The sequence below is a fragment of the Lucilia sericata genome, unplaced genomic scaffold, assembly GCF_015586225.1.
Source record: "Lucilia sericata isolate MDLA Ls3-8-SP2 unplaced genomic scaffold, ASM1558622v1 Contig000058F_arrow, whole genome shotgun sequence".
In the NCBI taxonomy this organism is placed as follows: Eukaryota; Metazoa; Arthropoda; class Insecta; order Diptera; family Calliphoridae; genus Lucilia; species Lucilia sericata.
In genome coordinates this window covers 534,251-665,599 of record NW_023994094.1, presented here as the reverse complement: position 1 = coordinate 665,599, position 131,349 = coordinate 534,251, and the positions used below count along the sequence as shown (strand labels likewise).

Below are 131,349 nucleotides of genomic sequence, written 5' to 3'. Positions count from 1 at the left end.
TAGTTTTGCGATTATGCTAATGTAATGCATGCATGGAATACGTGGTTCTCACCTAGGACATCATAATTTTAAATGAAATATGTTTTTTCCATATATTTGGATTAGTTTTGGATCTATCGTAGTTCTTTGAGGAGTATTCGTTACACGCGTGTGCGGTGTAGTCTAAATTTTTACAGGGTATATTGGAAAATGGATCTCTATATTTCATAAAAATATAAATAAATGTTCTTAAAGAGACTTTTCGCAGTGCTTCAAATTCCAGATAAAGAAATTGTTGTATTTAATTCATATGGGAAGTGCCACGCCCCCTAATGTTCACATGGATGTCAATGTTGTTCGTGCAAATTTTGAGGAGCTTCAATAGCTTCTCATATAAACAAACTTGTGCAGGTATTTATTTCAAACGTATGGTTCCTTGACCCACCAAATGTCCACATGGATGTTTAAGTTCTTTGTTAAAAATTTGAAGATTCTATCTGTAATGGTTTCCAAAATAAACAAATTTTAGTATTTAATCCCTAATGGGAGGTGCCACGCCTCCCCTATTGCTAGTCCGACCATTTTTTGCCCTAAATATTCATAATGATACTAAAGTGGCTCCGAATTACGGTTTATAGTAGATAAATTTTCACAGATATACTAATTTAAGATTTTCTTTATATGGAAGATGCCACACCCACTATAGCTACGCCGCCCATCTTGTACCTATATGTTTATATGAATGTCAAAGTTTTCAATATAAAATTTGTTGCAGTTTCTGAGATATGCAACTTTTAATACATATTTTGTGGCATCTCGTTCATTTGAAATTTTGATGTAAAAGATAGTCTATAGTTCCTACCAGATATTCGGGAAAATATGACCTCATAGAGAGATTTTAGTTTATTTCTATATTGGTATTTTTAAGACAATTATGAACTTTAAAGTCTCATATGGGTTCTTGGGTCATATGATTCAATGTTCTTTATTCACTTTTATAACGATTTGCATATACTTACGGTAGTTTTAACTGTATTCCGGGGCATTTTACGGTAGTTTAAAGTATATTCCGAGAGGTCTAGGACAAATCGTGGCGACATATTTTAATACCAAACAAACCTTATCAATAGAGATAAATTATGAAAAAATTTTACTTCTAGCTCCTAGAAAGACGAAAAAGGCTAGTTTGTTTTAGAATTTGATATGCAACCAGAATACAGTGGGTCTTGGAAATTGAAACCGTTCATACATCTTTAACCACCTCTAATACTTTTATCTAAGTAAATTAGTTGCTGTTTACATATAAATAAATATTATTATATTTTAACTTTTTTAAGCCCACTGTCAATGACAATGTATCGTTATTGTAGCAAAAATGTTTAATACACAACAGTAGTGTACAGATACGTACATATTCGTACACTAAAATTACACCGAACATCATTTGGATGTATGTGTATTGTATTTTGATATACGTAAGTGGTCGGGTATCGTTACCCTGTTTTGCCAGAAAATTTGACGTTGCCATTAAGGCGTTGCGCATTATACGGACCCCATATAATACTTACTATCATTCACCAGCCAGCCAGCCAGGCAGTCAAGTCAGTCAGCTATCCAGCCAACCAACCAACCATACAACAATCATCCATACATGAGTTTATTCATTATTGCAACCAAAAATAAGTGTAGTACAAGAGTACAATCAATACCATCATTTCATACCATGCCACACCATACTAAATATACATACGTACATACATACATATTATGAATGTATGTACATTCTATACGGCTCTTTATAAATGCGATACTTTAGGTTGCTCATACCGAAATATACATTCATTTAGGATTTGTATGTACAAAACGCCAGCCACTACTATTATTCGTAACTCGTACTTATTTTCACATTCTGTGCTATTGCTGTTGCTATTATTTCTGTTGTTGTTGTTGTTTTTTCCTTTCATTTCATTTTGCGTAATTGATGCAAGCAAAACCTTCCTTCCATGGCCTGGTAGAGATGAAGAGATTTTTCAAATATGTACTCCATACAATGAAAAAACCAGTAAAACTCATCATCGCCTTTAATACAATAGCAGCACACAGATACACACAACTACATACATACTCGTACTAATGTTAATAATGATTATTTTCGTTATTGTGTTGTTGCAACACTCTGTACTCAATGTATCGAATGAAAGAAAGAAAGAAGTCTGATCGTAGGGAGGGAGGGTATTTGTTGCAAAGAGGTTTTTTTTTCCTTTTTTTTTATTCATTATTATACCGTGTGTATACTTTTTTAATAATAAGTAGAAAAAAATACATTAAAATGGAAATGGTTGGTTGGCCAGTTGGTCGGATTGGTATAAATGAAAATGAATAAAAGTAAAAAAAAAAAAAAAATAGATGAGGAGTAAAGAGTACCACAAATCTGAACAAAACAGTGGTTGTGTGTGTACTTTTATATTGTGGATTTTTGAGTTGTTTATACATAATTAAAGTATGAATAAAAAAAAAAAAGATTTCGAAAAAAAGTAATAATATTAATTGTAATGAAAGGCATTACAAAGAAAGTAGCCAAAAGGAAATGTTTAAAATTTGTTTACATTATCTCAGATTAGAATTGTTAAAGTTTAAAGTAAGAGGCAATATCAGTAAATGTAGTATTTTTCCATAATTTCATACTTTCGAAATTAGAATGTTATTATTGTTATTACCAATACCTAAGAACTTTTTTAATTTAGTGATGGTGGCAATTTGAATTAGATGTGCAGATTTCGTTAAAAAAAAATTAGGAAATTGTTGTAGATATGTAGGTCAAATAATCTTTTTTGGCTTCGTTGTAAAAAAAAATATTTTCTTGAATTCAAAGTAAAACATTTGATCATTAGCAGCCGAAAAACTAGACACTAAATTAGCCCATAACCTAGTTAAAAATGTTGCCATAGACTAGTCCATAGACAAGTCCTTAGACTAATTTATAGAGTTATCAATAGACTAGACCATGGAATTGACCATACACTAGGCTATATACTAGTCCATATACTAGACTACCGACTAGTCCATTGACTAGATAAGTCCAATACACTAGCCAATAGATTGGTCAATAGATTAGTCCAATACAGTAGCCAATAGATTGGTCAATAGATTAGTCCATAGACGATTGAATAGATTTGACAATATACTAGTTTTGCGTGATCTGTACTAACACTCAAAGAATCCGAAAAGTATACTTTTTCAGAAAAAACTCGGTAATGACATGTACTTACATAACAACTTACTTTCCAATGACTACTACATATCATCTGCGTTAGTTCTAAGTTAAATAGATAGATAGATAGATAGATAGATAGATAGATAGATAGATAGATAGATAGATAGATAGATAGATAGATAGATAGATAGATAGATAGATAGATATAGATAGATAGAAGTCATTATTTCAACACGGTAATGTTATCTACAAGAACCTTCTGTAGCGGCGTAGAAGGTTCCTCTGAGACTAGTCGCCTTCGAAGAATCTTATCGTCCACTGTCCCATATTTCATTCAGAAACCATGTGGCAGTAGCTGAGAAACCTTAGAAGTTTTAATGCCCACTCACATTCCAGGCTGTCAATCCCCGGAAAACGGTTGATACAGGAATATCCATAAATGAAGATAGGATCAACTGGGCCATAAACAGCTACGACCCCTATAAGTCACCGGGTTCTGACGGTAGAATACCTGCGGATTTGCAATACAATGCTGTCCATCTCATACCTTGGCTAACACGGATATATAATGCCTGTCTAAAATGGACTTATATACCTTGGACCAAGTGCACAGTGGTCTTTATCCCCAAAGGAGGAAAGACATCTCACACGAAGTCAAAGGATTTTAGACCAATTAGTCTATCTTCCTTTCTTCTTAAAACGTTAGAAAGTATTATTGATCTACACACAGAAAAAAGTGGAATTCAAAATCAAACAAAAAATTCATAAAGCCAAGTATTTTTTTTACTAAAATAGGACCTATCACGAAATTCGTAAAATCAAGTACTCAAATTCGTAAAATCTTTATTGAAAAATTTCAGGATTTTTCTTATTAAAATAATATACTATTTACGAAAAACATTAATAAATAATCGCAACATTTCCAAACAATTATTTTACTGAAACAATAACACAAGTTATTAGTATTTGTACTGAAATTCAAGCAAATATGTTATCTGAAACAGTTAAATTATTTATTGTATTTTCGCAATAATAATAAGCAAAGTTTTTTATTGATTCTATAAAAATTTTGTTAAAAAATATATACTAAATTTTAACAAAAATTTTACAAAAAATATTTAAAACTAAAATTAGTAAAAAAATTACATATATACTTACAACATTTTTAAGAAAACGTTTCTAATTCTAGAAACTATTATTTTGTACTGTGAAAACTGAAACACTTATACATTAAATGTTATAAACCAAATAAGAATTATATCAATTCATTTTAGTACATTCCAAAACTGGTTTTATTGTTGTATTCCATATGCTGACATAAAAATAAAACTCAAACAAAAACATTTATTGAATCAGTAAAAATATTTACTGAAAATTAAATTTATTTCAATAAAGTGTTTGATAGAAAATATTTTCCTTCTGTGTGAACATCAAACAAATTCGTTATAAACCCAAATAAAAATACATATTTATAAAAATCGAAATTAAATTTAAGTAAACGATTGTTAAGAAAAAAATTGTGCATATTTTTTTCTGTGCATATTAGAATGCATAGCAAACGTGATCTATCAAGGCATTTGAACACTCAATCTAGGGTGTCAAAAGCGGCTGCGGCCCTATACTCGTGTAGGATAGCAATAGGTAAGTCATGGAGCATAAATTCCAAGAATGCCTACTGTGATGGAAGCAATTTTCCATGACGAATCGTATAAGGTCTTCACCGATGGCTCAAAGTCAAATCATTGTGTAGGCTTTTACATAGCACATTCTGGAATGGAAGTTTCCTTCAAGCTTCATGCTGAACTTTCAGCCATAAAGTTGGTTGCAAACTGGCTCAGATATTACCGAATATACGATGTTAATATTTGAATATATACCAATAGCCAGGCAGGTTATCTTAGGGTTCTAGGTGGTGTCTACACAACATCAAACTTAGTCCTAGAATGTCGGGCATCCACATTCCACAATAGGACTGAGATGGATTCCAGGACATCAACAAATTTCTGGTAATACTTGCGAGAGAGCACAGCGACCCTTTAGTCGGCATACCGCAAACGCTCTATAAAAAACAATATGAGCTTGCGCAATGCAGATGGCGACTGAGGCCACCTGCAGACAGGCGAGGATCATGTGGCCATCTTTTAGCCCACAAAGATCACAAGGCCTTCTTTATATTCTGAGAGTTAATCTACGAAACTTATTGGCGGTGGTGACTGGCCACTGGTCCTTTGGGCTCCATGCAAGAAGACTAAACTTACCCAGTAATGACATCTGCAGGAGCTGTCAGAACGTAGAGGAAGAAGAGAGTATAACTCACTTCCTCTGTGGTTGGGTTTAGGAAATCAGAGTACTTAGGTCGAAGTGTACTACATAATACTTTTCAGCTATCACAAAGTGATCAATGTACTGGACCCAAGTGTGTCTCCCAGTGAAGACATCGCGAGGACGACCTTCAAACCTAACCTAAACTAAATCGTATGAAAAAACATATACAGCTTCTATAGTTTCACTGTAAAGATTCGTACGACAAACTGGTTGGGTTTAGGAAACCAGAGTACTTAGGTCGAAGTGTACTAATACGTTTCAGGTATCACAAAGGGATCAATGTACTGGGCCCAAGTGTGTCCCTAACCTAAATCGTATGAAAAAACGTATACAGCTTCTATAGTTTCACTTTAATGATGATTAATGAATTAAGAAGTTTTTTTTGTAACACCTTATCAATAAGATCTTATTACAGAAGATTTGTAATGGTCATTGAAAAGTATTTGGTAAGTAATTACAATTAAAAATCATTATCTACTTTTTACTGGGTAGTATATAAAACTAGGATTGAAATATGATTTCAATTATAGTTATATTACGTGCTTTACATAAAATTCTATGAATTTCTTTCTATATTTTCAAAAGTAGCACGAATGATGTTACAGATAGAACACGTTACTATAGTTAATAGCAAAAAGGAAACTATTTTATATCTTTTTAAAAAAATGTTGAATATCACATACATATATGAATCATAATACAGAATCTCACCGGTCCTTTTCTTTTTTGAAAAACTTTCAAACGTATGTATATAAAAGAAAGATACATACATACATAAATAAAATACAATGACAATAAAATATAATAAAAATTAAAATGTGATTATATAACCAAGCAAAATTTGATTACAAATGGAAGCATACAACAAAAGGGACTGTATATAGGAAAGAAATATTAAATGCCACAGGCAACATGTAAGCAACCAACCAACTATCTACACACTAACCCAAGGAACAATTTTTTAACGGAAGAGAAATTTGATTTGAAATTTGTAGCAAGTTACCAAGAGTCAATGGGAATTCTTATCGAATATTGTATTTAGGAAAGTCTAGGAATGTTTAAGAAAATTTTGAAAAATTGTCTATATACATAGTAAAATTAATTGCATTATGAAATGCTCACTGGGTAACTACAACAAAAGGTCACAAAATCCAACAAATACCAAATAGATTTACGGATAAACATGAAAAATAGAGGGTGAATTAAGTTTATTCATATAACTATGTGTATTAAATAAACATGCTCTGAAATTGAGTGATTTACAGAGTGAAATAAAATATTGCAAACAAATGTAATTATAGAGATTTTATGATTCTCGGAACTAGATACACCGACTTGGAACTGTTCTTAAAATAATAGTTTTTTTCAGTGCAAAACTACAGAAGTACTTTAGAATCACTTATTAGAGGGTTTCTTATGGAGTCTGGGTTCAATTATAGACCGACTACAATTTGAAAGAGTGATTAATTTCTAAGAACTAATCATGTTTGTCAAATTTAAACTTAATTCCATCATTATAGAACAGATACCTATAAAACATATTAAACAGATATTAATAATAATCGATCCCTATAGAAGCATCAAATATCACCCGATAATCGACTTGTGTAAATCAAAAAGGTCCTTTTTGCTGCTTTGATTCGTTCAAAGAAATCAAATGAAGAAATCGGGTTAGTTATTCTGTAAGATAAACAATTTCAAACAAAGAATTTTATTGAGCGTATGAAAAATTATATAATCAAAATACACACACATAAATAGGATACAGTTTTTTTTGTTACGTTGACAAACAGGATACAACTGTTCAGGTGTATATATAACTCAATACTATAAGTCTATACACAGCACACAAAGAAACAAAATTCTCACTAAAATAAAATGTAACATTTGCTATTTGTCACAACAACCCCTTTTACATAAATCAATATAATATAGTTCATACATCTTTGCCTCTTTCGTTATGATTTATTTTTGGTATTTTATAGTGATACAATTAAATTTTTCTCTTTTTATTTGTTGTTATTGTTGCTGTTGTCGTTGGGGGTTTATTAAATACAATTTTACGTTATTAATCTGTTTAATTGAAAACCCTATTTAAAATAGTCTTGTTGTTTCTGTTATGCTTGATTATTAGATCCCTTTTGTTGTTTTAATATTTATTATTTAAAGTCTTGTGGTTGTTATATTGTCATCATTGTTATCTTTAACGTTTAATTGTCTGTTTTTTTTTTTGCGTAAATTGAGTTTCAATTAAAAGACCATCTAAATTACTTTTTAATTGTTTTTAAAGCCTTTAGCTAAAATATAAAAAAATAAAATCCACAAAGAACTCATAATTTCTCTTCAATTTATTCAACAAACTTAAGGTTCGTTTGTGTGGAGTTCCTTGTTGGTTTTTCTACTAGTTCGTTTGAAATTTATGAAATTGTAGAAAATTTGTTCATTAAATAAACCACTGAGCACATGATTTGATTTTCGATTTGATTTTATTTTGTTTCAATTCTTTTTTTTATTTCTATAGTTCTTCTTATACATTTTTGTCTTTTTTTTTCTCTCTGAGCCCAGTGACATAGATTGTGTTTTTGTGAAATTTGTGTCACAAAATAAAAGTAGACACAAAAAAAAATTTCAAGTTAATATTAAATTTAAGAATTTTGGTTAAAATTGGTGTTTTAAGAAAAGTAGTGAAGTCTACATTGCGTCTCTTAAGCATATGGAATGATTTTTTTAATTGTATTATTTCTGGAATCAGTAATTTAGATAGATAGATAGATAGATAGATAGATCGAGATAGGATATAGATGATAGCTGCTTAGATAGATAGATAGATTCGATAGATGCTTTATAGTATATATCGCTCGTCGATAGATCGCTCGCTCAGATATCGTTGCTCAGCTCCGCTCGCTAGCGTCGCTCCAGCTCGCTCTCTACGATCGCTCGCGCTCGCTCGCTCGTCCTCGCGCCCTGCTCGCTCGCTCGCTCCGCCCTGGTCGCTCGTTCCTCGCTCCTCGCTCGCTCTGCTCTCGTCGCGCGCTCGCTCGCTCGCTCGCTCGCTCGCTCGCTCGCTCGCTAGCTCGCTCGCTCGCTCGCTCGCTCGCTCGCGTCGCTCGCTCGCTCGCTCGCTCGCTCGCTCGCTCGCTCGCTCGCTCGCTCGCTCTCTCGCTCGCTCGCTCGGCTCGCTCGCTCGCTCGCTCGCTCGCTCGCTCGCTCGCTCGCTCGCTCTCTCTCTCGCTCGCTCTCTCGCTCGCTCGCTCGCTGCCGCCTCGCTCGCTCGCTCGCTCTCTCGCTCGCTCGCTCGCTCGCTCGCTCGCTCGCTCGCTCGCTCGCTCGCTCGCTCGCTCGCTCTCGCTCGCTCTCGCTCGCTCGCTCTCGCTCGCTCGCTCGCGCGCTCCTCGCTCGCTCGCTGCTCGCTCGCTCGCTCGCTCGTCGCTCGCTCGCTCGACTGCTCGCTCGCTCGTCTCGCTCGCTCGCTCGCTCGCTCGCTCGCTCGCTCGCTCGCTCGGCTCGCTCGCTCGCTCGCTCGCTCGCTCGCTCGCTAGCTGCTCGCTCGCTCGCTCGCTCGCTCGCTGCTCCTCGCTCGCTCGCTCGCTCGCTCGCTCGCTCGCTCGCTCGCTCGCTCGCTCGCTCGCTCGCTCGCTCGCTCGCTCTCTCGCTCGCTCGCTCGCTCGCTCGCTCGCTCGCTCGCTCGCTCGCTCGCTCGCTCGCTCGCTCGCTCGCTCGCTCGCTCCTCGCTCGCTCGCTCGCTCGCTCGCTCTCTCGCTCGCTCGCTCGCTCGCTCGCTCTCGCTCGCTCGCTCGCTCGCTCGCTCGCTCGCTCTCTCGCTCGCTCGCTCGCTCGCTCGCTCGCTCGCTCGCTCGCTCGCTCGCTCGCTCGCTCGCTCGCTCGCTCGCTCGCTCGCTCGCTCGCTCGCTCGCTCGCTCGGTCGCTCGCTCGCTCGCTCGCTCGCTCGCTCGCTCGCTCGCTCGCTCTCTCGCTCGCTCGCTCGCTCGCTCGCTCGCTCGCTCGCTCGCTCGCTCGCTCGCTCGCTCGCTCGCTGCTCGCTCGCTCCTCGCTGCTCGCTCTCTCGCTCTCTCGCTCGCTCTCTCGCTCGCTCGCTCGCTCGCTCGCTCGCTCGCTCGCTCGCTCGCTCGCTCGCTCGCTCGCTCGCTCGCTCGCTCCTCGCTCGCTCGCTCGCTCGCTCGCTGCTCGCTCGCTCGCTCGCTCGCTCGCTCGCTCCTCGCTCGCTCGCTCGCTCGCTCGCTCGCTCGCTCGCTCGCTCGCTCGCTCGCTCGTCGCTCGCTCGCTCGCTCGCTCTCGCTCGCTCTCTCGCTGCTCGCTCGCTCGCTCGCTCGCTTGCTTGCTCGGTCGGTCGCTCCTCGCTCGCTCGCTCGCTCGCTCGCTCGCTCGCTCTCTCGCTCGCTCGCTCGCTCTCTCGCTCGCTCGCTCGCTCGCTCGCTCGCTCGCTCTCGCTCGCTCGCTCGCTCGCTCGCTCGCTCTCTCGCTCGCTCGCTCTCGCTCTCTCGCTCGCTCGCTCGCTCGCTCTCTCGCTCGCCTCGCTCGCTCTCGCTGCTCGCTCGCTCGCTCGCTCGCTCCTCGCTCGCTCGCTCGCTCGCTCGCTCGCTCCTCGCTCGCTCGCTCGCTCGCTCGCTCGCTCGCTCGCTCGCTCGCTCTCTCGCTCGCTCGCTCGCTCGCGCTCGCTCCTCGCTCGCTCGCTGCTGCTCGCTCGCTCGCTCGCTCGCTCGCTCTCTCGCTCGCTCGCTCCCTCGCTCGCTCGCTCGCTCGCTCGCTCGCTCCTCGCTCGCTCGCTCTCCTCGCTCGCCTCGCTGCTCGCTCGCTCGCTCGCTCGCTCGCTCGCTCGCTCGCTCGCTCGCTCCTCGCTCGCTTCTGCTTCTCCCCCCCCCTGCCGGCCCGTTTCCCCTTTCTCCCTCCCCCCTCCCTTTTTCCCTTCCCCTCGTCTGTGTGCCTCCCTTCTTTTCTCCGGCCCCTTCCCCCCGCGTTCCCCTCCCCTCCGGTTCCCTCTTTCCCCCCTGTGCCCCTCCCCCCTTGCGTCTCCCCCCCCTTTTCCTTCTTTTTCTTTTTCCCTCTTTTCCCCCCCCCGCCCCCTTCCCCCCGACCCCTATTTCCTCGTATCATTCTTTGCAGCTACAAAAACAAAATCATATTTCTCTCTAAATGAAATCATTACATTCGCAATTATTTATCTTTATATGAACATAAATATTCATACGCATCTTTAGAAATGTTTAAAAAGATTAATTATTAAGTAGTGTTGGTTGTATTTATCGTATTTTTTTTTGCTGTTGTTTTTGTTTGTTTTTAGTTTATATGATTATATTTTAAGTTTTTTTTCTTGCTTTCTTCATTCTTCTCAGACCAATAACAACATACATCCAGTATTAAGTTAAGAGGATCATGGTATCGCTGCTTAACTGGTTGTCTGTTAAAATTGCCAAGAAAAGCGTTACCAGTAGGAAGGAAAGAAATGTTGCAAGTAAAACGGAAAAAAGTGGCAGATCGCACGGTTGCTAATGACTTAATTAAAGTTCATAACTTCAGTTATGAAAAAACGTACATTTATCGTTACAAAGACACGGCAGTAACAGCAGTAAATGAAATAAATCGAATACAGAAAGTGTGTAATATGAAATTAACCCATGAAATGTGAATCTAAAAATGTTTTTGTAATAATATGTAAGTCTCAATCTCTATTATGCACTTAAGGCACCAACAGAACCGTAATACCAATGCTTACTGTTTTTAGAAATAACTTAAAAATTAACTTAATTTGCTTATTTGGTCTTTAAGGGTTAATTAAAAACCCACAATACTTAAAGATGTTTTCATTATCAGAGGCAGAGAGGCATAGGTAATGTTAGTAGTTGCTAGTGGAAGTCACACCATCATCATTGCAATAATGATGATGAGTTTTAAATGAATCTGACGACAAAAGTGACAAAAGTACCGAAAGTAAATAGAGAAAGACAGACGGATGGACAGACAACTTGTTTGTTGTTGAACAAACTAAATCAAGACAAAACTAAATAAAAATCATCTAGAAGAAAATATGTTTTCTGCCAAAATGAGAAGTCAGTCTACAATGTTGACTTTTTTCATCTTAAAGCTACTTGTATTTTAAGGATCTTTTCGACAAAAAAAAAATCCAACAACTACAATAATATATTTTGCACACAAACGCACTCCAAATCAAATTATAACTGCGGTAAATTGGTATAGAGCAGAGAAGCCTTTGAAAAGGCCTAATTATGGCATGTTTTTTTATCTATCTATCTATCTATCTATCTACCCAGGGAAAAACCCTGGGTAACTGGGGAGATCCGGAACCTTGGGAAGACTCTTCGCAAACTATTTAACCGGGCACGGCGTAAAAAGACCGCAGTATACTGGGATGAGTATCGTAATAAACTTGGTGAATATAAGAAAATCGTTCGAAGAGCCAAACGAGACTCCTGGAAACTTTTCTGTGAACAGGTAGATAGCGTAAATGAGGTATCGAAGATAAAAAAATTCCTATCCAAAACTCATGTCCAACCGGAATCTATGATCGATGACACGGGCAGGAGGCTTGAGGATATGGAGGAGACAATGAAACTCCTAATGGATTCTCATTTCCCACCCGGTATATCGAATAACATAGATGAACCGATATTGGAGGAAGGGGAGGGTAACACGGAAATAGTTATTACAACTGACATGGTTAAAGGGGCAATCAAGAGCTTTGCTCCCTATAAAGCTGCAGGGCCGGATGGAATTTTCCCGGCACTTTTGCAGATGGAGGCGGGACTGGTTTCCGTACATCTGTCACAGATATTCACTGCATGCTTAAAATTGGCATATACCCCAGTTAAATGGCAGGATGCAAGGGTAATATTTATACCCAAACCAGGGAAACCTAGCTATGCGACACCTAAGTCCTATCGACCGATAAGTCTTACGTCCTTCCTACTTAAAACCTTGGAACGGATAGTCGATAGCATGGTTAAAAGCAGCATACCATACAATGACCTTAAATATAAGCAGCATGCTTATGTAAAGGGACGATCGGTGGAGACCGCTTTAAATGAAGTTGTCCACTACATAAGTGAATCTTTCGATAGCAAACTGTATACACTGGCAGTATGCATTGACATCGAAGGCGCTTTCAATAACGTGCACACTGATACCCTTATCCAATCCCTAGACCAGTTTTATGTTGACCGGGTGCTCCGTAACTGGATCAACTACATGCTAAGGAACAGATGGATAAGCTGCGAGATGTACGATATAACTATCAGGAAAAAGGTATTTCGCGGTATACCACAGGGTGGCATTTTGTCACCTTTACTCTGGGTCACCACGATTAATAGCCTCCTAAGGACCCTAACCGAGAAAGGACTTAGACCTGTCTGCTATGCAGACGATGTCGTAATACTTTTAAAGGGAAAGGATCCAAATTACTTGTGTAGAAGAGCTGAGGAGGCTCTGAATACGGCCTTGAGCTGGGCTCAACCGAGAGGCCTCAATGTTAACCCGGCGAAGACGGAAATCTGTCTTTTCACAAGAAAGACAAAAATTTCTACATATACTGAACCTTGCTTCTTGGGCAAGAAGATACCGGTGACAGACAAAGTTAAGTACTTAGGTGTAATACTTGACCGGAAATTAAAATGGAGACACCACATAGAGGATAGGATCAACAAGGCACATCGGTGCTGGACGATATGTAGGAGAACCATAGGCATGAAATGGGGTCTTAGTCCTACTATGACAAATTGGCTTTATAAAAGTGTAATTAGACCAATTCTAGCTTATGCTTCAATAATCTGGTGGACTGCTTTGGACAAAAAGTGTAATATCAAACTACTACAGGGAGTTCAGCGTACATGCTGCTTGGGTATAAGTGGTGCCATGTGTACTACTTCAACCAAGGCTCTGGAAACGTTGCTAGATATTCCACCCATTGAAACATATATAAGATATGAGGCGGCGCTTACAGCCGAACGGCTCTTTACTTTAGGCGAACTGGCCAAAAACGGTTATAGGACACGTCATCAATGTATACTGGACACATTGGAAGGTTATACACATTCATCGGACGTGCCTGATCGCATACCAGACACTGAATATGTCGGAAACTTTGAAACGCTAATCCCAGATAGAATGTCTTGGTCAAGCGGAACATTAGAGCAAATACCAGTAGGAATCCGTTGCTACACGGATGGCTCTAAATTAGGGGACAAAGTGGGTCTGGGGTTCTATATTGAAGACCCAGAAACAGAAATATACCACCGTTTACCTAATCATAACACAAGCTTCCAGGCAGAAGTACGAGCAATAACGGAATGTGTAAATTGGATTAGAATAAATATGGCGCCCACAGGGCTTAATATATTTACCGACAGCCAGAAGGCAATTTGTGCGATATCAGGTGATAGAATTAAATCTAAGACCGTATTGGATTGTAAGAAAGCTTTAACTGAATACTCTCCCAGAGGTAAGGTTCACATCATATGGGTACCAGGCCACTCGGGAGTAGCCGGCAACGAAAGGGCGAATGTAATAGCTTTAAAGGGAAGGGAGCTCGATGTAGTTAACCTGACAAACGCAAAACCATTCGACGCAACAAAAGCTGAATTAAAAATATGGATGAGAGAATCCCATAAGGCCTCTTGGAATAATGAAACGGTGGGTAGAACCACAAAGATTCTATGGGGTGACCCTGATGAGAGCAAGACGAGAAATCTTCTCAAAATGAGCAAGTCTGAGGTTAGTATGATGGTACGTATTCTCAGTGGACACACAGGATTACGAGCACATCTATACAAAATTGGACGTGCGAATTCAGACGAATGTAGAGCATGTGGAGAGGACAGTGAAACTCTGGAGCACTTTCTTTGCCATTGTCAGGCATTCGTCGAAGTTAGATCCAAGTATCTTGGAAGTGATGTTATTCCAGAAATAACATTCTTAACCAACACCGATTGGAAGATTCTTAGGAATTACGTCCAGGAAACTGAGTTTCTGAACATGGAAAAATAATACATTCAGTGAACAATTTTTTTTTTTTTTTTTTTTTTTTTTTTTTTTTTTCTTGAATTGGAGCGCACAACAGGCCCGATAGTGGCCTAGGTGTATTTCTTCGGATTTGATGTAGTATACATCCTCCTATCAACCTACCTACCTACCTATCTATCTATCTATTTATCTATCTATCTATCTATCTATCTATCTATCTATCTATCTATCTATCTATCTATCTATCTATCTATCTATCTATCTATCTATCTATCTATCTATCTATCTATCTATCTATCTATCTATCTATCTATCTATCTATCTATCTATCTATCTATCTATCTATCTATCTATCTATCTATCTATCTATCTATCTATCTATCTATCTACTTATCTATCTATCTATCTATCTATCTATCTATCTATCTATCTGCATATTTATCTGCATATTTATCTACTTGAAAACTTCATAAGTTCTTAAAAGGCCTATCTAACTGCCCACTGCAGGGAAACAACAATTGAAATCTTTCTACATGCAAGAGTATGAGTTAGAACATCAACCGACAGCCGAAGCCGTGAAACCGTGATAAAATGATAAAGATGTTTGTGATGCTGCTGCCGTTGTTGTTCTCGCTATCCAACGTGCACACGTATCATGATTGCATATAAGGTATGAAATTGTTTTGAATTATGCACCCGTGCGATTGAGCAACGTCAGTGGGTTTTATAGCAGAAACAAGAACAACAATCACCATCAGTCACATTGCGTTAATGGGTGATGTTGATTAATATGCGTAATCGTCACGCAAAACTAACAACACAGACTACAATAAAACTTGCCAGAACTCCTTAACTTATCGCCTCTTATCTTCGTCAGAGCATTGTAGTTGTCATGCTGACTGTTTTTTCTCTTCCTATTACGCCTCTACGTTGGACGCTAAAGGACTATAAAGAAGTAATAATGTGAACATCATCATCTGTTTTATTTGCACAACAACAAAAAATTCTCATGTTTTTTTTACGTACTTCTTGAGAGTTTCTAAGGTGAAAATCAATGATTTTATCATGTTTTTTTGTGTTATACCAACAGAACAGATAGAGCAGCCACGGATACAGATACATGTGTGTGTATGTATGTACAGTGTCTCTCATAATTATTCGAATTTGGGTAAACTATAAAAAGAAACCAAATTTAATAATATATTTTGTGTGCAAAATAAATAAATTAATTTGTTATATTGTCTAGATAGTCCTTATGTTTGATATCACGCTTTTTAAAACTTGAAAAATTTGTATTGACTTAAATTAATTGTGCTTTTTTAAAAAAAGTCCATGAAATTGCCTCACAAAAGTATACGAATTTTTCCTGTATTTCATATTTGATCATATTATACGCAACACAAATTTTAGAATCGAATGGTTTTTATGCGTAATATTGTTTTAAGGGGTTACTATCCACGGAAAGGATATATTTTTGGCCCATTTGGTCCACAATTTTGGGGAATTTGTACCCTTTTTTCATGTAATATCATTAAAATAGCGATTTTTGACCATAATTGTAAATTTTTCTCCTTTTTTCCAGAGATAAAACAAAAATTTGATATTGGGACTCAAAAGACCCCTTGGGGTATCTAAAAATAATATCTTTTGTTACAAGAATCTGTATTTAAACGTTCCAAGATAAATTATTCGGATCATTCTTCTTTCGCTAATTCAATATATTGGAACTTAAGTCCATTTTTATAATACTAGGATCAACTATTTTCGGGGAAAGTTTTCTGGTATATATTCTTTTAGATATCAGCTTTTATACATTTTAAGTTTTCAATGTGTTGTGGAAGTGTACAACTCCAAAACATGCCTCGAAGAAACACCATTCAAAATAGTAAAATCATTATTTTTATATACCAATGGCCTCCATGCTACATGGCACGATATCATTATGATCACATCAAAAATGTTGATATGTGTTTAAATATTATTTACTATGATCAAATTAAAACCAAAATTTAGGACTTACAGTGTTATTGTAACGGGCAACATAAGCGTGAAAGTTACGAGTAGTAAAAACTGAAATCTACTATATAGGATGACGTTTTGTTAAGGCATGTTTTGGGGTTGTATACCGCTATAATATATTGAAAATTTAAAATACATTAGTGCCAATATGTGCATGAATATACACTAGACAACTTTGTCGGAAAATATCGTCCCTAGAGGTACGAAAAGGGACTTATGATCCAGATAATTCAGTTAGAAACTGCAAAACGATAGCAAAAATACATCTTGGAACGTTTAAGTACAGATCCTTATAACAAAAAATATTATTTTTAGATACCCTATGGTTTCTATTTAATTCCAATATTAAATTTTGGTTTTATCTCTGGAAAAAGGGTGAAAACATTACAAATATAGCCAAAAATCGCCATTTTAATGATATTACATGAAAAGAGGGTACAAATCCCCCAAAATTGTGGACCAAATGGGTCAAAAATATATCCATGCGGTTGATAGTAACCCCTTAAAAACCATATTAAGCATAAAACCATGCGATTCTAAAATGTGTGTATCGTATAATATGATCAAATATGAAATACAGGAAAAATTCGCATACTTTTGTGAAGTAGTTTCATGGACTTTTTTTAAAAAAAGCATAACTAATTTAAGTAAATGTAAAGTTTTCAAGTTTTAAGGGGCGTGATATCAAAACTAAAGACTATCTAGACAATATAACAAATTTATTTATTTATTTCCCACACAAAATATATTATTAAATTTGGTTTCTTTTCATAGTTTACCTAAATTCGAATACTTATGAGAGACACTGTATATTCCTCTACATTTAGGTTTTGCAACAGATGATGTCGACTACAGAAAACAACGACAACAAGGAAGATGATTATGATGAAGTTAATGCTGATGACAGTGAGCCTTTTAACATGTTCATTTACGCATGCGTGTTGTAATGCCAAAAAGATGTTTGATCTGAAATGCAAAAAGTTTAGCAAAAACACAAATTAAATGTGCAGAACACAATAAACGACAGACAACAACTGCAAAAACCAGTGGCATTTTTTCATCTTCTTTGAGCAATTTTGGTTTTGTCGCTTATCACAAAAATTTGTTGAAGACACCGCTGCTACCAAAAGCTCTCCGATCTGCCGTAGCATAACCAATGTTATAACAATAACTATAAGTCTGTCAAGTAGACTGTGTCTTCTTTGCAACAAATGGGATCAAATACAACAACAAAAAAGAAGGGGGAACGTTATTTATGAAACAGAAATTATTAAATGCATGTCAATATGAAGCGCATTGTTGAAATTCTTTTGGCAAAAATCAATTGCCAAATAAAGAAACAACCAACGTTAAGATGTTATTAAATTTCTGAAGTTTTAGTAAACGATGACAATTAATTGTATTTAATAAACATAAATATATAAAGTAGGGGTGTTCATAGATAGAGTTGTTAAAATATGCGCATTAAACTATTTCTTAAAGTTCATGATCTTCATAAATGAACAAAGCTTTATAAGTTGTTGGACTTTTAAAACAAAACACTATTCATTTTCAAAATCTGGTTTCAAAAAGCTTAATTTTTTAATTTTATAAATTTTTGTATAAAAATGCTGGACGAAAGTTGCCAAAAATCATTTCCCAAAGTCAAGGAACTTCTCACACTGAAAAGCAAACACCAGCAATCCCTGCAGTTCTGATAAACAAAACTCATGTCTTCTATAAGCCCTTAATCAACTAAAAATAAAGCAACCAAAGCTTTTTAATTAATCAGCAATTCTGCTACTGATGACTTTAACTATAACAAGAAAGCAGTATTTTCTTACAAGGTACATCACTAATCACTACACAAACTAGCGGTCCATTAAATGAAAAACATACAAAAACAAAACAACTTAAATGAGTCCTTATGACAATGGAATGTTGAATATTCGCATGATCAAATGATATTTATAATTTTTTAAAATGCTACTTGGCTTTTTCATTCTTCAACACATTTCATTTTGTATTTTTGTGTGTTTAGAATGTGATGGGTTCATAATAAATGTTTGGTTTTTATTTATTATTTTTTTTTTATATCACAAACGCCGGCGCATTGACATTCATGAAAACTTTATTTTGAAACAAAGAAGAAGAAAAATATTTAAAAATGTTGAAAATTTTTTTTGCTTAAAATGTGAAGAGACTAAAGTGCATTCCAAATCTTTTGATGGAATTTCGCATATTATGCGTTAGGTTTTAATTATGAACATTAGAAATTTTTAAAATGATATTGTATTTCATAGAGCGATCAAGTTTAACAAGTATGATACCTTACAACGGAAGGATCAGTATGGGACTAGATCCTATGATGCCTCGTTCTTAACAAAATTTGTTAGGAACGGAAAGAACAAAATACGAACTATAAAAGATCAAGAACAAGACTAAAAAATAACGAGAAATACTAGAAATAAACTAGAACTGTACTGAATCAGAACTGAACTAGAACTGAACTAGAACTGAACTAGAACTGAACTAGAACTGAACTAGAACTGAACTAGAACTGAACTAGAACTGAACTAGAACTGAACTAGAACTGAACTAGAACTGAACTAGAACTGAACTAGAACTGAACTAGAACTGAACTAGAACTGAACTAGAAACTGAACTAGAACTGAACTAGAACTGAACTAGAACTGAACTAGAACTGAACTAGAACTGAACTAGAACTGAACTAGAACTGAACTAGAACTGAACTAGAACTGAACTAGAACTGAACTAGAACTGAACTAGAACTGAACTAGAACTGAACTAGAACTGAACTAGAACTGAACTAGAACTGAACTAGAACTGAACTAGAACTGAACTAGAACTGAACTAGAACTGAACTAGAACTGAACTAGAACTGAACTACTGAACTAGAACTAAACTGAACTAGAACTGAACTAGAACTGAACTAGAACTGAACTAGAACTGAACTAGAACTGAACTAGAACTGAACTAGAACTGAACTAGAACTGAACTAGAACTGAACTAGAACTGACTAACTGAACTAGAACTGAACTAGAACTGAACTAGAACTGAACTAGAACTGAACTAGAACTGAACTAGAACTGAACTAGAACTGAACTAGAACTGAACTAACTGAACTAGAACTGAACTAGAACTGAACTAGAACTGAACTAGAACTGAACTAGAACTGAACTAGAACTGAACTAGAACTGAACTAGAACTGAACTAGAACTAACTAGAACTGAACTAGAACTGAACTAGAACTGAACTAGAACTGAACTAGAACTGAACTAGACTAGAACTGAACTAGAACTGAACTAGAACTGAACTAGAACTGAACTAGAACTGAACTAGGAACTAGAACTGAACTAGAACTGAACTAGAACTGAACTAGAACTGAACTAGAACTGAACTAGAACTGAACTAGAACTGAACTAGAACTGAACTAGAACTGAACTAGAACTGAACTAGAACTGAACTAGAACTGAACTAGAACTGAACTAGAACTGAACTAGAACTGAACTAGAACTGAACTAGAACTGAACTAGAACTGAACTAGAACTGAACTAGAACTGAACTAGAACTGAACTAGAACTGAACTAGAACTGAACTAGAACTGAACTAGAACTGAACTAGAACTGAACTAGAACTGAACTAGAACTGAACTAGAACTAGAACTGAACTAGAACTGAACTAGAACTGAACTAGAACTGAACTAGAACTGAACTAGAACTGAACTAGAACTGAACTAGAACTGAACTAGAACTGAACTAGAACTGAACTAGAACTGAACTAGAACTGAACTAGAACTGAACTAGAACTGAACTAGAACTGAACTAGAACTGAACTAGAACTGAACTAGAACTGAACTAGAACTGAACTAGAACTGAACTAGAACTGAACTAGAACTGAACTAGAACTGAACTAGAACTGAACTAGAACTGAACTAGAACTGAACTAGAACTGACTAGAACTGAACTAGAACTGAACTAGAACTGAACTAGAAACTGAACTAGAACTGAACTAGAACTGAACTAGATACTGAACTAGAACTGAACTAGAACTGAACTAGAACTGAACTAGAACTGAACTAGAACTGAACTAGAACTGAACTAGAACTGAACTAGAACTGAACTAGAACTGAACTAGAACTGAACTAGAACTGAACTAGAACTGAACTAGAACTGAACTAGAACTGAACTAGAACCTAGAACTGAACTAGAACTGAACTAGAACTTAACTAGAACTGAACTAGAACTGAACTAGAACTGAACTAGAACTGAACTACTCGAACTGAACTAGAACTGAACTAGAACTGAACTAGGACTGAACTAGGACTGAACTAGAACTGAACTAGAACTGAACTAGAACTGAACTAGAACTGAACTCGAACTGAACTAGAACTGAACTAGAACTGAACTAGAACTGAACTAGAACTTAACTAGAACTGAACTAGAACTGAACTAGAACTGAACTAGGACTGAACTAGAAATGAACAAAAACTGAACTAGAACTGAACTAGAACTGAACTAGAACTGAACTAGAACTGAACTAGAACTGAACTAGAACTGAACTAGAACTGAACTAGAACTGAACTAGAACTGAACTTGAACTAGAACCGAAATAGAACTAGAACTAAACTAGAACTGAATTAGAACTAGAACCGAAATAGAACTAGAACTGACCTAGAACTGAATTAGAAAAGAACTAGAACTAAACTAGAACTGAACTACAACAGGACTAGAACTGTATTATAACTGAACTAGAACCAAGCTAGAACTGGAATTGAAATAAAGTTGAATTATAACTGGAAAAGGAAGTTAGAATTATGTCCGGACAACAACATTATGAAAATTATTTTAAAACAATGTTTACCCACTTCCAGATTTCTCAGTTTCGGCTTTACACACCCTCCATTACCAGCCGGTTAATTTAGTGAATTTATTAAAATATTTATTTTATTATTATTTAATTTAACAATTTATATTGTATGCTTTTCATTATAGGATGCTGTTTTGTTGGTTAAACAAATTTTATGAATATTTAATGATGAATTTCATTTATTTACAATATACTGCAGAAAGGGCAGATAGATGCCTTCCAACAGCCTACAATGGGTGGTCGAGCAGAAATCTCTTGTTCAGAATAGATTGGAAAAAGGTAACAATAATAATAAGGGATTAAAAAATATTGCTTAATAAACATTTCATATTGTGTGTCTGATTTAATTTAATTTGATTACATTTGTTTATTTTACTTATTTATTATTATAAAATATTTTTCGTACTGCTCCAATCATGGCTAATGAATTTGTATCATTTGTTAACATGCTGTTCAAGGAAGACAAAGTATATGAAGTGGTGGATAACAATGGGTGGGGTGTAGATTTTGAAACAACTGTTTTATTTATTTACTTTGGTAGTCTTAATGTATTCATATTTGTCACCCAATTGCATAAACATTATAATCAATTCAAAGTTTACACATGTTAAAATAAAATACAACAACGACAACAAAAATTACAAGAATAATATAAAAAACCAAACCAAATCAGTCAGTCAGTCAATCAGTTAGAATTCAATCAGTCAGAGCAGTTTGTTCATTCTACCAGCCAACCAACCAGCATCTAGTCAATCAAATTAATTTACAGAATAATTTTGTTTATTTATTATTTATCCACAAATATGACAATGAGCATCATGATGATGTTGATGTTTTCATATTCATTCTTGTTGTCACAATATGTAGTGTTATTAAATAATTTTGGAAAAATTTTACATTTCTTATTGTTTATTATTAAAAAAGTAAACAGTTTAATTCATTTGAGGCTTACGTTAATGTTAATACGATTATAAAGATAAATACAATGACATGAAATGAAAAGAAAAGAACACAAGGTGGATTTTTATTTAAAAAATAAATAAATCCTCACCCTTCATGTTTTTCTGAGTCAAAGAACAGATGTAATGAGGACCAGTTATGTTATGGTGAATTTTTAAATACTTTTGTAAACAACATTTCAAATTTTTTTTTTTTAATTTATGATTATTAAATATTTTGTACTCTTTCTCAGCCATTAACATGTTGATTAAGATCTTGTAAATAATAATTGTTTCGTTGAGTTTTTTAAGAGATTATTGTTGTACACGCCCTTTTACGCCCATTTTAATAAGATTAGTCCGTAACAGAGCCTAAACCGATATAAAAAAAATTTCCACCACGAGCGATATATATTTACGTTGCTGAACTGCATAGAAGTGAACGGAACTAAAATAGAACTGAACTAGAACTGAACTAGAACTGAACTAGAACTGAACTAGAACTGAACTAGAACTGAACTAGAACTGAACTAGAACTGAACTAGAACTGAACTAGAACTGAACTAGAACTGAACTAGAACTGAACTAGAACTGAACTAGAACTGAACTAGAACTGAACTTGAACTGAACTAGAACTGAACTAGAACTGAACTAGAACTGAACTAGAACTGAACTAGAACTGAACTAGAACTGAACTAGAACTGAACTAGAACTGAACTAGAACTGAACTAGAACTGAACTAGAACTGAACTAGAACTGAACTAGAACTGAACTAGAACTGAACTAGAACTGAACTAGAACTGAACTAGAACTGAACTAGAACTGAACTAGAACTGAACTAGAACTGAACTAGAACTGAACTGAACTAGAACTGAACTAGAACTGAACTAGAACTGAACTAGAACTGAACTAGAACTGACTAGAACTGGACTAGAACTGAACTAGAACTGAACTAGAACTGAACTAGAACTGAACTAGAACTGAACTAGAACTGAACTAGAACTGAACTAGAACTGAACTAGAACTGAACTAGAACTGAACTGGAACTGAACTAGAACTGAACTAGACTGAACTAGAACTGAACTAGAACTGAACTAGAACTGAACTAGAACTGAACTAGAACTGAACTAGAACTGAACTAGAACTGAACTAGAACTGAACTAGAACTGAACTAGAACTGAACTAGAACTGAACTAGAACTGAACTAGAACTGAACTAGAACTGAACTAGAACTGAACTAGAACTGAACTAGAACTGAACTAGAACTGAACTAGAACTGAAATAGAACTGAACTAGAACTGAACTAGAACTGAACTACAACTGAACTACAACTGAATTAGAACTGAACTACAACTACAAATGAACTAGAACTGAAGTACTACTGAACTAGAACTGATCTAGAACTGAACTAGAACTGAACTAGAACTGAACTAGAACTGAACTAACTGAACTAGAACTGAACTAGAACTGAACTAGAACTGAACTAGAACTGAACTTGAACTGAACTTGAACTGAACTTGAACTGAACTAGAACTGAACTACAACTGAATTAGAACTGAACTACAACTACAAATGAACTACAACTGAACTAGAACTGAACTACAACTGAATTAGAACTGAACTAGAACTGAACTACAACTGAACTACAACTGAACTACAACTGAACTAAACTAGAACTGAACTAGAACTGAACTAGAACTGAGCTAGAACTGAACTAGAACTGAACTTGAACTGAACTAGAACTGAACTAGAACTGAACTAGAACTGAACTAGAATTGAACTAAACTGAACTAGAACTATCTATCTATCTATCTATGTATCTATCTATCTATCTATCTATCTATCTATCTATCTATCTATCTATCTATCTATCTATCTATCTATCTATCTATCTAAAAATTAGTTACAGTTTCCAGGTCAAGTATACATTACACACCTTAAATATTTCTTACAAAATAAAATGTTAAATACTGCTACTAATTCTAAAATATCTATCTATCTATCTATCTATCTATCTATCTATCTATCTATCTATCTATCTATCTATCTATCTATCTATCTATCTATCTATCTATCTATCTATCTATCTATCTATCTATCTATCTAAAAATTAGTTACAGTTTCCAGGTCAAGTATACATTACACACCTTAAATATTTCTTACAAAATAAAATGTTAAATACTGCTACTAATTCTAAAATATTTACAAATTTATACAAGTTTTTTATGATTTCCACAACTAAATGATCAGACATGCAACCACTTAAATGAATACATTTCTGTCATCCCCTATACATGAAAAAAAAACACAATAGCAAAAACAAATCTACAACAAATTAACAAACGTGACTATTAAATGGTTAAAATGAATATGAATAATGATTATGTAATTAAAAAGAATCGTTGCATTTTGTAGTTTATTTTCATAGTTTTTTACTAATTCTATTTTAGATATATTTTTTACCTAAAACCTCATTACAAAATGATGAGGTGTTATAAGATTAATTGTTGTTGGTGCAACAACAACAAATACGAGGGCTATTTTATCGATGATAAGCAAACTTAATGATGTTTAAAGAGTGAGAATTTGTTAATTACTATTGGACTGACTGACTTTGGCAAGTGACTCCATTAGGAAAAAAACAAAACAACAATGTTGAAAAAACACATTGCATTGTAATGCCATTTATTAAAACACACATTCAGAAACGGGACAGACGAAGGGGAGAGGGCAATAAGATGGATTTGTGTGTAGGGGCCTTAAAGACATTTCGTTAGTAGGAAGCTATGGACAATAATGGACTGATCAGCAAAGTTCTCTCAAAGCAGACTTTTATAATATATTTTTCGAGTTTAGGAAAGGGGCCTAATAGAGAATTTATATTGACTGACCGTGAAAAGCTATGACAGTTAAGAAATAAAAAGGCCTTTGCTTCTGAAAGCCTGAAGTCTTTCACTTAGCAGATGGACTCGGTAAATTAAACTAACGACCAAATGAACAAATAAACATAAAAATTTAAAGAGATATACAACTAACAATAAAACTACGATCATCATCGACAAACGACATCGTTTACTTTTTGGTCGAACGACGACGATGTCTTCGTTGTTGTCGTCAACACCATCAAATCATCATTAAACAACAACTACAACTCTAAATGAACTGATGACGCCTAATAAAATGTCAAACTAAGCGCCAAATACCTTAATTCTTTTGTTTTTTTCTCAACAACAACAACAAAAACTGCTGCTGTTGTTTTAATGTTGATTATAACAATTGTTTGTAGTTGGTAGATGGATGGATGGATGTTGTTAGTTGTTTAGTGCTTCTGCTGCTGGTATTTTTATGTTATTTATGCATAATTCTTTCGATTTGTTTTATACCTAGAGCTTGTTATTATTAATGTTATTTTGTTTTTTTTTTTATAAGTTGTTTTTGGTGGTGTTTTATTTTGTTTTAAAAAATGTAATTACGAAGACGTTTGTGTTGCTGTTGTTGATATTTCAGTTGACGTTTTACATCGAGAATACAAATTGCCATTAACGCCTCTAACGATTTATTGTATTTCGTGGCCATTGTTGTTGCAATATAGTGTTGCCACTGTTTCAACGGCATGTGCGACTTAAGTACATGTTCGTCCTCCCCAAAAAAAAAAAAAAAAAAGTAGCAAATAATTTGTTGCAAGTACTTACTGTTATATAGCGAGTACATGTTAAATGAAATGACTTTTGTAAGAAAAAAAAACAGAGTGAAAGACAAACTGGCCCGACGACGACAATGATAATAAATAAAGAAATGCTTTTACGAGTGGAAAAAAGCGGCTGTAGGGATTGTAGAAAAACGTTTAATTTCTTAATATCATCATCTAACTTCTCATCAAAGGTGACCACATACAACAAGTCATTAAGATCTTTTGGTTTTTTTTTTAGATTTCGCAGCTTTTAAGTGGCTCACAATTCACCTTTCATTTGATTTGGTAAGTCACTTCATTTAAGTCATACACCGCCTGGGAGTCACTTTGTTTGATACAGTGGGCAGTTTGTGGGAAAATATTATGAATTTGTATTCAAATTGAGATCTAGACAATACTAAACTATAGACTAGACTCTAGAGCAAACTCTACGCCAGACTATAGACTTGACTCTAGACCAGTCTTTAGACTAGACTACAATATAGACCAGAATATATACTAGAGTGTAGACCAGACTACAGAATATAGAATAGACTATATATTTAACTGTAGAATAGACTATAGTATAGACTAGACTACACACTAGACTATAAACTTAACTATAGACTAGGCTATAGACTAGACTATATACTAGGCTATACCTACCCTAGACTCTAGACTAGACACCATGCTTGACTTTAAACTAGACTTTAGACTAGACAATATACTAAACTATAGACTAGACCAGATTTGAGTAAAAGCTAGACTATTGATTAGACTAAATACTAGATGATAGACTGGACCACAGACTAGATTATAGACCAGACTGTAGACTACATCATAGACTAAACTATAGACTGCACTATAGACTACACCGTAGACTAGACTGTAGACTTGACTATAGACTAGACTATAAGCCCACACTGTGATCACAGATTAAGCTTATTTTTTTAAAAAACGCAGTATTTACGAAGTTATAAGTGATTTTAGTTTTGCACTCAATTTCATACAAAATATCGATTATTGAAAAATTTGGAAGTGATCATGCACAGAAAAAAATGGAATTCAAAATCAAACAAAAAATTCATAAAGCCAAGTATTTTTTTTTACTAAAATAGGACCTATCACGAAATTCGTAAAATCAAGTACTCAAATTCGTAAATTCTTTATTGAAAAAATTTCAGGATTTTTCTTATTAAAATAATATACTATTTACGAAAAACATTAATAAATAATCGCAACATTTCCAAACAATTATTTTACTGAAACAATAACACAAGTTATTAGTAATTGTACTGAAATTCAAGCAAATATGTTATCTGAAACAGTTAAATTATTTATTGTATTTTGGCAATAATAATAAGAAAATTTTTTATTGAATCTATAAATATTTTGTTAAAAAATATACACTAAATTTTAACAAAAATTTTATAAAAAATATTTAGAACTAAAAGTAGTAAAAAAATTACATATATACTTACAACATTTTTAAGAAAACGTTTCTAATTCTAGAAACTATTATTTTGTACTGTGAAAACTGAAACACTTATACATTAAATGTTATAAACCAAATAAGAATTATATCAATTCGTTTTAGTACATTCCAAAACTGGTTTTATTGTTGTATTCCATATGCTGACATAAAAATAAAACTCAAACAAAAACATTTATTGAATCAGTAAAAATATTTACTGAAAGTTAAATTTATTTCAATAAAGTGTTTGTTAGAAAATATTTTCCTTCTGTGTGAACATCAAACAAATTCGTTATAAACCCAAATAAAAATATTTATAAAAATCGAAATTAAATTTAAGCAACCGATTGTTAAGAAAAAAATTGTGCATATTTTTTTCTGTGTGGATAAAGCTTATTTTCTTTAAAAACACAGTATTTACGAAGTTATAAGCGATTTAAGTTTTGCACTCAATTTCATACGGATAAAGCTTATTTTCTTTAAAAACACAGTATTTACGAAGTTATAAGTGATTTTAGTTTTGCACTCAATTTCATACAAAGTTTCGCTTTTTGAAAAATTTGGAAGTGATCATGGATTAAGCTTAGTTTCTTTAAAAACGCAGTATTTACGAAGTTACAAGCGATTTTAGTTTTGCACTTACTTTCATACAAAATATCGATTTTTGAAAAATTTGGAAGTGATCACGGATTAAGCTTATTTTCTTTAAAAACGCAGTTTTTACGAAGTTATAAGCGATTTTAGTTTTGCACTCAATTTCATACAAAATATAGATTTTTGAAAAATTTGGAAGTGATCACGGATAAAGCTTATTGTCTTTAAAAACGCAGTATTTACGAAGTTATAAGCGATTTTAGTTTTGCAGTTAATTTCATACAAAGTTTCGATTTTTGAAAAATTTGGAAGTGATCACGGATAATGCTTATTGTCTTTAAAAACGCAGTATTTACGAAGTTATAAGCGATTTTAGTTTTGCAGTTAATTTCATACAAAATATCGATTTTTGGAAGTGATCACAGATTAAGCTTATTTTCTTTAAAAACGCAGTATTTACGAAGTTATAAGCGATTTAAGTTTTGCACTCAAATTCATACAAAATATCGATTTTTGAAAAATTTGGAAGTGATCACGGATTAAGCTTATTTTCTTTAAAAACGGAGAATTTACGAAGTTATAAGCAATTTAAGAGTTGCAATCAATTTCATACAAAATATCGATTTTTGAAAAATTTGGAAGTGATCACAGATTAAGCTTATTTTCTTTAAAAACGCAGTATTTACGAAGTTATAAGCGATTTAAGTTTTGCACTCAATTTCATACAAAATATCGATTTTTGAAATATTTGGAAGTGATCACGGATTAAGCTTATTTTCTTTAAAAACGCAATATTTACGAAGTTATAAGCGATTCAAGTTTTGCACACAATTTCATACAAAATATCGATTTTTGAAAAATTTGGAAGTGACCACGGATTAAGCTTATTTTCTTTAAAAACGCAGTATTTACGAAGTTATAAGCGTTTTAAGTTTTGCACTCAATTTCATACAAAATATCGATTTTTAAAAAATTTGGAAGTGATCACTGATTAAGCTTATTTTCTTTAAAAACGCAGTATTTACGAAGTAATAAGCGATCAATTTCATACAAAATATCGATTTTTGAAAAAAAATTTTTTGAATTTTTAAGCTTATTTTCATTAAAAACGCAGTATTTACGAAGTTATAAGCGATGTAAGTTTTGCACTCAATTTCATATAAAATATCGATTTTTGAAAAATTTGGAAGTGATCACGGATTAAGCTTATTTTCTTTAAAAACGCAGTATTTACGAAATTATAAGCGTTTTAAGTTTTGCACTCAATTTCACGGATTAAGCTTATTTTCTTTAAAAACGCAGTATTTACGAAGATATAAGCGTTTTAAGTTTTGCACTCAATTTCATACAAAATATCGATTTTTGAAAAATTTGGAAGTGATCACAGATTAAGCTTATTTTCTTTAAAAACGCAGTATTTACGAAGTTATAAGCGATTAAAGTTTTGCACTCAATTTCATACAAAATATCGATTTTTGAAAAATTTGGAAGTGATCACAGATTAAGCTTATTTTATTTAAAAACGCAGTATTTACGAAGTTATAAGCGATTAAAGTTTTGCACTCAATTTCATTTAAAAACGCAGTATTTACGAAGCTATAAGCGTTTTAAGTTAAGCTTATTTTCTTTAAAAACGCAGTATTTTATTTATAAGCGTTTTAAGTTTTGCACTCAATTTCATACAAAAAATCGATTTTTGAAAAATTTGGAAGTGATCACGGATTAAGCTTATTTTCTTTAAAAACGCAGTATTTACGAAGTTATAAGCGTTTTAAGTTTTGCACTCAATTTCATACAAAAAATCGATTTTTGAAAAATTTGGAAGTGATCACAGATTAAGCTTATTTTCTTTAAAAACGCAGTATATACGAAGTTATAAGCGTTTTAAGTTTTGCACTCAATTTCATACAAAAATCGATTTTTGAAAAATTTGGAAGTGATCACGGATTAAGCTTATTTTCTTTAAAAACGCAGTATTTACGAAGTTATAAGCGTTTTAAGTTTTGCACTCAATTTCATACAAAATATCGATTTTTAAAAAATTTGGAAGTGATCAGAGATTAAGCTTATTTTCTTTAAAAACGCAGCATTTACGAAGTTATAAGCGATTAAAGTTTTTTGAAAATTTTCGAAGTGATCACGGATTAAGCTTATTTTCTTTAGAAACGCAGTATTTACGAAGTTATAAGCGTTTTAAGTTTTGCACTCAATTTCATATAAAATATCGATTTTTGAAAAATTTGGAAGTGATCACGGATTAAGCTTATTTTCTTTAAAAACGCGGTATTTACGAAGTTATAAGCGTTTTAAGTGTTGCACTCAATTTCATACAAAAAATCGACTTTTAAAAAATTTGCAAGTGATCACAGATTAAGCTTATTTTCTTTAGAAACGCAGTATTTACGAAGTTATAAGCGATTTAAGTTTTGCACTCAATTTCATATAAAATATCGATTTTTGAAAAATTTGGAAGTGATCACGGATTAAGCTTATTTTCTTTAAAAACGCAGTATTTACGAAGTTATAAGCGTTTTAAGTTTTGCACTCAATTTCATACAAAAAATCGATTTTTGAAAAATTTGGAAGTGATCACGGATTAAGCTTATTTTCTTTAAAAACGCAGTATTTACGAAGTTATAAGCGTTTTAAGTTTTGCACTCAATTTCATACAAAAAATAGATTTTTGAAAAATTTGGAAGTGATCACGGACTAAGCTTATTTTCTTTAAAAACGCAGTATTTACGAAGTTATAAGCGTTTTAAGTTTTGCACTCAATTTCATAAAAAAAATCGATTTTTGAAAAATTTGGAAGTGATCACGGATTAAGCTTATTTTCTTTAAAAACGCGGTATTTACGAAGTTATAAGCGTTTTAAGTGTTGCACTCAATTTCATACAAAAAATCGACTTTTAAAAAATTTGCAAGTGATCACAGATTAAGCTTATTTTCTTTAGAAACGCAGTATTTACGAAGTTATAAGCGATTTAAGTTTTGCACTCAATTTCATATAAAATATCGATTTTTGAAAAATTTGGAAGTGATCACGGATTAAGCTTATTTTCTTTAAAAACGCAGTATTTACGAAGTTATAAGCGTTTTAAGTTTTGCACTCAATTTCATACAAAAAATCGATTTTTGAAAAATTTGGAAGTGATCACGGATTAAGCTTATTTTCTTTAAAAACGCAGTATTTACGAAGTTATAAGCGTTTTAAGTTTTGCACTCAATTTCATACAAAAAATAGATTTTTGAAAAATTTGGAAGTGATCACGGATTAAGCTTATTTTCTTTAAAAACGCGGTATTTACGAAGTTATAAGCGTTTTAAGTTTTGCACTCACTTTCATACAAAAATCGATTTTTGAAAAATTTGGAAGTGATCACGGATTAAGCTTATTTTCTTTAAAAACGCAGTATTTACGAAGTTATAAGCGTTTTAAGTTTTGCACTCAATTTCATACAAAAAATCGATTTTTGAAAAATTTGGAAGTGATCACGGATTAAGCTTATTTTCTTTAAAAACGCAGTATTTACGAAGTTATAAGCGTTTTAAGTTTTACACTCAATTTCATACAAAAAATAGATTTTTGAAAAATTTGGAAGTGATCACGGAATAAGCTTATTTTCATTAAAAACGCAGTATTTACGAAGTTATAAGCGTTTTAAGTTTTGCACTCAATTTCATACAAAATATCGATTTTTGAAAAATTTTGAAGTGATCATGGATTAAGCTTATTTTCTTTAAAAACGCAGTATTTACGAAGTTATAAGCGTTTTAAGTTTTGCACACAATTTCATACAAAATATCGATTTTTGAAAAATTTGGAAGTGATCACGGATTAAGCTTATTTTCATTAAAAACGCAGTATTTACGAAGTTATAAGCGTTTTAAGTTTTGCACTCAATTTCATACAAAAAATCGATTTTTGAAAAATTTGGAAGTGATCACGGATTAAGCTTATTTTCTTTAAAAACGCAGTATTTACGAAGTTATAAGCGTTTTAAGTTTTGCACTCAATTTCATACAAAATATCGATTTTTAAAAAATTTGGAAGTGATCAGAGATTAAGCTTATTTTCTTTAAAAACGCAGCATTTACGAAGTTATAAGCGATTAAAGTTTTTTGAAAATTTTCGAAGTGATCACGGATTAAGCTTATTTTCTTTAGAAACGCAGTATTTACGAAGTTATAAGCGTTTTAAGTTTTGCACTCAATTTCATATAAAATATCGATTTTTTAAAAATTTGGAAGTGATCACGCGAAGTTATAAGCGTTTTAAGTTTTGCACTCAATTTCATACAAAAAATAGATTTTTGAAAAATTTGGAAGTGATCACGGACTAAGCTTATTTTCTTTAAAAACGCAGTATTTACGAAGTTATAAGCGTTTTAAGTTTTGCACTCAATTTCATACAAAAAATCGATTTTTGAAAAATTTGGAAGTGATCACGGATTAAGCTTATTTTCTTTAAAAACGCGGTATTTACGAAGTTATAAGCGTTTTAAGTGTTGCACTCAATTTCATACAAAAAATCGACTTTTAAAAAATTTGCAAGTGATCACAGATTAAGCTTATTTTCTTTAGAAACGCAGTATTTACGAAGTTATAAGCGATTTAAGTTTTGCACTCAATTTCATATAAAATATCGATTTTTGAAAAATTTGGAAGTGATCACGGATTAAGCTTATTTTCTTTAAAAACGCAGTATTTACGAAGTTATAAGCGTTTTAAGTTTTGCACTCAATTTCATACAAAAATCGATTTTTGAAAAATTTGGAAGTGATCACGGATTAAGCTTATTTTCTTTAAAAACGCAGTATTTACGAAGTTATAAGCGTTTTAAGTTTTGCACTCAATTTCATACAAAAAATAGATTTTTGAAAAATTTGGAAGTGATCACGGATTAAGCTTATTTTCTTTAAAAACGCAGTATTTACGAAGTTATAAGCGTTTTAAGTTTTGCACTCAATTTCATACAAAAAATCGATTTTTGAAAAATTTGGAAGTGATCACGGATTAAGCTTATTTTCTTTAAAAACGCAGTATTTACGAAGTTATAAGCGTTTTAAGTTTTGCACTCAATTTCATACAAAATATCGATTTTTGAAAAATTTGGAAGTGATCACAGATTAAGCTTATTTTCTTTAAAAACGCAGTATTTACGAAGTTATAAGCGTTTTAAGTTTTGCACTCAATTTCATACAAAACATCGATTTTTGAAAAATTTGGAAGTGATCACGGATTAAGCTTATTTTCTTTAAAAACGCAGTATTTACGAAGTAATAAGCGACCAATTTCATACAAAATATCGATTTTTGAAAAATTTGGAAGTGATCACGGATTAAGCTTATTTTCATTAAAAACGCAGTATTTACGAAGTTATAAGCGATTTAAGTTTTGCACTCAATTTCATATAAAATATCGATTTTTGAAAAATTTGGAAGTGATCACGGATTAAGCTTATTTTCTTTAAAAACGCAGTATTTACGAAGTTATAAGCGTTTTAAGTTTTGCACTCAATTTCATACAAAAAATCGATTTTTGAAAAATTTGGAAGTGATCACGGATTAAGCTTATTTTCTTTAAAAACGCAGTATTTACGAAGTTATAAGCGTTTTAAGTTTTGCACTCAATTTCATACAAAATATCGATTTTTGAAAAATTTGGAAGTGATCACAGATTAAGCTTATTTTCTTTAAAAACGCAGTATTTACGAAGTTATAAGCGTTTTAAGTTTGCACTCAATTTCATACAAAATATCGATTTTTAAAAAATTTGGAAGTGATCACAGATTAAGCTTATTTTCTTTAAAAACGCAGTATTTACGAAGTTATAAGCGATTAAAGTTTTGCACTCAATTTCATACAAAATATCGATTTTTGAAAAATTTGGAAGTGATCATGGATTAAGCTTATTTTCTTTAAAAACGCAGTATTTACGAAGTTATAAGCGTTTTAAGTTTTGCACTCAATTTCATACAAAATATCGATTTTTAAAAAATTTGGAAGTGATCACAGATTAAGCTTATTTTCTTTAAAAACGCAGTATTTACGAAGTTATAAGCGATTAAAGTTTTGCACTCAATTTCATACAAAATATCGATTTTTGAAAAATTTGGAAGTGATCATGGATTAAGCTTATTTTCTTTAAAAACGCAGTATTTACGAAGTTATAAGCGTTTTAAGTTTTGCACTCAATTTCATACAAAAAATCGATTTTTGAAAAATTTGGAAGTGATCACGGATTAAGCTTATTTTCTTTAAAAACGCAGTATTTACGAAGTTATAAGCGTTTTAAGTTTTGCACTCAATTTCATACAAAATATCGATTTTGAAAAATTTGGAAGTGATCACAGATTAAGCTTATTTTCTTTAAAAACGCAGTATTTACGAAGTTATAAGCGTTTTAAGTTTTGCACTCAATTTCATACAAAATATCGATTTTTGAAAAATTTGGAAGTGATCACGGATTAAGCTTATTTTCTTTAAAAACGCAGTATTTACGAAGTTATAAGCGTTTTAAGTTTTGCACTCAATTTCATACAAAATATCGATTTTTAAAAAATTTGGAAGTGATCACGAATTAAGCTTATTTTCTTTAAAAACGCAGTATTTACGAAGTTATAAGCGATTTAAGTTTTGCACTCAATTTCATACAAAATATCGATTTTTGAAAAATTTGGAAGTGATCACGGATTAAGCTTATTTTCTTTAAAAACGCAGTATTTACGAAGTTATAAGCGTTTTAAGTTTTCAACTCAATTTCATACAAAATATCGATCTTTGAAAAATTTGGAAGTGATCACAGATGAAGCTTATTTTCTTTAAAAACGCAGTATTTACGAAGTTATAAGCGTTTTAAGTTTTGCACTCAATTTCATACAAAATATCGATTTTTGAAAAATTTGGAAGTGATCACAGATTAAGCTTATTTTCTTTAAAAACGCAGTATTTACGAAGTTATAAGCGTTTTAAGTTTTGCACTCAATTTCATACAAAATATCGATTTTTGAAAAATTTGGAAGTGATCACGGATTAAGCTTATTTTCTTTAAAAACGCAGTATTTACGAAGTTATAAGCGTTTTAAGTTTTGCACTCAATTTCATACAAAATATCGATTTTTAAAAAATTTGGAAGTGATCACGAATTAAGCTTATTTTCTTTAAAAACGCAGTATTTACGAAGTTATAAGCGATTTAAGTTTTGCACTCAATTTCATACAAAATATCGATTTTTGAAAAATTTGGAAGTGATCACGGATTAAGCTTATTTTCTTTAAAAACGCAGTATTTACGAAGTTATAAGCGTTTTAAGTTTTCAACTCAATTTCATACAAAATATCGATCTTTGAAAAATTTGGAAGTGATCACAGATGAAGCTTATTTTCTTTAAAAACGCAGTATTTACGAAGTTATAAGCGTTTTAAGTTTTGCACTCAATTTCATACAAAATATAGATTTTTGAAAAATTTGGAAGTGATCACAGATTAAGCTTATTTTAATTAAAAACGCAGTATTTACGAAGTTATAAGCGATTAAAGTTTTGCACTCAATTTAATACAAAATATCGATTTTTGAAAAATTTGGAAGTGATCACAGATTAAGCTTATTTTCTTTAAAAACGCAGTATTTACGAAGTTATAAGCGATTAAAGTTTTGCACTCTATTTCATACAAAATATCGATTTTTGAAAAATTTGGAAGTGATCACAGATTAAGCTTATTTTCTTTAAAAACGCAATATTTACGAAGTTATAAGCGTTTTAAGTTTTGCACTCAATTTCATACAAAATATCGATTTTTGAAAAATTTGGAAGTGATCACAGATGAAGCTTTTTTCTTTAAAAACGCAGTATTTACGAAGTTATAAGCGTTTTAAGTTTTGCACTCAATTTCATACAAAATATCGATTTTTGAAAAATTTGGAAGTGATCACGGATTAAGCTTATTTTCTTTAAAAACGCAGTATTTACGAAGTAATAAGCGATCAATTTCATACAAAATATCGATTTTTGAAAAATTTGGAAGTGATCACGGATTAAGCTTATTTTAATTAAAAACGCAGTATTTACGAAGTTATAAGCGATTTAAGTTTTGCACTCAATTTCATATAAAATATCGATTTTTGAAAAATTTGGAAGTGATCACGGATTAAGCTTATTTTCTTTAAAAATGCAGTATTTACGAAGTTATAAGCGTTTTAAGTTTTGCACTCAATTTCATACAAAAAATCGATTTTTGAAAAATTTGGAAGTGATCACGGATTAAGCTTATTTTCTTTAAAAACGCAGTATTTACGAAGTAATAAGCGTTTTAAGTTTTTTGAAAAATTTGGAAGTGATCACGGAATAAGCTTATTTTCTTTAAAAACGCAGTATTTACGAAGTTATAAGCGTTTTAAGTTTTGCATTCAATTTCATACAAAATATCGATTTTTAAAAAATTTGGAAGTGATCACAGATTAAGCTTATTTTCTTTAAAAACGCAGTATTTACGAAGTTATAAGCGATTAAAGTTTTGCACTCTATTTCATACAAAATATCGATTTTTGAAAAATTTGGAAGTGATCACGGATTAAGCTTATTTTCTTTAAAAACGCAGTATTTACGAAGTTATAAGCGTTTTAAGTTTTGCACTCAATTTCATACAAAATATCGATTTTTGAAAAAATTTGGAAGTGATCACGGATTAAGCTTATTTTCTTTAAAAACGCAGTATTTACGAAGTTATAAGCGTTTTAAGTTTTGCACTCAATTTCATACAAAATATCGATTTTTAAAAAATTTGGAAGTGATCACGAATTAAGCTTATTTTCTTTAAAAACGCAGTATTTACGAAGTTATAAGCGATTTAAGTTTTGCACTCAATTTCATACAAAATATCGATTTTTGAAAAATTTGGAAGTGATCACGGATTAAGCTTATTTTCTTTAAAAACGCAGTATTTACGAAGTTATAAGCGTTTTAAGTTTTCAACTCAATTTCATACAAAATATCGATCTTTGAAAAATTCGGAAGTGATCACAGATTAAGCTTATTTTCATTAAAAACGCAGTATTTACGAAGTTATAAGCGATTAAAGTTTTGCACTCAATTTCATACAAAATATCGATTTTTGAAAAATTTGGAAGTGATCACGGATTAAGCTTATTTTCTTTAAAAACGCAGTATTTACGAAGTTGTTGACAGTTCCATTTTATAATAATATTCTGAAAGGTATATTTTTACCAGCTTTAGACCACTGTACTTATTTTATACATTCCACATTTATGAAAATTAAAAAAAAATACGCCGCCAAACACCGACAAGCGCTATTAATTAGATAAATATCTTGAAAAATTGTTGAACCGTAATTAGATTTGGTTTTTTACTGGGTTTTAGTTTAGTTTGTTTTTTTTTTTTTCTTTCCATTATTTCTTCAGACCCACATTACATTCCTGCCACAAACATAGTATTTGTAGTAAATACTCATGCAATATGCCACAATAGTGTGTTGACTGTTTCATATTCATATGAGAGCGTTTGTCAGAGAAGTGTTAAAACAGTGAAGACAACAACAACACATTGCCACAACCACTGACAAGTGATTAATCATTGAAACCTAGGCTGGCAGTAGAAGCTTAGCAGGCAGCAGTTAGGCAGTTAGTTTGGCATCCAACGGCATTTTATGAAAGAAATGGAATCTAACAGCAGTAATTACATGTCATATCAAAACAAATGCACTTTAAATGTTATTTATCAAAACTATACTCGAGACATTCTGGCTTTAGAACATGCCATTTCATTACAGTTCATTATAATCCAGCTAAATACCCGATGAAAATAGTGCTGTTAACATAAATATTTTACTCATGTCAAGTAGGTATGTAGTCCGTTTATGATTCTTACTGGCAATTATTCCAATCAAACAAAACAGCACTTGTCCACACATATCAACGGTATTTTTATATCATTTGGAATTCCAATAATTTCTATGTTTTTATGACTCCGAGTATAAATCTTGTGAAGAAAGAAGAAACATAAAGAATACTGTGATTAATTAGAAATTATTCGCTTTTTTCCATTTGCCATATTCCAATACACTCGTGATTGAGTTTTTTTTTATAATTTAATTCTTGCTGTGTCCACAAAATCAATGGGAAGTAGGCGACACTATGCGTTTTGGTTACTAAAAGAAAACTAAATCTAAATGAACGTTATTTGATATCCGGTTAATATGTTTTTATTTTTCTTCTATTTTATCTATTCTAAAAAGGATAGTAACAAAATCTAGAAAGAAATAACCATCTACATTTCTATTTCTGAATAAGACACCACCACCTTTTGTGGCAAAAACTGATTATCTCTATCTATATATATCTCCGTAGGAGCAGCATTAATAGAGAATGTTAAGAATTGAAAATAAAGAAGAAATCAATCATCAATCAATTTTTAACCATAATCAACTTTATACTCATCTCCTCTTCTTTTTTTTTTTGTTAGTTATAAAACTACAGATATGATTTGTAAAACGAGCGGAAAATTTTTTCGTGTACTCATGTTTCTATGGGTTCATGTGGGTTAATGTTTTAATCATTAGAATTTGTTAGCATGCTGGCATAATAGATTTTTTTGTTGATCATAACAGTCGAAGAAATAGAAAAAATTAATTGGGCTTTAAAAGCAGAATTTTAAATTATTTATACAAATTTTGTATTTTTTAAATCGATGAAAACCAAAACCATTGCCTCAAGGCGCGAACATTAATCGGGTTTTCTTACCAACACAACACGAGCCTTCAAGAGTAAACAAAAACATTACCGACATAATTTTTTTTATAGTTCACAGCATCCTCTCTTTGTCAGTTGTTCTTTCAATTCCAATTCCCCCTGTTCATACTGGGTATCGAAATGCAAGTTAGACTAGACAATAGACTAGGCAATAGACTAGGCAATAGATTAGACAATAGACTAGACAATCGACTAAACTATAGACTAGACAATACTAGACTACAGACTAGACTAGACTACAGACTAGACTACAGACTAGACTACAACTAGACTACAGACTAGACTATAGACTAGACTATAGACTAGACTATAGACTAGACTATAGACTAGACTATAGACTAGACTATAGACTAGACTATAGACTAGACTATAGACTAGACTATAGACTAGACTATAGACTAGACTATAGACTAGACTATAGACTAGACTATAGACTAGACTATAGACTAGACTATAGACTAGACTATAGACTAGACTATAGACTAGACTATAGACTAGACTATAGACTAGACTATAGACTAGACTATAGACTAGACTATAGACTAGACTATAGACTAGACTATAGACTAGACTATAGACTAGACTATAGACTAGACTATAGACTAGACTATAGACTAGACTATAGACTAGACTATAGACTAGACTATAGACTAGACTATAGACTAGACTATAGACTAGACTATAGACTAGACTATAGACTAGACTATAGACTAGACTATAGACTAGACTATAGACTAGACTATAGACTAGACTATAGACTAGACTATAGACTAGACTATAGACTAGACTATAGACTAGACTATAGACTAGACTATAGACTAGACTATAGACTAGACTATAGACTAGACTATAGACTAGACTATAGACTAGACTATAGACTAGACTATAGACTAGACTATAGACTAGACTATAGACTAGACTATAGACTAGACTATAGACTAGACTATAGACTAGACTATAGACTAGACTATAGACTAGACTATAGACTAGACTATAGACTAGACTATAGACTAGACTATAGACTAGACTATAGACTAGACTATAGACTAGACTATAGACTAGACTATAGACTAGACTATAGACTAGACTATAGACTAGACTATAGACTAGACTATAGACTAGACTATAGACTAGACTATAGACTAGACTATAGAACTAGACTATAGACTAGACTATAGACTAGACTATAGACTAGACTATAGACTAGACTATAGACTAGACTATAGACTAGACTATAGACTAGACTATAGACTAGACTATAGACTAGACTATAGACTAGACTATAGACTAGACTATAGACTAGACTATAGACTAGAACTATAGACTAGACTATAGACTAGACTATAGACTAGAACTATAGACTAACTAGACTAGACTAATAGACTAGACTATAGACTAGACTAGAGACTAGACTATAGACTAGACTATAGACTAGACTATAGACTAGACTATAGACTAGACTATAGACTAGACTATAGACTAGACTATAGACTATGACTATAGACTAGACTATAGACTAGACTATAGACTAGACTATAGACTAGACTATAACTAGACTATAGACTAGACTATAGACTAAGACTATAGACTAGACTATAGACTATAGACTAACTATAGACTAGACTATAGACTAGACTATAGACTAGACTATAGACTAGACTATAGACTAGACTATAGACTAGACTATAGACTAGACTATAGACTAGACTATAGACTAGACTATAGACTAGACTATAGACTAGACTATAGACTAGACTATAGACTAGACTATAGACTAGACTATAGACTAGACTATAGACTAGACTATAGACTAGACTATAGACTAGACTATAGACTAGACTATAGACTAGACTATAGACTAGACTATAGACTAGACTATAGATTAGACTATAGACTAGACTATAGACTAGACTATAGACTAGACTATAGACTAGACTATAGACTAGACTATAGACTAGACTATAAGCTAGACTATAAGACTATGACTGAACTGAAATAAAACTATGGACTAAGCTATAGACTAGGATGTAGACTAGCTAACTAACTTTATTAAGCAGTTATAACTTTGGGGGTTAAACTGTAGCCCAAAGTTATAACTGCTTAATAAAGTTATTGGTGGTTTATTGTAAGAATTTTGTATGGAAAATGTGTCTAATAAACCTAAAATAAACGATAAATATCTTTATAAATTTTCATATTCATTCATAAAATATTTGTGTGAAATATATTTAAATTTTAAACTCCCAAAAACCAGGTGATAATAAAATAAATTTCATTAAAAACCACATAATCAAGATAACAGATATCTGCGGATCATATCTCTTCAACTAAATATGTCAAATAACAAAAGTACAGTTTCATATTTAAACAAGAGATGTCTATCAAACCCAAAAAAAAAATGTTCAATATCTACGATTTTAAAATAGAAATATGTATGAAAAAAGGTGTTTGTAATATGAACTCCTCTGTACGTCGTCATTTGTTACAATACAACAACTCTCGCACTCATTCAATGAAAACGGTTTCCAATTATGATTTGCAGAATACTGAGACGGTTTCTGTATAGAAAATATTCCATCCCAGAGGGTAAAATAGCAACAATTGTTGAAAATTTAATAAACGAATGGTTGTATTGGGATGAATGGTAGTTTGTTTGCTACAAACGAATATTTAACAATTATGAAAATGTTTTACTAATGATTTAATGTGCAAAGTACTTTGAGTAGAAGAGGAACAACAACAACAAAAAAACACTAGATTCTTTACAATTGGCAACAGTAACTGATTTTTTAATTTCATTATACGACACAATAGTTTAAGGGGAGGCGTATAGCAGCAAGAGAAACATTTGGAAACATTCATTACTCGGTTGCTAAATTGTAATTGTATTTTCATAATTTACACAATTAGGAAGACGTAGATACTTACAATACAACACATCCATATACATATGTATGTATGTGATAAGTATGTAATGCTTACATGTTTCAAACCCTTAACGAGATGGCGGAATATGACTTTTTAAGCATCCTGAGAGTTTGAAGAAAAAAAAACGAAGGGAGTTATTGGTTGACTCGGTTGTAAAAGTTATTTTAGTTAAAATAACGAGCAAAATGGGAAAAAACATGTAATAAATGGAAAAAAACGGAAACATATGAATGCAGACGTGCATAAATGAAGTCAGGCAGTGAGGCTTCATGTAGAGGACCACAATAGAGGGGGAGTGGTTTTGGTAATCATACAATTGTAGTGCATGAACAGAATATAGGAAAGTTACATTGACACAAAACACAATGGTACGCAACACACAAAAGAAAAAGTACTTGTACAAACTTCTATGTAATAAGTATGTAATTTACTTATGTACTTTTTCGATATATTAAATAACTGACATTTTGTAAGTTTACAAACCCGGTAGTTCTATAGGTTTAAAGTTTTAAAGAACACGCGTTCTATTTCCTCTAAAACCTGAAACATATAAATCAAATACTTAAAATTTTGTAAACAAAGAAAAAAATTCATAACTGGAATGAACTTTTTAATAAATAGTATGAAACGGGAATGAACTTTTTAATAAATAGTATGAAACGGAAATGACTATTTGTCAACCATTTTCAATCAGAGTAAAAAGTCCATAAATATTATTTTTTATTTAAGTTTTTAAACTTTCTTTTGTGATAACTAATATTTTCCTATCTTAACTTTCCAAATTAACTGTATTTTGAAATAATTTTAAAATTAAACAACAATTTTCTTAGCAAAACATTTCAACTAAAGGAATTTTTCAAAAATTTCCCACAAATTATTTAAACAACTAAAATCCACTATAATTCCCATGACATTTTTTTCTACTTTTTCTACAATTTCCCATAAAATTTGTTTATAATTAGTTATTGGCTAATTTCGTTTAAAAGCCCAACAAATGTGGGAATAATTTTTAACTAAATATTTACATAATATTTATTTTAGTAAACATTTTTTCTTTGTTTTTGTATTTATTTTAAATATATGACATTTTTTTTTTTTTCAAACAATACATTTATTTTTATTAATGGATGCTAGCGTTAGGACACTGTCAACCCAAAATAACTAGACACTCTGTCAACCAACCGACCAACAAAACAAGCAGACTGTCATCAAGTCTGCCCTGCCAGTCAGCCATTGCTGCAGTTAACAATAATGAATTTATTTGAAACTCTAAACACATTCCAATAATACGTATACAGCCAACCATACTACCATCAATCCATCTACTATATTGAACGCAATTCTATTCTATTTATTATCTATAGAATTTTATTTTCTATTAGTTCCCTGGTACTTGTAAGCTCTCTATTTAGTATATTGTATACATTTATATTTTGTAGTTATTATTATTTTAAGGTTTTTGTTGCTGCTTTCAAACAAAACAAATGTTTTTAGGTAATGTTATACATTCTATACATTATTCAGTTTATATATACAAAGATGTAGAGACAGATATTTTTTTTTTGTTAACTGGATGTTTTAGCTTGTAAAAATCCATCCATTTTCATACATACATACCTAAATAGAAATCACATCTATCTAAGTTGGAAAACGAACAGCCAGTCAGATATTCATGTATGACATCTATTCTCATATGTATCGAAAATATATGACGGGATTTGAAAATGTACTTTTGTAGCTACAGTGCGGTTAGAAATAAAGATAGGTAGATAGACAGATAGATAGATATAGATAGATAGATAGATAGATAGATAGATAGATAGATAGATAGATAGATAGATATAGATAGATAGATAGATAGATAGATCGATGATAGATAGATAGATAGATAGCTATCGATAGATAGATAGATAGATAGATAGATAGATAGCTAGATAGATAGATAGATAGATCTATATAGATAGATCTCCTCGCTACTCGATCGCTCGCTCGCTCGCTCGCTCGCTCTCGCTCGCTCGTCGCTCGCTCGTCGATCGCTCGCTCGCTCTGCTCGCTTCGCTCGTCGCTCGCTCGCTCTCGCTCGCTCGCTCGCTCGCTCGCTCGCTCGCTCGCTGCTCGCTCTCTCGCTCGCTCGCTCGCTCGCTCGCTCTCGCTCGCTCGCTGCTCGTCTCGCTCGCTCGCTCGCTCGCTCTCTCGCTCGCTCGCTCGCTCGCTCGCTCGCTCGCTCGCTCGCTCGCTCGCTCGCTCGCTCGCTCGCTCGCTCGCTCGCTCGCTCGCTCGCTCGCTCGCTCGCTCGCTCGCTCGCTCGCTCGCTCGCTCGCTCGCTTCGCTCGCTCCGCTCGCTCGCTCGCTCGCTCGCTCGCTCGCTCGCTCGCTCGCTTCCTCGCTCGATCGCTCGCTCGCTCGCTCTCTCGCTCGCTCGCTCGCTCGCTCGCTCGCCTGCTCGCTCGCTCGCTCGCTCGCTCGCTCGCTACGCTCGCTCGCTCGCTCGCTCGCTCGCTCGCTCGCTCGCTCGCTCGCTCGCTCGCTCGCTCGCTCGCTCGCTCGCTCGCTCGCTCGCTCGCTCGCTCGCTCGCTCGCTCGCTCGCTCGCTCGCTCGCTCGCTCGCTCGCCTCGCTCCGCTCGCTCGCTACTCGCTCGCTCGCTCGCTCGCTCGCTCGCTCGCTCGCTCCCGCTCGCTCGCTCGCTCGCTCGCTCGCTCGCTCGCTCGCTCTCTCGCTCGCTCGCCTCTCTCGCTCGCTCGCTCGCTAGCTCGCTCGCTCGCTCGCTCGCTCCTCGCTCGCTCGCTCGCTCGCTCGCTCGCTCTCTCGCTCGCTCGCTCGCTCGCTCGCTCGCTCGCTCGCTCGCTCGCTCGCTCGCTCGCTCGCTCGCTCTCGCTCGCTCTCGCTCGCTCGCTCGCTCGCTCGCTCGCCCGCCCTGTTCCCCGCTTCCTCGCCTCCTGTTTCTCCGCCTGGCCCTCCCCCTCCCTCGGTCGCCCGTTTTCTCTTCCTTGTTCCCCGTTCGCCTCCCTCCTTTTTCCCCTCTCCCTTGTCCCTTCCTTTTTTCCCTCCCTGTCTTCCCGCTCCTCTCCGGTCTTGCCCCTTCTCTTTGGCCATCCCTGTGTCCTTTCCTAATCATGGTACAAGCAACAACAACAATAGCGAAAAAAAAACAAGAAAATAAAAAAAGAATTGAAATGGAAAGAAACATGTTACAATAACGACATTATATTGTGTGTAGTATTTATGTACTATTCGTAAACATACTCATGACTACAGGATAGTGATGATGATGATTGTATCGTTCTCAATGTGTGTGAAATGTTGTGTGAATTTTTCCTCCACACCATTGCCATCGTCAGCTATAGCTAAACTTATGAAGAACATTGCAATTGTTGTTACTATACCAGCCAGCGCATCCATGTATACATCCATCCATCCATCCGACCATCCATCACTGGCACAACATGAATACAATACAAAATGTCGCCATTATGTATCACATCACATCCTGTACAAGTACACGCCACTCCATTCCACTCATTCGTTTACACCAGACACAACAGTCATAAGAATACAGTCAGAAACGTATACGAGGAGGAACTTTTATATGTTTCTATCGGACAGACATCAACATCGAACAGATATACTTATATTCGAGCACATTGTATGGTGTACAAGTACTGTGATGATAATGATGACAATGATGTTGTTGTGATTGTGATGCCTTGCGTTTGTGCACGTTTATACGCCATGGAAATAGTACTTGTTATGGATTGATATTCCACTATATAGTCTCCTGTTACAACACTGTGTTGTTGTGGAGGAGAAAAAAAAATGCAAAATTAAAAAAAGAGGAAAAAAATCAAAAAATAAAATGAATTCTTCTCAATTGAATTCGTTAACGAAAATGTCGTTTCTGGTTTCTTTTTAGACAACAATCTGAATATTACTACTATATAGTATTTGTATGTGCATATGTATATTCCGTTTCTATTTGTTTATTTATTTAGCTGGGGCAAGGGCTATGAATAGTTAGTTGCATGGTTGCAATGATGTAGAAGATTTTTATGAGGTTATTGCAACTATTACGTTATTTATGAGATAATAATGTCATTAAAAATTCTTGTTAATTTGCAAAAATAATAATTCTATTTAGCAATAAATGAACAAAATAAGTTGTAAAAAAAGTTGTTGACAATTTCATTAAAAAAATTGATAATGAGCATTATTATTGTTAATGTTTCAATTGAAATTGATTGTGCTATTATTAAGTAAATTATTTTTGATCATTTTATTTAGGGAAAATTTAAATAAAGTAAGTTATTCTATCTCGAAGAAGGGAGAATATATAGAAATGCTTAAACCTATATTTTAAAGTCAACATATTGAACTATGAGATGACATCATAAACTTTATTAAAAAAGGTATCTTTGCGCTGATATTACGTCTTCTGTTTTCCTGTGTTTGTTAGTAAATAAGATTGCCGCATATTGAGAGAAACCAATCTACATACTCCATTTTATCTAGAAAAATGCACCGTTTGGGACCTTTTAAATGATCGTGACATGATCGAACTTTATTTCTTAAAAATGCAGCCTGAGCTCACGTTACGATCAATAAAGATCATTACCACAACATGATGAATTATTTTGTTTAAAAATATGGATGACATTGATCCGGTTGCTGTCCTACTCCGTTACTTCCAGAAATATGCACTATTTGATGCTTCTGCCATGCTCATGGCCGTTGGTCGCGTTCCGATCAATGAACATCATTACCGCACCATTAACAATAATATTTTTGTTTGAAAATAGGTATTACTTGAACCAGGTCTAGATCTGTGCCACTTTACACCTTCGGATTATTTTCTGTTGAGCAACTTAAGATTACTAGTTTATGCTGATAACCCATTAACGACAACATTGTTGTTACTCGAAAAAGTGGTCCAAGAACACCCCACGCGGCTGTTTGTTTTTTTTTTTTACAATTTCAAGTTCTATATATTTGTTAAGAAATATCCGATGTTGGCAAACTATTGTTCTTAATTATTCAATAAAATGGCTGAGCTCATAAGCAAAACGCCAAGGTATCCCAAGTTGGTTTAAAGGATATCCTCCAAGTCGAACTATATCTTCATATAGGAACCTTTAAAAACTTAAGTAAAGTTTGAGTAGAAGAGTTTTAATAGACTCCACTAGGTCACTTCGACGTAAAACAGCACGAAGTTTATACAGTTTATGCAGTCTATAGTCTAGTCTATTGTCTAGTCTATTGTCTAGTCTATTGTCTAGTCTATAGTCTAGTCTATAGTCTAGTCTATAGTCTAGTCTATATTCGAGTCTATAGTCGAGTTTATAGTCGAGTTTATAGTCGAGTCTATAGTCGAGTCTATAGTCGAGTCTATAGTCGAGTCTATAGTCGAGTCTATAGTCGAGTCTATAGTCTAGTCTATAGTCTAGTCTATAGTCTAGTCTATAGTCTAGTCTAGTCTAGTTAGTCTAGTTATAGTCTAGTCTATAGTCTAGTCTATAGTATAGTCTAGTCTAGTCTATAGTCTAGTCTATAGTCTAGTCTATAGTCTAGTCTATAGTCTAATCTATAGTCTAGTCTATAGTCTAGTCTATAGTCTAGTCTATAGTCTAGTCTATAGTCTAGTCTATAGTCTAGTCTATAGTCTAGTCTATAGTCTAGTCTATAGTCTAGTCTATAGTCTAGTCTATAGTCTAGTCTATAGTCTAGTCTATAGTCTAGTCTATAGTCTAGTCTATAGTCTAGTCTATAGTCTAGTCTATAGTCGTAGTCTATGTAGTCATATAGTCTAGTCTATAGTCTAGTCTATAGTCTAGTCTATAGTCTAGTCTATAGTCTAGTCTATAGTCTAGTCTATAGTCCTAGTCTATTAGTCTAGTCCTATAGTCTAGTCTATAGTCTAGTCTATAGTCTAGTCTATAGTCTAGTCTATAGTCCTAGTCTATAGTCTAGTCTATAGTCTAGTCTATAGTCTAGTCTATAGTCTAGTCTATAGTCTAGTCTATAGTCTAGTCTATAGTCTAGTCTATAGTCTAGTCTATAGTCTAGTTATAGTCCTAGTCTATAGTCTAGTCTATAGTCTAGTCTATAGTCTAGTCTATAGTCTAGTCTATAGTCTAGTCTATAGTCTAGTCTATAGTCTAGTCTATAGTCTAGTCTATAGTCTAGTCTATAGTCTAGTCTATAGTCTAGTCTATAGTCTAGTCTATAGTCTAGTCTATAGTCTAGTCTATAGTCTAGTCAATAGTCTAGTCTATAGTCTAGTCTATAGTCTAGTCTATAGTCTAGTCTATAGTCTAGTCTATAGTCTAGTCTATAGTCTAGTCTATAGTCTAGTCTATAGTCTAGTCTATAGTCTAGTCTATAGTCTAGTCTATAGTCTAGTCTATAGTCTAGTCTATAGTCTAGTCTATAGTCTAGTCTATAGTCTAGTCTATAGTCTAGTCTATAGTCTAGTCTATAGTCTAGTCTATAGTCTAGTCTATAGTCTAGTCTATAGTCTAGTCTATAGTCTAGTCTATAGTCTAGTCTATAGTCTAGTCTATAGTCTAGTCTATAGTCTAGTCTATAGTCTAGTCTATAGTCTAGTCTATAGTCTAGTCTATAGTCTAGTCTATAGACTAGACTAGAGTCTATAGTCTAGTCTATAGTCTAGTCTATAGTCTAGTCTATAGTCTAGTCTATAGTCTAGTCTATAGTCTAGTCTATAGTCTAGTCTATAGTCTAGTCTATAGTCTAGTCTATAGTCTAGTCTATAGTCTAGTCTATAGTCTAGTCTATAGTCTAGTCTATAGTCTAGTCTATAGTCTAGTCTATAGTCTAGTCTATAGTCTAGTCTATAGTCTAGTCTATAGTCTAGTCTATAGTCTAGTCTATAGTCTAGTCTATAGTCTAGTCTATAGTCTAGTCTATAGTCTAGTCTATAGTCTATAGTCTAGTCTATAGTCTAGTCTATAGTCTAGTCTATAGTCTAGTCTATAGTCTAGTCTATAGTCTAGTCTATAGTCTAGTCTATAGTCTAGTCTATATCTAGTCTATAGTCTAGTCTATAGTCTAGTCTTTAGTCTAGTCTATAGTCTAGTCTATAGTCTAGTCTTAGTCTAGTCTATAGTCTAGTCTATAGTCTAGTCTATAGTCTAGTCTATAGTCTAGTCTATAGTCTAGTCTATAGTCTAGTCTATAGTCTAGTCTATAGTCTAGTCTATAGTCTAGTCTATAGTCTAGTCTATAGTCTAGTCTATAGTCTAGTCTATAGTCTAGTCTATAGTCAGTCTATCTATAGTCTAGTCTATAGTCTAGTCTATAGTCTAGTCTATAGTCTAGTCTATAGTGTCTATAGTCTAGTCTATAGTCTAGTCTATAGTCTAGTCTATAGTCTAGTCTATAGTCTAGTCTATAGTCTAGTCTATAGTCTAGTGTATAGTCTAGTTTATAGTGTAGTCTATAGTCTAGAACAATTGTATAAAAGTTAAAATCCTAGTGTTCACATGTGATTTTCTATTCATTTCTGAACATTGACTTTTTAACTCCTTACTTGTAAGCATTGGCAGTAAGTACCCGTGCAGATGCGGGTAATCAATAGATTTTTTTAATAATAAAATTAAATATGAAAAACATATATGCACTTGAATATTTCAAAATTCAATTCAAGTAAAATGGTTTCAAATCAAAATGTATGGATTCAATTCAAGTGTCTGACTTTAATTTCTAAGTCAATAGCCAAGCAGCAGTTCACTATGTAAAGTCCGCTTATACGATAAGTGAAGAATGAATGTTAGTGAGTGATTGAGTGAGTGTTAAATTATGGAAGACATGCTGTGTGTGGCAGGGAACAGTAGCACGCCTCATATTGCCACCACTATACATATATGTATAGAGAAGTGGTAAAGCTAACGATACAAATGAAATTAACCATGATTTTGTTGTTACGCTTGTTTGTTGTGTTATGTTGTAAAAGAGCAGAGTAGTGGAACTAAAATCAAAATTGTTTTGTTGCAAGTAGCAACACATCAACCTACATGCAACTAAGTGGTCACACTTATGTTATTTACTTGGGTTTGTCATTTATATAGTTGTACTATTTCTACACATGTAATAGAGCGTTATTACAATTGAAAAGAGAGAAAAAGTGTAATATGTAAGAGATGGGCGTTACTTTGTGTAATGTAGAATATGACACACCCAATTTTAGCTCTAAACAGATGTACACACACAAACTTACATATTATATAGTACATATGTATGTATGAGAGTTATTTATATAGAAGAAAAGTTTTGTATATTGTTTCCATTAGACAAATATAATAATAATTGTATTCTTTCATATAAAACCAAATGTTGCCTAGTCATCTAGTAGTGGGTACTCCCTCCTCTCTAACACCCCAACTTATCAACGATTTCCTTCTTTTTCAACATTATTGGATCACATTGTTTGCTATTGTTGCCACTACTGTTGCACTAACTTACACACATACATACTTTGTAATACATATGTAAGTATAACAAAGTTGTTGTAAATAGACAGATAGATAGATGGTTGGATGGATAGATGGAAGTATGGTTGAATATTGGTATAGTTGGTTGTATGGTTGCCTGGTTAGATATGGATGATTGTGGATGATACTTGTTGTACATACAATCACATTTCATATTAAACGAAATATATCGAATGAATTTGTACAGTATTTGTTTGTATAATTATTTCAACATTCAAGTGTAGCCACTTGAATGTATGAGTTAAGAATCTGTTTGCAACAACTGTATGTTTGTTAGCTACAGTAGCAGTTACAACAAAAACAATTGTATCATCATCAGTAGTATAGTTATAACCAGTCATTTTAAATAATGTTTTCATGATGATAATGAAGTTGATGAGAACATCATTGTCATTCATTTTAATCGATTAAACTAATAACCATTTCCTTTATAAGTTTTCCATTGTTTAAAATGCTATTTTATAGCTACCTGCTTAAGTACCTATACATAAGATTAAAGAAAGTGCCCTTATCTGATTGATAGAGTCTGAAAACTTGTTTAAGTTCCAGCTAAACCCTTTAAGCGGAAAATCTGTTACATATGTTTCTTGTAACTATTGCTATTACCCAATTCACATTCAGCCTTGTATCGTTGTATGTCATAATTTTTTAGCCAGAAAATGGACTTTTAGGTTTTCACTCAAAAATCCATTTTTGGTAGAAAATAACAGTACTTTTTGCCCTATGGCGAGATAATGAACTTTTATGTGATATTTTCCTTACCACAAGCCTTTATACATACATACATACATATGTATGATTTATATACGCATATGTATGTAAATGTGAGTAGTATGTATAAAATTCGTTTTATTAAATTCTGTTATTTTTTTCTATAGTTGCTGTTGCCGTTATCATGTTGTTGCATATTCCCCATTATTGTCATGTTGTTGATTTTTTGTTTGTATTCAGTTTCTCTGTCGAGTGACTGCTGTTGACATTTTGTATAAATTTTAATTGAGTTTTATACAATAAAAACTGTGTTTGCTTAACTTGCCACTTTAGGTTTACGCTATGGTCTGTGATCGGAGGTTTTAGGGGGAGGTATGACAAATACATATGTAGGTATATACTTGATGGTATGAATATTGTTGCCTGAAATCATTTGCCTCCAATGAATCGTGGCCAGATTAATTACAACATACTGTCAGTATAAACATAGTGGGGTTCTTTGTTGTTGTTGTTGTTGCTTTTTTATATTCAGGAATAAAATGCAAAATATCAGATACAGAAAAGGAAAACAAAACAAAACAAAAATTAGGAGGCAGTAAAACAATAGACATTCATTAATCCAGCTACTAAAACTAGAATGTTATTTAAAATAGCACATATACATACATAGATAGATATTAATGTAAATCTATGTATGAATGCTGTTGATTGTGTTTGTGTATTTATGTAGGATCTGAATTAAAAGACATATTTGATAGTATTTTGAATTGATATCTAAATTATATTAATACATACAAAAATACAATTTAAATATACTTTGATAAATTTTAATTTATCAAAGATTTAATTTATGAAAGATTTCATATATAAAATTGTCAATATTTTTGCTCCCATTAAAAAGAAAATTCATCAAATTTTTAACTAAAAACTTTTTAATTTAAGACAATTTCAATATAAACTATATTTTATTTAATCTAATTTCTTGTACGCTAATTTTTATCTTGATTAATTAAACAAATCGTTTTCTGCAAATGAAAGTCAACACTTAAATGTGGTAAACAATTTGCTATGGTAAATTTACCATGAAACCTTTTTAATTTTAGTAAAAACTATTTTACATTAAATCCCATAATTAGCCTTATATTACAAGTTGCGTTCATATTAAATAAAAACTACGTAAAATGTGTGAACACTTGAAAATCAACAATGATAATAGTAAATTCATTAAAAAAGCAGCGTAGAAAGCATAAATTCTGTGAAAACGAAAAATCAACAACTTTTAATTATTTCAAAAGAATTTCTCATTAATCCCAGATATTTTAAATATATGATCAATTATAGATAATTTTTTATGTTTAAAGAAAACAAAAAAGTACCAGATGATTCCCTTTTATAGATTTTCATTAAATCAGTTAGCTGCGTGTTTAATTTTGCGTTTCTAGCTTCAATATAAGAAAAGAAGTACCGCTTGAAGAAGAAAAAAGTACCAAAAAGGTTTTTTTATTAGATTTTCTTTTCCTAAAACTCTGAATGTTTAATGTTATGTTTCTAGGCTCAATATTAAAGAAAATTCAAAAAATTACCTTTTGAAGAATGAAAAACTACCTAGGTACTAATTTTCATTACTATACTGGATTAATTTCATGTTTCATTCTAATAATATAGAAACCTGAAAAAGTACCAGTTCACTAACTAACTAACTAACTAACTAACTAACTAACTAACTAACTAACTAACTAACCAACTAACTAACTAACTAACTAACTAACTAACTAACTAACTAACTAACTAACTAACTAACTAACTAACTAACTAACTAACTAACTAACTAACTAACTAACTAACTAACTAACTAACTAACTAACTAACTAACTAACTAACTAACTAACTAACTAACTAACTAACTAACTAACCAACTAACTAACTAACTAACAAACTAACTAACTAACTAACTATGTATCTATCTATTTATCTATGTTATCTATCTATCTATCTATCTATCTATCTATCTATCTATCTATCTATCTATCTATCTATCTATCTATCTATCTATCTATCTATCTATCTATCTATCTATCTATCTATCATCTATCTATCTATCTATCTATCTATCCATCTATCTATCTATCTATCTATCTATCTATCTATCTATCTATCTATCTATCTATCTATCTATCTATCTATCTATCTATCTATCTATCTATCTATCTATCTATCTATCTATCTATCTATCTATCTATCTATCTATCTATCTATCTATCTATCTATCTATCTATCTATCTATGTATCTATCTATCTATCTATCTATCTATCTATCTATCTATCTATCTATCTATCTATCTATCTATCTATCTATCTATCTATCTATCTATTATCTATCTATCTATCTATCTATCTATCTATCTATCTATCTATCTATCTATCTATCTATCTATCTATCTATCTATCTATCTATCTATCTATCTATCTATCTATCTATCTATCTATCTATCTATCTATCTATCTATCTATCTATCTATCTATCTATCCTATCTATCTATCTATCTATATCTATCTATCTATCTATCTATCTATCTATCTATCTATCTATCTATCTATCTATCTATCTACTATCTATCTATCTCATCTATCTATCTATCTATCTATCTATCTATCTATCTATCTACTATCTATCTAATCTATCTATCTATCTATCTATCTATCTATCTATCTATCTATCTATCTATCGATCTATCTATCTATCTATCTATCTATCTATCTATCTATCGATCTATCTATCTATCTATCTATCTATCTATCTATCTATCTATCTATCTATCTATCTATCTATCTATCTATCTATCTATCTATCTATCTATCTATCTATCTATCTATCTATCTAATCTATCTATCTATCTATCTATCTATCTATCTATCTATCTATCTATCTATCTATCTATCTATATCTATCCATATATCTATTTGTCTATCATCAGACACTCCATCTCAAGATTTTTTTGTTTTTGGATTTTAACAAAACTTGGTGACACTTTCAATATTTTACCCAACACACTCTTCTTTATCATTGACACAAACCTTTTAACTCACTGCATTATCAGCAGTACTATAAAAAAGAGCTGCATATACTATAAAACGAAGGTGGAATGTTGGTAATACAGTACTGTAAATTTGGTACAATTTCAATAAGAAACGTATACAAATCCCAGCAACCAAATGTAAATAAAGTACCTTCCCCATTCTCTTTTGAATTTCATCAAAAGATTACAGCTAAACGATTCTGTTTGCTGACCCGAAGCCCTTTTTCATTCGAGTTCTTTTCAAAACCCACAATTTGCAAAACTTACATAAAATCCACTTTTATTTTGTAGTTTGTTAAAAGTTTTCGTTTTATTTCTACAAAAAATCTCACAGTGTGTATTTTTTCTTAGTGATTTTTCTTTTATCTACAATCTTTTCTTTGCTGTACTAAAGAAAAACAAATTTTGTTTAATTATTTTTTATTTTGTTTGTAACAATTTTATATTCTAGATATTTTATCATTTTATTGATTTTTCTTTTTATTCATTTTAAGAAATATTATTGTTTCTATATAAAGTTCAACAACATTTTTTAATATTTTTTAATAATAATTAATATATTAATAAAATAATATAATTATGAATTAGAAAAAACAAAAAATTAAAAAATATATTTAAAAGAAAACAACAAGCCAATTACTTAATTTTAGAAACAAAACTATATAACGATTAATGTAAATAAATGTATTTTTTTAGTGATGTTTTATGTGGTTATTTATAAAAAAAAAACTATTAAATATTTAATTAAACAAAACAATTATTTAATTTAATTAATTTTTATAAAAATTTAAATAATATTACAAATACCCTTACAAATTCATTTTAATAAAATTATATTAACAAACATAATTACGTTTTTTTTAACATTTTATGTTTTTATTTTAAACAAATAAATTTTATGAAATATTGTTTATGCTCAATTGCAAAATAATTTACTTCTCTTTTTTGTTTTTTAAATAAATTTAAAAGAAAAACATAAATTTTGTTTGTTGAGAAAATTTTTATGTTTTTTTTCAGAAACTGAAACTGATATTAGTAAAATTTAAGGATTTTAATTTCAGAATTTAAATTAGAATTGTCGAAAAACTTCAGTTAAAACTATAAGCTTTAGTCTGGACTAATGACAAGCCTAAAGTCGAGACTATAAACAAGACTTTAGTCGAGATTATAGACAAGACTATAGTCGAGACTTTGGACAAGACGATCGTTAAGACTATAGATAAGACAATAGTCAAGGCAATCGTCAAGACTATAGACGATAGTATAATAGAGACTTTAGACAAGACTAAAGTCCACACTATAGACACGACCATACTCGAGATTATAGGCAAGACTATAGACAAGACTATAACCGAGACTATAGACAAGGCTATAGACACGACTATAGCCGAGACTAAGACATGAGTATAATTGGGACTATAGACAAGACTGTAGGCGAGAATAAGACAAGACTATAGACGATACTATAGACAAGACAATAGTCGACACTATAGACTCGAGATTATAGGCAAGACTATAGTGTATATTATAGTCTAGACTATAGTCGAGACTATAGACAAGACATAGTCGAGATTATAGATAAGACTATAGCCGAAGCAACGACGAGACAAGACTATACTGTAAATTAAAGACAAGACAAGTCTAGATTATAGGTAAGACAGTAGCCTATATTATAGTCTAGACTATAGACAAGTCTATAGTCTATTGTCAAGACTAGTAAAAACTATAGACAAGACTGGGCCCAAATTACGGCATACGATATCGATCGAAATCTCAATGGAATCTAAATGGAGATTTCGATCGATATCGTATGCCGTAATTTGGGCCCTGTATTTTAGATCACAGTCAAGACTATAGCGAAAACTATACACGAGATTGAAGGCAAGGACTATAGACAAGATTATAGTCGAGACTATAGACAAGGTTATAGTCGAGACTAAGACAAGACTATAGTCGAGACTAAAAACAAGACAATAGTCGAGACTGTAGACAAGATTAATAGTCGAGACTATAGACAAGACAATGGTCGAGACTAAGACAAGACTATAGTAGAGGCTATAGACAAGGTTATAGTCGAGAATATAGACAAAACTATAGTCGAGACTATAGACAATAGTCGAGACTTTAGACAATACTATAGACGAGACTATTGACAAGGCTATTGCCGAGAATAGTATAAACTATAGACAAGACTGTAGTTTAGATCACGGTCGAGACTATAGACAAGACTATACTCGAGATTCTAGGCAAAACTATAGTCTATATAATAGCCAAGACTATAGACAAGACTATAGTCGATACTATAGACAATATTATAGTCGAAAATATGAACAAGTCGAGACTATAGACAAGACTAAAGTCGAGACTATATACAGGTCGAGACTAAGACAGGACTATAGTCGAGACTATAGACAAGATTATAGTCGAGACTATAGAAAAGACTATAGTCGAGACTATAGACTAGATTATAGTCGAGACTATAGACAAGACTATAGTCGAAACTATAGACAAGACTATAGTCGAGACTAAAGACAAAATTATAGCCCAGACTATAGACAATACAATACTCGAGACTATAGACAAGATAATAGTCGAGACCATAGACAAGATTATAGTCGAGGCTATAGTCGAGATTATAGACAATACAAGACTATAGACAAGATTATAGTCGAGACTATAGACAAGACTAAAGTCGAGACTATAAAAAAGTCAATAGTCGAGACTATAGACAAGACAATAGTCGAGACTTTAGACAAGATTATAGTCGAAACTTTAGACATGATTATAGTCGAGACTATAGACAAGACTATAGTCGAGACTACAGACAAGACTATAGTCGAGACTAAAGACAAGATTATAATCGAGACTATAGACAATATTATAGTCGAGGCTATATTCGAGATTATAGACAATACAATAGTCGAGACTATAGACAAGATTATAGTCGAGACTATAGACAAGACCAAAGTCGAGACTATAGACAATACAATAGTCGAGACTATAGACAAGTCAATAGTCGAGACTATAGACAAGACAATAGTCGAGACTTTAGACAAGATTATAGTCGAGACTATAGACAAGACTATAGTCGAGACTATAGACAAGATTATAGTCGAGACTATAGACAAGACTATAGTCGAGACTATTGACAAGACTATAGTCGAGACTATAGACAAGACTATAGTCGAGACTATAGACAAGACTATAGTCTAGATTATTGACAAGACTGTACTCGAGATTATATCTAAGATTATAGATAATACTATAGTCGTAACTATAGACAAGATTATGATCGACACAATATATATCTATAGACGAGACAAATTTAAAAGGTTGTTAGTTCTAGGAATATACTACTAGAAGTCATTGTTAGTTCCCAGTGTACGATAATAAAAATCCTTAAATTTCACCAAATATCGTTAAACTGTTAACATTATGTTTTTTTGTTTTAACAATTTTATTGCTTAAATTTTAAAATATTTTTTTTGTTTTCGTATTTTACTCATTTGGATTTGTGGACGGATATCTTAATAATATATATTTATTTCCATTTTTTATTATATATAATAATTATATTTGATTTAAATAATCAAAATTTATGCACTATTATTTTTTTATTTAAAAATTATTTGATCTGTATTGTAGTATTGTTGAAATATTGTTGTCTTTTTTGTTTTAAATAGTTTTATTAAATTTTTATAATTTTTTTCAAAGTGCGCTATTGTATTTGTATTAATTTTTTTATTAAAATGTTCATTGTTTTAAATAATTGCGGTAAAACTACTATTTCGTTTGAATTGTTTTTGTTTTGATTTGATTTTGAAAATAACTGTTTTAATTAAAGTAGTGTTATTTATTTATTGTTAATTACTTTATTTATTATTGTAGTTTTTTGTTTAAATATATAATTATTTTATTTTCTTTTATAATAAACTCTGAAAATAATAACAATTTGTTTAAAGCCATTTTGAAAAGGCCATTTTAAGTGATGTGCTTTTTGATTTAAAATCTAAAAAAAAGAAATTTTTCATTTTTTTAAAAAAAAAAAAAATTCTTCTTCTTTTCTTTCGGCTAATAGTAGATATTTTATTTATTAATATTATAGTACAAATTGTTTTTATTTTATATATTAATGCAAGTAAATATTTTACTTTTTTATGTTTAACAATTCAATTAAATATAATTGTAGTTGAATTCTAATAATTCAATAACAAGATTTTTTTTATTATTATTTTATTTTAATTAATAATAATATAACAAACTGCTAACTACTAAGTAAATGTTAATTTAACAGTATTCTGTTAAGTTTCTTTTTTTTAAATATTACAAACCGTTAACTTGTTTTCTACTTTACTGTGTGTGTGTGTTTTTAATTTTAAGTTTAAAATTGTAGTTTAACAAAAAAGAAAAAAGATTTTTAACAAGAAACAAAATTATAAAATATATAAATTTAACTATTATTTTAATAATATTTATTAAATATATATAAATTTTTTCTTTATTTTTGTTATACATATTGTTGTTGTTGTTTTTTCTAATGCTTCTAAGGAAGATAGGTATCTACGTAGCTTTGTTTTACAAAAATATTTTTGTTAATTTTTTTTGTCATTTTGTTTGTTTTTTTACTTTTTTAACTAGAGGCTACATTTTTGATTAAATTTTTTTGTTTAAATTTTATTTATTATTGCTTTTTTAGGTTAAAACTTATTAAAGAGTCTAATTTTTTTATTTAGGTTTTTTTAAAATAAAAATATATTTTTTTTTATATTAATTAAAACATTTCTTTTTGTTTTATTTATACGTATAAATGAATGTTTTTTATTAAAGTGTTTTATTTTCCTTTAATTTTTTATTGGTATTTAAGGTACTTTTATCATTTTGAATATAAACTTTAGGATTCTGTTGTTATTTTTTTATTAAATTGTAAATATTTTTAGAATCCCTGTTTAAATGACCAGATTTTTTTTATAGAATTTGTTTAATTTCATAAAGATGTCTTTCTTTTTGTTTAATTGTTAAAATAGAGTTGTTGAAAAAACTTTTGATTACTTTAACAGTGACGTTCGTTCGGGAGCGCAGCTACAATTGTCGTAAAGCTTTCTTAGGAAAAGATTTAAAACTTGTCCATTACCCAGAAGCCAAAATATTTTTAGCTTAAAGTTCGATCTTCGAATTTGTTATTAGAATGTCTCAATCATTCTCTATAGTCTAGCCTATATTCTAGTCTATAGTCTAGTCTATAGTCTAGTCTATAGTCTAGTCTATAGTCTAGTCTATAGTCTAGTCTATAGTCTAGACTATAGTCTAGTCTATAGTCTAGTCTAGTCTAGTCTAGTCTAAGTCTAGTCTAGTCTAGTCTAGTCTAGTCTATAGTCTAGTCTAGTCTATAGGCTATAGTCTAGTCTATAGTCTAGTCTATAGTCTAGTCTATAGTCTAGTCTATAGTCTAGTCTATAGTCTAGTCTATAGTCTAGTCTATAGTCTAGTCTATAGTCTAGTCTATAGTCTAGTCTATAGTCTAGTCTATAGTCTAGTCTATAGTCTAGTCTATAGTCTAGTCTATAGTCTAGTCTATAGTCTAGTCTATAGTCTAGTCTATAGTCTAGTCTATAGTCTAGTCTATAGTCTAGTCTATAGTCTAGTCTATAGTCTAGTCTATAGTCTAGTCTATAGTCTAGTCTATATTCTAGTCTATAGTCTAGTCTATAGTCTAGTCTATAGTCTAGTCTGTAGTCTAGTCTATAGTCTAGTCTATAGTCTAGTCTATAGTCTAGTATATAGTCTAGTCCATAGTCTCGATTGGTAAAGCTATTGCTGAGTTGACAATCTTGGGATGGGTATAACACAGATCGTTTCGGTCTTAATTTCGTTTAAAATAAAAAACGAAAAAGCTTTCTTAAGAAATTTTTAAAACTTTTTGATTACACAGATTAAAACCTAAGACCTGAATATATTTTGCTTGAACTCTGCTGCAGCTAGAACTCTGCTAAATCCTAATATGACCTTAGAATTTGAACATTCGCGATTTCCAAAAAAGCTTTCGGTTGGTACAGCTTATATTTCGTTTGAACTCTGCTGCAGCTAAAAATCAGCTTGAAAATCTTGGGAAGAGTAAGACTTAGATCGTTTCAGAGCGAATATCCAATTGATTTCGAGATATGTAAAAATCCCTTTATATAGCTTTTTTAAGAAAAATTTAAAAAATTTCGATTACACAGATCAACACAAACAACAGAATATACTTATCTTAAAGATTGACTTGAGCTGAAAACGTTATAACCACTTGAAGTCCTCTATATTTATAACATTTGTAAAGTAATCTGAAAGTCTTGTTTATTGGCTTCAAAATAGAGGTATAACCTCTGTTATATCTTATTACTACTTGGAAATATCTTAACCTAAAGTTTGAAAAAGCTTTATGAGAAAAATCGCAATACAGTAGTTTTCCGATTTAACGACCATTCAATTCTACGAACATCGCATTTAACGAACAAGCTAATTTTTCCTATTGACTACCTTAAATAACGAACAAAACTTGTTTTTTGTACTCTGTTTAACGAACTAATAAAAATATTATTTAAATGAAGATAAAATGACATTTATCAAAAATAACAAATAACCTAAGTTGTAGCGGTGCTTTTATAGCCAAAACTGTAACACATTCTGGGTTCTTATTAAATTTTAGTTCGATGTAGCTATGTCCGTCCGTCCTTCAGATAATGACTTTAACGCTCATTACTCGCTTAACAATACGAGTACGCCGATGAAATTCGATTCAAACATGTTCTATACTAACAGAAATCTCTAACAAATTTTATGGGAATCGGTCCATAATTGACCTTCAACGCTCATTACTCGCTTAAAAATACGAGTATAGCGATGAACTTCGAGAAATAACTTTAACGCTCATGACTGAATTAAAAATACAGCGATGAAATTCGACACAAATATGGTTTGAAGGTGGATATATAAGATTCGGAATTTTGTGTTTTGTGCTATTTTTATAAAAAAAGAATTAATTTTTATAAAATACATTTAAAAAATATTTTATGCACCTATTTTTAATTATTTTCCTACCAAAAACCCACGTTTTAGTTAGTACTGCATATAACGAACTTTTCAATTTTACGAACAGGCCTGACAACATATGGGTTCGTTAAATCGGAAAACTACTGTATTTAACACTAATTTCACGGCAAATTTGTAATTCACAACTTGTTATGACTTTTTCCCATAAAACTTTTGTTCGAATGGTAAAGATCAGAAGTCCCTTCTATTAGTGAGGAAGTCTTCAAATTAGTGAGGAAGTTTTGAGCCCCATAATGTAACGGCTTACGCTTTAAGCTCCTCATTTCACATTCGCAATTCGACTAATTTCTATGGCATGAGGTAAAAAGGCAGTTAAAGTTATGAAAATCAAAATTTTCGGGTAATTGAGAGATACATTTGAAGCCGCTAGAATGTTGCTATGGGTTCCTAGGGGTACACGATATCTATTAAATTACTGTCATATTATCGGTGGAAATATTTGCCATAAATATATTCATATCTTATTTTAAACTCATTAGATGGGCCTCTCAGATGATATATAAATTTGAAAACCTCATGTTTTTAGGTCATTTTCGGATTCAGCACAGCTTAATATACTCAGGAGGGTTTTTTATATAGATTTTTTTTAATCTTGACTTTGAGCTTAAAAAAAATTTCGATCGATTTTCAAAAAGTTTTTCAAATTTTGGAGAAATTTGAAATTAAATTTTCATCTTTATCAAACTCTTAACAAACCACTGTGTCCAGCTTAAATCAGTTTTTTTTAACCAATATAAAACTTATCACATGTTTTTTTCAACACTTTTCCAACTTTTTCTCTATTTGCATTAAACTTTTTGTTCAGTTAGAAATGGAAATATTTCGTTTTTAGTTTGGGACTCAGAAAAGTCCTTTCTTAAAGTTCTAAATTTAGAATTTATTGTTTTAAAGTATTTTTAAACTAAATGTATTGTTTGTTTTTTCTTATTTTTTTAACTATCAAGTTAAATAAGTGCAACTATTGGTTTGTTATCATGCAGTTTTTTTTTTTTTTTTTTTTTTTGTTTAAAATTAAAATAGATTTTTCTTGCTTTTCTTTTTTTTTTTTAACTGAAAAATTTAGTTTAAATTACTCAATTTTAAATCTAACGACTAACTATCACACTCCAATGTTTTTTGTTAATTTTTTTTTAATTTTTCAATTGTTATTAAATTTTTAAAATTTTTTATTAATTTACTTAAAATATTGCCATTGCCCACTTGTTTTTTGTTTGTTTTTTAAATGTATTTTTTGTTTTTGTTGGTTTGTTAAAAGAACAACTTACAACTAGTATTTGTTTTAGTTTGTTAAAAATGTAATTAAAATAAAAATTTAAAAACTTCATAAAAAGAAATGCCTCTCTTCTGGCTCTTTTTTCCTATAACACTGTCTGTCTCTCTGTCTAAGCCACTGACTAAAATTTCTCTCTCTTTTACTTAAAGAGATTACTTACAAAGAGCTTTTTGCCTCACTTAAGGTCGTAGATGTTGCCTGAACATCCTTGGACATTGGTTGCTATTGATGACTCTTACTCAATAAATGAGCATTGAATTCGTAGACATTGTTCAGCTGTTCACCGCATATATTACACTTCCAGGGATTACTCTCACAATGACAGCCCTTGTGCAGGAAATACAGCGTTTCATCGGGAAATTCAATGCCACAGAATAGGCAAGTTAGTATTTGTTTGCGATTTAATACACCCGAATCACTTTCGGGTCCCGTCGAGGTAATCGTACCATTGCAGATGGGCGTAGACGAAGTGGCCGCTCCACATGTGGGCGTTAAACTGCTTTGTATCACATTATTATTTTCCATAGAGGCAGCATTACGGGTAATACGATTATTAGCTTTGGCGCAAATGCGCCGTTTAAGATCTTCTCTGAGTAGAGATTTTAGAGGTGATACCTGTAAGGGTTCATAAGAAATAAGTGGCATCTGAAATTAATTTATGGAATTTATTAGGATACTTGTGCAATAATTTTGAAATTTTTATTAAAAATTCTATAACAAAAGTGTAAAATAGTTTAAAGTCCTCTGTTGGGAAATTGACAAATAGGAGGAGACATCAAAAATATATATAGAGATATTTCTTATATTTATAGGGAATAGCTTTAACTTGTGTAGAATGATGATCCATTCTACAATTTACCTTAATCAATGATGTCAATCTCATATTGGGTGCTGAGAATTCGGATTCACTACTGTCTCCGCCATTCAAGGCGTCTCCATTCATATTATTTTTAATAGAATCTTCGCTAGGGGGCTCCTGTTAATCGTAAATCAATAGAAGTACTCAATTTAAAATCTTTATTCTAAATCTTAATCAGTAAGACCGAAAGTGATTAAATCAGGGGCCAAATTACGACATTAAACAGCATCAAGTGTCATTATTTGGACCCAGACTTTTTTCGCCCTGCTATCCGAATTATTAACGAAATAATACTTGCCTGTTTGATGGGTATTAGACTAATGGAGGGTGTTATATGATTCTCATGATGATGCTGTTTTGGCGATACCGATGTCATCGGTCCACAGAGAGGTCCACTCGCACTGCTGTTGCTACTGCTACTGGTACTTGAAGGCAACGATTTGGCATTACAATCTAAGGGATGTTCCTGTGGTGGCATACTGCTAATGGTCAACGGTACCGGTGACTGCATTATGGTATCACGATCCTTCGGTCCCCCTCCACCGCCGCCTCCCTCAGTTGTGGTACTTCCGGCCGTGTGTATGGTAGTGGATGCCGATGTTGGTGAGGCCGATGATGCTGTTGTTGTGGTTGTTGTGGTGTGACCCTGCAAATCAAATGCACGCAAAACGCATAAGAGCACATTCTCAACGGACGAACGAGAATAGAATGAAGTAGAGGAAGTCAATGAATTTACTACAGACTTAAGAGAATCATTAATATTGGAAGTTTGCTTTACATTGAATATGGCGTTATCCGAGAGGCCATTGTCGGGCAAGGTTGAGATCTCCACATGTGGTGTTAAGAAGTGCATGGGTGGTGTAGCATTCTCCACGGAACGTAGCGACTCGCCGCTGTCGCTCTGGTGGCTGGGCATACTGTTGGCGGCGGCCGAGACAATGGCCGCATTGGAATTGACTGCATTGGCAGCAGCTGCTGCCGCTGCTGCTACGGCATTTAAGCCGGTCGGTACAAAACCGGCAGCAGCAGCGGCGGCAGCTACTTGTGATGCCTGTGACTCCAGAGCGAGCAACAGCGACGATGAACCGCCCGGTCCCGGATTATCCAAATCAATGCCATGTCTTGGGAAATAATAAAAACAAAATTAATTCCCCAATTTAATTATGAAATCCTTGAAAAAATACCTGTTGAAAAAATGTATTCTAAGGGATTTCATAGAACCCGCTCGATAACTGCATAGAGGGCAAGTTTTGACGAGATCATGTTGACCTACATGTTCATTTTGGAAATGAGCTCTCATGGCTATTTGGCGCTGGAAACCACGATTACAAATGGGACAATGATACGGCAGCGTTTTCGTGTGTGTAGTAAAATGCTCAGCCAAATGATCTTTACGGAAGAATCTAATTAAGAAATAAGAAAATTAACAAATTATTATTATTATTATTTTATAAATAATGATAATTACCTCTTTTGGCACACCCGGCATTCATAAGGCTTGACACCCGTGTGTCTCATTTTATGGCGCCGCATATTTGCCCCATTGGAAAATTTCATATTGCACACATCACATTCGAATACTTTACGAGAGGCTGGCTGTGATGAAGTCGAAGAATTGGCGGCCGGACTACTGGCACTACCATTGGCAATGGCACTAACCACCGCACTATTGGCTGTTACCACACTGGGGTGACTGTTATCGGTCACATTTAATGCACTTGTTGGCGTTGCTGCACTGGCTGGATTCTGTAAATTTTCCGGTTCAACATCTTCGTTTTTGAGACGTGCGGCTGCGGCCGAATTCGATAAACACTGTACAACATGCAGTAGCAGGGAGGCTCTTGAACTCGTTTCGAAATTGTCACAGCTTTCGCAGCGGAATGTAGTGAGCGATGGTGAACTGGCGGTATTCGTTGATAGATTTGTGGGCGATATACTAACATTGGCTGTGATGGGTGTATTTTGCAATTGTGGCTTATTGTCGCCGCCATTATCGGACGACGAAGAGGATTGTTCTTCCGAACTGTGATGATGATGTAGTTGCTGTTGTTGTTGCTGCTGTTGATGATGTTCCTTCAGACTGCGCAAAGCATGAGCGTGTGCTGATAATGTATTGTGATGTAGTAAAGAGGCTGTTGTCGACATGTCTACAATGAGTCCATTATCTTTTAACGAGATATCCATCTGACCGGCAGAACTCATTGTGTCGGTCATTTTGCTAAAAAAAAAATTCACAAAAAGGAAATGCTATTAAAATCATATATTTCACTAGTAGTTATAGCAAGTTTGTTGTTGTTGGTACATATGCAAATGAAAATAATAAAAAATTGTTAATTTATTCAAATGCTGGAAATTGCACAAGTTTTTTTTTTTTATTTTTAACATTTATCTGTAAGTAATTTGTTTTACATTTGTGTGGTGGCAATACAAAATTATCTGTAATTTAATGCCCATCATAGAGAATCTCTTTAAACTTGTTGCTTGTTGGCCATTTAAGCCAATTTACGTTCTGATTACAAACATCTTTTAATGTGTGTTGCTTGGGTTTTTATTAGTATTCTATGTTTTTTTTTTTGATTGCGTCAACTTTTATTTCAAATGCATTTTATGGTAAATATTTGTTTTGGTTGTAAATTGATTTAACCTAAATTAATTGTTCAATTATTTTTCGTTACTAAAATATCACAGTTCAAAAATTTGTTGCTGAAAGAGAATAAACATTTTTGTCTAATAGCAGTTAATCATTTACAACTTGTCTATATTCAAAAATTATTCCGACATTTCAATTTCATTCCCGGAAATTCTCTGTAACCAAAATTGTACTTTATCAAATTATAAACTTTTGATACGTAGTCCTTCTGGTAGTTAATAGTATAGTCTATAGTCCAGTCTATAGTTCAGTCTATAGTCTAGTCTATAGTCCAGTCTATAGTCTAGTCTATAGTCTAGTCTATAGTCTAGTCTAGTCTAGTCTATAGTCTAGTCTATAGTCTAGTCTATAGTCTAGTCTATAGTCTAGTCTATAGTCTAGTCTATAGTCTAGTCTATAGTCTAGTCTATAGTCTAGTCTATAGTCTAGTCTATAGTCTAGTCTATAGTCTAGTCTATAGTCTAGTCTATAGTCTAGTCTATAGTCTAGTCTATAGTCTAGTCTATAGTCTAGTCTATAGTCTAGTCTATAGTCTAGTCTATAGTCTAGTCTATAGTCTAGTCTATAGTCTAGTCTATAGTCTAGTCTATAGTCTAGTCTATAGTCTAGTCTATAGTCTAGTCTATAGTCTAGTCTATAGTCTAGTCTATAGTCTAGTCTATAGTCTAGTCTATAGTCTAGTCTATAGTCGTCTATAGTCTAGTGTATAGTCTAGTCTATAGTCTAGTCTATAGTCTAGTCTATAGTCTAGTCTATAGTCTAGTGTATAGTCTAGTGTATAGTCTAGTCTATAGTCTAGTCTAGTCTATAGTCTAGTCTATAGTCTAGTCTATAGTCTAGTCTATAGTCTAGTCTATAGTCTAGTCTATAGTCTAGTCTATAGTCTAGTCTATAGTCTAGTCTATAGTCTAGTCTATAGTCTAGTCTATAGTCTAGTCTATAGTCTAGTCTATAGTCTAGTCTATAGTCTAGTCTATAGTCTAGTCTATAGTCTAGTCTATAGTCTAGTCTATAGTCTATTATAGTCTAGTCTATAGTCTAGTCTATAGTCTAGTATATAGTCTAGTCTATAGTCTAGTCTATAGTCTAGTCTATAGTCTAGTCTATAGTCTAGTCTATAGTCTAGTCTATAGTCTAGTCTATAGTCTAGTCTATAGTCTAGTCTATAGTCTAGTCTATAGTCTAGTCTATAGTCTAGTCAATAGTCTAGTCAATAGTCTAGTCAATAGTCTAGTCTATAGTCTAGTCTATAGTCTAGTCTATAGTCTAGTCTATAGTCTAGTCTATAGTCTAGTCTATAGTCTAGTCTATAGTCTAGTCTATAGTCTAGTCTATAGTCTAGTCTATAGTCTAGTCTATAGTCTAGTCTATATAGTCTAGTCTAATAGTCTAGTCTATAGTCTAGTCTATAGTCTAGTCTATAGTCTAGTCTATAGTCTAGTCTATAGTCTAGTCTATAGTCTTGTCTATAGTCTAGTCTATAGGTCTAGTCTATAGTCTAGTCTATAGTCTAGTCTAGTCTAGTCTATAGTCTAGTCTATAGTCCAGTCTATAGTCTAGTCTATAGTCTAGTCTATAGTCTAGTCTATAGTCTAGTCTATAGTCTAGTCTATAGTCTAGTCTATAGTCTAGACTAGTCTATAGTCTAGTCTATAGTCTAGACTAGTCTATAGTCTATTCTATAGTCTAGTCTATAGTCTACTCTAGTCTAGTCTATAGTCTAGTCTATAGTCTAGTCTATAGTCTAGTCTATAGTCTAGTCTATAGTCTAGTCTATAGTCTAGTCTATAGTCTAGTCTATAGACTAGTCTATAGTCTAGTCTATAGTCTAGTCTATAGTCTAGTCTATAGTCTAGTCTATAGTCTAGTCTATAGTCTAGTCTATAGTCTAGTCTATAGTCTAGTCTATAGTCTAGTCTATAGTCTAGTCTATAGTCTAGTCTATAGTCTAGTCTATAGTCTAGTCTATAGTCTAGTCTATAGTCTAGTCTATAGTCTAGTCTATAGTCTAGTCTATAGTCTAGTCTATAGTCTAGTCTATAGTCTAGTCTATAGTCTAGTCTATAGTCTAGTCTATAGTCTAGTCTATAGTCTAGTCTATAGTCTAGTCTATAGTCTAGTCTATAGGTCCTGTCTATAGTCTAGTCTATAGTCTAGTCTATAGTCTCGTCTATAGTCTAGTCTATAGTCTAGTCTATAGTCTAGTCTATAGTCTAAGTCTATTAGGTATAGTCTATAGTCTAGTCTATAGTCTAGTCTATAGTCTCGTCTATAGTCTAGTCTATAGTCTAGTCTAGTCTCGTCTATAGTCTAGTCTATAGTCTCGTCTATAGTCTATCTTAGTCTAGTCTATAGTCTAGTCTATAGTCTCGTCGATAGTCTAGTCTATAGTCTCGTCTATGTCTAGGCTATAGTCTCGTCTATAGTCTAGTCTATAGTCTCGTCTATAGTCTAGTCTATAGTCTAGTCTATAGTCTAGGCTATAGTATCGTCTATAGTCCGGTCTTCAGTCTAGTCTATAGTCTGGTTTATAATATAATCTATCTATAGTCTAGTTAATCATGTTTGTACTACTTTGTTGCCTAATAAATGTTGCAAATGATTTACAATATAAACATTTCCTTATGATACTGTTGCTGTAAACATACTGCCATGATATTGTATACACATGTTGGTGCAACATTGTATTTTGCAAGGTTGTAGCATAAACTTGGTCCTAGAACATTTTGCAAACATGATGCTTCAACGTTTTTTTAATATTCCAGAAAATATTATTACTTATTAAGTACTCTAAACATGTTTGAAAATTCAGGGAAACTAAACATCAATTAAGCCTATTCCGCAAATTTTCCATTCACATCGATAAATATGAAAAGTAAATACATTCCATTACCACCATTACCGCTTTTCTACCATTAATCCACATTCTTTCTCTTCATTTTCAAAACAATCTGTTACACTTAACAATTTCATTTTTGACCCAATATTCAAAAGTAAGAAAAAGAAGAAGAAAGAAAAACGAAACGAAACCAGACCACAACAAATAAACATTTAATTGATCCGGTTTGAAATAATAATAAAGAAGAGGAATAGAACATAGAATTCCGAGGATTGCTTTCACTAATTGCTTTTGAGGTCAATGTTATGTGATGGCGATGATGATTGTTGTTATTGTTGATGGTGCCTTCTCCATTGCTTAAGAGTGAAATTTGTCTGTGCTATTTTGCAATGGAAATATGTACAATATTTCTCAATACAGTCGTTTACCAACTTTGACTAACAAACGGCTAAAAATTCTTACTGGTTACAAGACCATATAGTCGAAACAGTAAATGTGTGTTTTTGTACGTACATATCTATTTGAATTAATATAATAAATGTTACTCAATGCTTTTAGATACAAAAACCCATTAAAGCCAAACAACAGCAAAGTAACAACAACAACTATAATAACAAATGGCCAAGATTGCAACACAACACATCTTTTTTGAAGCTCAGTTTTTTTTTTTTTTTTTTGTTAAATTTTTTTACGAAACACGTCTATTTTTGCAATATAAAATCTGTTCAATAACTTCTATATGCACAAGTGCGCGCTTCACACGACTGCATCTAATGCCAAAAATAAAAATAAACCTAAAAAGAATTCTTTAAGTTCGTCCCCTCTTAAGTCACCTGCCTCCTTCTCTACACTTCTTGCTTTACAAGATTTGGTAACCACCTGATGGCATAGAAATACATAAATAAAAGAAACAGCAAACAAAAAAAACTTGATTAGCAAAAAAACAACAAACTAATAAACGGCGCACAGAGTCAATGTTCAAAGGAGCTTTGCCACAGTTAAACATTTGGTTAAGACAACGCTTCGCAGTTAACAGCAGCTGCGTCTGCGGCTACAACAAAATTTCAAACAACGAACAGGGTTGGGAAATCATATAAAACTAGTTTATGACTATCAGGCAAACGAAACGACAGATAGACGAACAGGCAGATTTGCCAAAACTAACAAATCTTTGTTTTTTTTTATGTGGTTGTCTTGTCTACTGCATGCATGAATGACATGCATACATATGTATTCATGCATGCTTAACAACAGCAACAACAAGAAAAACTTTATACCAGAATTATTGTTACTGTCGCTGGCAAAATTAAGTACGAGCATGCGTGTGGTAGATAATTAACAGAGGTTCCGAATGTGTTTTGAGTATTAAATGAAATTTAGAACAAATAATTGGACCGAGTAGTGATGAAATGACGGGAACTTGATGAAATGTGGTACATATAGAGTCCAGTTCTCAAAAAAGTTAAGCTATCACTTTGTATTTAAGTAATTCTTTCAAATGATTAGGTAGATCTGTAGAATGCTCTGTAGGAGAAAAAAAAGAAAAATTGTCCCAGTTACGAGCATTAGTTAGGAACTTTTAAAAAATGTATGAAGACAACATTTATTTTCATAGGCCCCGTATATATTATCTATCGCAGAAGTAACCCAGAAACATCTGCCATCCGATTCGACAATTAAACTATACATTAAAACACTGAAGTACAGATCTTCCGTAAAGAAGAACTGTTCCTGATGAAACGTTATCAATGAGAAGCGTGAAAGTGACTTCCTGACTATCAGCCGATGCAATGGTAATCTAATTTAACGCATTTTATTTATATCTATCTATCTATCTATCTATCTATCTATCTATCTATCTATCTATCTATCTATCTATCTATCTATCTATCTATCTATCTATCTATCTATCTATCTATCTATTTATTTATTTATTTATTTATCTATCTATCTATCTATCTATCTATCTATCTATCTATCTATCTATCTATCTATCTATCTATCTATCTATCTATCTATCTATTTATTTATTTATCTATCTATCTATCTATCTATCTATCTATCTATCTATCTATCTATCTATCTATCTATCTATCTATCTATCTATCTATCTATCTATCTATCTATCTATCTATCTACTATCTATCTATCTATCTATCTATCTATCTATCTATCTATCTATCTATCTATCTATCTATCTATCTATCTATCTATCTATCTATCTATCTATCTATCTATCTATCTATCTATCTATCTATCTATCTATCTATCTATCTATCTATCTATCTATCTATCTATCTATCTATCTATCTATCTGTCTGTCTGTCTGTCTGTCTGTCTATCTATCTATCTATCTATCTATCTATCTATCTATTTATCTATCTATCTATATATATCTATCTATCTATCTATCTATCTATCTATCTATCTATCTATCTATCTATCTGTCTGTCTGTCTGTCTGTCTGTCTATCTATATATCTAGCTATTCTAGATTTCCACGAATTTGGGATAAAAGGGTAGATTTCCGACTTTATACTTAATATAATAGTTAAATAGCATATTAATAAATTAACCTGTTTTGTAACTAAATAGTTATTTGAAGGTTATAACTTTTTTTCAAGCTAGAAAATACATTTTATATTAAAAGTTGGTTAGTAAGCTAAATACAATTGACCCATTTATAATAATCATTAAGAGTATTAAAATTCCAGATATTTGGCAATACTATAATTATGCATATATATAGTATCTAAGTATCTATGTACATATAAATGTAAATTTTCCCTTTATAACTAAACTTTTTTTTATTTTGTTTTATTACACTTTGATTTTCTTTATGTATGTTATATTATTTTTTTTTTTTTTTTTCTTTTTCTTAACTTTTTTTTTTCATACATACGATTAAAAAGATTGATGTTTGTTGTTGGTAGGCATGATGTATGTATGTTAGTTGTTGGTATCATCATCATCATAAAGTGACCTAGTTGGCCTTAAAAACTTGACCTAATGACTTCGTTAAGATGCGCTTTGTGTTGAAGTTTTAAATCATAGCAAAAGCGAGAAAGAGGAAAAAAACTATTTATTTATGACAAACACACATATAAATACAAAGTTACACTTAAAGAAAGACAAAGAGGAAAGAAGACAGCAAACACGATGAATCTATTAATAATTATTTCAGTTTTTTTTTTTGCTACTTAATTTTAGCTCTTTATATTTATATCAAATAAATAAAGTTAGATATATTGCATTCCCTAGTATTAGATATGAAAACATATGTATGTATCTTTCGTTTATAACAAACATTTATTTTGTTTGATTTTATTGTTTTATTTTTAATTTTGCTATAGTTTTTTTGCTTGAGCAAAGTGCGTATTTGTTTAAATTCATTGAATTTTAGTCCTCTTATAAAAATAACAATAAAAACCTGCTAAAACATGTTTGTTTTTAACTTTTAGTAATTTTAATAGTTCTTTGTTGTTTTTATAGAGTCTACCACCTTAAACTCATAAATCATATTAATAGTTTGTTCGTATGGTCAGTTGATCCGTGAGTATTTCATAATTTCAAATGCTGGTAACGTTTTTTTTTTTTTTTTGTGCTTTGACATAATTTTCAATGTTAATTGGATGCGTTCCAAAAAGAAACCTAAAATAAGCACAAATTTAAACATAATTTTACAGATGGTCTAATTTTAATTAAAGAAGACGTACAAAAACAGGTTAGTGTGTGGAACTGGGTAAATTAAGCTTTTCCTGAAAGTAAAAGGTGTGAGAAAGAGGACAATAAGACAGAGTTGCCATTCGTAAGTGATACGGATTCCAAAATTATCAAAAGTCCTTGCTTGAATACTGAAGATATTGCTTTGTGGCCTGGTCTAATCGTTTCTTAAGTGTTTGAACGATATGGACTCGGTTTATAAGTAAGACACCTACTGACCGACATTCAAAAATCTGGCACCGTAGAAGTTTTTTTGAGTGTCTTTACTTTAAATATGTCAAATTTAAGTTTTCTACGCCATCAGTTGGCTTCAGAAAGTTGTTGAAAAATCATAGCCAAATCATAAATCTCCTCCCGACTCTACAAGAACTAAACATTTTCCCACGAACACTTATAAAATGTACAGTTATATAAAGTTAAACTTTTAAAATGAAAACATTCTTATCGTGAATGTCACTTAGGAGTTGATTGTATGTGATAAGGCGCGTAAATTACTTTCCCGTTTAATTCCTCCGTAGAGAAGAACTGTTCCCCATGAAAAAAGTTCTTTGTGAGACACGTGAAATGCACTTCTAGAAGACTATCATCCAGAAGTGTTTATGATGTGGCTGAAATCCGCAACAATCTTGTCTCTAGAAGTTACTTCTGAGGGTTTATCATTTAGAAGTTTTTGTGACAGTTTTATCTTTCAAAATTGTACCAAATGTTGTCTAAGCAGGGATGGAAAACTACGTATTATTATTAAATACCAAAGTTTCTTTTAAAACATATCATGGCGAAAAAGCAAGTTCTTTAAAAATTAGTTCAATTTTGTGGAATGAGTTCTGTGTTCATGTCGGTAGCACTTTCGAAAGTTCGGTATTTTCGGAATATTTTTAAGCTTATTAGCCTGTTATTTCAAATTTCTTTAAATATACTAGTTTATTATTATATATGTATGTATAGTGTAAAACTTACACATACCATAAAAAAACTTTTACGCTGAAAGTAGGTAATTTTTTTTTCAAATCCTGTGGTAAAAGGTTTAACTTAACCCATGATTTATGCTTAATCATCAATTCCATATGAAACATTAATGCTATTTTTAAATAATTTATAATTCTGAAATTTCAAATACATATGTATATTGTAATAAGAATTAAGAATAATTACAAGGAAACCACAAATATTTAAAAAACCAAGAACCCGCAATTTGTATATAAAAATAAATTGTTTATTTATAAGACTTTACTATAGTAGTAGTAGTAGTAGTAGTAAGATGATTAAGACTTTTATGGAAAAAAAAACATTTCATTTCTATAATTATTATTTGTTTTAGTAAGAGAACTAAATTTATTTTAAAAAATTAATTAAATATGTTTGAACTATTAAAGATTTAATACCTTTACAGTTCTGTTTACATGTGCATGTTTGTTGTAAGTAAATTAGGACTAGTTTTGCTTTTTTTTATCTCTCAAGTTGTTTCATTTTTAGTTCTTCTTGTTAGTTCGTGTGTGTGTTTTTATGGCACACAAATGAACCCTATTTTTAGTGCCAAAACATAGTGATAGAGGGATTGATGGGGTGTGTTGGGTAAATCCCACACATATTGCTACACCTTGATTTACATACAAAAAACAACAATCTTTGTCATCATTAAATGAAGACAACAAAAAAGTGCACACTTGCTCACAAAAGAAACTATTTAAAAAGAAGCAACGCAATTTTCAGGGCTGCCATATTAAGAAAATTTGAGAGCAGCAGAAGAAGTAGCAGAGAAAATTGCATATTATAATAATATGTCTTGAAAATGTCAGAAACGGCTATGCGTGTTTATTTGACATACATAAACACTAGTAATGACGTGTTAACATTTCACAACATTAAGATGACAGTTGATCGTTTGAAAATAATCGGGCTATAAATTTAATGAGTTTTTTTGATTTACAATTTGATTTTGAAAATATTAGTAGTAGTTTGATTCTTTTCTTAATATTAATTGATTAAAATTCCTGATATAAAAAGTATACTTGATGTAAATTGTTGCTATTAATATCACTCATACCACTAGTAATACTCTTTGAGTGCACAATATTACTCAGACGAGAAGGACCAAAAGAATTAACAGCTCTTTTCAATACAAACAGCAATTTTCGATAGAAAATTTCGTGTATAACACTTTTCTCTATAAAAAAAAAAAAACTATTAATAAAAAATTGCAGATAATTCTGAGTATAACTTCTTCTAATAAATTCTATTGAAATATAATATAAATATAAATATAACACTTTTATCTATATAATATTTTGTGTATAACACATTCGACTATAGAAAATTTTATATATAACAACATTTTTGGTAGGAAATGTTGATTATAACACTATTATAGAAAATTTTGATTATAACACATTTTTTATGGAATATTTTGTTCATAACACTTTTGACTATAGAAAATTTTATGTATAACACTATTTTCTATAGAAAGTTTTGTTTATAACACAATTTTCTAAAGAAATTTTTGAGTATATCACTATTATCTATAAAAAATTTTCAATATAACACTTTTATCTATAAAACATTTTGTGTATAAGACTTTTGACTATAGACAATTTTATGTATAACACTTTTTTCTAAAGAAAATTTTGATTATAAAACAATTTTCATTAAAAAATTTGTTTATAACACACACATTTTGTGTATTACACTTTTGACTATAGAATCTATAAGATTTTTTGTATAACACTATTTTCTATAGAAAATTTTGATTATAACACAATTTTCATTAGAAAATTAGTGTATAACTATAGAACATTTGTGTATAACACTTTTGACTATAGAAAATGTTGATTATAATACTTTTGTCTCTATAAGATTTGGTGTATAACACAATTTTCTATAGAAAATGTTGATTATAACACAATTTTCTATAAAAAGTTTTTAGTATAACACTTTTGACAATAGACAATTTTTATGTATAACACTATAGAAAATGTAGATTATAAAACTTTTTCTTATACTAAGACTTTGTGTATAACACTATTTTCTATAGAAAATGTTGATTATAACACAATTTTCTATAAAAAGTTTTTAGTATAACACTTTTGACAATAGACAATGTTTATGTATAACACTATAGAAAATGTAGATTATAAAACTTTTTCTTATACTAAGACTTTGTGTATAACACTATTTTCTATAGAAAATGTTGATTATAACACAAAATTCTATAAAAATTTTTGAGTATAACACTTTTATCTATAGAAAATTTTGATTATAACACTTTTTCATATAGAAAATTTTGTTTATAACACTTTGGACTCTATAAGATTTTATGCATAACACAATTTTCTTTAGAAAACTAGTGTATAACACTTTTTTCCACAGAAAATTTTGAGCATAACACTTTTATCCTATGTATAACAATATTTTCTATTGAAAACTTTGATTATAACACAATATTCTATAGAAAATTTGTGTATAACATTATTTTCTATAATAATGTAGAATACTAGTTCATTATTTTTACATTCGACCTGATAGCAGCTCCACATTTCGGGGTGTAATTTGAAAACATATTTTATAACACTTTCCCCATTTTCCTCGAAAATTTTGGCATATGTCCAAAAATAAATTTGTATAATCCCCTCGTTCTGAATCCATTTGAAAAAAGTGTTGTACATTCTTTCGATTTTAAACAAAATCAAAAGGAATGGTAACAAATCAATAACATCAACAACATCATAATCCATTCAACCCAAATTTGACCCTCTTCAAAAATTTCACTTTTCATCCTAATTTTCAACACTTCAGACAAAATACACCACCACCATCCTCAACAATCATCACAACACACATTGGCAAACGCATAAAGCATGCAAAAGCAACAACAGCAACACGACAAATATAAAAACATTCATACTTACATGCTATACATGTGAATTTTGTTGTTTTTCTTTTTGTTTTTTCTTGTTTTGTTTTTTTTAGGTAACAATGTTAAGCGGTCATTTCACCATGACCTGTTTTTCTGATTTTGCTTTTGTTTTTCGTGAGTACGTACGCAAACCCAACACGATACAATAATAATTGCCAAACAGCCAACAGAAACAGAAAAATTAAAAATTACAAAAAAAATATGTTTGTAAAGACTAGCAACAACAGCAACCGTGTAGTAATGACGAGAACTAATTTTACATCAATATTTATAAAGGAAAAAAGAAAACAAAACAAGAGCAGAAGAAGAGAAAAGAAGTTAAAAATATAAAATGGGAAATACCACAAGATTAGCTGTGGCCACCGCACATCCCACAAACGTCTAAATATATAAATTTATACTTAGTTACAATATTTGTTGTAACACCAGCAACAACAACACCAACAATAATAATGTCATCAACTGAATATAAAACGATGAAACGTTTCGCGAAAACAAAAGCAAAGTCGCATAAGCCAACGAGCAACGAGAATGAGTGAGTGAGTGAGTGTCAATGAGTTTGTAGTGTGAACAATGTGCAGATGTGCCAGTCAGCCTGCCTGCCACACACAAACAACATGTGCCAACAACTTGAAAACGTAATACTAACTCTTCAGCGACAACAGCAGCAATCATCTGTGTTGCCAGAAGAATTTTCCAAGAATTTACTGAAATTATTAAGAAAAAATCTCCAAAATTTCGACAGATCCCACATTGGACATTCTGGGACAATTAAGTTGATTTATCCAACCTGTTAGGGAAAATAGTAGTCTTCGACCGCTTGTCGCTCGGCCAATGCAATGAATGAATGTTTGGTCAACGATGCTAGAGAGCAATGTTTACGAACATGTCACGGGATCAAATATGATATGATCGTAAATAGCACAGGCCGACAAAATTTGAAAAATGTCGAATCTCTGAGACCACTGAGCCACGCTAAATCGTCAGATTTTCTCCATCCTATCTGGGTTTTGAGATATCATGTCCAGAAGTTTGAACAAAAACGCAATTTTTGGACTTTTTGGAGACTTTAATACAGCGCCAAGATAATTTTATTTATGAAATACTCAACGCCATCTGAAAGTCTATTCTGCCAACTTTAAAATAATATCTTCTTATTCGAGATATCTTCACATATCTCTAACCCTTTTTCTCTAGGGAATAATTTTTTGGCAAATCCCTCTAAAAAAGGAACTTTCCCTACATTTGGCAATATCGTTAGCAGCAAAAAAAAAACACATTCACAAAAATACACACACGGTGGAGGCAACAAAAATATTTTTTATAAAAAAAAGAAGAAAACACCAAAAACAAAAACAACAACACGAAACCACTTTCCACGGTATGACATACTTTGGTTACACTGCTTTCATGTTCATGAGTGTTGTGTTTGTTGTGTTTATGTGCTCCCAAAGATAGAAAGTGGAACAGGAATTACCTTCCCCCCTTACGCTTGCTACCATCACAGCAACTCAACTGACACATCAATGCCAGAGCAACAATAATAAAATGGAAACAGAAGAACTATTAAGCCGATACGCCAACGTTATGCCACAATGATTTCATGCTGCTGCTGCAGATTTTATTTTATTTTTTATAAAATTTTTCTGTTTTTCTTTACATTTTCATTTTTCTCATTCTATATTCTATTGCGAAACAGCACTTGCTACAACACTAATAACACCAGCACCCGCCAACCGACCAGACACAAAGTCTGTCCGGCTGACTGACAGCCAGCCAGCCAATTGGTATGCTAGTTAGATAGTAAATTTGTATGTTCTCTTAGAGAATTTTTCACACACTCCATCTTTGCCAGTGTGTCTGCCTGGCTGTCAGTCAATTACAGCCGTTTGTTTTTTTTTTTGTGTCAGTATAGAAAACAAAATATGAAGAAAGAAAAAACACAACAAAAATGGGAGCAAATTACTTAAGTCAGCGGTGTGCTTAATGCGGCCAAACTTAATGGCATTGTTTGCTAATATTCCATTCTATGTTTATGTTGGCTTGAATGTTGTTGTTGTTGTTGTTGCTGCTACTTTATGTTGTTGGTGTTGTTGTTGGTGGTGGTAATGGAACTACTACTGCTACTACACTACTACTATTCACCTATTAACTTACTTACAAACATTAGTGGTGAATAGAGAGCGTATACATAGTTTTACATTGTACAAAAAGAGCGCGAGAGAATTAAGTTTACAAAACTAGAGTTGCCAACTTATTGTGAATGAATGTATAAATAGAAAAGAGTGCTATATAAATATATATTTTCCGAGATGTAATGGAATGGCTTTTAATGATTCGGCAACAGCACCTGGAGATGTAAGTTTCTTACTCACAAAAGAGGCTTCAATACTTCAATAAACCAAAATTCTTCCCGCGTTTTGGGTGCCACCACGTGCGCTCCTTTCCAATAACCGTCACATGCTTATAATTGGCGATTTTTGTGCCAAATGTTTGAAATTCTGGAAAATGATGATCCTTTTCAATAATGATAATCTTTTAAGAGTCAATTACTATATTTTGTTTTGTGGTATAAACCTATTAATATCTGTAATTGAATGAAAGTTATGGGACCAAAATATACTTTAACAATGACAAATTCCATATGTATTATCTATTGTATTAATAACATCCAATTGACGCAAATCAAACCACATTCTTTATTTATATCGATTTACATCGCGCGACTAATAATACAAGTCCAAGAACACCGATTCGCAGTCGAACTCAACAACTCGAACGCACAATCACAGACCTGTTGTTACAGATCTAAATGTGGTAATCACGTTATCAGCCATCTTGGCCTATGTGAATCTGCAATTTGGAACCTTTAGACTTTTTTATGTGAAATACCAATGCTATATGAAAATCAAGAGCAATCTTCAGCCTTAAGGTTAATATCGCGACCAAAAATGTTCCATATATGTAGTCTTCTGAGTCATTTAGCACAACTATTTATTATGCATTCCAAAGTGTCAGATTCACAACAGCATCGTATAATTACTGACAATGAAATGACAGCCCGTAGAGCCAAAAATCGTGCATGAAGCTTTGCCAAACAGCCTGACCAACGTCATTGCCGAATGTAGTAAGTGATGGCAAGGCAATGCTGTGTATTTGGTGGGACTAGAGCTATTGAAATCGATTTAAACACTAAAAAAAGAAATCATTTCTGAATCGCAATGAAAGGTGGATCTATTATGACAGTCCGAAGAGCAAAGCTTTACCCAACAGCCGGATCAAGGAATTTGCCGAATGTAGTGGTGGGACTAGAGCTATTGAAATCCGTTTCATTACTGCTGATGAAAATTGGATCTACTACGACAGCCCGTAGATCAAAAAATCGTACGTAAAGCATTGCCGAAAAGTCGGATCAACGTCATTGCGGAATGTAGTAAATGATGGCAAGATAATGCTTTGTATTTGGTGGGTCTTGAAGGGTTCCATCTATAACAAACGGTTGGAATGGGGATGTGTCATCATATTCATTTAAAATGATTCGTTCGACGCGTTCATACGTGAACCCGTATTATCATGAGAACGCTCGGCCACATGTTGCAAGTCCTGCTTTGTTTTACCCGCCTTATAGTCCACACCTTAAACCGTTCGTCAACAACTTATTTCGATCGATAGAGAACGCTCTCACTAAAATATGCTTCATTTCAGAGCAGGGTATCCGAAATTGGCTTTGACGAGGAATCCATATATGTATTGCCAAATAAGATGGGAAAGGTTATAGCTCTCATCTAACAGAACTCCCAAATTCTATGTAATAGATCCAATGGATATTAAATACTTAAAAACAAGGTAACTCTGTTGTTGTAACACACTGTTGTACTCCCTATGTGGTTTCAAACTTTGGTATTTATAAAACGTTTATAATAAAGCACATATGGACACACAAACATACATATTGTATCTATGTTATAGAATGGATATTATGAACTTGTTCCCTTTGCAATCGTACAAAGAAATCTGCAAATAGCCTGAAACTAACACATGTTCCCTCGCAATCTCTCTCTATCACCACTCTATCCAATACCACCTTGCTCACTTGTGACACCCCCACATTGTCACACACTTTACACAACAGAATTGATGTTGTTGTTGCTGTTGTTGTGGATGTTTGTACATATTTAATGAATGCACTTGCATGCATATTCAGTCACTGAACGTATGTAGGTTTTCTTTTTTTTGTTCTTTTTTTTTTGTGTAATTTTTTTTTTTGTTTACATCAAGTGCAATAACAATTTCATGTATGCAATTTACTCTCATTTTATGCTCCCATACACTAGTTTTTTTAATACTCTTTTTTTCGTAATTTCCCTCTTTTATTATTGTTGTCCCCCATATGCGTAGCAAACAAATCAATGTGTGTGTGTGTGTGTTTGAATGTGTGTTTCAATGGTGCACAGTGGTATAGGAAAAAAAAAAGAGGGAAATAATTCGGTAACTTCTAAACGGTTAATCCGATTTTAATGAAATTTGGTATGCACAAAGAGGAGGTGTTGTCGAGTTTAGGTTTTGAATTTGGACCTTATAGGCCAACCAGGGGCCCGGCGGGGGGTCCTCAAATTAGGACACCTCGGCTATGTTAAATTTTTAAAACGATCCTATTTCTTCATTTGAGTTCCGATTTAAAAAAAATTTCGTATATAGAATCTCCTCATCGAGCACTATAAAAAATGTCGTCGTAGCAGTAAATTATCTCTTATAGTTTAGGAGATATTCGCATTTGAATATTAAAATTTTAAAATTTTTACCGTCCTTACTTTAGTTTTTTTGATAATAGCAGGTCCAAATATTTCCGATTTTCGCCATTTTTTTTTATTTGCTTAACAACAAGTTTATATACCAAGCAGTGAAAGAATTATGTAAAAATCATGACTGAGTCCAAAGTTATAGGCATTTAAATTTAAAAAATTAAAAAAAGGCGATTTTTTGTCATTTTTTTGGGAAAAAAGTATCTTTTTCTTTTTAAGTTATCTAAAAAGTTTCTAAGAAGATGTATATAGAATTTATACTTTTTGGAAAGCTGACTTTACATAAAATACGATAAATGAAACAAAACCTAAAAATTTTTGATACCGAGGGGACCAGGTCCATCCAAAAAAACCCTATTTTTTATGGAAAATTAAATTTTGAGCAAAAATTCTCAAATCGCATAGTCGATATCAAATTATAGTGACCTGTTTTATATGACCCAATAAGTTCTTAATCATTTTGTAACGGGTTTCGATAACCCCGCCCCTGGTATGGATATAATAGGCAAAAAACCAAAAAATCCCATTTTTGGGATTTTTTAAAACTTTTTTGGGAATTCCGGGATTTCTAATAAGAAAATTCGAAATTTTTATTTAATTTTGGATTTTGAGTAAAAAAATCTACCTAACTGTAAAATTTCATCAAAAAATATTCATAAATAAAATTTTTATTGCAATTTGAAAAATTTGTATCTTCGCAAAAACTGAATAAAAAACATTTTTTAATTTTTTTTAAAAAAAGTATTCCGCGAATTTTTTAATTTTCAAAAATTATATACAGTTTTGAAAAATAGACAAAATTACCTTTCCATTGATATATAACATGCCTACCTAATGTTTTTTAAGTGACAAATTAATTAGGGAAAACTCAACATCTTTTAGAAAATTTGCCTAGCACTATTATTTTCATCCATAAGGTTAACTCTTAAATTTGTTACATATATGGATGAAAATAATAGTGCTAGGTAAATTTTCTAAAAGATGTTGAGTTTTCCCTAATTAATTTGTCACTTAAAAAACATTAGGTAGGCATGTTATATATCAATGGAAAGGTAATTTTGTCTATTTTTCAAAACTGTATATAATTTTTGAAAATTAAAAAATTCGCGGAATACTTTTTTTAAAAAAAATTAAAAAATGTTTTTTATTCAGTTTTTGCGAAGATACAAATTTTTCAAATTGCAATAAAAATTTTATTTATGAATATTTTTTGATGAAATTTTACAGTTAGGTAGATTTTTTTACTCAAAATCTAAAATTAAATAAAAATTTCGAATTTTCTTATTAGAAATCCCGGAATTCCCAAAAAAGTTTTAAAAAATCCCAAAAATGGGATTTTTTGGTTTTTTGCCTATTATATCCATACCAGGGGCGGGGTTATCGAAACCCGTTACAAAATGATTAAGAACTTATTGGGTCATATAAAACAGGTCACTATAATTTGATATCGACTATGCGATTTGAGAATTTTTGCTCAAAATTTAATTTTCCATAAAAAATAGGGTTTTTTTGGATGGACCTGGTCCCCTCGGTATCAAAAATTTTTAGGTTTTGTTTCATTTATCGTATTTTATGTAAAGTCAGCTTTCCAAAAAGTATAAATTCTATATACATCTTCTTAGAAACTTTTTAGATAACTTAAAAAGAAAAAGATACTTTTTTCCCAAAAAAATGTCAAAAAATCGCCTTTTTTTAATTTTTTAAATTTAAATGCCTATAACTTTGGACTCAGTCATGATTTTTACATAATTCTTTCACTGCTTGGTATATAAACTTGTTGTTAAGCAAATAAAAAAAAATGGCGAAAATCGGAAATATTTGGACCTGCTATTATCAAAAAAACTAAAGTAAGGACGGTAAAAATTTTAAAATTTTAATATTCAAATGCGAATATCTCCTAAACTATAAGAGATAATTTACTGCTACGACGACATTTTTTATAGTGCTCGATGAGGAGATTCTATATACGAAATTTTTTTTAAATCGGAACTCAAATGAAGAAATAGGATCGTTTTAAAAATTTAACATAGCCGAGGTGTCCTAATTTGAGGACCCCCCGCCGGGCCCCTGGTTGGCCTATAAGGTCCAAATTCAAAACCTAAACTCGACAACACCTCCTCTTTGTGCACACCAAATTTCATTAAAATCGGATTAACCGTTTAGAAGTTACCGAATTATTTCCCTCTTTTTTTTTTCCTATACCACTGTGTGGTGTTGGTTGGTGTACTCGAATGGTTGGATGAACGAACGGATGGATGGATGTATGGTGGAGCAGTTAAGGCGGTAGAGAGGCGACAGGTGTATGGTGGGGTTTATTTTGTTGACCTAATTTTTCTCTTCATCAAATATTTTTGCTGTCACTTTTTTTTTCGTTGTCGCTGGCTGTTTGTTGTTGGTGTTTTTATTTTGTGCTCATTTTGTTTATGAGAATGTGTGAGTATGAATGAGTGTGTTCGTTAGGACGGGGGAGAAGTTTTTGAAAATGTGGTAGGTTAGGTCCAACCAACACACAATAAGCAAACACACAAATGTCGAGCCAGATAGAATGGGAACCATTACAACACTAACACAAACAGATATTTAAACACAAACACTTGCACGCCAGCGGAATAAAGTCAAACTATGACAATTCAATGTAATCGATGCAATTCATTTATTCTTCTTGTCTTTTTTTTCACTATTGAGAAATCGTTTTTTTTTTTTTATTTAAAATTTTTTTTTTTGTTCTCCCTGTATTTTACATTCTTTTAAGATTGACACACTTCCGTTTTTTTAAATTTTTTCTTTCTGTGTTTAATTTTTATTTCTTTTATTTTCATTTATATTATTAATACTAGAATTTTGTTTTTATTATTATTTTGCATACCACTAAATATTTTCGGTTTTATTATTATTTTAGATCCACGGAAAAATGTTGCTGAAGCTTTGCGAGCTTCAGTTGTTTGACGTTTGGAAGTGTAACCGACTCTGGAATGCCGATGGCCATGACGGCAGCTGTTTGCTTGCCAGTTTGCTTGATTATTATTTTTTTTTTTTTTGTATTTATTGTTGTTGTAGTATGTTTGCTAAATATAATAAAGTGTGGTAGGTTTGTTTCTTTTTTACTATTTGTTGTTGTTTTTCTTATGCTCTCTTTTACCACTTTTTGTTAAACACACCTCGTATCGACGACGACAACGACGTCTAAACATTTTTACCGTCAGTCCGCAAACAAAAGAGAACGAACACATTGCCGTCATCGCATTAGTTTTAGGAACGGACATAGTGAAATTAGGTCAACAGGTTTGGAGTGGGCTCGCATTAGCGCTGCTACGTCTAACGCTGCCACCAACGCTGCTCTATGTTTGTTAAACACTCTAGCTAAATGACTGATTAATAGTGAACGCCACCAAAGCAGCGTTACCAAATTAAGCTCTTTATGTGCCAGATATTGTTAGTGTTTTTGTTTTTTACATTATTTTTCTATCTTGTGTTACATTTTTTTTTTCGTTTCTATGTTGTAAATTAGCGTGTTTTTTTTTTTTGGAAACCGTCTAGTTACTAGCAATCATAGGGAGGGTGCTGCATGAAAATTACGAAATTTTAAGAATTATTCTTTTTTTGACCTTAATTGTAATGACATTTTAGAATAGAGAACTAGTTTTTATGCGGTTAGGGACTGCTTCTAGTTGTAGGCTTAAGTAGGTTTTAAATAACTAGACGAAAGTAAAATTTGAATAGTAGAATAGTCCAAAGTTGAACAGGGTCAGGAACCAAATGTCTATTCGATCTACTTCGGAGCAAAATCGATTTCCCAAATAATTGAGTAAGTTTAGTCACTGATCTTGCTTACATGCTAGCAGTGTTTAAAGACTTTCCGTCCACACTGGACCTTCAAAATAATGGATGAATAGACGTCTGATTTAACTTCTGTAGACATTTCACTCTGAGGATAAGTACATTACAGCAAACATTTTTAAAGAGTTAACGGCCAACATCGAACCCAAAATTTCAGACGATTTTATATTTTTTCATCCTTCTGGCAACATATGAAGACCAAAAGGGTCTGCTCGTGTTAGTGAATTCCAGTAACAATTTTTTGTATGGATGGTCGGGATAAGCTCTGGATGAATGGGCGGTTGAGGTACAACTTCGCAACTAAATTTTTTTAAATAGTTTTCAACTGATCATGGCATTTCTGGGTGAATATTTCGGGTGTTATTTGGATCCACGGTGATCTTTTGGTCCGAAGTTAGCAGGTTTTAAAATCGGATACTATGTTCCATCCGAATACAAAGCATTAGCTTAAGGTCTTTGATTCGGCTGGTCTTCATATACGATTTCTAGTGCCTGGACTAGACTATAGACTAGACTATAGACTAGACTATAGACTAGACTATAGACTAGACTATAGACTAGACTAGACTAGACTAGACTAGACTATAGACTAGACTATAGACTAGACTATAGACTAGACTATAGACTAGACTATAGACTAGACTATAGACTAGACTATAGACTAGACTATAGACTAGACTATAGACTAGACTATAGACTAGACTATAGACTAGACTATAGACTAGACTATAGACTAGACTATAGACTAGACTATAGACTAGACTATAGACTAGACTATAGACTAGACTATAGACTAGACTATAGACTAGACTATAGACTAGACTATAGACTAGACTATAGACTAGACTATAGACTAGACTATAGACTAGACTATAGACTAGACTATAGACTAGACTATAGACTAGACTATAGACTAGACTATAGACTAGACTATAGACTAGACTATAGACTAGACTATAGACTAGACTATAGACTAGACTATAGACTAGACTATAGACTAGACTATAGACTAGACTATAGACTAGACTATAGACTAGACTATAGACTAGACTATAGACTAGACTATAGACTAGACTATAGACTAGACTATAGACTAGACTATAGACTAGACTATAGACTAGACTATAGACTAGACTATAGACTAGACTATAGACTGGATTAGAGACTAGACTATAGACTAGACTATAGACTGGTTTAGAGACTAGACTAAAGTCTAGACTATAGACAAAACTAGACTATAGACTAGACTGTAGACTAGTCTAGTCTATAATCTAGACCAAAGATTCGACTAAAGAATAGACTATAGCCTAGATTATAGACTATACTATAGACCAGTCTATAGACTAGTCTAGTCTATAGTCTAGACCAAAGATTCGACTAAAGATTAGACTATAGGCTAAACTATAGACCAGAATATAGAGCATTACCTGAAGGCTTCGAATATTGTACATTGGCACTGATTCGACTGGGTCGCCAGACTTCCTCTCAATCAATTTAGGGACCTCTTAAAAAAATGGTGTATTCTATTTCCTTCTGAATATTCTATATTGATGCAGATTCGTCTCGATGATCTGGCCTTAAATACGATTTCTTGGGGTTTGAGTTTTTAAATTTCAATGGTTTAACTACCTATTCTACTCTTGCTGCAGAAAGATGCCGTAATTTCAAAGAAATAACTCAAGTCCTGGTATTGTTTTTATCCTTATATTTATTTTTAAATTTGTCTAACAACATTTTTCTTTTAACGTGATGTCCCCCTCAAAAATATCACATAAAATCCACTTATTCATCCCTATCACTGCTGATTCAACATTGAAATAAATTTCGAGCTTTTTTTAAATTTGTGCTTCCCTTGCATGTTTTTTATGTTTTATTTTTTATCAACGCCAACGCTTTCCAACGAGCAGAAACAGAGAGCTTATTGCAACATATCTGTTCAAGTATTGAAAATAATTTGCCTCCAACAACAGCAACAACAAATACACTTAGATGATTGATCAATAAAATAATGAGTTTTTGTTTTTGCTTTTGCAATGAGAACATTTTCAACAACGAGCATCGTTTGAACAAAAAATTTCCGATCAGTTGAGCTGTAAAGACACTCGGCAACAAATATACAAATGTGTTGGTTGGTTCGGTTGGATGTAAAAATTCAGAAGTGTGTATGTTTGTTGTTGGTCTGTTTTTTTTTGTCTTCAATTGTCTTGGTTCAGTGTTCGGCTCGACATTGCATTTCATTGCACTGAGGGAGTTGTGCAAGCGTGTATGCTAACGTTTGTTACTCTAGTGGATTGTGCAAAATCTGCATCGAATAGTTAGTTATAGAGATAGATAGACAGACAGACGTTCAGTCAGTCTGTTTAGTTGTGAAATCTAATAGAATGGTGGGAAGTGCAACGGAAACACTATTACTATTTTTTTTTGCTGTTGCTACTATAAGGTCTCCTCCTCTCTTGCGTTCTTACTGTCGTCGCTTCCCTTCTAGAATGTGTGTGTGTAGCCTGTTGTTATTGTTGTAGTTATTCATCATAATTGCCAAATGTTTTGATTTGGTTTAGTTGGGTTTCAGTTTAGTTTAGTTTGGCTGCATGTTTGCTGTACTTATTCGTGCAGTATGGCAACCTGTATTTAAATGTTTGTAGGTTTTCAAATGTTTTTTTTTCTTACACTTTACTTTTGATGTTGGAATTACTATTTTGCTGTTCTTAGAAAAGGAAAGAAGCCTTAGGAGAATATTTGGAAGATTTCTATGATTTTTTTTGTTGCAAATATTCAATATGTTTATTGCAAATATGTTGCAGCAACATGTTTAGGTTAGAGATTCCTATGATAGTAGCCAATCAATTAGCCTATAGACCAGTCAATATATCAGACAGTAGACTAGTCCTCACACTTGCTTATATACTAGTTAATAAACAGTAGCATAATCTATACGCTGGGCTATACTTAGACTACAGTTTAGTCCATAGAATACTCTGTGGACTAGTCCATTGATTAATTAGTCCATAGATTGGTTAATAGATTAGTCCATAGGCTATTTTAAAGACAAGTCAGTGAACTAATCCATAGACTAGTTAATAGTCTACAGATCAGTCAGTAGACTAGTCAAAGGCTTGTACATGGACTAGTCTATAGGCTAGTCCGTGGGCAGTATAATAGTCTATAGACAAATCTACGGACAAGTCAATAGACATGTTCATACACTAGTCAATAGAAACGACTAGAGCCTAGTTCACAGACAAGTCCACAGATTGGCCCATATAATAGTCAATAGATTAGCCAATAGACCAGTCAATAGATTCATTCAAAGACTAATTATTTTTTAATAATAATAATTTTTAGTCAGGAGACCAGACAATAGAGTAGTCCATAGATTAGCTCTAGTTAATAGACTAGTAAATAGACTCCACTAGTACATATACTAGATTCTAGAATGATGAATAGTCAAGAGACTAGTCCATAGACAAGCTAATAAACTAGACTCTAGAATGATGAGTAGACTATTCTGTAAACTAGTTAATAAACTGAACAATAGATTAGTCCATATGGTAATCAATTGACAATAGGCCAGTCAATAGATTAGCCCGCAATGAACTAGTCCATATACAAGTCTATTGACTAGACCTGACAATAGACTAGTCAACAGACTTGACAATAGACTTAACAATAGACTTGTCAATAGAAGAATACGTAGACAAGTCCATAGAATACTCAATAGGCTAGACAATAGACTGGTCTCGGATTAATCTGGTCTCGGATTCGTCAATGGAAGGATTCGTCTATTGAAAAGTCCATTGACTAGTCTATTGAGTATTCTATGGACTGGTCAACGGATTCGTCAATTGACAAGTCCATTGACTAGTCTATTGACTAGTCTATTGTCAAGTCTATTAACTAGTCTATGGACTAGTCAATGGATTTGTATATGAACTAGTCAATAAACTAACAATAGACTAATCAGACGACCAGTTAATAGATTAGTCGAGAATAGTCCATAGACAAGCCAATAGATTAATCCACAGTGGTTCTAGTCCATCTTTTAAATAATAAAAATTCTCTTGAAAATTTTTTCGCTAAACATTGTTGCGGCAACATGTTAAAAATTCTTTATTGCTGCAACATATTTATTTAAATAAAACTTTGTTGCAAAATCATTATTACTTTAAACATGTTGCTTCAGAATTGTTCTTAAAATATCATTGTACAACACTCTTCTTAAAACCTATAACAGCAACATAAACTCTGAAAACAAGTTGCCACAAGAAATGCTTAGAAAATATCTATAGTAAACAGTTATAGCCAACTTTTAACAAACAACAGCTTAGCAACAAAAGTTGCCAAACAAAAGATTTGGCAACCGTAAACAATTCTTGCAATAACTCCACTTGTTGGTTATGGGTAACCTTCCTTATTAGTAGTTTTTGGTGTCACAATTTAAGTTTTTTTTTTATAAAAGACCCCCTTTCTCTCCCCCACTTAAAGACACAGAGAAACAAACACATTAAGTTAACACTTATTGTGTTAGACTTAAAACAACTTTGTTTTTCTTATTTTGGTGTAAATTTTTATACTTTTTTAGCTTTTCTTCTTTTAGATAAATAAACGAAACTTTGGAAAACACGAGAACGTATCTTAAGAAAAGCTAGAAAAATGGAAAACAACTACAAAAAAACATAGAAAACTAAGAAATCACTAAAAGTAGAATGAAACTACAACTACTGGCATAAGTTAGTAAGTCACTTAGGCAGTCAGTCAGTCAGTCACCCTGTCATTTAGTTAGTTATTTAGCCAACCATGCAGACAACAACAGCCACCTGCAGCAAATGAAATCATTAAAAAGCTTTCTGTTTCGGTTTCATTGTGTGTGTGTTTCAACAAAAATATATGTTTTTTTTTCGAATTTTTTTCTTATATTTTTTTTATTACATTTCGAGTACCAATGAACAACAAACGGCCCACAAGGTAAGTAAGCTTATAAAATAACCCAGTTTAATTTATACTAGTCTTTGGTAGTTGGTTGGTTATTTTTATAAAGCCAAGATTTCGCAATTGGAAGCAGAACAACAAGACAACAGAAAGACATACATAAAAAAAACTAGCAAATTATATTGGTATGTATGTGTGTGTGAATTTGGGGAGATCTGATAAAATTTTTAAGAAGTTAATAGTTTTCAGAATTTGGTGTAAAATTTTAATGGCAAGTGGCATCGGGATATAAGGATTCGAAAGAAAAAGTTCCCCATGAAAATGTTCAAGATTTACAGATATACTTTCAGAAGAAGCTCCCTGCTTATTTCAACTTCAGATTAAAATACCCCTAGAAAATTTCTTATTGACTTTATTTAAGGAATAAATCGGCGTTTAAATTCTTTCTTTGAAAATATACTCTAGATCCAATGGTTTTGTGGTCCATATAAATTATATAAGAAATCTTAATTTACCACACATCGTGTCCAATTTTAATATTAATTTTCATAAATATGCCTGCTGAGGGTCTATTTATTATATTTTTAGTAAAAAATAAAACAAAACATCTGTAAAATGGGGCAATATTTTTTTTACTGAGGAGTGCAAATTAATGATTTTATATGTTTGAGGTTAAAATGAAAGATTTTTAATTAAAAAAAAGTACCCTCTGTTTTATTATATATAAAAAATATCTTCAGTTTTAGAAAGTGGTTTATAGAAGTGCGCTTTAAATCGAAAAACCACAAAAAATACATTTATATACTAAATTTAAAATCGTTTAAAAAGAAGAATTTGAAGCGTAATTTTTAGTATAGAGTCTCAGACCCAAAAATAAGAAAAATAAAAAAATCCTTTGCACGGTGCCTACACATCCATTTTTTGCTATTGAAAATGGTTCATATCAGTCCATGATCTCAACGAACCTCCGAAATACTGTTTTAACAACCAAAAATCTTATAAAAATGTTACAGAAGTAAAACTATTAAAAGTCCTTTTACTGGTCATAAAGCGAAAAAGATTAAGATTAGTAATCACTAGAGGCGTTAGGACAAAAAGAGTGAAAATCTTCGATCACTTTTATTTCCTACTAAAACTTTATTTTTGAGTGAAATCCAAAAAGCCCATTTTCCTGCAAAACTAGACGTGCTTGGATTTTAAAATATCAAGACACTTCTATATCACTCTATATCCTAACGCTATTGCGAAAAGGATGAAAATCTGCGATCACTTTCATTTTCTATCAAAAGTGTGTTTTTGAGTGAAAACTTAAAGTTCATATTCTGACAAAATTAAAGACGCTTTGGGGCCTATTCTTCAACCCTCATATGTATATTGCTGACGATAAAATTTAACAAAACCGATCTACCAGATCGGCCCATAATTAACCTTGCCAACCATATAATCCTGTCAACCATACATTCTATTTCTATTGCCCAATTTTGCCGTTTTTAAACAGTAAAATTATCGAAAGTATATCTAATAGAATGATTTAAGATTTTGATACCAAAGATATCTGAAGTTTTCAGAAAATTGATTTCAACTTACTTAGGAAGAGTGAACAAAAAATATAATTAATGAAAAACAAATCCGGGAATTTCGATTTACCGGAATTTTCTTTATAAAGTTCACATTATGATTACGGCTGGTAAAATATTTTAAGAATTAAGAAGAAAATCATCAAGGTTTCTAAAACTCCACCCACTTTTTAGGATTTTATGACAAATAGTCGAGGATTTTGTTTTGAAACGATGCACAGTGGGGCAAAATCAAAATGTTTTTGGAAATAAATCTGGCATTTCTCTGCAAATAGTATGGAAGTACATGATCCATTTAGGTAATGCCCAAACGACTCCCCTGTAAACAGAACACAGGCCGAAGGTCGAAACCCTGAGAACAAATTAAACATTTCTAAAGAATTGAGCAGTGCTGAATCCAAATCAGATTTTATTCATCACATGTGGGATTTGAGATATCGTGTCCTGAAATTTGAAAAATTTACCCCTTTTTAAGACGTTATAACAGCGTCAAGACAAATTTATTTATTAAATGTTATATGCCCATTCTATTAACTTTAAAATAAAGGTTTAACATCTGTCATATCTTCCTTCTTCTTCGAGATATATTCATTAAAAGCTTGATATAACAACAAAGTTGTCTTCTAAAAGGTAAAAAAATTGCGTTTTTTCAAATTTCAGGACACGATATCTCACATCCCAGATGTGATAGAAAAAGGGGCTCATTCCTTTAGAAAAATATACTTCGGTCTCTATGATAAGGGAGTACATGAACCGTTTAGTAGTCCTATGTAATGGACCATGATTACTTTTGAAAACAACATGGTCCATAATCTGCATTATATAGAACCTTGTAGCGGATCATGTACTCTCATCATTTTAGCAAGGGAGTAGTAGTTTTGTGATTATTCTGATGTAATACAAGGACGAATTATGTGGTCCCTATCTTCAAGGAGATATAATAATTTCATGTTTTTCTGAAAGGACTCTTTGGAGTACATAATCCATTTACGTAATTCAAAAACTATTCGCCTGTAAATATTGTAGGAGTATATGATCCGTTTAGTAGTCCTATGCAAAGCAGGCATGGATCAGGTTTATTATTTTTAAAAACAACATGGTCCATAGCCTGCATAGGACCCTGTTGCGGATCATATACTCCCATAATTTTAGCAAGAGACTAATTTTGGGATTACTCCGCTGTAATGCATTAATGGATTACGTGATCCTCACCTATGACATCACAATGTTAAATGTAGTATGTTTTCCCAAAAATATATTTGGAGTACTCTTTACACGCGTTTGCGGAGTAGTCTCAATTTTTGTAGGGCCCTTTCGAATTTGCACTATTTTTGCACAAATTTTAACTTTGTTTTCCATGTTCTAAAATCCCAAAGATGGAATCTGAAAACGGTAAGCAGTTTTGGAAACCTTGATGTGTTCTTTATTTATATCCAAAGTATAATTTTGGACCTTATGGAAAAATTCGTAAAAAATACCATTTTTGGGATTTTTGGGAATAGCGGGATTACCTTTGACCCTTTTAGCTAGTTTTTTACACTTTGTTAATACACTCCTCTTTATGGTGGTGTAGGTTATAAAAATATACTCCATTCTTTAAGCTTTGAACTCTAAAACATTTTGTATACCTATAAGCTTTTGACCCACTGTGCAATGTAGTTCTTATGTATTAGGTTATTGCAATAAATAAAACAATTCCAGGAAAAATAAACTTCAGTTAAACTTTTATGAGTCAATTGTTGGTCTAAAAAGTTTTGGATGTTTAACATCTTCTAGTTTCCTTATAAATTTGAACTATTTTTGGATATTTTTAAACCACAAATTGTACAACAAATAGTTGTTTAAAACTCCCTTCTAACACAATCCTCTATAAACTAGAATCCCCTGTATTTTAAGCTCATGTATATGGCATCTCTAGTTGCAGTGGGATGGTAAAAAAAATTGCATCACAACTTTGTCTGTTTCTCTCTCTCTAACCATGTTGGTGATAAATTATTCCCACTTAAAATTTATTGTTGTTTTTTTTTTTCCAAATTTTCTTTTATTTATTTTTTTTAATAATTTTGTGTTTTTTTTTTTTTTTTTTTCATTTGTAAATATGTGTCACTGCAGGTAGATTTATTAATTTGATTGTTTTCTCATTCACAATCTGTTTAATTTTACAGACAAAAAAAAACTAAAATATTTAGAATCAGCAATAACAACAACAATATATACTACAACTCTCACATTCATATACTCTCACTCAAGCACTCATTTAATATTGTATTTGATTTATGTATTTGTAAAATAAAATATAAAAAAAAATAAATAAAATTAATTAGGTCATTTGCTTAGATTTACAACAAAAACTAAAATAAAATAAAAGAAATCATAGAATAAAATCAAAACAATTGAAATTTACACTCACGTTTATATTTTTGTTTAATTTTTGTTTGCAGTTTCGAAATCTATATAAAAATCGATCAACCTTAAAACCCTTAATTTTTTTAAAAAAAGGGGTTTTGTAAGTTTTTTTTTTGTTGTAGTTTTGTAATAATTTTTTCCTGGAAACTGCTAAGCAGAGAATTTTGTAATAAATTGTTGTTTTAAAAATTTTCCTTATTACGACACGTTTATTTTCTTTGTAAAACTTGGACGTTTAAATTGGTACTTTTTTTAATTTTCTATATTTTTTCTTAAATTTTCTTTTTGTAGTTTTATTTTTACACATTAATTTCCTAAGGCGGTATTGTTAAAGATGACAATTATTAAAGTCTAAATGAACAAAGTACGAAAAAAAAGCGCTACAAGACGCGTTGTTTAGCAGGCCTACGAACGCACTAAAAGTACCAGCGTACGAAAATCAGTTACAAACGCACGAGAATTTTTCAATTGTTGTTGGTTTTATTTTGTAACGCAAATACAACTCACTAGTTACAAAAACAAAATAAATTTTTAAGAAGAAAAAAACACACACACACAAACGTAGAATTTTAAAACGTTACGAAAACAAAGCAGAGGAATATGTAAAAAAAAAGAGTTAAACACCAAATTCCGCATCCGCAATGGTCGCAAAACAAAAACACACTGATTGTCAATGGTGTTGAAGCAAATAAAATCTCTAATATATTTTTTTAGGGTACACCACGACGACGACTATGACTACGACAACAACTACGACGATGATGATGATGATGACGACGACGACTACGAATACGTTGTTGTTTGGTGGGTTAGAAACCACACATTGACACATACACGAGCGCCAAATAAAATCACCAGCAGCAGCAGCAGACTCCAACATTGGCAGCATAGTAGTATCAGCAACATAACTATAACAATCTAACAGCAACAACAACAATATTCTCACACAGCAATTTACTATGGAATTATTGCTGCTGTTGTTGTAGTTGTTGTTGTTGGTTTGCTTGATTTTACCCTCCATAAATATTTGTGAACCAGAAAGTCAGAAAAGCCCATAAAACATGAATGGCAGGCCTATGAGTACTAAACATTAGGATGAACAATTGTAATTGAATTTTCGGAGGGGTTCCAATATAGTGGGGATTTCTTAAATACCGGGATTCGGTATTTTATAGACTACAATAGGGTTTTAGCCTTCATAAATCTATATGAACCATTAAACCAACACCATCAGGTGTTCCAACACGATTGTCAGACCTACTAGTACTACGCATTGATGAAGCCAATTGGGATTGGTTTTTTGAAATTCCTGGATTCAGTATTTTGTAGTTTTATCCTCTATTTATGAACCAGAAATGATCCATAAACTCTGAATGTAAAACCTTTGAATACTATAAGGATGGGATTAAGAAATTTTAAAACTATAATGCTATTTTAGTTCCAGAAATACCGAAATACATTAAGAATACCCAGCGGGTCAGATTATGTATGTGTTTTCCGGGATATAGTAGAGCCCTTCCAGAAAATATAAAAATCTTTGAAATCGAATGGAAAGCAAAAAACAAGTCGAAGCTAGCCTACTTTCAGCCCACATAATGGCGCTCATGGAGCGCTTGCAGCGCGGGTCCAACTTTAAACTTGAATGCTTTTTGGATATACCCATGTCACTATCTCGATCGAAGCTGACGAAATGCCAAACATATGTCTAACAAAAAAATGGATTCTGTCCCAATGTGGAATGCCAAAAAGTTTGAATTTTCTTAAATCCCGATATTTGTCATCTAAAAACTGCAATTCCAAGATATTTCGGAATCTTGGAAAATTGATTTCATTTATATATGAACGAAAAACTCTTTAGCTTTCCCCAAATAACTGACAGAAGTCCATGCTAACTTGGAATGTATAAAATGAATTGTATAAGACATGGATCCAACAGGGTTTAACGTATTTTCCGACAGGCAGAAAGGAACCAGGCCTCTCGGGCAATGAAAGAGCGAATGTACTTTCTATAAACATAACGAATCTTGAGGCAATTAACCTGTGTATGAAGGATCACAAAATTACTATTTCAGTGGTAAAATTTGTAAGATATGGAAACCCCAGCCACTCGAGAAGGATCGACGGAAACGTGAGGATGTTATCCCGTTCGCACACTTCGACTTTGAGTAGCGGAACGGTGAGTAAGACCAAAAAAATCGTGTGGGCTGATGCAAACAGGTTTAAGAAGAAGCCTTTTAGACGAACAGGATTAAGGGCATTGAGCGATAAAATACTGAAGAATGTAGAGCATACGGAGAGATCAGTAAATCGCTGGAACACTTTCACTGTCATTACCAAATATTCTACTAATTTAGAACCAAACTTCTTGGAAGCGAACTTAAACCTGATTTTACATCCTTCAAGAACAATTGGAAATTGTAGCAAATACGATCAGAAAACCAAGACGAATGTAGAGCATGCAGAGAGGACACTTTCACTGTCATTGCCAAATCTTACTCGAATTAAGATCCAAATTTCTTGAAAGCGATTAAATACCTGATTTAACATCCTTCAAGAACAATTGAAACTTGGTGCAAATACGATCATAAACCCAAATTTATGAACATTGAACTATAATTTCGTATATAGATCGCTATATAAGGATTTTCCGCCAATATTTTTCATGAAAAGAAGCACACAACAGGCCCAATTTGATGTTATATACCTCCTCTTCTCAATCTAATCTTCTCGGTCATCTTGGAAGCGATATTATAACATCCTTTAGTATCAATTATTGGAAAATTCTAAGAAACTACGTCCTAGAAACTGAGTTTATGAACCTCATCCTTCTTTCAGAGGTTACATCATGAGGACCAAATTTTCCATGTACATAAATGTCAGGTGTATTTCTTCAGATTTGATGTAGTATACAAGGTGTCATCCTTACCTAGCAAAAAACCTTTCTCGCCCCTTTTTGGGGGAATATGCAACCCTACTACACATGTTTAAATAACACTTGCATAAAAACTCACAAACTAACAATACTAAGTATCTAAATATGTATCTATAAGTACTTTGTCCGATATTTATTCGTACCTCACCTCACAAGCATAAATTGTTTAATGATGCTGCTGGTGTTGTTGCTTGCTACCAAAGCTTCGTTGTTTCGTCTGATGCGCTTCAGTCAACGTAGCTTAAGCTGCAAGTATTTCCCTCAAAATGTTGATTGTGTTTTGTTGTTGTTGTAGTTTTTATTTTGCTTAATTTTTTTTTTTTTTTATATGTACTACGTTTTTCTCAAGGCCTACAGATTTAGGCCAAAAATCTCAAGTGATCTAAACCAACCAAACAAGAGTCTGTCTGTCCGCCTGTGTTGCTGTCTGTCTTTCGTAGTTGTTGTTGTGTATTTCGTTTATGCGCTCGCTGGCTGGCTGGTTGACTGGCTCGTTTCGTTCGTACGTTCATTGATTCCAATTTGTCGTTTTGTTGTTGTTGTTGCTGTTGTATAGTCAACTACTTACCTAGTGAGCGAGTCGACCAACTTACAAGCCCACGAAATAAATTTAACTAAATAGAAACAAAAAAAAAAAAAACAACACGATGTAGTGCAAAAAAAAAAGAAACAAAATTGAAACATTTGAAACCCATTGTAGCGATAATAATGAAAGAGCGCAATATGAAATCGTATATGTACATCAATATATTGAGAAATCCAAACAATCAAAGACGACGGAGAGTTAAATAGATTAAAGAAGAAAAAAAGAATACTACAAAACACTTGTAACTCATCAAACGGCTCTAGGGCGGGTAAGACTATTCATCATCATAATCACTAGAGATCATTAAGATCAGTTTTAGGTTTAGGAATATTCAAAATAGGAAGTTATTAAAATATGATTACTAGATTTTTTAAGTTGTTCTTAAAAGGAAGATTTTGACGTTGATTATTTTCAGATTTCATTCAGATTATATTTATTCTAAAACTTCTTAACTAGATTTTAAGCAAAATTTCACTTTGTGTAGAAAAAGTGGAAGCCGATATCGATCCTAAAGTTCGAATAAACGATTTTATAAATAAATGTTGGAAAATGTCGGTAGAAATTGAAAAAAAGTTAAAAATCATAAGAAATTCAAAGCCGAATCTTCGAATTTTTTTCAATTTATAAAAACATGATTTTCGAACTCTTTGAATTAAAAATTGCCGTTCAAGATGGGACAAGGGTTCAATAATTGAAACAAAAAGACGACTATTTGAATTATTGCTAATTATGAAAAGTCGTTTATCGACTTTTTTGAATTTTTAAGTGGTTAATTTTTGATTTTTTATCTGAAAAGTCGACTTTCCAACTTTTTTAATTCAAATTTGTCGTTATCAATACGATCAAGTTAAAACAAGGGTTCTATATAGGGTTCTATATAGGGTTCTATAAATCGACTTTCGAATAATCGAACAATCGACTTTTTGTCGAAAAAAGTCGAAAAGTCGAAGTCGACTATTTTGTTCCAAAAAAGTCGATAACTCGACTATCGTCTGTGAAAAAAGTCGACTTTGTTAATAAAAGTCGAAAAGTCTGAAAGTCGGAAATATAAGTCGAAGAAAGTCGATAAGTCGAAAAAAGTCGAAAGTCGTAAAAAGTCGAAAACTCGAAAATTGTAGAAAAAAGTCAAAAATAGTCGGAAATTTTAAAAAAGTGGAAAAAAGTCAAAAACTCTAAAATAGTCGGAAAAACTCGAAAAAAGTCAAAAAATTTTCGAAAAAAATTCGAAAGAAGTAGGAAAAAGTCGGAAAAAGTCGAAAAGTCGACTATTTATAAAATACTTATAGTCGAAAAGTCTAAAAGTAGACTTTTAATTAAATGAAACAAGTAAGAAATTATAGTCGGGCGTGGCCGACCATATGATACCCTACACCAGTTATGAATATTAAATGTGATTTATTTTTCATAATAAAGCATTTATCTTCTTCTTCTCTTGATACCCTACACCAGTTATGAATATTAAATGTGATTTATTTTTCATAATAAAGCATTTATCTTCAATATTCCCTTGTTCCGATACATTTAAGCAATTTATGGATGAAAAACTAATTTTCTGAAAGAGGCTTTATATGGGGGCTAGGGGCAAATATGGACCAAGCCCGATAAAATTTTGTGAATATATTTATATTGACATAATATTTTATTGTGCTGAATTTCATCGCGATATTTGTGTTTATAAGCTAATTTGGGACATTCAAGTAATTTTCTGAAGGGGACTTTGTATGGGAGCTAGGGTCAAATGTGGCCCGATCTTTATGAAATTTGGCAGGGTCATCAAGACTTCTATAAAACTTAGTTGTGCCGTATTTTATCGATATATCTGTATATTTAACATAATTATGAGCTCAGAAGCCCTTTTCGGGGGGTTCTGTTCTATGGGGGCTAGGTGAAATAATGGACCGATCTTAACCATTTTCAATAGGCTTCGTCCTTAGGTCAAATAAAACGTGCGTGCCAAATTTCATCCAATTATCTTGAAAATTGCGACCTGTACCTTGCGCACAAGGTTTACATGGACAGCCAGCCAGCCAGCCAGACGGACGGACGGACGGACATAGCTTAATCGACTCAGAAAACGATTCTAAGCCGATTGGTATATTTTAAGGTGGGTCTAGGACGAATATTTTTGTATGTTACAAACATCAGCACAAATCCAATATACCCTCCCCACTAAAGTGGTGTAGGGTATAAAAAGTAGAAAAATCGAATTTTCATAAAATGCAAAAAGTCGAAAAGTCGACTTTTAACTAAATGAAAAAAGTCGAAAAGTCGACTTTTCGTTTCATCTATAGAACCCTAGTTGTATAGTAGGGTTCTATAAATCGACTTTCGAATAATCGAACAATCGACTTTTTGTCGAAAAAAGTCGAAGTCGACTATTTTATTCCAAAAAAGTCGATAACTCGACTATCGTCTATGAAAAAAGTCGAAAAGTCGGAAAAAAGTCAAAAAGTCGAAAACTTTTAAATAGTAGAAAAAAGTCAAAAATAGTCGAAAATTCGAAAAAAATGAAAAAAAAAACGTTAAAAATATTACAAATAATTTAAAAAGTCGACTTTTTGTTCTGTCTATAGAATACTAATCAGCAAAAATTAAATTTATGCAAAAATTTTACAACTACAGTTAAATCTGAATTCACTAAATTGTTCTGAAATGCTGTTTTATTTATACAAAACTTAAACTTATTTACAAATTACAAAATTTTAAAATATTCAAATTAAGCTTTTTTGCACCCACTTTTATTTTCTTTAACTCAATTCTAAAAGAGTAAATTTTAATACATCACAACTAGTAACATACTCTTAGAGAGTGATAAAAAACAAGAAAACAAAAACAAAACTATGCCATCATACAAATTACCTCTGTTTGTTTGGATGTGTAAATAGACAAACATTACAACAACAACTACTACAACAAAAATTCAGCACACACAAATGTATGACAAATGTTGATGGGTGAAGGAGGAGGAAGTTTAATTTTATAGCTCAACCCACTAAATGGTTGACCCTTTTTTCTTTTTTTTTTTTTTGCAAATATGTCATCATTTAATAGATTTTTTTTGTAACACTTATGAGATATTTTAAGAATTTTATTTATTTAAAATAATAATTATTTAGTTTTCTGTTAATATATTTAACTCACTTTTAATACTGCATTTTTAAAGTTAATTTAACTAACAAATAATGTTAACAATTAATAAATATTTTTTTGTAACAATTTTATTTCATATTTTTCAGCTTTTATCACTGTGAATATTATAACAACTTTGACAGCTGAGACAGACTAGAGACAAACAAGGTGGTACTAGGGCGATAACTGTAAAGCAAAGTAATCGATAACTAATAAACTAGTGTAAACAAATAAGTTGCAGTTCATACGTAACTTTTATGAGTTTGTTGAAGAGGGGAAAAGATGAAAGTTTTGTTTGTTTTTTATATATCCGTGCTTCAATACAAATTGTATGTAAATAATATATATCTATAAAACTTATTTTGATTAAAGTTCTTAAAATGAAAAAATCGACTAATAGTTATTTATTGGCAAATTGTTGTCGACTTTTTGTTTCAACTATAGAGTATGGTTCAAGTAATTAAAACTTTCGAACAATTGGTCAATAGACATTTTATCGAAAAAAGTCGAAGTTTATAGACTTGTACGAAAAACAGCAATCCGATTTTTTAATTAAAAGTCGGAAAAAGTTGAAAAGACAAGATTAACTGAAAATCAATTTTTCAATAAAATATATCGATTTTTTTTCAAAGTCGACTTATTTGTCCAAAAAAACGAAAAGTCAACTTCTTGCAAGAAAAAAAAGACGAATAATCGTAAAAATCTATAAATTAAATTTTGAATAATTGAAAAAAACAGCATTTTGTTTTCATAAATTGTACAATGTCAAAAATCGACTTTTCATAAATTGCGATTTACTGACTTTTTGTTTCTACTAAAAAAATTCATAAATAATTTATAATTTTCTAATTATAAAATAGAATTTAAATTTCTGTACTAATTTATTATTGAACAGTGTTGTGTTTCTACCTAGTACTAAACAGTGTTGTATTTCCCACATAAAACTCACCTTGACAGAGTTGCACTTAAAGTGTAGCAAACATGAGTACTTTTTCGCAGATAATGAATATTAATTTGACTGGGTAGGCAAATGAAATTACCATAAATCTGGAGGCATGGTATACTTAACAAAATACCAAGGTACAAGGTGAGAGCGAACGCACAATTGTCAAATTTTTTTATAAGGAGTTTGACAAACGTTCGGTTTAAGCATGTATACAAGGCTATGTATAAAAAATTGTATACAATGATCAGATAGGCTAAGGATGTCACCTTGTGTTCAGTACACCCTGACTAATCCGATGGACTTATTTGTTTTTGTTCCCCTTTAGGTTTTGGAACTAAACAAATACATATGCTCTCATTATGAAAGAATGCCGTGGTGCTTTTGTTCTTCTATGAGTTGTCAACACTTAAAATTGTACAACGAAAATGTACAAAAATAAAATTCAATATCATTTTCTATTTCTCACATTTAGAGTTACCATGGTTTTCATATTTTCTATGAACACAAGTCATACTGCTAACATTTATCTGTGAATGCCAAGATGAAGAAGATACTTTTAATAATTTGTGTTTATAAATTAATCAGATTTTGTTTAAAAATAACTCAACACATTGTTTAATTTTTAAATTTTAATTTTAATAAATATTAAAAAAAAAACTAATTTATTTCATTAAAAATAATATTTGAAGAAATATAAAAATGGCAACTCTTATGTAGAGTTGTATTTTGATAGTAGTATTAAACGCCTTGGCAACGTGACAACACTGGTATTCAACACAATCTCACATTTTGCTTTCGTGTGCGTTGACACAACTCTTTGTGTGAAATACAAAAACTAAAATGGCGACGTCAGTAGAGTGATGGAATTGAGGAATTTTTTCAATTGTGTTGATTTTTTATATTCATATTCTATATATTGGTGGATATTTTAACCCAATTACAACAATAAATCTAAAAACACAAACAAATAATACCAAATAAATATATATATCAAACAATTTCCGTGCAAATGCCTAAAACAAAAAGTGAAATATCTAAAAAGCAAATAAAAAACCTATTGAAAAAAAGTGAAAAAAGTTACGCTAAAGAAAAAATAAAAATGGCGCCCGCGACGTCTTGACTTTCTTTTTTTTTTTATATTGTATAAAATCGTTTTTGCATAAAGAATTTTACATTAATTGTAAATATTTCCACGAAAAAAACATGCTAAAAACACAATCGACTAAATTGTGAAAATCTTATTCAATAAAAGAATATTGTGTAAAAGTTCAGAGAAAAATTGTAAAGCAAAATAAAAGTTGAAAAGCAAAATTACTGTGGCCGTTGTTTTTTTAAGTTCGTTCATTTCAGTTTCATTATTTTTTTTTATTTTTCATTCATACGTTCGTATACGTGCGTGTGTGTAATATATTTTTTTAAAATAAATAAAAGGCCTTGAGGATGTGTGCTGCTCAAAGTAATCCAACACAAAGTTTTGGTCCTTATGCCTGGGGTTTTGCTGATAACACTCGAGGTCCCGAGTCCGTACTGGAAATATCGCCCAATATAAACTACACTGTTAGCAGTGAATCTGTAAGTAATAGAAACATTTTTCTACTTCATCTTCCAATTGCATACAATATGTTTTTATTTGAATTTTTTGGTTTTTTTCTATTTATTTATTTATTGTTTTTTTTTTCTATTTTATGGGATTTGTTCTGCTGTCTGTGTTGTATGTTCTTGTGTGTTCGTTTGTTCTGTAGCTCCAAAAAGAGTAGTTTGTGCCCACAATACAAAACAAAATAATAAAGGTAGCACCACAATAAAAACAACAGCAACAACACAAAAATAAAATAAAAAAAATAATAAGAAATAATAAAATTATAAGACTGTACTTGTGATAGTCGTGGTAGTTCTCTTCTTCGTTAGTCGTGGTCGTTTTGTTGTTTGGTTGGATGGATGGTTGATTGTGTGTTGCTTGCTTTTGCTTTGCTGTGCTGTGTGTTCACTCTGAGTAAAGTTAAACAAGAAAAAAAATCAACAGCAACGACAACACGAACACAATTCGTTTGTATGTATGAATGTTTGTCGATTTTGTACGTTTGTATGTAGGTTTTGAAGAAAGCGCGCGCGTGATGATGTATGAGAATGATTATGTATGTTTGTTAACTAGTGCTATTAGTATTTGTTTAAAAGGGAATTTGTGGGGTAGAGGGAGTTGTTTTTAAAATTTATATACATACATCTGTCTATATATGTATATAAAAACACATATTATGTATATGAACACGAACAAGAAGAAGAATTGTCTTAATACTCTGAAACTATGTTTTGTATTGTATTGTTGATGCAATATTTTTGTTATTTTTCTTGTTTTCCTCTTTTTTTTCTTGTTTTTCTATTTATGCTTTTTGTTGATAAATTGTTTAATATAATGGAATGATAAAACCAATTGTCATATTGTAAACATTACATTGCTAATTTGTTTACAATATGTGACAATTAGGTACACATTTGGTAAATTGTTTAATTGCAATTTTATAAAATATTTAACGTTTATCGGCATTAATGGTTTTTCTTATTATTTTTAATTTGACTGCATAACTTTGCTACTTTTTTCACTAATTAGTGTTAATTAAAATGTTAGTAACCACCCACATCTCTAGGTATACATTTTCTTGTTTTGCAGTTCAGCTCTAGTACATGATTATAGATAAAATAAGAAAAAATTTTTGAAAACTTATAAATTATAATATTTAAAAATAATTAAACCTACTACTTATCCTGGATTGATATTTTATAGTAATTGTAGGCAGGAATAGTACCCAATTAGATTACCTTATTAGACTTTTATGTAATAACTCTTACTTGGGTAGGTCAAACGATGTTATATGCATCCAATCAATCAGGCTGCAGTTAGTATGCTTATAAGAAGCCTTACCAAGTTACTATCAAGATGTCAAGAGAGTTAAGGTTCTATTTTGTGCAAGATAGCACTAGAGTATTTTAAATATTCTGCAAGTGGAATACTTGAGTTCCTTTTTAGTCGCCTATTCCTTGATGGCGATTGATACTATAATTAGAGAAGTAAGTAGACTGTTTTGCGAACAATTCGTTTATTGTGCATTCGTTAGCAATTTGATTTGCTCAAATGCTATTGTCCGCTAGGAACCAAATCACTTCGACTGAGTGTCGTCTAAGTTTGACAGGCGGTAATGCAATTGAGAATATTTTTTAACCTTAACACGTTTGAGGTAAGAGCCTTGAGAAATACAAAACTGTCTACGTATAAGCTGATGGCCTACTTATTGAGATCTATCTACGAATATGTCAATGTTATCTGCTTCGACAGAATAATTGGTATCTGTCTGATCAGATTAACAGGTATATATCCTTAATAGTTTAAACTAATAGACTTATCCATAGACTGGTTCATAGACTAGCCCATATATTTAATCCATAGACTAGTTCATAGACTAGCCCATATATTTAATCCATGGACTAGTCAATAGACTATTCTATATACTAGTCAATAGACTATTCTATAGACTAGTCAATAGAATATTCTATAGACTAGTTAATAGACTATTCTAAAGAGTAGTCAATAGACTATTCTAAAGACCAACCCATAGACTAGTAAATAGACTAGTCAATAGACCACAGACTAGTCCACATACTAAACCATAGACTCGTTCATAGACAGCTCATAGAATAGTCAATAGACTTGTCCATAGACTATTCAATAGACCAGTCCATACACTATTCAATAGACTAGTCAATACTGGCCACCAGTCCATAGATCAGTCAATATACTAATAAGTAGACTATTATATAGACTAGTCAATAGACTAGTTAACTGAATAGTCCATAGACTAGTTAACTAACTAATCCATAGACCAGTTAACTGATTAGTCCATAAAAGAGTTAACTTACTAGTCAATGGACTAGTTATCTGACAAGTCATAGACTAGTTAACTGACTAGTCCATAGAGTAGTCCATAAAGTAGTTAACTGACAAGTCAATGGAGAAGTTAAGTGGCTAGTCAATGGACTAGTTAACTGACTAGTCAATAGAGCGAGTTTTTTGTAAGCTAGAGTAATTGTAAAATATTTATTTTAGTAAATATGTAGTCACCCTAGTAAGAACATTTGGATAAGACAGGCCATTTACTGTCGTATTTGCAAACTTTACATAAAAGGAATACACATTTTCAAACTTATTTTCGAAATTTCGAACTCAACACTAAAAATTTCCATTTCGAAATGTATTTTTAAGCTTCTTTTCTTCTTTTTTACATAAGGTTTTATTTGTTAGTTTATTTAACAAATTTTCCACAATGATTTGTATATTTTTATTTTTAGTATAAATGATTATTGATTTTTGCATAATTTAAAGTTTAATTATTTAAATTTAAAAAAATTATATATACAAACTTAATTTATACACAATTTTATAAAAGATTTTATTAGCTTTTAGGAATATTATTAAACAAATATTAAACTGATATTTATTCATAAACAAATGACAGGGGAAAACTTTATGTAAAGCAAAAAATATGAAACCAAATAAACAAAAAGTTGTTTATTATAGCAAAATAGATTTTAAACAGAAATACAAAAAAATGCAATTCATTCAAAGAGTTCCAATGTTCCAATTTAGTTTTCAAAAACCTTATACTCTAGTTATTATTAATTACTTAATTACTTAAAGACCTTGTTTGTTGTTCAAACAATTTTTAAGATTATTGCTTTTAATTTTGGTATTAAGAAGAATATTTGTTTAAAGAAGTTGTGGTTTTTCAAAATTTCAGGGATAAATAGTTTTGGCGGGAAATAAATACATACATAAATGTTGCCCGCATGTTAGTAGCATCTTCCTGCATGTTTCAATAGTAAACTATTAAGAGAAATTATAACATAATTAAGTAGAAAACATTTGCTTTAAAGGGTATTCAAAAACAACTATTCCCAACTCCTTTAGCCTTTGAGCACGGTCATAATGATTTTAAATAATCATTTAAACAAAAATCTAATCAACACAGCTATTAATAAGAACAAATCCAAATCTTAAGTAAAGAAAAAAAACTATAGAAAAAATTCATTTAAAAACATCATTAAAAAAAAACAATAAAAATAAATTTAAATTTGAAATCTATTTGTTTATTCATCATACTAATTCTAAATGTTGAAATTCATCTTCTATGATTATAATAGCATTATAATTTTCAGATGCCATATTTGTTATCCACTGATGGATCATTAACAGTGCAAAAAGATGTTAAAGGAGGATTAGCTGGCAATAAAAGTGTTGTACGGCGTATGGTATTGGTCAATGACCCATTTGCAACAGGAGCTCAAAGGTGAGCATTACTTTTCTTGTTCATACTTTATACAAGTATGTTTTTGTTTTATACAGAGGCCTTTAATATGTTTGTTTTTTTTTTTCTATTCTTAAATTTCCTTAATTAGAGTAATCACTGGTGCTGCCGCCGCCTCCTCAGTTGTTAAGAAACCAGAGCAACAACAACAAGTTTTAAACTTAAATTGTGACAAAAATTGTAAGTTGTTTGTTTGGAGAAGATGAAATATACTTTTTCTCTCTATTCGTGTGAATATTAAATTCTCTTAACTTTTCTAGATCTACTTGTCGATCAAACAGATCAGTCTCATTTAACGAACGGTATTGTAGATTCAAAAACACAAACCATATTAACGACAGCTGCAGCTGCTAATAAAGCACATTTTAGTCCGATTGGCCCGATACACTTGACGGCCGAGGAATGTAATGAAATATTAATGAAACGTGCTTTGGCCGCCACACACCCACAAACTATAACATCAAATGATGGTCATAATACAACTACAAGTAAGGCCTATATGATTATTTTTGTAATATCTGTCGAAAAAAATGAAAACCCTCTTCCCTGATATATGAAAGTTAATTTTTGCTGTAATTTCTCTTTTCTTTTTTGATACTTCCTAACCGCCTCCCCCACCCTTAAACCTTTCTATTTCTCAACTATTGGTCATGCAATGTTAGGTGACATATTGCCTGGCATCTCAGTGCAAGTACAAAAAGTTATACAAGGTCTAGAAGACAATGATGATTCACAAGGTAATGCGCCTAATTTAAAATTAGAACCTGGAACATTGGAACTCTCACCGAAAGCAGAATTACAAGAGACCATGCATTTTACAGATGTAAGAGGAGATTTTATTATTATTTATTCTTTCTTTTATTATTATTTTGTTAAAACCTAACATAACTTAATCTTAATCCTTTTTTTTTATTTCCAGGCCGATGCCACCATTAAAAAAGAACGCCCTTACAGTTGCGACGAGTGTGGCAAATCATTTTTGTTAAAACATCATTTAACTACTCATGCTAGAGTACATACAGGTGATTTAGTTTAAACAAACAAATTGCATTTGTTATTGCAAAATTATATTTAATTAAATTTTATTACTAATGTATTTTGTTTTTCTGTTTGTTTTATTGCAGGGGAACGGCCCCATATCTGTACACATTGCGGTAAAAGTTTCGCCCACAAACACTGTCTAAATACCCACTTGCTTCTACACTCCACCGATCGCCCTTATCAGTGCACCGAGTGCAAAAAGAGTTTTACTCTTAAACATCATTTGTTGACCCATTCTAGGGTACATTCACGTGATCGACCCTTTATTTGTCAGGAATGTGGCCGTACATTCCCGCTGAAACGTCACTTAGTGACACATAGTAAATATCATGCTGGCGAACGACCGTTTGTTTGTGACGAGTGTGGCGAAAGTTTTGCCCAAGAAAATCATCTCATTATGCATTCACGGTAATTTGTGGTTTTTTTACCCTTTTGAAGGAATTTTCTTTAATTTGATAATTTTATTTGTAGTTTTCATGGTTCTGTTAATCCATTCGTTTGTCAGGATTGTGGTGTTACATTTCCGCGTAAATTTCAATTGGTCAATCATGCTCGTATTCACGGCAAAGTACCGCATGCCTGTACAGTGTGCGGTAAAGAATTTTTACAGAAAAGGACATTAGTGGCACATATGCGGTGAGTTTCTTTTTTTAAAAAATTTTAAAATATTCGAAAACTATTTAAATCTATTCTAATTAGGGATGCCAATCGGGACTGGTTTTTAGAAATCCCGGGATTCGGGATTTTTAAATAAATCCCGGAATCCCGATATCGGGATCCCGGGATTTTCGGGATTTGTAAATCCCGAAAAATATAAAAAAAATTCAAAAAATCTTAATAATTTACCGACAAAAATAAAATGTTTTATTTCATATTGCAATATGAATACTCTTAGTAGGTGTTTACTTTCCAATAAGCATTTTGTGAAAAGAAAAACAAATTAATTCAAAGTACATACTTAGAATAAAAATCTTTCCATCCCAGGCACTGAATAGTAGAATAAAAACCTAAAATAATACCCATGATATCCAAATTTACAATGGTTTTCAAATAATATTTAAATAGTATGTGTAATGGGGATCCATACGAGGCTACATAGAGCACCTGTACTGCACCTATATCTCCTCCACCTTATATTCCGTGTTCACTAACCAAGGGAATTATCTTCTCGCCATCTTATTGACAGGTTGACTTCCATTATAGATATCCGATAGTATCAATGCCTATTTATTGCGCTTTTTATACCCTTAGTAGGGATGGTATATTGGGTCTCTCCGGAGTAGTGCTTTTGTTTTATACTGTCCTAAAATACGCTGATGAAATTTGAAATGATCGGGCTTTTGATCCGAGCCCCCATACAAAACACAGCTTTAAAAAAGAATTAGTATCTACAATTCGCTTAAAAAGAGAACTGTCGCAATGAAATTCAGCATAAAACATTTTATGTAATCGTAAATTCGCCCTCCAAATTTTATGAGGATCGACTCATATGATGGCGTCCTTCCCCCAAGCATATTTCAGAAAAATAGTTTTTTAACAATAAAGTGCTAGAATATATCGGAGGCGAGGTATACATTTATTATGAAAACTAAATTACATTTTACTCTCATAACTGGTGTATGGGGTTATATGGTCGGCCTCGCCCGCCTATAATTTCGTACTTGTTATTTTTATATATCCGATAGTATCTATGCCTATTTAGTATAGCAATGAAATTTGATATTAGTAAATCCCTGACGAGCCAAAACCTCTCTACCAAATTTTATGTGGGTCGGTTCATAATTGACCCTACCCCCATATAAGGTCCCGTTAAAAAAATGACTTTAACGCTCATTACTGGCTTAAAAAAGTATAGCGATGAAATTCGATACACATATGTTTCATGCGAGTCAAAATCTCTCTACCAAGTTTTATGTGTTTCGGTCCATAATTGACCGTACCCCTACATAAGGTCCCATCCAGATAAATACTTTAACGCTCATTACTGGCTTACAAGTACGAGTGTAGAGATGAAATTTGAGTTAAGTAAATTTCTTAGTCGCCAAAAGCTAAGAAACTTTTATAGGAACGTATATCTTCCTACCGGAAAGTGTATGAACCAAAATTGGTCTAAAAAAATTATGAAAAATTGTATAAAAACGGTCAATGATTCACCCTACCTCTCATATAAGATCCTATCAGTAAATTTGATGAGTAATATCACCCTGATGTTTATAGAAAAGCATATTCGGCATACCCGAATATAGGACTCTTACTTTTTTTTTTTTTTTTGGATATTTCAGCTTGTAAGTTAGTAGAGTCATCTTAAGTCCAAAAACTTTTAAAATTCTCTTATTTAGTACTTTATGATGTATAAAATAGCGGAAAAATACTTAAAAATTCGGGATTTTAAAATCCCGAAATTTCCCGGGATTTCATTTTTAAAATCCCGGTTTTCGGTACTTTCAAATCCCGAAAATCCCGGGATTTTCGGGAATCGGGAATTCCCGTTTGGCATCCCTAATTCTAATCTACTGATACTTTTCTTACAGTGTACATACTGGTGATCAACCATATCCTTGTATAAGTTGCGGCGAAGGTTTTATGACAAGACCGGATTTAAATCAACATATACGCACCACACATGGTGGTGTCAATCCGAATTCTTCAAATACCGCCGCAGTGCCGTCCAACAATTTAATTTCACAGCAGCAGCCAACACAAACAATACAAGTAAGTGTTCAAAACTGGATAAAATTAAAATATTGTGATAATCTATAAACGTTTCTTCCAACTTTTAGCAAGTACACCAAACACAAGCCCATTCTACACATCAGCAACAGCAGCAAGGGCATCAAGTTCAAAATAATCATCCACAAACTATAACGGTGGTTAGCAATCCAAACAATTCGGCCTTGTTAACGGTCACCGCCAATGATGCCAATAATACGGCCAGACCACAATTTGGTTGCCGGTAAGTAAAACATTTATTTGAACACATAACTTTATACTATAATATCTTATTCTTCTTCTTCTCAGGGAATGCGGAAGTGCCTTTAATAGTCGCGAAGCTTTAGCTCTCCACCTGCGTTTACATACCGGTGATAAAAGTCTTATGACCGATTTATGTGCTTTAACCGCCGCCTTGCCTACACACTTACTAAGCACAACCGGTATGAGTTCTGGCGCCACAGTTGTGGCAGCCAATCCCAATATTATAGCCCAAAACCAAATGCCAGTTCAAATCATATCATCAACGGGTCAAGTTGTTTCACAGACAACACTGGTGCAGGCCGCCGCTACGACTCATCCGCAGACACTTGTTCCCGGCATGCCATCGGTTGGTTTACAGCCACAACAGCAGCAGCAGCAACATTTACAGAATGGTGCAGCTCACCAGCAGCATCAACAGCAGCAGCAACAACAACAGCAGCAACAACAACAGCAGCAGCAACAACCGCAGCAATCGCAACAGACACCCACCAAACCCAAATCACATTTCTGTGCTAGTTGCGGCAAAGGTTTTGCCGCCAAACACGGTCTCATGCAACACAATCGTCGTCATCCGAACGGCGGTTGTACGGTACGCACTCATGTGTGCGAGTGTGGCAAAGCATTCTTCCAAAAGAATCACTTAATGCTACATCAGCGTCAACATTTGGAAACGAAACCACCCATTTCGCAGCAACAGGTGTGTTGAACCTCTCACTCACAATCACTCTCTCAAATCAAACTCTCTAAAAACAATTGAGAAATAATCTTTAAAAAAAAGGTTGTAGTTGTGTGCAACGTAAGTGTTGAGATATTTAAATCCATTTTGTCTCTCTCTATAAACATAATTTTTTTTTTTTCAATATTCTAACGTTCAAATTCAGTTTCTTCTGTTGTTATTTTTTTCAAAATTTTTATGGCTCTAAATTTTTTGTTAGTTTTTTTTCAAATTTTAATTTCTTCTATATAAATTTTCTCAAACAAATTTTCGCTTTTGTTTTTTTTTTTTTTCTAAGTTGTTCATCATCTGTATGGTAGTTGTTTTAAAATCAGTTTATTTTTTATATTACGATCATGGTGTTGGGTTTTAAATTTATTTTTTAATTTCTATTCATCATATCCCCGAAAAAACACAACAGAATACACATCCTGCAAAACAGTTCTTTGAATAAACACTAAGTCTTTCTATTTCTAGTCCGTTTTAAATTGGTTTTCAAACTGATGAAAATGTAGATTTTATTTGAGAATATTTTTTTAAATTTTCTAATTTCGATTTTTTAGGAATTTTAAAGTTTTTTTTTTTAATGTAGTTTCAGAATGTAAGCTTTTCAAAGAATGTTCGAAAATTTAATTTTAATTTTGTTTGAGGCAAATTTCTTACATTTTCGTATTTTGAACTTAACAGTTTTGAAAATAATTTCAAAATTTATAAATATTTCTAATGTAAATTGAGGTTATATGCTTTTTTGAAATGTTCAAAAATACAAAGTTCAAAAATAAAAATTTTCGAAAATTCGAACTTAAGTTCGAAACATTTTTAACTCTGTTAAAATGATGTCTAAATCATGTGGATTCATAAAAATATCATTTTAGTTTTATTTTTTTTTGAATATTTTTTAAAATTTTCGAAATTCAAACTTAAAAATTTTGAAAATAATTCCTAAATTTTTAGGAATTTTAAAGTTTTTTTTAATGTAATTTCACTATTTAAGCTTTTTAAGATATTTTCTAGCATTCAAACTTCAATAATAACGATTTTCGAAAATTCGAACTTATGTTCGAAAAATTTTTAAATCTGTTAAAATGATCTCTATATCATGAGGACTCATACAAATGTCATTTTAGTTTCTTTTGAGAATATATTTTTAAATTTTCGAAATTCGAACTTCAAAATTTTGAAAATATTTCCTAATTTTTTAGGAATTTTAAAGTTTTTCAATGTAGTTTCAGAATGTAAGCTTTTTAAAGTATGTTCGAAAATTCGAAGTTCAATAATATCAATTTTCGAAAATTCGAACTTATGTTCGAAAAATTTTTAAATCTCTTAAAATTATCTCTATATCATGAGGATTCATAAAAATGTCATTTTAGTTTCTTTTGAGAATATATTTTTAAATTTTCGAAATTCGAACTTCAAAATTTTGAAAATATTTCCTAATTTTTCTAGAAATTTTAAAGTTTTTTCAATGTAGTTTCAGAATGTAAGCTTTTTAAAGTATGTTCGAAAATTCGAAGTTCAATAATAACGATTTTCGAAAATTCGAACTTATGTTCGAAAATTTTTTAAATCTCTTAAAATGATCTCTAACTCATGAAGTTTCATAAAACTATAATTTTTGTTTTGTTTGAAAAGAATTTCTCACATTTTCGAATTTCGAACTTAACAATTTAGAAATAAATTTCTAAATTTTTATGTTTTTTCAACAAAGTTTCTTAATTTAAATTTTAAAAATATGTTCTAAGATTGATACTCGAAAAATTTTCAATTTTCGAAAATTCGAAATTAAGTTCGAAAAAATTTTAATACTCTTAAAATGATCTCTAAATCATGACGATTCATAAAAATATAATTTTAGTTTTGTTTGAGAACTTTTTTCAAAAATTTTCGAAATTCGAACTTAAAAATTTTGGAAATAATTTCTAAATTTTAAATGTTTTTATTATTTTTTCAGAATTTAAGCTTTTTAAGTTATGTTTGAGCATTCAAACTTCAGTAATAAAAATGTTCGATAATTCGAACTTATGTTCGAAAAAGTTTTAAATCTGCAAAAATGTTCTCAAAACTAGGGGAATTAATAAAATTATAGTTTCGAATTTCGAAATTTTTGTTTTTGAGATATTTGAAGTTTTTTTTTTAGACTAAGTTTAAAAAGAGATTGTTCTCTGTAAAATATGACAATTTATTTTTTTTACATTAAATACCAAATTATAAATTCCTCTCACCTTTCTCTCTATGCACATATACCACACAACCTTAAATTCCCTTCATTAACTACTCCTTTTGTTATCTAACTTCTCATTAATTTTCATTTATTTCTTGTTGTTTTTTTTTTTCATACATTTTCCTTTATCCTTATTTCATTAGTTTTTGAATAAAGTAAAACTTTCCCTCATTTTATTTAAGAATTTAATAATTTATGCATAAGACTTGTTTCACTACAACAATACAAGCAGCTTGATTTTATTCTTCAACAGGATGGCAACAACCAACAACAGCAGCAGCAGCAACAACAACAACAGCAGCAGCAACAACAACAGCAACATGTGCAACAACAGGCACAACAACAACTGGCCCAACAACAACAGCAACAAAATCAGCAGCAGCAAAATCAACAACAACAGCACCAGCAGCAACAACAACAACAAATGACCACCAGAGAAGTAATGATTGGCAATCAAGCTGTACACGTGCAAGTGTTGCAAGGTACCAATACAGCACAAGTTATTAAATATGAAATTAACATACCACAAGAGAATCAAAATATTGAATGAGCGAGAAATGAGTCAAATCCCCCTTTAAAGCAAAAGCAGAAAAGAAAGAAAGATGATGAAGGAAGTATAAACTAACAAGAACTGAACAGTGGAGGAAAAGCCAGGACTATTGCAAACACTTGAAACACACCGACACAGAGACCCCCTTAACACTTAGAGAGTGAGAAAAAAGTTTTAATATCTTTTAACCACAGCCGCATTTAAAAACTCCGCAACAGTAAATTATCTTCTGGAAAAAAAGGTTTATAAAGGGCAACAACAAGGTACCAAGTTGTAATTTGGCTCAGGCTCCCTTATTTCTCTCTTCTTTCTTTTTGTTGTATTGATTTCTTTGTTGTTCTCTTACATTCTCTTTAAGCTTATTGTTTTATAAGCATTATTGTTGTTGTTTTTGTTTCTATTTTTTATTGTTTATTTTTATTTAAAATATTATTTTTTTTAACAATTATTGACACATTTTTTTTTTTAAGAAAAACCAATTTAACCATTTTTCTCTAGTTTTTACATCCATTTCCTTTTTTAAATTGTTCTACATAAAAACAAAAAAACATATTTTGTAAGAAAAGTAGTTGTAAATTTAGGTTAAAATTTTGTTTTTTTTTTTCATATTTTTTAATTATTATTTTATGATTTTTTCAATTAGTTTGTATATAGCATAGTTATAAATACTATTTTTTAATTATTATTAATATTTGCAATGGAAAAAAAGATTTCATCAGAAAAAAAAGGAGTAAAACACCACTAGATAAATGGAAATTTATAAGGATTCATTATGGTTTTAATAGTGGGGGGAGGGAAGAAAAGGAATTTAAGAAAATTTACTCTTTTTTTTTCCTTGTATTAAGTGAGAGGAAAAATTCTTCATTTGTTTTATGCCTTTAAAAATGTTAGTTGTGGGAGTTGTTTTAGTTTTGTAATATTTTCTTAAATCATTATTTATACATTTTTTTGTATATATCAGTCAATTGTTATGGAATTGTTTATAAATAATTATAACGCTAGTTTGCCTTGGAGTTCAATGATCGAAAAGTGGTCACTTTTGGAACTGGTTCTGTGGAGGTATTTATATGTTCGATATAAGTTTTAAAGAACGATTCTGAGTTCTCTTCTGGCAAAGGTTTTCATTCGAAACTGTTACGAAATTTGTTACCTTTGGAACTGATTCGGCGGAAGTTTTATCCTATCAACGTTTTATAGAACGTTAATCGAATTTTGTTCGAAATTGTAACCTAAAGAACTAATTATATGTGACTTTACGATACAATTCTAGAACTAATTCTTCAAGTTTTGAGAAAAACGGGCGAGTTTTTAGCATTAATTTGTTGAATGCAAGTTTCCTGTTGAGACTGACTTTATGCTTGAAGTAGTCACCTTTGGAACTCTTTTATGAAAGTTTTTAGTTCGAATTTGCCATGCTAAGAACTGGCTATAAGTAAGTTTCAGGAACAGTTCTAAAATTACGTCTTTAAGACTAATGAAAACTGAAAACTTTACAAAAATATTAATACCAGAACTAGTTCATTTATTAAAGATTTTAGTATGAAATTGTCTCACTCAGAACCAAATTTACATAATTTTAGCGAACAATTCTAGAACTAGTTCTTTAAGAAAAACCTAATTTTATTTTGAAAACTTTCCGAAAAGTTTCTACAGATTCTTGAAAACTTTAGGAACTGTTTCTGTAGAATAGGTTACGGAACTAGTTCATTTAACAAAAATATTCGTTCGAGATTATTACGTTCAGTACTAGCTCTAGTAAGGTTAAAGTAAAGATTCTAGAACTAGTTCTTTAAGCAAAATTAACACTAAAATTTTGTTTTCACAAACTACGGATCTTTCCCTATAGAAGAGAATCTTGAACTAGTTCCTTTATATAAGGTATTCGTTCGAAATGATCACGCTCAGAACTAGCTATAGTAAAGTTTTAGTAAAGATACAAGAACTAGTTCTTTAAGCAAAATTAAAATTAAGAAATTGTTTGACAACTTTGTAGAACTTTTTCTTTAGATTATATTCTAGAACTAGTTCTTTTATCTAAGATATTCGTTCGAAATTATCACGCTCAGAACTAGCTCTAGTAAAGATACAAGAACTATTTCATTAAGAAAAATTAAAATTAAAACTTTTTTTGGAAACTTTAAAAACAATTTCTATAGAATAAAATCTAGAACTATAGTTCCTTTATCAAAAATATTCTTCAGAAATTGTTTCACTCAAATCTAGTTTTAGGAATAATTCTAGAACTAGTCCTTTAAGCAAAATTAAGTTTTTTTTTAGAACTAGTTCCTTTAAAGAAGATTTCTATTAGAAATTGTCATGATAAGAACTAGCTTTAGAAATAATTCTAGAACTAGTTCTTTAAACAATATTAAAACTTAAAAGTTATTTTGAAATTTTAGCAAACATTGCTATGTTAAGCAAGTGTCAAAGAACTAGTTCTTAGAAAACTCTTTAGAGATTTCTTTGAACCATAGCAAAGCTACGGATTACGAGTTTTAGATGGAAATAATGACAACACTAGTTCAATGATAGCCTAATAAAAATCTAAAGTTGTTCTTTTACTAGAACTGGTTATATAAGAACGAATTCTTAAACGGATCTTGAGGGATTATGAAGATATTCTTTATATTCCAGAAATAATAGTATCAATTCCACAACTAGTCCTAGAACTCAAGGTTGTAGACTGTAAAAACGTTCTATTTGGGAGTTGAGACCAATGTTCGAAATGGTTAATTTTGGAGTCGATACCCATTAAGCTATTGTTAAGAAACAAGTTTATTAGAATCATAACAAAGATCTGGAAAACTTGTTCTAAAAGTTTTGATGAAAACTCTAGTTTCCGGATTGTCAATTAGGAATCTTATGTGGTTCCGTTTACACTTATTCCCTAATTAGTTGTTATAGAATGTTTTCTTAAAAGAATCCTGGCTGGTTATAACATCATTTCCACAACTAGTCCTAGAACTCGTGGCTATAGTCTGTACTCGTTCTATTTGGACATGGAGACCATTGTTCGAAATTATTAATTTTGGATGTAATGCTTTGGAGGCAGTTTTTCGTATATATTATGTGACATAGAACTAGTTCTTTGAAAACTCTTTAATATACTTCAAAATCGCAACAAATGTTTCATAGAACTGGTTCCAGAAGTAATGGATATATCACTAATTCCAAGGTAACTGTTTAACATACTTCGATTAGACTCTTCGTTATTAAGATAACAAAAGAAAACTTAGCTACGATCGTAAAGCATTGAAACAAAGTGGATTTTTTTCTTTTTCTTCTTTTCCGGTTCAGGTTTTCGTTGGAATATTTTTCCTTTATTTTTATTTCCTAAACTTTGTTATAATTTGTAAAATTCCCTTAAAACTCCCTAATTAAAACTATAATGAATCAAAATTTTCATTAGAATTTTAATTTAAAACAAATTACAAAATTGCTAACTGTATTTTTTAAATGTAGTTATAAGTCAACAAGTTAGAGAAAATAAAAAAAAAACAAAATTTAATATTTAATTTTTATGTTTAGAATATTATTTATATAATATTTTTTTTGTAAATTTTAGGTTTTAAAGCATTAAACTTATTAAACAAAAAAATTATTTTTACATAATTTTTTTTCTTAAAAAATTTCAAATTATTTAAAAAAAACCCCACATAGAGCTAAAAAAAACATTTTCATTACTTTTTTTTAACAACTAATAACAGCTTCCCTAAATATTTTTTTGAAAAATACAAAATTTTTATTAAAAGAAAAAAAAATCATATAAACTGATGTGTTGGTCGCATCTAAAAAACTACAACCTTTTTTTAAGCTACAAAAATTATGTAAAAAATTTAATAAAAACAAAAAAACCAACTGTGTAAAATAAATATGTTTTTAGAATTGTTTCTTCGTTTTACTTAAGGATAGTAATTGTATAAAAAAAAAAAAACACCATAAAGCATAATATTATTAAGCAAAACTTTAAACAAAAAGCAGGTTTTTTCTAAAAGAATTTTTATTTTATTTAAAGTTAAAGGCGGATTTTCCAAACTCTAGAGACTTTAATTTGGCTATTTTCCATTTTGTGTTTGATTTTGTTTTAGTATTTAAGACAAATTTTGAAAAAAAAAAGAAAAGAAACAATTTGTTTTATTGTAATTATATTCCTGTTTTTATATCTACATATAGTGTGTCTAACATTGTACAACATTTATATTAAATTTAAACATTATTTTTAAATTTAACTAATTTTTGTTTTAAAATTTTTTTACTTTAGAAACGTTTTTAGATTTTAAAATCAACGTTTCTTTAAAAAAAGTAAAAAAAAAAACACACATTAACATATACATGTCTTTTAAAAAGAACACACACAGGTACTAAACAAAAATATAAATTTAAAAATTACACATTAATAAGTTTAACAATTTAAAGAAAAAAATAAAACAAAACTTAGTTTTACAAAAAATCACAAAAAATATTAAAAAAATAAAACAAGAAATGTTAAACATATTTATATAACTAAAACCCAAGAATTAAAAAGTAAAGAAAATCACTTAACAGGGGCAATAAAAAACAAAATTTCTTTAACAAAAATTTCCAAAGCAATAAAATTTATTGCACCAACTTGTCCCGCTGAAAGCTAAAATCTCGAAAATCCTCCCTTAAAACATTAATTCCATTTAAAGCCCTTAAATAAAACAACAACAACAATTACACAGAAATTATCAAACACCACAGAGCTAAATAGGTGCTTTAAAAAGCACTATTATTTAAACAAACATAACGTTATATAACATGTAAAATATTATCAAAAAAAATACAAGTAAAATAAAAAAAAAAAAAAAACGGGTGAAAATCCTTACCAACAAAAATAAACTTAAAAAAACCACATAAAAACCTAAATATGAAAATAAAACTTAATAAGAAAAGTAAGAAAAAAACAAACAAACGTTGTGTATAAAATATTAGTTTTCTAGTTAAGCATATTAAAAGTAAAAAAACAAAAATAAAAATAATTTAATAAGAAAATGATTAAAGTTTTAAAATTACGAAGAAAAAAACAAACAAAATAAATAACCGAATATATATATTTTAATATAAGCTCAACATGAAAAAAAAGAAGAAAAAACAGAAATAAAGTAAAAAAACAAAAAAATTGAAAAGTAATTTCAAATACTTTTTGTGAATTATTTTAAACGACAATTTTCAAGATCTCAACATCAAGACTCTACAATCAACATACTTAACAACTAGATGTGTTAAAACAGGGGCTTGTCGTTAAGGTAAGTTTTAGTTTTGTTCTCTACTGATCGAAAGTGTATATATTTCGGTTTAGGTGTAGGTTAAGTAGGGTTATACACCATCCGGTCCATTGTGATACCCTTCAATGAGTGAAGATCCAAAGACAGAAAAAAAAAACACTCGCCCCTTTTCTGCATTGCAATTCGAATCGAAATTTTCTCCGTTTCGCAACTTTTTTATTCATCATTTCGATTCGAAGCCTCGTCACTGAAACAACCACCCCTATTCTGCAACAAAAAACTGAATCGTAAGAAAAAGAAGAAGCAATTCCATTTCGTTTCAATGCTTTACGAATGTGTGTATTCTGCGTTACGATCGTGCCTACGTTTTTCTTGTTGTTTATGTGGCGGAGAGTCGAATCGAAATACAGAATACCAAAGTTGCCAAACGGAGAAAATTTCGATTCAAATTGAAATGCAGAATAGGGGCCAACAACTTAAAAAACGTAGCTACGATCGTAATGCAGAATGCACGCAATCGTAATGCATTGAAATAAAATGGTATGGCTTCTTCTTTTTCTTACGATATAAAGCCTAGTCGAAGAAGTGACTAATTCTCTTGAAAAAACTTAGTAGACTGCGACAATTAAATCCTTCAATTTTCCCCAGTTCGTCATGGCACCTATTCGCTAGCCATTTCAGGCTGAGATTTTATCTCCTAGGACAGTGTGCAAATTATATGTTCGATCTATTCTCTCTACTTCCTGCTCATCTTTGCATAACCTGCAAGGGTCCGGTATATTAATGTTCCACTTACTAACAAGGGTCCTAACTGAGCAATGTCCCCTTAGCATTCCCATCAGAATCTTTAGACTGAGTTTAGCTAGTCCTATAAGTATTTTGGTAACCTCCATATCATGTGTTGGTGATCAAGGACTGCTTAATGATGTCACGGATTCTTTTGAATATCAACCTACAATAGTGACAAATGGATGGTTTTGTCATCCTTTCCCTTTCATCTATAGCAAAGATAGAACCTAATCTAGCTAATTCGTCCGCAACCTTAAACCAGTCAAACAGTCTCACAACGTCTCTAAGACCCTAAAAATAATATAAATCCCAGTTATAAGATTTGTTGTATTTACTGGGAGAAACCATGGCAACCATTACAATTTTTTCCAAACCTTAATTTAATGTAATCAACGTAAAATTTGAACATTCCAGCTCCAGATATACGATTTTTTTATATTTAATTCATATGGGAGGTGCCAAGCTTCCTCTTGACAGTCCGTCTATTTTCCCCTAAATGTTCACATGAATGTCCAAAGTTCGTTGTGCAAAATTTCAGTATTCTATCTCTAATAGTTTCCCAGATATAAGAACTGTTGATTTAAATTCATATGGGAGGTACAACAAATGGATGTCAAAGTTGTTTGTGCAAAATTTGAGTATTCTAGCTCTAATAGTTTCTAGATATATGAATATTTGTATTGAATTCACACTGGAGTTACCAAGCAAACCCCCCCCCCCCCCCAAATGAAAGTCCGCCAGCTTTCTCCTCCAAAAAATGTTGACATGAATGTTAAAGTTCTTCGTGTAAAATTTCAAGATTCTGAGCTATAATACTTTTCCAGATAAACTAATTTTAGAATTCAATTCATGTGGGAGGTTACAAGCCCCCCTCCCCCTAATGAAAATCCATCAACTTTCTCCCCAAATGTTTAATGAATGTTAAAGATCTTCGTGTAAAATTTCAAGATTCAAGCTTTCATACTTTTCCTGATACACGAATTTTAGTATTTAATTCATGTGGGAGTTGCCACGCCCTCTATTTATAGATCGCCCATTTTTTGTCATAAATATTCATGGTGCTACTAAAGGGATTTCCACAAACATTTCATGACTCTAGCTGTTACATTTTTACAGATATACTAATTTAAGATTTTATTTATATCGGAGATGCCACGCCCACTAGTTTCAAAGAATTGCTTCCAAGAAAACGCTTAAATAGTTTATTGAGAATCATAGAAAAGAAACGGAGAGGTTTAACCTCTTTAAAAGTTTGGACTATAAGTTAAAAATTTGTTGGCCAATTTGACAACTTTTCCCAGAACTCACGATTTCGTTCTATTTTGACGTTCAGGCCAATGTTCGAAATTGTCAATTTCGCAACCATTTTTGTGAAAACGTGATTATAGTCTGAACACGATCTATTATTTCGCCTATACTGCATTTTGATAATGTTTCATGTATTCCAACTGAAAAACTGAATCGTTAGAAAAAGAAGAAACAATTCCATTTCGTTTCAATGCTTTTCGATTGTATGGATTCTGTTATACTAACTCCGAACTCATGATTACTCCTTATATTCTGACGTTCACACCAACGTTCGAAATTGTCAATTTTGGAACTAGTTCTGTGGAAATGTGATTATAGTCTGTACACGTTCTATTATTCCCTCTATTCTGCAATTTGTTAAAAAATCGTTAGAAAAAGAAACAATTCCATTTCGTTATAATGCTTTTAGATCGTGGCTACTCTTTTGTATGTTGTTATTTTAGTTATATGGAGCGTCGAATCGAAATGATAAATACCAAAGTTTCGAAACAGAAAATTTCGCTTCGAATTGAAATGCAGTTTAGTTCTGCGAAGACGTTATGAAGTCTATAAACTAGTGTCACAGAATTGATTCCAAAGTAACTCTAACTCTAGGATTACTTATTTTAGAACGAGTTTTCAAAAGGTTCCTGGTGGATAAGTTACACAATTAGTCCTGCACTTCTTGATTATAGCCTTGTACTTATTATACAATTGTCAATTTCGGAACTAGTTCTGTAGAAACGTGATTAAAGAAATCAATCGTAATGAAAACTAATTTGAATAGGAAGACCAGATTGTCTGAAATTTCTACCATACTCCTTTATATAAAGCCTTGAGTGCGGGTAATTCTCAGGAAAATCTGATTCAGAATAATTTTAAGAAAATGCCAGTATAATTTATTAATTAATTTATGTTTTTTTTTATGTTTTAAAAATAGGAAAATTTTTGTACAAATCTCTTAATTCAAGATTCCTAATGATGAAAATCAAGAACATAATGCAAAAGGAGTTTTAGAAATATCAAGCAATATACCTAAAGAAAACTTTCCCGAAATAGCTATTACCAAAAGTTTTACAATCAAAAATTAAGAAGAATTATAAAGGTAAGAGATTTTTTATTTATATTTTTTGCATAAGTGAATATTCTGAATGTAAAAATTGAAAATCATGCCAGAATACTTTGACATTTACTATTTATATTTGCTGATTGAATACTAATATATAAAACTAGATCAGATTTACTTAGTGACAGTGATTTGATTTATAGCCTTTAATTTTGTTATATATTTGTATTTGCCCTTTTTAATTTTGCATTGAAATGTTTACTTCAGAAACACCTGTTAAGCGATATTAAAAAAAAATACTTGTCAATACAATTATTATAAAATAAGCAAAAAGCATTAAATATTAAGAAATAAAGAGAACAGATTTTTAATAAGTATTTGCAGAGCAGCTATACATTTAAAACAGATCTATTTGAATTGTATAAACTTTTAAATTTATCCACGTAATTAATAATTTCAAATTTGGTAGTCACGTCTCATTTACAAATTACGCTTCAAGTCGACCAGCTGACAGTTGAAGTCTTAGATTTATAATAAAATAATATTAAAAAGATTAACGCTTGTTGAAAAATGATTAACGTTTAAAAAATGGTATTGATTTCAATGTGAAGGAAGCAAATTTATTTGAAGTTTATTAAGGCGTGTTTTGGGCCAGCTTTGTAAATCATATAAATTAATTTTGCTTAAAACTAGGTTCGTCATAAAGTCGAGAGTGCCATTTAAGGGCCCTTAACATGAGCACACAAGTAATATGATCTGTCAAAATTTTGTGTAGAAGAGTACGGATGGGATCGTCTAAATTTGACAGACAGTATGTATGGCTCTCTTCATTTTTTGAAATGATTAAAAAAAACAAGCAAGTCGCATTAGATCAGGGATGTATTTTTATGTAAACACATACAAAAAAGTAAAACAGCTGTTTCCATCTTACTTTGTTATTGTTTTATACCAATCCCTACTGACTGACTGACCCTATTTAAGCGTTTTGTTGTTGTTGTAATAGCTAAAACTATACAATAATTTAGTTGGGGAGGTTCTACTAAAAATTGTGTTATTTCAACTGAATCTGTCCACAAATCCATTGCACAAAGTGAAGTAGGGTTGGCTGAGCAGTTAAATATGTGGTGGTTGCAATGAGGACCTTGAGCACATGCAGGGCATTTGTTGGAGACGACACAGTCTATGTGTGACCCGTAGGCATTAAGCCTGTTGCTCCATCCCAATCGTAGTTGTGCCAGAACTACTTTTGTTTTTCGCGACATGTTTTGTTCTGTGTACCTCTATGTAGTACGACATTCATGCAGTATCCTGTGACCGCGGAATTGATGGCGTCTCTATGAATGTCGTTCAGGACTGATCTAATGGATTCTACACATATCTGCGTATGTTCTCCTCGTATATACGAATATCCTTCCTGACATTCCCCCGGGGGATGGATGTGTGATGTTCAAGTCAACATGACATTATGTTCCTAGACTGTGAGGACTTCGTTTCAATATTTCTCCTCTGGGTATCACTGAGCAAAGGTGACCAATCCCTTTATATGTAGCTAACAAGGTTTATCTTTATCCATACCACAAGTGCTGCCGGCTAGCGTTTTGAGGACCTTGTTTCTACTTCGCAATTTGTGCGTGATTGCAGTGGTATAAGATGAGGAAATGAATAGGCTATCAAGTGTGACCCCCAAGATTATTGGGTGGTGCACGGTGGAAATTTGGACTCCATCAACTACGACGTCAAGGGTTAAGTTAACTTTCTTCGTCCAGGTGGTAAAAAGTTTAGCTGACAACTTCGCCGGTTACGCGCAGTAAAGAACTGATGTATTTCGTTGAGATAACCATTCATCTGAAAGCATAATTCTTTAATGTTGTGGCCCGTCGCCATGTTTGTACAGTCGTCCGCATATGAAATCACATGCACTCCTTGTGGTTGTGCGGGGAGTTTAGAGAGGTAGAAGTAAAACAATAGCGGCGATAGTACTCCACCTTGAGTTACGCCTTGTTTAAATCTACAGGGTTTGGAGCGTGTGTATCTAAACTCTACGAACGTCTGACGGCCACTCATATAATTTACGATCCATGTACGATAGTGTTGTTGGGCATTGTCGATTGAGGGATATCCTCGAAGAGTTGGCATGAGTGACAGTGTCGCAGGCTTTTGACAGGTTTAGAGCCGCTAGGACCGTCCTTTCACAGGGTCTCTGCTGATGTAAGCCTTGTGAGATCTGAGTGATAATGGCGGTTAAGGCGGTGGTGTTACAGTGCTTTTTGCGGATTCTATGCAAAGTTGTCTTGGCGCTTTTATAACGTTTCAAAAAGGCCCATAAAGAGCGTTTTTTTCAAACTTCTGCACATGACTCGAATCCCAGATGTGGTGGATGAAGTCAGCGCTCCTGAATCTTTTAGAAAAGTATACATTGGTCTCTGAGTTAAAAATGTGTCGATCTGTGTAATTAAGCCAATCAGAATTCATCAACTGTTCTTTATAATTAGCCCAAATCTTAACAGTTTAAAAAATCTTGAAAAAGGAACTAGTTTCGGAACTGTTCTATAGTATGGAAGGTGTATATGTTCTTTAAAGCTTCCCTAGAACTAGTTCCGAATTTGACAAATTTGATCAAAAAACATTGATTAAAGAACTGGTTCCATAACCATTTCATAGAAGAAGTGACGACTTCGTGAAGATTTTACAGAACCAGTTCCAAGCTGACGCCAAAATAGAACGAGTACATGCAATAATCGCGAGTTATAGAACTAGTTGTGTGAAAAAAAAACTTCTATTCATGGGAAATAAATAACTAAAAAATATTATTCACTTCTTTAATTAAAATAAATTTTATTCAACACATCAAATATTCCCTTAAACTTTTTGGTCATTGTTGTGAGTTATTCATATTATACATTCATTCATTCATTCATTAGACTATTAATATCGAACACACAATTAATTTTCTAAATAAATTTAAAAAATTATACTAAAACAATCGAATATAAATAATCATGAATCATTTTTTTTCATTAAAAAAATATTTAAGAAATGAAAACGAAAGTCAAATTTTTAACACAAGTTAAAATAAAAACGAAAATAAGAATTTATTTAAATTAAAATAAATTCTCCATTTAAAGATGTTTTGCTTTTTTCCAAATTGGATTTAATCGTTTTTGAACAACAAGTGTGCAACAACACATTAAAGTTGTTAAACATTTTGTACAAAGACTCCCCTTTAGAAAAATTAAATTTAATTTAATTTATTCCATATTAAGTTAAAATTAATTATAATAATAACAATTAATTGTTAGCTGTCTTAATTGTCAATCTTTGTATGGAAGAGGAAACTTAACTGTACGTGCAAATAATTGTTATTTTCAGTTTAAAGTATTCATTCAGTCTTGTCTAGTTACTAGATATGTAGATGCTTATCTAGTTAGTTTGAGTGTTTTAACAAACTTGTTAATTAAACTGAAATAAAACAAATTTAAAATTTAACAAAACATTTACAATTATTCTCTTTAGAGATTAAGAATTGTAAAAAAAAAAACACGCAAAGTCAATGGCAAAAGTCAATTGTTGTTTTTCTAAATTAAATAATTCTCCTCATTTTGTTTCTCTCTCCCTATCTCGCTCTCTTTCTATATTGAATAGAATATTGTACAATTTTATTTAATTTAACTTAATTGTTCACATTGTTTACATGACGTCATTTTCAAGAGCTTCTTTTATTATCAAGCTAAAAAAGTAAAGAAAATAATAAAAAAAAAATCCGAAACACTACATAGTTATGAGCTGAAAATAAATATAAAAAAACTCAAGCATTAATTTTACTACTTGTCCAGATAAACCTGATTTCGAACAGAGATACAAAATTATTCGCTTGTGTAGTATTTATTAGATATGTTTGCAAGTATTAGTTTTCGTTATGATCGTTAGACACTGAACGTAAATTTTTATTTAATAATTATATTTGTTTATTTATGAGAAAAATAATAATAAAAAAAATCTTATATATACTTGAAGCTTTAAATTGCTTAATTGAAATTAATATTTTTATTTATTAAAAGTTACATTTATTTGCATTTGTTACAGTTTAAATTGAGGTATTGTGAAACATTTTAATAAAACTTGTAATATAGCGATGCTCGAGTATGGTTAAAGATCTTTAGATCATTAGAATTCTTAAAAAAATTATCGAAAATACGAACTTATTTTGCCGAAAGTTGTATTAGTTCCACAACTAGTTTTCGAATGTTTGATTGTAGCCTGGATATGTTATAGTTTGGGATTAAGACCAATGATTTTTGTTTTAAAATGGTCACCTTCGAAACTGGGTCTATGGATGTGTTCGACAATGATTCTATGCAACGAGATGGTTTTTAATCGAATTGTTTAATTCTAGTTAGATAGATAGATAGATAGATAGATAGATAGATAGATAGATAGATAGATAGATAGATAGATAGATAGATAGATAGATAGATAGGTAGATAGATAGATAGATAGATAGATAGATAGATAGATAGATAGATAGATAGATAGATAGATAGATAGATAGATAGATAGATAGATAGATAAATAGATAGATAGATAGATAGATAGATAGATAGATAGATAGATAGATAGATAGATAGATAGATAGATAGATAGATAAATAGATAGATAGACGGATAGATATACGGATAGATAGATAGATAGATAGATAGATAGATAGATAGATAGATAGATAGATAGATAGATAGATAGATAGATAGATAGATAGATAGATAGATAGATAGATAGATAGATAGATAGATAGATAGATAGATAGATAGATAGATCGGATAGATAGATAGATAGATAGATAGATAGATTAGATAGATTAGATAGATAGAGAGATAGATAGATAGATAGAATAGATAGATAGATAGATAGATAGCCTAGATAGATAGATAGATAGATAGATAGATTAGATTAGATAGATAGATAGATAGATAGATTTAGATAGATAGATAGATCGCTAGATAGGATAGATGTAATAGATAGATAGATAGATACATAGATAGATAGATAGATAGATAGATAGGCTAGATAGATAGATAGATAGATAGATAGATATATAGATAGATAGATAGATAGATAGTCCAACACATTTTTAACTTCCTAAAGGATTGAGCTGCACTGAATCCGAATCTGTCCCTTCTCCGTCACATCTCGAATCCGAGATATCGTGTCTCGAAGTTTGCTTGCCATCTGAAAGTCCATTCTGTCAGCTTTAAAATAATCTTTCAACATCTGACATATCTTCTTTGTTTTTCGAGATATCTTCGCTTAAGCTTGATTCAAATCACAACAGACAACTGATTAAAGATAGATTCGCATTTTTAACTGATCATGGGAAGAATCATTTTAGATTTTATTTTTGCAACATATCGTTTCCTGAAGTTTGTATGCCATCTGAAAGTCCATGCTGTCAGCTTTAAAATAAATGTTTAACATTTGAGATATCTTCTTTCTTCTTCGAGATATCTTCACTTAAAGCTTGATTCAGATCATAACAGATAGCTAGTTCAAGAAAGATTCGCACTTTTAACTGATCATACAAAGAATCGTTATAGATGTCATTTTTGCTACAATTTCAATTGAAAAATATGGCAAATAATATTCATAATAGATTCAATAGAACGGTGACTTGAATACCTTTTTATTTAGCAACGATTATAATAGATCTTTGTATAAACATGGGTTTTCCTTAATCGAACCGTTAGTATTTTTAAGTACCAACTACCATTACTTCATAATAAAAGTTGCTGCTTGAAAATCAAAGTTGTTTGTCAATATTTTTAAAATGTTTCTTTTTTTTAACTAAAATTGGCAGGTAATAAATCTTTTTATTATCTACTTTAAGCTTTTAAGTCTTGTGTATAAATTTAAGACGAGTTTGATTTTACTATTCTTAGAATTGTATACATATTTTATTTTATACCTTTGGGGTATTTTATGAGGCTAAAAAACTTTGTGTCAGATTAAATCTAACATTTTTATTTTAACACTGTGTAACATTAAAGAAGTTTTGCTGTGCGTGATGTTCATTTTAAGTTTAATTTCCATCAATTGCTGGACATCTCTTACGTCTCTTTAACTCCGGTTTAGTTTTCTAACATCAATCAATCTTGATACAATTCTGTAATAAAAATTGTAAAATTTTATTAAAATAACCTCATAAGTCATAAAGTTGCAATATACATCTTATAAACCATTAATAACATCATTAAACGTTTATGAATGGGTAGCAAATGTTTGTAGCGAGAATAACAAAATAAATTTGTTTTTTGTTTACGAATTCCAAATAAAAATTTAATTGTTTTTCTTTTTTTGGTTTCTTTATTTTGTTTGTTTGATTGTAAATAGAAATAGACCTATGGACACTTGTTGGAGCTTAACTTAAGTTTTTATACCCTACATCCAACCTAATGGGGAGGATCTTATCGTTTGCATTGAAGTATAAAAATTGGGTTATATTTTTCTCAAATTTTCCTTTTTGAAATTATAACAATCCAAATTAAATAAGAAATTTCGATAACGAAATTCATTTTCGATACAAAAGCACAATCCTTAACGATTGTGTAAAGTTCGTTTATTCCTATGAATAGAACTAGGACCGAAACTTTGTATTCGTGATCGAGTAAATTTTGTCGCAACATTTATGTTTGATGAATTTCAAAATTGTTGAAGCAACCGATTTTAAAATTGTTTAATGATTTTTCTCAGCTCTTATATAAATAGAACCATACAAGAGGTTGTTATTAGACTAATACAATTTTACTTGCTCCACATTCGGTGTAGAGTATAATATAGTCGGTAGTAGCCGATTCTACAAATTTTCATACTTGTTTTTTTCTTGTTTTGTTTTGTGTGTGGTTCTTTTTTGTTTTCTTTTCTTATGATTTTTTAACAATTATTGTTTTAGTTTTTGGTGTTGTCATATCTTTATAAAGAAACCGCATGAAATGAATTATGTGATGTTGTTTATAGTGTTTGCTCGTATCTAGATTGTTTACCAGTGCTGGAAAGGAATTAATTATTAGACTAGACTATAGGCAATATCAATGATTATAATATAGACTAAACTATTTAGACGAAACTATAGACTAGACAAGACTATGGACTAGAGTATAGACTATAGAGTAGACTATAGAGTATAGGCTATAGACTAGACAATAGACCATACTAAAGACTAGACTATAGACTATACCATACAGACTAGAGAATAGACTAGACTAAAGACTATAGATTAGACTAAAGACTATAAACTAGACAATAGACCAGACTAAAGACTAGACTATAGACTAGACTATAGACTAGACTATAGACTAGACTATAGACTAGACTATAGACTAGACTATAGACTAGACTATAGACTAGACTATAGACTAGACTATAGACTAGACTATAGACTAGACTATAGACTAGACTATAGACTAGACTATAGACTAGACTATAGACTAGACTATAGACTAGACTATAGACTAGACTATAGACTAGACTATAGACTAGACTATAGACTAGACTATAGACTAGACTATAGACTAGACTATAGACTAGACTATAGACTAGACTATAGACTAGACTAGACTAGACTATAGACTAGACTATAGACTAGACTATAGACTAGACTAGACTATAGACTAGACTATAGACTAGACTATAGACTAGACTATAGACTAGACTATAGACTAGACTATAGACTAGACTATAGACTAGACTATAGACTAGACTATAGACTAGACTATAGACTAGACTATAGACTAGACTATAGACTAGACTATAGACTAGACTATAGACTAGACTATAGACTAGACTATAGACTAGACTATAGACTAGACTATAGACTAGACTATAGACTAGATTATAGACTAGACTATAGACTAGACTATAGACTAGACTATAGACTAGACTATAGACTAGACTATAGACTAGACTATAGACTAGACTATAGACTAGACTATAGACTAGACTATAGACTAGACTATAGACTATACTATAGACTAGACTATAGACTAGCTATAGACTAGACATAGACTAGAATAGACTAGACTATAGACTAGACTATAGACTAGACTATAGACTAGACTATAGACTAGACTATAGACTAGACTATAGACTAGACTATAGACTAGACTATAGACTAGACTATAGACTAGACTAAGACTAGACTATAGACTAGACTATAGACTAGACTATAGACTAGACTATAGACTAGACTATAGACTAAACTATAGACTAGACTATAGACTAGACTATAGACTAGACTATAGACTAGACTATAGACTAGACTATAGACTAGACTATAGACTAGACTATAGACTAGACTATAGACTAGACTATAGACTAGACTATAGACTAGACTATAGACTAGACTATAGACTAGACTATAGACTAGACTATAGACTAGACTATAGACTAGACTATAGACTAGACTATAGACTAGACTATAGAATAGACTATAGACTAGACTATAGACTAGACTATAGACTAGACTATAGACTAGACTATAGACTAGACTAGACTATGGACTAGTCCAGAC

At 31.8% G+C, this 131,349-nt stretch overlaps 2 protein-coding genes across 22 annotated transcripts; one reads left to right on the top strand and one right to left on the bottom strand.

Annotated features, from left to right (window-relative positions):
* Nucleotides 1–61,645: 61,645 nt before the first annotated feature.
* On the bottom strand, nucleotides 61,646–100,729 carry LOC119616110 (vascular endothelial zinc finger 1). 11 transcript variants are annotated; one of them, XM_037972314.1, is made up of 7 exons: nucleotides 93,956–94,599; nucleotides 64,751–65,500; nucleotides 64,467–64,685; nucleotides 64,061–64,403; nucleotides 63,581–63,928; nucleotides 63,283–63,399; nucleotides 61,646–63,038 (listed from the first exon to the last, which is right to left on the bottom strand). In XM_037972314.1, the coding sequence occupies exons 2-7, from the start codon at nucleotides 65,494–65,496 to the stop codon at nucleotides 62,646–62,648; spliced, it is 2,166 nt and encodes a 721-aa protein (XP_037828242.1). In that variant the 5' UTR covers nucleotides 65,497–65,500; nucleotides 93,956–94,599; the 3' UTR covers nucleotides 61,646–62,645. The 11 variants fall into 11 exon arrangements, with proteins under 11 accessions (XP_037828242.1, XP_037828232.1, XP_037828243.1 ...); XM_037972304.1 differs by lacking the exon at nucleotides 93,956–94,599 and adding exons at nucleotides 76,396–76,505; nucleotides 84,072–84,308 and having other exon boundaries at nucleotides 61,646–63,068; nucleotides 63,581–64,403; XM_037972315.1 differs by lacking the exon at nucleotides 93,956–94,599 and adding an exon at nucleotides 84,072–84,200.
* A 1,608-nt stretch (nucleotides 100,730–102,337) lies between these two features.
* Nucleotides 102,338–117,378, top strand: LOC119616101 (zinc finger protein 665). 11 transcript variants are annotated; one of them, XM_037972283.1, is made up of 12 exons: nucleotides 102,338–103,116; nucleotides 106,738–106,883; nucleotides 106,993–107,081; nucleotides 107,183–107,389; nucleotides 107,549–107,724; nucleotides 107,821–107,923; nucleotides 108,026–108,350; nucleotides 108,414–108,578; nucleotides 110,474–110,654; nucleotides 110,723–110,895; nucleotides 110,961–111,612; nucleotides 114,087–117,378. In XM_037972283.1, the coding sequence occupies exons 1-12, from the start codon at nucleotides 102,985–102,987 to the stop codon at nucleotides 114,402–114,404; spliced, it is 2,667 nt and encodes an 888-aa protein (XP_037828211.1). In that variant the 5' UTR covers nucleotides 102,338–102,984; the 3' UTR covers nucleotides 114,405–117,378. The 11 variants fall into 11 exon arrangements, 8 of the variants coding, with proteins under 8 accessions (XP_037828211.1, XP_037828215.1, XP_037828210.1 ...); XM_037972287.1 differs by having other exon boundaries at nucleotides 102,339–103,116; nucleotides 106,753–106,883; XM_037972282.1 differs by having other exon boundaries at nucleotides 102,339–103,116; nucleotides 107,162–107,389; nucleotides 114,108–117,378.
* The last annotated feature ends 13,971 nt before the right edge of the window (nucleotides 117,379–131,349 follow it).

Bases quoted from the DNA above. Each gene is read 5' to 3' on its own strand.
- LOC119616110 (XM_037972304.1), bottom strand. The intron at 64,686-64,750 runs GTAATTATCATT...TTTCTTAATTAG, and splicing joins TGCCGGGTGTGCCAAAAGAG to ATTCTTCCGTAAAGATCATT. The intron at 63,069-63,282 runs GTAAATTGTAGA...AATTAATTTCAG, and splicing joins GATTGACATCATTGATTAAG to ATGCCACTTATTTCTTATGA.
- LOC119616101 (XM_037972279.1), top strand. From the start codon at position 102,985: ATGTGTGCTGCTCAAAGTAATCCAACACAAAGTTTTGGTCCTTATGCC. The intron at 107,924-108,025 runs GTGATTTAGTTT...GTTTTATTGCAG, and splicing joins TCATGCTAGAGTACATACAG to GGGAACGGCCCCATATCTGT. The intron at 110,655-110,722 runs GTAAGTGTTCAA...TCCAACTTTTAG, and splicing joins AGCCAACACAAACAATACAA to CAAGTACACCAAACACAAGC.